We start from the raw sequence: 139532 nt of genomic DNA, 5'->3' as shown, positions 1-139532 counted from the left end.
TCGACCAGAGATGCACATTTTGAGTACTTTTTCAATATTTTCAAATATAACTACTGAAAGGATTATTTTTGTACTTTTTGCTTTAATTCAAGCAAATGTAACGATATTCATTCAAAAAACTGTTTAAATTCAATTTTCAATAAGAAATCGTTGTCACGGATTTTGTATCTTGAAGAAAAAAAACATGCGATTTTTTCGGTACACTTTTGAATGCATTTTTTGTGGACAAATTTTTGACCGTATTCAGCTTAATTACCTACAAAATACTCAATAAAAGTGATTTCATCTCGATTGATCAATAAATAAAAATGTACCTTGATTTTTAATACCATTTTCAAAATCGACGTTTCTCGACCAGAGAAGCACATTTTGAGAATTTTTTCACTATTTTCAAATATAACCACTGAAACCATTATTTTTGTATTTTTTGCTGTAATTCAAGCAAATGTAACGATATTCATTCAAAAAACTGTTCAAATTCAATTTTCAGTAAGAAATCGTTGCCACGGATTTTGTATCTTGAAGAAAAAGAACACGCGATTTTTTCGGTACACTTTTGAATGCATTTTTTGTGAACAAATTTTTGACCGTATTCAGCTTAATTAAATTATCAAGCAAATGTAACGATATTCTTTAAAAAAACTGTTTAAATTCAATTTTCAATAAGAAATCGTTGTCACGGATTTTGTATCTTGAAGAAAAAAAACATGCGATTTTTTCGGTACACTTTTGAATGCATTTTTTCTGGACAAATTTTTGAACGAATTCAGCTTAATTACCTACAAAATACTCATTAAAAGTGATTACATCTCGATTGATCAATAAATAAAAATGTACCTCGATTTTTAATAACATTTTCGAAAACGACGTTTCTCGACCAGAGAAGCACATTTTGAGTATTTTTTCAATATTTTCAAATATAACCACTGAAACCATTATTTTTGTACTTTTTGCTTTAATTCAAGCAAATATAACGATATTCATTCAAAAAACTGTTTAAATTCAATTTTCAATAAGAAATCGATGTCACGGATTTTGTATCTTGAAGAAAAAAAACATGCGGTTTTTTCGGTACACTTTTGAATGCATTTTTTTCATCTGGACAAATTTTTGACCGAATTCGGCTTAATTACCTACAAAATACTCATTAAAAGTGATTTCATCTCCATTGATCAATAAATAAAAATGTACCTCGATTTTTAATAACATTTTCGAAAACGACGTTTCTCGACCAGAGATGCACATTTTGAGTACTTTTTCAATATTTTCAAATATAACTACTGAAAGGATTATTTTTGTACTTTTTGCTTTAATTCAAGCAAATGTAACGATATTCATTCAAAAAACTGTTTAAATTCAATTTTCAATAAGAAATCGTTGTCACGGATTTTGTATCTTGAAGAAAAAAAACATGCGATTTTTTCGGTACACTTTTGAATGCATTTTTTTCTGGACATATTTTTGAACGAATTCGGCTTAATTACCTATAAAATACTCATTAAAAGTGATTTCATCTCGATTGATCAATAAATAAAAATGTACCTGATTTTTAATACCATTTTCAAAATCGACGTTTCTCGACCAGAGAAGCACATTTTGAGAATTTTTTCACTATTTTCAAATATAACCACTGAAACCATTATTTTTGTATTTTTTGCTGTAATTCAAGCAAATGTAACGATATTCATTCAATAAACTGTTCAAATTCAATTTTCAATAAGAAATCGTTGTCACGGATTTTGTATCTTGAAGAAAAAAAACATGCGATTTTTTCGGTACACTTTGAATGCAATTTTTTCTGGACAAATTTTTCACCGAATTCAGCTTAATTACCTACAAATTACTCATTAAAAGTGATTTCATCTCGATTGATCAATAAATAAAAATGTACCTCGATTTTTAATAACATTTTCGAAAACGACGTTTCTCGACCAGAGAAGCACATTTTGAGTATTTTTTCAATATTTTCAAATATAACCACTGAAACCATTATTTTTGTATTTTTTGCTTTAATTCAAGCAAATGTAACGATATTCATTCAAAAAACTGTTTAAATTCAATTTTCAATAAGAAATCGATGTCACGGATTTTGTATCTTGAAGAAAAAAAACATGCGGTTTTTTCGGTACACTTTTGAATGCATTTTTTTCATCTGGACAAATTTTTGACCGAATTCGGCTTAATATTATACCTACAAAATACTCAATAAAAGTGATTTCATCTCCATTGATCAATAAATAAAAATGTACCTCGATTTTTAATAACATTTTCGAAAACGACGTTTCTCGACCAGAGATGCACATTTTGAGTACTTTTTCAATATTTTCAAATATAACTACTGAAAGGATTATTTTTGTACTTTTTGCTTTAATTCAAGCAAATGTAACGATATTCATTCAAAAAACTGTTTAAATTCAATTTTCAATAAGAAATCGTTGTCACGGATTTTGTATCTTGAAGAAAAAAAACATGCGATTTTTTCGGTACACTTTTGAATGCATTTTTTGTGGACAAATTTTTGACCGTATTCAGCTTAATTACCTACAAAATACTCAATAAAAGTGATTTCATCTCGATTGATCAATAAATAAAAATGTACCTTGATTTTTAATACCATTTTCAAAATCGACGTTTCTCGACCAGAGAAGCACATTTTGAGAATTTTTTCACTATTTTCAAATATAACCACTGAAACCATTATTTTTGTATTTTTTGCTGTAATTCAAGCAAATGTAACGATATTCATTCAAAAAACTGTTCAAATTCAATTTTCAGTAAGAAATCGTTGCCACGGATTTTGTATCTTGAAGAAAAAGAACACGCGATTTTTTCGGTACACTTTTGAATGCATTTTTTGTGAACAAATTTTTGACCGTATTCAGCTTAATTAAATTATCAAGCAAATGTAACGATATTCTTTAAAAAAACTGTTTAAATTCAATTTTCAATAAGAAATCGTTGTCACGGATTTTGTATCTTGAAGAAAAAAAACATGCGATTTTTTCGGTACACTTTTGAATGCATTTTTTCTGGACAAATTTTTGAACGAATTCAGCTTAATTACCTACAAAATACTCATTAAAAGTGATTACATCTCGATTGATCAATAAATAAAAATGTACCTCGATTTTTAATAACATTTTCGAAAACGACGTTTCTCGACCAGAGAAGCACATTTTGAGTATTTTTTCAATATTTTCAAATATAACCACTGAAACCATTATTTTTGTACTTTTTGCTTTAATTCAAGCAAATATAACGATATTCATTCAAAAAACTGTTTAAATTCAATTTTCAATAAGAAATCGATGTCACGGATTTTGTATCTTGAAGAAAAAAAACATGCGATTTTTTCGGTACACTTTTGAATGCATTTTTTTCATCTGGACAAATTTTTGACCGAATTCGGCTTAATTACCTACAAAATACTCATTAAAAGTGATTTCATCTCCATTGATCAATAAATAAAAATGTACCTCGATTTTTAATAACATTTTCGAAAACGACGTTTCTCGACCAGAGATGCACATTTTGAGTACTTTTTCAATATTTTCAAATATAACTACTGAAAGGATTATTTTTGTACTTTTTGCTTTAATTCAAGCAAATGTAACGATATTCATTCAAAAAACTGTTTAAATTCAATTTTCAATAAGAAATCGTTGTCACGGATTTTGTATCTTGAAGAAAAAAAACATGCGATTTTTTCGGTACACTTTTGAATGCATTTTTTTCTGGACATATTTTTGAACGAATTCGGCTTAATTACCTATAAAATACTCATTAAAAGTGATTTCATCTCGATTGATCAATAAATAAAAATGTACCTGATTTTTAATACCATTTTCAAAATCGACGTTTCTCGACCAGAGAAGCACATTTTGAGAATTTTTTCACTATTTTCAAATATAACCACTGAAACCATTATTTTTGTATTTTTTGCTGTAATTCAAGCAAATGTAACGATATTCATTCAAAAAACTGTTCAAATTCAATTTTCAATAAGAAATCGTTGTCACGGATTTTGTATCTTGAAGAAAAAAAACATGCGATTTTTTCGGTACACTTTGAATGCAATTTTTTCTGGACAAATTTTTCACCGAATTCAGCTTAATTACCTACAAATTACTCATTAAAAGTGATTTCATCTCGATTGATCAATAAATAAAAATGTACCTCGATTTTTAATAACATTTTCGAAAACGACGTTTCTCGACCAGAGAAGCACATTTTGGGTATTTTTTCAATATTTTCAAATATAACCACTGAAACCATTATTTTTGTACTTTTTGCTTTAATTCAAGCAAATGTAACGATATTCATTCAAAAAACTGTTTAAATTCAATTTTCAATAAGAAATCGATGTCACGGATTTTGTATCTTGAAGAAAAAAAACATGCGATTTTTTCGGTACACTTTTGAATGCATTTTTTTCATCTGGACAAATTTTTGACCGAATTCGGCTTAATATTATACCTACAAAATACTCAATAAAAGTGATTTCATCTCGATTGATCAATAAATAAAAATGTACCTTGATTTTTAATACCATTTTCAATACGACGTTTCTCGACCAGAGAAGCACATTTTGAGAATTTTTCACTATTTTCAAATATAACCACTGAAACCATTATTTTTGTATTTTTTGCTGTAATTCAAGCAAATGTAACGATATTCATTCAAAAAACTGTTCAAAATGAATTTTCAGTAAGAAATCGTTGTCACGGATTTTGTATCTTGAAGAAAAAAAACATGCGATTTTTTCGGTACACTTTTGAATGCATTTTTTTCTGGACAAATTTTTGACCGAATTCAGCTTAATTACCTACAAAATACTCAATAAAAGTGATTTCATCTCCATTGATCAATAAATAAAAATGTACCTCGATTTTTAATAACATTTTCGAAAACGACGTTTCTCGACCAGAGATGCACATTTTGAGTACTTTTTCAATATTTTCAAATATAACTACTGAAAGGATTATTTTTGTACTTTTTGCTTTAATTCAAGCAAATGTAACGATATTCATTCAAAAAACTGTTTAAATTCAATTTTCAATAAGAAATCGTTGTCACGGATTTTGTATCTTGAAGAAAAAAAACATGCGATTTTTTCGGTACACTTTTGAATGCATTTTTTGTGGACAAATTTTTGACCGTATTCAGCTTAATTACCTACAAAATACTCAATAAAAGTGATTTCATCTCGATTGATCAATAAATAAAAATGTACCTTGATTTTTAATACCATTTTCAAAATCGACGTTTCTCGACCAGAGAAGCACATTTTGAGAATTTTTTCACTATTTTCAAATATAACCACTGAAACCATTATTTTTGTATTTTTTGCTGTAATTCAAGCAAATGTAACGATATTCATTCAAAAAACTGTTCAAATTCAATTTTCAGTAAGAAATCGTTGTCACGGATTTTGTATCTTGAAGAAAAAGAACACGCGATTTTTTCGGTACACTTTTGAATGCATTTTTTGTGAACAAATTTTTGACCGTATTCAGCTTAATTAAATTATCAAGCAAATGTAACGATATTCTTTAAAAAAACTGTTTAAATTCAATTTTCCATAAGAAATCGTTGTCACGGATTTTGTATCTTGAAGAAAAAAAACATGCGATTTTTTCAGTACACTTTTGAATGCATTTTTTCTGGACAAATTTTTGAACGAATTCAGCTTAATTACCTACAAAATACTCATTAAAAGTGATTACATCTCGATTGATCAATAAATAAAAATGTACCTCGATTTTTAATAACATTTTCGAAAACGACGTTTCTCGACCAGAGAAGCACATTTTGAGTATTTTTTCAATATTTTCAAATATAACCACTGAAACCATTATTTTTGTACTTTTTGCTTTAATTCAAGCAAATATAACGATATTCATTCAAAAAACTGTTTAAATTCAATTTTCAATAAGAAATCGATGTCACGGATTTTGTATCTTGAAGAAAAAAAACATGCGATTTTTTCGGTACACTTTTGAATGCATTTTTTTCATCTGGACAAATTTTTGACCGAATTCGGCTTAATTACCTACAAAATACTCATTAAAAGTGATTTCATCTCCATTGATCAATAAATAAAAATGTACCTCGATTTTTAATAACATTTTCGAAAACGACGTTTCTCGACCAGAGATGCACATTTTGAGTACTTTTTCAATATTTTCAAATATAACTACTGAAAGGATTATTTTTGTACTTTTTGCTTTAATTCAAGCAAATGTAACGATATTCATTCAAAAAACTGTTTAAATTCAATTTTCAATAAGAAATCGTTGTCACGGATTTTGTATCTTGAAGAAAAAAAACATGCGATTTTTTCGGTACACTTTTGAATGCATTTTTTTCTGGACATATTTTTGAACGAATTCGGCTTAATTACCTATAAAATACTCATTAAAAGTGATTTCATCTCGATTGATCAATAAATAAAAATGTACCTGATTTTTAATACCATTTTCAAAATCGACGTTTCTCGACCAGAGAAGCACATTTTGAGAATTTTTTCACTATTTTCAAATATAACCACTGAAACCATTATTTTTGTATTTTTTGCTGTAATTCAAGCAAATGTAACGATATTCATTCAAAAAACTGTTCAAATTCAATTTTCAATAAGAAATCGTTGTCACGGATTTTGTATCTTGAAGAAAAAAAACATGCGATTTTTTCGGTACACTTTGAATGCAATTTTTTCTGGACAAATTTTTCACCGAATTCAGCTTAATTACCTACAAATTACTCATTAAAAGTGATTTCATCTCGATTGATCAATAAATAAAAATGTACCTCGATTTTTAATAACATTTTCGAAAACGACGTTTCTCGACCAGAGAAGCACATTTTGGGTATTTTTTCAATATTTTCAAATATAACCACTGAAACCATTATTTTTGTACTTTTTGCTTTAATTCAAGCAAATGTAACGATATTCATTCAAAAAACTGTTTAAATTCAATTTTCAATAAGAAATCGATGTCACGGATTTTGTATCTTGAAGAAAAAAAACATGCGATTTTTTCGGTACACTTTTGAATGCATTTTTTTCATCTGGACAAATTTTTGACCGAATTCGGCTTAATATTATACCTACAAAATACTCAATAAAAGTGATTTCATCTCGATTGATCAATAAATAAAAATGTACCTTGATTTTTAATACCATTTTCAATACGACGTTTCTCGACCAGAGAAGCACATTTTGAGAATTTTTCACTATTTTCAAATATAACCACTGAAACCATTATTTTTGTATTTTTTGCTGTAATTCAAGCAAATGTAACGATATTCATTCAAAAAACTGTTCAAAATGAATTTTCAGTAAGAAATCGTTGTCACGGATTTTGTATCTTGAAGAAAAAAAACATGCGATTTTTTCGGTACACTTTTGAATGCATTTTTTTCTGGACAAATTTTTGACCGAATTCAGCTTAATTACCTACAAAATACTCAATAAAAGTGATTTCATCTCCATTGATCAATAAATAAAAATGTACCTCGATTTTTAATAACATTTTCGAAAACGACGTTTCTCGACCAGAGATGCACATTTTGAGTACTTTTTCAATATTTTCAAATATAACTACTGAAAGGATTATTTTTGTACTTTTTGCTTTAATTCAAGCAAATGTAACGATATTCATTCAAAAAACTGTTTAAATTCAATTTTCAATAAGAAATCGTTGTCACGGATTTTGTATCTTGAAGAAAAAAAACATGCGATTTTTTCGGTACACTTTTGAATGCATTTTTTGTGGACAAATTTTTGACCGTATTCAGCTTAATTACCTACAAAATACTCAATAAAAGTGATTTCATCTCGATTGATCAATAAATAAAAATGTACCTTGATTTTTAATACCATTTTCAAAATCGACGTTTCTCGACCAGAGAAGCACATTTTGAGAATTTTTTCACTATTTTCAAATATAACCACTGAAACCATTATTTTTGTATTTTTTGCTGTAATTCAAGCAAATGTAACGATATTCATTCAAAAAACTGTTCAAATTCAATTTTCAGTAAGAAATCGTTGTCACGGATTTTGTATCTTGAAGAAAAAGAACACGCGATTTTTTCGGTACACTTTTGAATGCATTTTTTGTGAACAAATTTTTGACCGTATTCAGCTTAATTAAATTATCAAGCAAATGTAACGATATTCTTTAAAAAAACTGTTTAAATTCAATTTTCCATAAGAAATCGTTGTCACGGATTTTGTATCTTGAAGAAAAAAAACATGCGATTTTTTCAGTACACTTTTGAATGCATTTTTTCTGGACAAATTTTTGAACGAATTCAGCTTAATTACCTACAAAATACTCATTAAAAGTGATTACATCTCGATTGATCAATAAATAAAAATGTACCTCGATTTTTAATAACATTTTCGAAAACGACGTTTCTCGACCAGAGAAGCACATTTTGAGTATTTTTTCAATATTTTCAAATATAACCACTGAAACCATTATTTTTGTACTTTTTGCTTTAATTCAAGCAAATGTAACGATATTCATTCAAAAAACTGTTTAAATTCAATTTTCAATAAGAAATCGATGTCACGGATTTTATATCTTGAAGAAAAAAAACATGCGATTTTTTCGGTACACTTTTGAATGCATTTTTTTCATCTGGACAAATTTTTGACCGAATTCGGCTTAATATTATACCTACAAAATACTCAATAAAAGTGATTTCATCTCGATTGATCAATAAATAAAAATGTACCTTGATTTTTAATACCATTTTCAATACGACGTTTCTCGACCAGAGAAGCACATTTTGAGAATTTTTTCACTATTTTCAAATATAACCACTGAAACCATTATTTTTGTATTTTTTGCTGTAATTCAAGCAAATGTAACGATATTCATTCAAAAAACTGTTCAAAATGAATTTTCAGTAAGAAATCGTTGTCACGGATTTTGTATCTTGAAGAAAAAAAAATGCGATTTTTCGGTACACTTTTGAATGCATTTTTTTCTGGACAAATTTTTGACCGAATTCAGCTTAATTACCTACAAAATACTCAATAAAAGTGATTTCATCTCCATTGATCAATAAATAAAAATGTACCTCGATTTTTAATAACATTTTCGAAAACGACGTTTCTCGACCAGAGATGCACATTTTGAGTACTTTTTCAATATTTTCAAATATAACTACTGAAAGGATTATTTTTGTACTTTTTGCTTTAATTCAAGCAAATGTAACGATATTCATTAAAAAACTGTTTAAATTCAATTTTCAATAAGAAATCGTTGTCACGGATTTTGTATCTTGAAGAAAAAAAACATGCGATTTTTTCGGTACACTTTTGAATGCATTTTTTCTGGACAAATTTTTGAACGAATTCAGCTTAATTACCTACAAAATACTCATTAAAAGTGATTACATCTCGATTGATCAATAAATAAAAATGTACCTCGATTTTTAATAACATTTTCGAAAACGACGTTTCTCGACCAGAGAAGCACATTTTGAGTATTTTTTCACTATTTTCAAATATAACCACTGAAACCATTATTTTTGTATTTTTTGCTGTAATTCAAGCAAATGTAACGATATTTATTCAAAAAACTGTTCAAATTCAATTTTCAGTAAGAAATCATTGTCACGGATTTTGTATCTTGAAGAAAAAAAACATGCAACATGCGATTTTTTCGGTACACTTTTGAATGCATTTTTTCAGGACAAATTTTTGACCGTACTCAGCTTAATTACCTACAAAATGCTCAATAAAAGTGATTTCATCTCGATTGATCAATAAATAAAAATGTACCTCGATTTTTAATACCATTTTCAAAATCGACGTTTCTCGACCAGAAAAGCACATTTTGAGAATTTTTTCACTATTTTCAAATATAACCACTGAAACCATTATTTTTGCATTTTTTGCTGTAATTCAAAAAATATTTACAGCAAAAAATACAAAAATAATGGTTTCAGTGGTTATATTTGAAAATTTGTCCAGAAAAAAATGCATTCAAAAGTGTACCGAAAAAATCGCATTTTTTTTCTTCAAGATACAAAATCCGTGACAACGATTTCTTATTGAAAATTGAATTTAAACAGTTTTTTGAATGAATATCGTTACATTTGCTTGAAATAAAGCAAAAAATACAAAAATAATCGTTTCAGTGGTTATATTTGAAAATAGTGAAAAAATTCTCAAAATGTGCTTTTCTGGTCGAGAAACGTCGATTTTGAAAAAGGTATTAAAAATCGAGGTACATTTTTATTTATTGATCAATCGAGATGAAATCACTTTTAATGAGTAATTCATAGGTCATTAAGCTTAAGTCGGTCAAAAATTTGTCCAGAAAAAAATGCATTCAAAAGTGTACCGAAAAAAACGCGTGTTTTTTTTCTTCAAGATAAAAATCCGTGACAACGATTTCTTATTGAAAATTGAATTTAAACAGGTTTTTGAATGAATATCGTTACATTTGCTTGAATTAAAGCAAAAAATACAAAAATAATGGTTTCAGTGGTTATATTTGAAAATAGTGAAAAAATTCTCAAAATGCGCTTTTCTGGTCGAGAAACGTCGTTTTCGAAAAAGGTATTAAAAATCGAGGTACATTTTTATTTATTGATCAATCGAGATGAAATCACTTTTAATGAGTATTTTATAGGTAATTAAGCCGAATTCGGTCAAAAATTTGTCCAGAAGAAAATGCATTCAAAAGTGTACCGAAAAAATCGCATGTTTTTTTTCTTCAAGATACAAAATCCGTAACAACGATTTCTTATTGAAAATTGAATTTAAACAGTTTTTTGAATGAATATCGTTACATTTGCTTGAATTAAAGCAAAAAGTACAAAAATAATGGTTTCAGTGGTTATATTTGAAAATACTGAAAAAATACTCAAAATGTGCTTCTCTGGTCGAGAAACGTCGTTTTCGAAAATGTTATTAAAAATCGAGGTACATTTTTATTTATTGATCAATCGAGATGTAATCACTTTTAATGAGTATTTTGTAGGTAATTAAGCTGAATTCGGTCAAAAATTTGTCTAGAAAAAAATGCATTCCAAAGTGTACCGAAAAAATCGCATGTTTTTTCCTCAAGATACAAAATCCGTGACAACGATTTCTTATTGAAAATTGAATTTAAACAGTTTTTGAATGAATATCGTTACATTTGCTTGAATTAAAGCAAAAAATACAAAAATAATGGTTTCAGTGGTTATATTTGAAAATAGTGAAAAAATTCTCAAAATGTGCTTTTCTGCTCGAGAAACGTCGTTTTCGAAAATGTTATTAAAAATCGAGGTACATTTTTATTTATTGATCAATCGAGATGTAATTACTTTTAATGAGTATTTTGTAGGTAATTAAGCTGAATTCGGTCAAAAATTTGTCCAGAAAAAATGCATTAAAAAGTGTACCGAAAAAATCGCATGTTTTTTTCTTCAAGATACAAAATCCGTGACAACGATTTCTTATTGAAAATTGAATTTAAACAGGTTTTTGAATGAATATCGTTACATTTGCTTGAATTAAAGCAAAAAATACAAAAATAATGGTTTCAGTGGTTATATTTGAAAATAGTGAAAAAATTCTCAAAATGTGCTTTTCTGCTCGAGAAACGTCGTTTTCGAAAAAGGTATTAAAAATCGAGGTACATTTTTATTTATTGATCAATCGAGATGAAATCACTTTTAATGAGTATTTTATAGGTAATTAAGCCGAATTCGGTCAAAAATTTGTCCAGAAGAAAATGCATTCAAAAGTGTACCGAAAAAATCGCATGTTTTTTTCTTCAAGATACAAAATCCGTAACAACGATTTCTTATTGAAAATTGAGTTTAAACAGTTTTTTGAATGAATATCGTTACATTTGCTTGGATTAAAGCAAAAAGTACAAAAATAATGGTTTCAGTGGTTATATTTGAAAATATTGAAAAAATACTCAAAATGTGCTTCTCTGGTCGAGAAACGTCGTTTTCGAAAATGTTATTAAAAATCGAGGTACATTTTTATTTATTGATCATTCGAGATGTAATCTCTTTTAATGAGTATTTTGTAGGTAATTAAGCTGAATTCGGTCAAACATTTGTCCAGAAAAAAATGTATTCAAAAGTGAACCGAAAAAATCGTATGTTTTTTCTTCAAGATACAAAATCCGTGACAACGATTTCTTATTGAAAATTGAATTTAAACAGGTTTTTGAATGAATATCGTTACATTTGCTTGAATTAAAGCAAAAAATACAAAAATAATGGTTTCAGTGGTTATATTTGAAAATAGTGAAAAAATTCTCAAAATGTGCTTTTCTGCTCGAGAAACGTCGTTTTCGAAAAAGGTATTAAAAATCGAGGTACATTTTTATTTATTGATCAATCGAGATGAAATCACTTTTAATGAGTATTTTATAGGTAATTAAGCCGAATTCGGTCAAAAATTTGTCCAGAAGAAAATGCATTCAAAAGTGTACCGAAAAAATCGCATGTTTTTTTCTTCAAGATACAAAATCCGTAACAACGATTTCTTATTGAAAATTGAGTTTAAACAGTTTTTTGAATGAATATCGTTACATTTGCTTGGATTAAAGCAAAAAGTACAAAAATAATGGTTTCAGTGGTTATATTTGAAAATATTGAAAAAATACTCAAAATGTGCTTCTCTGGTCGAGAAACGTCGTTTTCGAAAATGTTATTAAAAATCGAGGTACATTTTTATTTATTGATCATTCGAGATGTAATCTCTTTTAATGAGTATTTTGTAGGTAATTAAGCTGAATTCGGTCAAACATTTGTCCAGAAAAAAATGCATTCAAAAGTGTACCGAAAAAAACGCGTGTTTTTTTTCTTCAAGATAAAAATCCGTGACAACGATTTCTTATTGAAAATTGAATTTAAACAGGTTTTTGAATGAATATCGTTACATTTGCTTGAATTAAAGCAAAAAATACAAAAATAATGGTTTCAGTGGTTATATTTGAAAATAGTGAAAAAATTCTCAAAATGCGCTTTTCTGGTCGAGAAACGTCGTTTTCGAAAAAGGTATTAAAAATCGAGGTACATTTTTATTTATTGATCAATCGAGATGAAATCACTTTTAATGAGTATTTTATAGGTAATTAAGCCGAATTCGGTCAAAAATTTGTCCAGAAGAAAATGCATTCAAAAGTGTACCGAAAAAATCGCATGTTTTTTTTCTTCAAGATACAAAATCCGTAACAACGATTTCTTATTGAAAATTGAATTTAAACAGTTTTTTGAATGAATATCGTTACATTTGCTTGAATTAAAGCAAAAAGTACAAAAATAATGGTTTCAGTGGTTATATTTGAAAATACTGAAAAAATACTCAAAATGTGCTTCTCTGGTCGAGAAACGTCGTTTTCGAAAATGTTATTAAAAATCGAGGTACATTTTTATTTATTGATCAATCGAGATGTAATCACTTTTAATGAGTATTTTGTAGGTAATTAAGCTGAATTCGGTCAAAAATTTGTCTAGAAAAAAATGCATTCCAAAGTGTACCGAAAAAATCGCATGTTTTTTCCTCAAGATACAAAATCCGTGACAACGATTTCTTATTGAAAATTGAATTTAAACAGTTTTTGAATGAATATCGTTACATTTGCTTGAATTAAAGCAAAAAATACAAAAATAATGGTTTCAGTGGTTATATTTGAAAATAGTGAAAAAATTCTCAAAATGTGCTTTTCTGCTCGAGAAACGTCGTTTTCGAAAATGTTATTAAAAATCGAGGTACATTTTTATTTATTGATCAATCGAGATGTAATTACTTTTAATGAGTATTTTGTAGGTAATTAAGCTGAATTCGGTCAAAAATTTGTCCAGAAAAAATGCATTAAAAAGTGTACCGAAAAAATCACATGTTTTTTTCTTCAAGATACAAAATCCGTGACAACGATTTCTTATTGAAAATTGAATTTAAACAGGTTTTTGAATGAATATCGTTACATTTGCTTGAATTAAAGCAAAAAATACAAAAATAATGGTTTCAGTGGTTATATTTGAAAATAGTGAAAAAATTCTCAAAATGTGCTTTTCTGCTCGAGAAACGTCGTTTTCGAAAAAGGTATTAAAAATCGAGGTACATTTTTATTTATTGATCAATCGAGATGAAATCACTTTTAATGAGTATTTTATAGGTAATTAAGCCGAATTCGGTCAAAAATTTGTCCAGAAGAAAATGCATTCAAAAGTGTACCGAAAAAATCGCATGTTTTTTTCTTCAAGATACAAAATCCGTAACAACGATTTCTTATTGAAAATTGAGTTTAAACAGTTTTTTGAATGAATATCGTTACATTTGCTTGGATTAAAGCAAAAAGTACAAAAATAATGGTTTCAGTGGTTATATTTGAAAATATTGAAAAAATACTCAAAATGTGCTTCTCTGGTCGAGAAACGTCGTTTTCGAAAATGTTATTAAAAATCGAGGTACATTTTTATTTATTGATCATTCGAGATGTAATCTCTTTTAATGAGTATTTTGTAGGTAATTAAGCTGAATTCGGTCAAACATTTGTCCAGAAAAAAATGTATTCAAAAGTGAACCGAAAAAATCGTATGTTTTTTCTTCAAGATACAAAATCCGTGACAACGATTTCTTATTGAAAATTGAATTTAAACAGGTTTTTGAATGAATATCGTTACATTTGCTTGAATTAAAGCAAAAAATACAAAAATAATGGTTTCAGTGGTTATATTTGAAAATAGTGAAAAAATTCTCAAAATGCGCTTTTCTGGTCGAGAAACGTCGTTTTCGAAAAAGGTATTAAAAATCGAGGTACATTTTTATTTATTGATCAATCGAGATGAAATCACTTTTAATGAGTATTTTATAGGTAATTAAGCCGAATTCGGTCAAAAAATTTTCCAGAAGAAAATGCATTCAAAAGTGTACCGAAAAAATCGCATGTTTTTTTTCTTCAAGATACAAAATCCGTAACAACGATTTCTTATTGAAAATTGAATTTAAACAGTTTTTTGAATGAATATCGTTACATTTGCTTGAATTAAAGCAAAAAGTACAAAAATAATGGTTTCAGTGGTTATATTTGAAAATAGTGAAAAAATTCTCAAAATGTGCTTTTCTGCTCGAGAAACGTCGTTTTCGAAAAAGGTATTAAAAATCGAGGTACATTTTTATTTATTGATCAATCGAGATGAAATCACTTTTAATGAGTATTTTATAGGTAATTAAGCCGAATTCGGTCAAAAATTTGTCCAGAAGAAAATGCATTCAAAAGTGTACCGAAAAAATCGCATGTTTTTTTCTTCAAGATACAAAATCCGTAACAACGATTTCTTATTGAAAATTGAGTTTAAACAGTTTTTTGAATGAATATCGTTACATTTGCTTGGATTAAAGCAAAAAGTACAAAAATAATGGTTTCAGTGGTTATATTTGAAAATATTGAAAAAATACTCAAAATGTGCTTCTCTGGTCGAGAAACGTCGTTTTCGAAAATGTTATTAAAAATCGAGGTACATTTTTATTTATTGATCAATCGAGATGTAATCACTTTTAATGAGTATTTTGTAGGTAATTAAGCTGAATTCGGTCAAACATTTGTCCAGAAAAAAATGTATTCAAAAGTGAACCGAAAAAATCGCATGTTTTTTCTTCAAGATACAAAATCCGTGACAACGATTTCTTATTGAAAATTGAATTTAAACAGGTTTTTGAATGAATATCGTTACATTTGCTTGAATTAAAGCAAAAAATACCAAAATAATGGTTTCAGTGGTTATATTTGAAAATAGTGAAAAAATACTCAAAATGCGCTTTTCTGGTCGAGAAACGTCGTTTTCGAAAAAGGTATTAAAAATCGAGGTACATTTTTATTTATTGATCAATCGAGATGAAATCACTTTTAATGAGTATTTTATAGGTAATTAAGCCGAATTCGGTCAAAAATTTGTCCAGAAAAAAATGCATTCAAAAGTGTACCGAAAAAAATCGCATGTTTTTTTTCTTCAAGATACAAAATCCGTGACAACGATTTCTTATTGAAAATTGAATTTAAACAGTTTTTTGAATGAATATCGTTACATTTGCTTGAATTAAAGCAAAAAGTACAAAAATAATGGTTTCAGTGGTTATATTTGAAAATAGTGAAAAAATTCTCAAAATGTGCTTTTCTGCTCGAGAAACTTCGTTTACGAAAAAGGTATTAAAAATCGAGGTACATTTTTATTTATTGATCAATTGAGATGAAATCACTTTTAATGAGTATTTTATAGGTAATTAAGCCGAATTCGGTCAAAAATTTGTCCAGAAGAAAATGCATTCAAAAGTGTACCGAAAAAATCGCATGTTTTTTTTCTTCAAGATACAAAATCCGTAACAACGATTTCTTATTGAAAATTGAGTTTAAACAGTTTTTTGAATGAATATCGTTACATTTGCTTGGATTAAAGCAAAAAGTACAAAAATAATGGTTTCAGTGGTTATATTTGAAAATATTGAAAAAATACTCAAAATGTGCTTCTCTGGTCGAGAAACGTCGTTTTCGAAAATGTTATTAAAAATCGAGGTACATTTTTATTTATTGATCAATTGAGATGTAATCACTTTTGATGAGTATTTTGTAGGTAATTAAGCTGAATTCGGTCAAAAATTTGTCTAGAAAAAAATGCATTCAAAAGTGTACCGAAAAAATCGCATGTTTTTTTCTTCAAGATACAAAATCCGTGACAACGATTTCTTATTGAAAATTGAATTTGAACAGTTTTTTGAATGAATATCGTTACCTTTGCTTGAATTACAGCAAAAAGTACAAAAATAATGGTTTCAGTGGTTTTATTTGAAAATATTGAAAAAATACTCAAAATGTGCTTCTCTGGTCGAGAAACGTCGTTTTCGAAAATGTTATTAAAAATCGAGGTACATTTTTATTTATTGATCAATCAAGATGAAATCACTTTTAATGAGTATTTTATTGGTAATTAAGCCGAATTCGGTCAAACATTTGTCCAGAAGAAAATGCATTCAAAAGTGTACTGAAAAAATCGCATGTTTTTTTCTTCGAGATACAAAATCCGTGACAACGATTTCTTCTTGAAAATTGAACTTAAACAGTTTTATGAATGAATATCGTTACATTTGCTTGAATTAAAACAAAAAGTACAAAAATAATGGTTTCGGTGGTTATATTTGAATATATTGAAAAAATACTCAAAATGTGCTTCTCTGGTCGAGAAACGTCGTTTTCGAAAATGTTATTAAAAATCGAGGTACATTTTTATTTATTGATCAATCGAGATGAAATCACTTTTAATGAGTATTTTATAGGTAATTAAGCCGAACTCGGTCAAAAACTTGTCCAGAAAAAAATGCATTCAAAAGTGTACCGAAAAAATCCCATGTTTTTTTTTCTTCAAGATACAAAATCCGTGAAAACGATTTCTTCTTGAAAATTGAATTTATACAGTTTTTTGAATGAATATCGTTACATTTGCTTGAATTAAAGCAAAAAGTACAAAAATAATGGTTTCAGTGGTTATATTTGAAAATTTTGAAAAAATACTCAAAATGTGCTTCTCTGGTCGAGAAACGTCGTTTTCGAAAATGTTATTAAAAATCGAGGTACATTTTTATTTATTGATCAATCGAGATGTAATCATTTTTAATGAGTATTTTGTAGGTAATTAAGCTGAATACGGTCAAAAATTTTCCAGAAAAAAATTATTCAAAAGTGTACCGAAAAAATCGCATGTTTTTTTTTCTTCAAGATACAAAATCCGTGACAAGGATTTCTTCTTGAAAATTGAATTTAAACAGTTTTTTGAATGAATATCGTTACATTTGCTTGAATTACAGCAAAAAATACAAAAATAATGGTTTCAGTGGTTATATTTGAAAATAGTGAAAAAATTCTCAAAATGTGCTTTTCTGGTCGAGAAACGTCGATTTTGAAAAAGGTATTAAAAATCGAGGTACATTTTAATTTATTGATGAATCGAGATGAAATCACTTTTAATGAGTATTTTATAGGTAATTAAGCTTAAGTCGGTCAAAAATTTGTCCAGAAAAAAATGCATTCAAAAGTGCACCGAAAAAATCGCGTTTTTTTTCTTCAAGATACAAAATCCGTGACAACGATTTCTTATTGAAAATTGAATTTAAACAGTTTTTTGAATGAATATCGTAACATTTGCTTGAATTAAAGCAAAAAGTACAAAAATAATGGTTTCAGTGGTTATATTTGAAAATACTGAAAAAATACTCAAAATGTGCTTCTCTGGTCGAGAAACGTCGTTTTCGAAAATGTTATTAAAAATCGAGGTACATTTTTATTTATTGATCAATCGAGATGTAATCACTTTTATTGAGTATTTTGTAGGTAATTAAGCTGAATTCGGTCAAAAATTTGTCCAGAAAAAAATGCATTCAAAAGTGTACCGAAAAAATCGCATGTTTTTTTTTCATCAAGATACAAAATCCGTGACTACGATTTCTTACTGAAAATTCATTTTGAACAGTTTTTTGAATGAATATCGTTACATTTGCTTGAATTACAGCAAAAAATACAAAAATAATGGTTTCAGTGGTTATATTTGAAAATAGTGAAAAAATTCTCAAAATGTGCTTCTCTGGTCGAGAAACGTCGATTTTGAAAATGGTATTAAAAATCAAGGTACATTTTTATTTATTGATCAATCGAGATGAAATCACTTTTAATGAGTATTTTATAGGTAATTAAGCCGAATTCGGTCAAAAATTTGTCCAGAAAAAAATGCATTCAAAAGTGTACCGAAAAAATCTCATGTTTTTTTTCTTCAAGATACAAAATCCGTGACAACGATTTCTTACTGAAAATTCATTTTGAACAATTTTTTGAATGAATATCGTTACATTTGCTTGAATTAAAGCAAAAAGTACAAAAATAATGGTTTCAGTGGTTATATTTGAAAATATTGAAAAAATACTCAAAATGTGCTTCTCTGGTCGAGAAACGTCGTTTTCGAAAATGTTATTAAAAATCGAGGTACATTTTTATTTATTGATCAATCGAGATGAAATCACTTTTAATGAGTATTTTATAGGTAATTAAGCCGAATTCGGTCAAAAATTTGTCCAGAAAAAAATGCATTCAAAAGTGTACCGAAAAAATCTCATGTTTTTTTTCTTCAAGATACAAAATCCGTGACAACGATTTCTTATTGAAAATTGAGTTTAAACAGTTTTTTGAATGAATATCGTTACATTTGCTTGGATTAAAGCAAAAAGTACAAAAATAATGGTTTCAGTGGTTATATTTGAAAATATTGAAAAAATACTCAAAATGTGCTTCTCTGGTCGAGAAACGTCGTTTTCGAAAATGTTATTAAAAATCGAGGTACATTTTTATTTATTGATCAATCGAGATGTAATCACTTTTAATGAGTATTTTGTAGGTAATTAAGCTGAATTCGGTCAAACATTTGTCCAGAAAAAAATGTATTCAAAAGTGAACCGAAAAAATCGCATGTTTTTTCTTCAAGATACAAAATCCGTGACAACGATTTCTTATTGAAAATTGAATTTAAACAGGTTTTTGAATGAATATCGTTACATTTGCTTGAATTAAAGCAAAAAATACCAAAATAATGGTTTCAGTGGTTATATTTGAAAATAGTGAAAAAATACTCAAAATGCGCTTTTCTGGTCGAGAAACGTCGTTTTCGAAAAAGGTATTAAAAATCGAGGTACATTTTTATTTATTGATCAATCGAGATGAAATCACTTTTAATGAGTATTTTATAGGTAATTAAGCCGAATTCGGTCAAAAATTTGTCCAGAAAAAAATGCATTCAAAAGTGTACCGAAAAAAATCGCATGTTTTTTTTCTTCAAGATACAAAATCCGTGACAACGATTTCTTATTGAAAATTGAATTTAAACAGTTTTTTGAATGAATATCGTTACATTTGCTTGAATTAAAGCAAAAAGTACAAAAATAATGGTTTCAGTGGTTATATTTGAAAATAGTGAAAAAATTCTCAAAATGTGCTTTTCTGCTCGAGAAACTTCGTTTACGAAAAAGGTATTAAAAATCGAGGTACATTTTTATTTATTGATCAATTGAGATGAAATCACTTTTAATGAGTATTTTATAGGTAATTAAGCCGAATTCGGTCAAAAATTTGTCCAGAAGAAAATGCATTCAAAAGTGTACCGAAAAAATCGCATGTTTTTTTTCTTCAAGATACAAAATCCGTAACAACGATTTCTTATTGAAAATTGAGTTTAAACAGTTTTTTGAATGAATATCGTTACATTTGCTTGGATTAAAGCAAAAAGTACAAAAATAATGGTTTCAGTGGTTATATTTGAAAATATTGAAAAAATACTCAAAATGTGCTTCTCTGGTCGAGAAACGTCGTTTTCGAAAATGTTATTAAAAATCGAGGTACATTTTTATTTATTGATCAATTGAGATGTAATCACTTTTGATGAGTATTTTGTAGGTAATTAAGCTGAATTCGGTCAAAAATTTGTCTAGAAAAAAATGCATTCAAAAGTGTACCGAAAAAATCGCATGTTTTTTTCTTCAAGATACAAAATCCGTGACAACGATTTCTTATTGAAAATTGAATTTGAACAGTTTTTTGAATGAATATCGTTACCTTTGCTTGAATTACAGCAAAAAGTACAAAAATAATGGTTTCAGTGGTTTTATTTGAAAATATTGAAAAAATACTCAAAATGTGCTTCTCTGGTCGAGAAACGTCGTTTTCGAAAATGTTATTAAAAATCGAGGTACATTTTTATTTATTGATCAATCAAGATGAAATCACTTTTAATGAGTATTTTATTGGTAATTAAGCCGAATTCGGTCAAACATTTGTCCAGAAGAAAATGCATTCAAAAGTGTACTGAAAAAATCGCATGTTTTTTTCTTCGAGATACAAAATCCGTGACAACGATTTCTTCTTGAAAATTGAACTTAAACAGTTTTATGAATGAATATCGTTACATTTGCTTGAATTAAAACAAAAAGTACAAAAATAATGGTTTCGGTGGTTATATTTGAATATATTGAAAAAATACTCAAAATGTGCTTCTCTGGTCGAGAAACGTCGTTTTCGAAAATGTTATTAAAAATCGAGGTACATTTTTATTTATTGATCAATCGAGATGAAATCACTTTTAATGAGTATTTTATAGGTAATTAAGCCGAACTCGGTCAAAAATTTGTCCAGAAAAAAATGCATTCAAAAGTGTACCGAAAAAATCCCATGTTTTTTTTTCTTCAAGATACAAAATCCGTGAAAACGATTTCTTCTTGAAAATTGAATTTATACAGTTTTTTGAATGAATATCGTTACATTTGCTTGAATTAAAGCAAAAAGTACAAAAATAATGGTTTCAGTGGTTATATTTGAAAATTTTGAAAAAATACTCAAAATGTGCTTCTCTGGTCGAGAAACGTCGTTTTCGAAAATGTTATTAAAAATCGAGGTACATTTTTATTTATTGATCAATCGAGATGTAATCATTTTTAATGAGTATTTTGTAGGTAATTAAGCTGAATACGGTCAAAAATTTTCCAGAAAAAAATTATTCAAAAGTGTACCGAAAAAATCGCATGTTTTTTTTTCTTCAAGATACAAAATCCGTGACAAGGATTTCTTCTTGAAAATTGAATTTAAACAGTTTTTTGAATGAATATCGTTACATTTGCTTGAATTACAGCAAAAAATACAAAAATAATGGTTTCAGTGGTTATATTTGAAAATAGTGAAAAAATTCTCAAAATGTGCTTTTCTGGTCGAGAAACGTCGATTTTGAAAAAGGTATTAAAAATCGAGGTACATTTTAATTTATTGATGAATCGAGATGAAATCACTTTTAATGAGTATTTTATAGGTAATTAAGCTTAAGTCGGTCAAAAATTTGTCCAGAAAAAAATGCATTCAAAAGTGCACCGAAAAAATCGCGTTTTTTTTCTTCAAGATACAAAATCCGTGACAACGATTTCTTATTGAAAATTGAATTTAAACAGTTTTTTGAATGAATATCGTAACATTTGCTTGAATTAAAGCAAAAAGTACAAAAATAATGGTTTCAGTGGTTATATTTGAAAATACTGAAAAAATACTCAAAATGTGCTTCTCTGGTCGAGAAACGTCGTTTTCGAAAATGTTATTAAAAATCGAGGTACATTTTTATTTATTGATCAATCGAGATGTAATCACTTTTATTGAGTATTTTGTAGGTAATTAAGCTGAATTCGGTCAAAAATTTGTCCAGAAAAAAATGCATTCAAAAGTGTACCGAAAAAATCGCATGTTTTTTTTTCATCAAGATACAAAATCCGTGACTACGATTTCTTACTGAAAATTCATTTTGAACAGTTTTTTGAATGAATATCGTTACATTTGCTTGAATTACAGCAAAAAATACAAAAATAATGGTTTCAGTGGTTATATTTGAAAATAGTGAAAAAATTCTCAAAATGTGCTTCTCTGGTCGAGAAACGTCGATTTTGAAAATGGTATTAAAAATCAAGGTACATTTTTATTTATTGATCAATCGAGATGAAATCACTTTTAATGAGTATTTTATAGGTAATTAAGCCGAATTCGGTCAAAAATTTGTCCAGAAAAAAATGCATTCAAAAGTGTACCGAAAAAATCTCATGTTTTTTTTCTTCAAGATACAAAATCCGTGACAACGATTTCTTACTGAAAATTCATTTTGAACAATTTTTTGAATGAATATCGTTACATTTGCTTGAATTAAAGCAAAAAGTACAAAAATAATGGTTTCAGTGGTTATATTTGAAAATATTGAAAAAATACTCAAAATGTGCTTCTCTGGTCGAGAAACGTCGTTTTCGAAAATGTTATTAAAAATCGAGGTACATTTTTATTTATTGATCAATTGAGATGTAATCACTTTTGATGAGTATTTTGTAGGTAATTAAGCTGAATTCGGTCAAAAATTTGTCTAGAAAAAAATGCATTCAAAAGTGTACCGAAAAAATCGCATGTTTTTTTCTTCAAGATACAAAATCCGTGACAACGATTTCTTATTGAAAATTGAATTTGAACAGTTTTTTGAATGAATATCGTTACCTTTGCTTGAATTACAGCAAAAAGTACAAAAATAATGGTTTCAGTGGTTTTATTTGAAAATATTGAAAAAATACTCAAAATGTGCTTCTCTGGTCGAGAAACGTCGTTTTCGAAAATGTTATTAAAAATCGAGGTACATTTTTATTTATTGATCAATCAAGATGAAATCACTTTTAATGAGTATTTTATTGGTAATTAAGCCGAATTCGGTCAAACATTTGTCCAGAAGAAAATGCATTCAAAAGTGTACTGAAAAAATCGCATGTTTTTTTCTTCGAGATACAAAATCCGTGACAACGATTTCTTCTTGAAAATTGAACTTAAACAGTTTTATGAATGAATATCGTTACATTTGCTTGAATTAAAACAAAAAGTACAAAAATAATGGTTTCGGTGGTTATATTTGAATATATTGAAAAAATACTCAAAATGTGCTTCTCTGGTCGAGAAACGTCGTTTTCGAAAATGTTATTAAAAATCGAGGTACATTTTTATTTATTGATCAATCGAGATGAAATCACTTTTAATGAGTATTTTATAGGTAATTAAGCCGAACTCGGTCAAAAATTTGTCCAGAAAAAAATGCATTCAAAAGTGTACCGAAAAAATCCCATGTTTTTTTTTCTTCAAGATACAAAATCCGTGAAAACGATTTCTTCTTGAAAATTGAATTTATACAGTTTTTTGAATGAATATCGTTACATTTGCTTGAATTAAAGCAAAAAGTACAAAAATAATGGTTTCAGTGGTTATATTTGAAAATTTTGAAAAAATACTCAAAATGTGCTTCTCTGGTCGAGAAACGTCGTTTTCGAAAATGTTATTAAAAATCGAGGTACATTTTTATTTATTGATCAATCGAGATGTAATCATTTTTAATGAGTATTTTGTAGGTAATTAAGCTGAATAAGGTCAAAAATTTTCCAGAAAAAAATTATTCAAAAGTGTACCGAAAAAATCGCATGTTTTTTTTTCTTCAAGATACAAAATCCGTGACAAGGATTTCTTCTTGAAAATTGAATTTAAACAGTTTTTTGAATGAATATCGTTACATTTGCTTGAATTACAGCAAAAAATACAAAAATAATGGTTTCAGTGGTTATATTTGAAAATAGTGAAAAAATTCTCAAAATGTGCTTTTCTGGTCGAGAAACGTCGATTTTGAAAAAGGTATTAAAAATCGAGGTACATTTTAATTTATTGATGAATCGAGATGAAATCACTTTTAATGAGTATTTTATAGGTAATTAAGCTTAAGTCGGTCAAAAATTTGTCCAGAAAAAAATGCATTCAAAAGTGCACCGAAAAAATCGCGTTTTTTTTCTTCAAGATACAAAATCCGTGACAACGATTTCTTATTGAAAATTGAATTTAAACAGTTTTTTGAATGAATATCGTAACATTTGCTTGAATTAAAGCAAAAAGTACAAAAATAATGGTTTCAGTGGTTATATTTGAAAATACTGAAAAAATACTCAAAATGTGCTTCTCTGGTCGAGAAACGTCGTTTTCGAAAATGTTATTAAAAATCGAGGTACATTTTTATTTATTGATCAATCGAGATGTAATCACTTTTATTGAGTATTTTGTAGGTAATTAAGCTGAATTCGGTCAAAAATTTGTCCAGAAAAAAATGCATTCAAAAGTGTACCGAAAAAATCGCATGTTTTTTTTTCATCAAGATACAAAATCCGTGACTACGATTTCTTACTGAAAATTCATTTTGAACAGTTTTTTGAATGAATATCGTTACATTTGCTTGAATTACAGCAAAAAATACAAAAATAATGGTTTCAGTGGTTATATTTGAAAATAGTGAAAAAATTCTCAAAATGTGCTTCTCTGGTCGAGAAACGTCGATTTTGAAAATGGTATTAAAAATCAAGGTACATTTTTATTTATTGATCAATCGAGATGAAATCACTTTTAATGAGTATTTTATAGGTAATTAAGCCGAATTCGGTCAAAAATTTGTCCAGAAAAAAATGCATTCAAAAGTGTACCGAAAAAATCTCATGTTTTTTTTCTTCAAGATACAAAATCCGTGACAACGATTTCTTACTGAAAATTCATTTTGAACAATTTTTTGAATGAATATCGTTACATTTGCTTGAATTAAAGCAAAAAGTACAAAAATAATGGTTTCAGTGGTTATATTTGAAAATATTGAAAAAATACTCAAAATGTGCTTCTCTGGTCGAGAAACGTCGTTTTCGAAAATGTTATTAAAAATCGAGGTACATTTTTATTTATTGATCAATCGAGATGAAATCACTTTTAATGAGTATTTTATAGGTAATTAAGCCGAATTCGGTCAAAAATTTGTCCAGAAAAAAATGCATTCAAAAGTGTACCGAAAAAATCTCATGTTTTTTTTCTTCAAGATACAAAATCCGTGACAACGATTTCTTACTGAAAATTCATTTTGAACAGTTTTTTGAATGAATATCGTTACATTTGCTTGAATTAAAGCAAAAAGTACAAAAATAATGGTTTCAGTGGTTATATTTGAAAATATTGAAAAAATACTCAAAATGTGCTTCTCTGGTCGAGAAACGTCGTTTTCGAAAATGTTATTAAAAATCGAGGTACATTTTTATTTATTGATCAATCGAGATGAAATCACTTTTAATGAGTATTTTGTAGGTAATTAAGCTGAATTCGGTCAAAAATTTGTCCAGAAAAAAATGCATTCAAAAGTGTACCGAAAAAATCTCATGTTTTTTTTCTTCAAGATACAAAATCCGTGACAACGATTTCTTACTGAAAATTCATTTTGAACAGTTTTTTGAATGAATATCGTTACATTTGCTTGAATTAAAGAAAAAGTACAAAAATAATGGTTTCAGTGGTTATATTTGAAAATATTGAAAAAATACTCAAAATGTGCTTCTCTGGTCGAGAAACGTCGTTTTCGAAAATGTTATTAAAAATCGAGGTACATTTTTATTTATTGATCAATCGAGATGAAATCACTTTTAATGAGTATTTTGTAGGTAATTAAGCTGAATTCGGTCAAAAATTTGTCCAGAAAAAAATGCATTCAAAAGTGTACCGAAAAAATCGCATGTTTTTTTTCTTCAAGATACAAAATCCGTGACAACGATTTCTTATTGAAAATTGAATTTAAACTGTTTTTTGAATGAATATCGTTACATTTGCTTGAATTAAAGCAAAAAGTACAAAAATAATGGTTTCAGTGGTTATATTTGAAAATATTGAAAAAATACTCAAAATGTGCTTCTCTGGTCGACAAACGTCGTTTTCGAAAACGTTATTAAAAATCGAGGTACATTTTTATTTATTGATCAATCGAGATGTAATCACTTTTAATGAGTATTTTGTAGGTAATTAAGCTGAATTCGGTCAAAATTTGTCCAGAAAAAAATCAATTCAAAAGTGTACCGAAAAAATCGCATGTTTTTTTTCTTCAAGATTCAAAATCCGTGACAACGATTTTTTACTGAAAATTGAATTTGAACAGTTTTTTGAATGAATATCGTTATGTTTGCTTGAATTATAGCAAAAAATACAAAAATAATGGTTTCAGTGGTTATATTTGAAAATAGTGAAAAAATTCTCAAAATGTGCTTTTCTGGTCGAGAAACGTCGATTTTGAAAATGGTATTAAAAATCGAGGTACATTTTTATTTATTGATCAATCGAGATGAAATCACTTTTATTGAGTATTTAGTAGGTAATCAAGCTGAATACGGTCAAAAATTTGTCCAGAAAAAATGCATTCAAAAGTGTACCGAAAAAATCGCATGTTTTTTTTCTTCAAGATACAAAATCCGTGACAACGATTTCTTACTGAAAATTGAATTTGAACAGTTTTTTGAATGAATATCGTTATATTTGCTTGAATTATAGCAAAAAATACAAAAATAATGGTTTCAGTGGTTATATTTGAAAATAGTGAAAAAATTCTCAAAATGTGCTTTTCTGGTCGAGAAACGTCGATTTTGGAAATGGTATTAAAAATCGAGGTACATTTTTATTTATTGATCAATCGAGATGAAATCACTTTTATTGAGTATTTAGTAGATAATTAAGCTGAATACGGTCAAAAATTTGTCCAGAAAAAATGCATTCAAAAGTGTACCGAAAAAATCGCATGTTTTTTTTTCTTCAAGATACAAAATCCGTGACAACGATTTCTTCTTGAAAATTGAACTTAAACAGTTTTATGAATGAATATCGTTACATTTGCTTGAATTAAAGCAAAAAGTACAAAAATAAGGGTTTCGGTGGTTATATTTGAAAATATTGAAAAAATACTCAAAATGTGCTTCTCTGGTCGAGAAACGACGTTTTCGAAAATGTTATTAAAAATCGAGGTACATTTTTATTTATTGATCAATCGAGATGAAATCACTTTTAATGAGTATTTTGTAGGTAATTAAGCTGAATTCGGTCAAAAATTTGTCCAGAAAAAAATGCATTCAAAAGTGTACCGAAAAAATGGCATGTTTTTTTTTCTTCAAGATACAAAATCCGTGACAACGATTTCTAACTGAAAATTCATTTTGAACAGTTTTTTGAATGAATATCGTTACATTTGCTTGAATTACAGCAAAAAATACAAAAATAATGGTTTCAGTGGTTATATTTGAAAATAGTGAAAAAATTCTCAAAATGTGCTTTTCTGGTCGAGAAACGTCGTTTTCGAAAATGTTATTAAAAATCGAGGTACATTTTTATTTATTGATCAATCGAGATGTAATCACTTTTAATGAGTATTTTGTAGGTAATTAAGCTTAAGTCGGTCAAAAATTTGTCCAGAAAAAAATGCATTCAAAAGTGTACCGAAAAAATCGCATGTTTTTTTTCTTCAAGATACAAAATCCGTGACAACGATTTCTTATTGAAAATTGAATTTAAACAGTTTTTTGAATGAATATCGTTACATTTGCTTGAATTAAAGCAAAAAGTACAAAAATAATGGTTTCAGTGGTTATATTTGAAAATACTGAAAAAATACTCAAAATGTGCTTCTCTGGTCGAGAAACGTCGTTTTCGAAAATGTTATTAAAAATCGAGGTACATTTTTATTTATTGATCAATCGAGATGTAATCACTTTTATTGAGTATTTTGTAGGTAATTAAGCTGAATTCGGTCAAAAATTTGTCCAGAAAAAATGCATTCAAAAGTGTACCGAAAAAATCGCATGTTTTTTTTCTTCAAGATACAAAATCCGTGACAACGATTTCTTCTTGAAAATTGAATTTAAACAGTTTTTTGAATGAATATCGTTACATTTGCTTGAATTACAGCAAAAAATACAAAAATAATGGTTTCAGTGGTTATATTTGAAAATAGTGAAAAAATTCTCAAAATGTGCTTTTCTGGTCGAGAAACGTCGATTTTGAAAATGGTATTAAAAATCGAGGTACATTTTTATTTATTGATCAATCGAGATGAAATCACTTTTATTGAGTATTTAGTAGATAATTAAGCTGAATACGGTCAAAAATTTGTCCAGAAAAAAATGCATTCAAAAGTGTACCGAAAAATTCGCAAATTTTTTCTTCAAGATACAAAATCCGTGACAACGATTTCTTCTTGAAAATTGAATTTAAACAGTTTTTTGAATGAATATCGTTACATTTGCTTGAATTACAGCAAAAAATACAAAAATAATGGTTTCAGTGGTTATATTTGAAAATAGTGAAAAAATTCTCAAAATGTGCTTTTCTGGTCGAGAAACGTCGTTTTCGAAAATGTTATTAAAAATCGAGGTACATTTTTATTTATTGATCAATCGAGATGTAATCACTTTTAATGAGTATTTTGTAGGTAATTAAGCTTAAGTCGGTCAAAAATTTGTCCAGAAAAAAATGCATTCAAAAGTGTACCGAAAAAATCGCATGTTTTTTTTCTTCAAGATACAAAATCCGTGACAACGATTTCTTATTGAAAATTGAATTTAAACAGTTTTTTGAATGAATATCGTTACATTTGCTTGAATTAAAGCAAAAAGTACAAAAATAATGGTTTCAGTGGTTATATTTGAAAATACTGAAAAAATACTCAAAATGTGCTTCTCTGGTCGAGAAACGTCGTTTTCGAAAATGTTATTAAAAATCGAGGTACATTTTTATTTATTGATCAATCGAGATGTAATCACTTTTATTGAGTATTTTGTAGGTAATTAAGCTGAATTCGGTCAAAAATTTGTCCAGAAAAAATGCATTCAAAAGTGTACCGAAAAAATCGCATGTTTTTTTTCTTCAAGATACAAAATCCGTGACAACGATTTCTTCTTGAAAATTGAATTTAAACAGTTTTTTGAATGAATATCGTTACATTTGCTTGAATTACAGCAAAAAATACAAAAATAATGGTTTCAGTGGTTATATTTGAAAATAGTGAAAAAATTCTCAAAATGTGCTTTTCTGGTCGAGAAACGTCGATTTTGAAAATGGTATTAAAAATCGAGGTACATTTTTATTTATTGATCAATCGAGATGAAATCACTTTTATTGAGTATTTAGTAGATAATTAAGCTGAATACGGTCAAAAATTTGTCCAGAAAAAAATGCATTCAAAAGTGTACCGAAAAATTCGCAAATTTTTTCTTCAAGATACAAAATCCGTGACAACGATTTCTTCTTGAAAATTGAACTTAAACAGTTTTATGAATGAATATCGTTACATTTGCTTGAATTAAAGCAAAAAGTACAAAAATAATGGTTTCGGTGGTTATATTTGAATATATTGAAAAAATACTCAAAATGTGCTTCTCTGGTCGAGAAACGTCGTTTTCGAAAATGTTATTAAAAATCGAGGTACATTTTTATTTATTGATCAATCGAGATGAAATCACTTTTAATGAGTATTTTGTAGGTAATTAAGCCGAATCCGGTCAAAAATTTGTCCAGAAAAAAATGCATTCAAAAGTGTACCGAAAAAATCTCATGTTTTTTTTCTTCAAGATACAAAATCCGTGACAACGATTTCTTACTGAAAATTCATTTTGAACAGTTTTTTGAATGAATATCGTTACATTTGCTTGAATTAAAGCAAAAAGTACAAAAATAATGGTTTCAGTGGTTATATTTGAAAATAGTGAAAAAATTCTCAAAATGTGCTTTTCTGGTCGAGAAACGTCGATTTTGAAAATGGTATTAAAAATCGAGGTACATTTTTATTTATTGATCAATCGAGATGAAATCACTTTTATTGAGTATTTAGTAGGTAATCAAGCTGAATACGGTCAAAAATTTGTCCAGAAAAAATGCATTCAAAAGTGTACCGAAAAAATCGCATGTTTTTTTTCTTCAAGATACAAAATCCGTGACAACGATTTCTTCTTGAAAATTGAACTTAAACAGTTTTATGAATGAATATCGTTACATTTGCTTGAATTAAAGCAAAAAGTACAAAAATAAGGGTTTCGGTGGTTATATTTGAAAATATTGAAAAAATACTCAAAATGTGCTTCTCTGGTCGAGAAACGACGTTTTCGAAAATGTTATTAAAAATCGAGGTACATTTTTATTTATTGATCAATCGAGATGAAATCACTTTTAATGAGTATTTTGTAGGTAATTAAGCTGAATTCGGTCAAAAATTTGTCCAGAAAAAAATGCATTCAAAAGTGTACCGAAAAAATGGCATGTTTTTTTTTCTTCAAGATACAAAATCCGTGACAACGATTTCTAACTGAAAATTCATTTTGAACAGTTTTTTGAATGAATATCGTTACATTTGCTTGAATTACAGCAAAAAATACAAAAATAATGGTTTCAGTGGTTATATTTGAAAATAGTGAAAAAATTCTCAAAATGTGCTTTTCTGGTCGAGAAACGTCGTTTTCGAAAATGTTATTAAAAATCGAGGTACATTTTTATTTATTGATCAATCGAGATGTAATCACTTTTAATGAGTATTTTGTAGGTAATTAAGCTTAAGTCGGTCAAAAATTTGTACAGAAAAAAATGCATTCAAAAGTGTACCGAAAAAATCGCATGTTTTTTTTCTTCAAGATACAAAATCCGTGACAACGATTTCTTATTGAAAATTGAATTTAAACAGTTTTTTGAATGAATATCGTTACATTTGCTTGAATTAAAGCAAAAAGTACAAAAATAATGGTTTCAGTGGTTATATTTGAAAATACTGAAAAAATACTCAAAATGTGCTTCTCTGGTCGAGAAACGTCGTTTTCGAAAATGTTATTAAAAATCGAGGTACATTTTTATTTATTGATCAATCGAGATGTAATCACTTTTATTGAGTATTTTGTAGGTAATTAAGCTGAATTCGGTCAAAAATTTGTCCAGAAAAAATGCATTCAAAAGTGTACCGAAAAAATCGCATGTTTTTTTTCTTCAAGATACAAAATCCGTGACAACGATTTCTTCTTGAAAATTGAATTTAAACAGTTTTTTGAATGAATATCGTTACATTTGCTTGAATTACAGCAAAAAATACAAAAATAATGGTTTCAGTGGTTATATTTGAAAATAGTGAAAAAATTCTCAAAATGTGCTTTTCTGGTCGAGAAACGTCGATTTTGAAAATGGTATTAAAAATCGAGGTACATTTTTATTTATTGATCAATCGAGATGAAATCACTTTTATTGAGTATTTAGTAGATAATTAAGCTGAATACGGTCAAAAATTTGTCCAGAAAAAAATGCATTCAAAAGTGTACCGAAAAATTCGCAAATTTTTTCTTCAAGATACAAAATCCGTGACAACGATTTCTTCTTGAAAATTGAACTTAAACAGTTTTATGAATGAATATCGTTACATTTGCTTGAATTAAAGCAAAAAGTACAAAAATAATGGTTTCGGTGGTTATATTTGAATATATTGAAAAAATACTCAAAATGTGCTTCTCTGGTCGAGAAACGTCGTTTTCGAAAATGTTATTAAAAATCGAGGTACATTTTTATTTATTGATCAATCGAGATGAAATCACTTTTAATGAGTATTTTGTAGGTAATTAAGCTGAATTCGGTCAAAAATTTGTCAAGAAAAAAATGCATTCAAAAGTGTACCGAAAAAATCGCATTTTTTTTTTCATCAAGATACAAAATCCGTGACTACGATTTCTTACTGAAAATTCATTTTGAACAGTTTTTTGAATGAATATCGTTACATTTGCTTGAATTACAGCAAAAAATACAAAAATAATGGTTTCAGTGGTTATATTTGAAAATAGTGAAAAAATTCTCAATATGTGCTTCTCTGGTCGAGAAACGTCGATTTTGAAAATGGTATTAAAAATCAAGGTACATTTTTATTTATTGATCAATCGAGATGAAATCACTTTTAATGAGTATTTTATAGGTAATTAAGCCGAATTCGGTCAAAAATTTGTCCAGAAAAAAATGCATTCAAAAGTGTACCGAAAAAATCTCATGTTTTTTTTCTTCAAGATACAAAATCCGTGACAACGATTTCTTACTGAAAATTCATTTTGAACAGTTTTTTGAATGAATATCGTTACATTTGCTTGAATTAAAGCAAAAAGTACAAAAATAATGGTTTCAGTGGATATATTTGAAAATAGTGAAAAAATTCTCAAAATGTGCTTTTCTGGTCGAGAAACGTCGATTTTGAAAATGGTATTAAAAATCGAGGTACATTTTTATTTATTGATCAATCGAGATGAAATCACTTTTATTGAGTATTTAGTAGGTAATCAAGCTGAATACGGTCAAAAATTTGTCCAGAAAAAATGCATTCAAAAGTGTACCGAAAAAATCGCATGTTTTTTTTCTTCAAGATACAAAATCCGTGACAACGATTTCTTACTGAAAATTGAATTTGAACAGTTTTTTGAATGAATATCGTTATATTTGCTTGAATTATAGCAAAAAATACAAAAATAATGGTTTCAGTGGTTATATTTGAAAATAGTGAAAAAATTCTCAAAATGTGCTTTTCTGGTCGAGAAACGTCGATTTTGAAAATGGTATTAAAAATCGAGGTACATTTTTATTTATTGATCAATCGAGATGAAATCACTTTTATTGAGTATTTAGTAGATAATTAAGCTGAATACGGTCAAAAATTTGTCCAGAAAAAAATGCATTCAAAAGTGTACCGAAAAATTCGCAAATTTTTTCTTCAAGATACAAAATCCGTGACAACGATTTCTTCTTGAAAATTGAACTTAAACAGTTTTATGAATGAATATCGTTACATTTGCTTGAATTAAAGCAAAAAGTACAAAAATAATGGTTTCGGTGGTTATATTTGAATATATTGAAAAAATACTCAAAATGTGCTTCTCTGGTCGAGAAACGTCGTTTTCGAAAATGTTATTAAAAATCGAGGTACATTTTTATTTATTGATCAATCGAGATGAAATCACTTTTAATGAGTATTTTGTAGGTAATTAAGCTGAATTCGGTCAAAAATTTGTCAAGAAAAAAATGCATTCAAAAGTGTACCGAAAAAATCGCATTTTTTTTTCATCAAGATACAAAATCCGTGACTACGATTTCTTACTGAAAATTCATTTTGAACAGTTTTTTGAATGAATATCGTTACATTTGCTTGAATTACAGCAAAAAATACAAAAATAATGGTTTCAGTGGTTATATTTGAAAATAGTGAAAAAATTCTCAATATGTGCTTCTCTGGTCGAGAAACGTCGATTTTGAAAATGGTATTAAAAATCAAGGTACATTTTTATTTATTGATCAATCGAGATGAAATCACTTTTAATGAGTATTTTATAGGTAATTAAGCCGAATTCGGTCAAAAATTTGTCCAGAAAAAAATGCATTCAAAAGTGTACCGAAAAAATCTCATGTTTTTTTCTTCAAGATACAAAATCCGTGACAACGATTTCTTACTGAAAATTCATTTTGAACAGTTTTTTGAATGAATATCGTTACATTTGCTTGAATTAAAGCAAAAAGTACAAAAATAATGGTTTCAGTGGTTATATTTGAAAATATTGAAAAAATACTCAAAATGTGCTTTTCAGGTCGAGAAACGTCGATTTTGAAAATGGTATTAAAAATCGAGGTACGTTTTTATTTATTGATCAATCGAGATGTAATCACTTTTAATGAGTATTTTGTAGGTAATTAAGCTGAATTCGGTCAAAATTTGTCCAGAAAAAAATGCATTCAAAAGTGTACCGAAAAAATCGCATGTTTTTTTTCTTCAAGATACAAAATCCGTGACAACGATTTCTTACTGAAAATTGAATTTGAACAGTTTTTTGAATGAATATCGTTATATTTGCTTGAATTATAGCAAAAAATACAAAAATAATGGTTTCAGTGGTTATATTTGAAAATAGTGAAAAAATTCTCAAAATGTGCTTTTCTGGTCGAGAAACGTCGATTTTGAAAATGGTATTAAAAATCGAGGTACATTTTTATTTATTGATCAATCGAGATGAAATCACTTTTATTGAGTATTTAGTAGATAATTAAGCTGAATACGGTCAAAAATTTGTCCAGAAAAAAATGCATTCAAAAGTGTACCGAAAAATTCGCAAATTTTTTCTTCAAGATACAAAATCCGTGACAACGATTTCTTCTTGAAAATTGAACTTAAACAGTTTTATGAATGAATATCGTTACATTTGCTTGAATTAAAGCAAAAAGTACAAAAATAATGGTTTCGGTGGTTATATTTGAATATATTGAAAAAATACTCAAAATGTGCTTCTCTGGTCGAGAAACGTCGTTTTCGAAAATGTTATTAAAAATCGAGGTACATTTTTATTTATTGATCAATCGAGATGAAATCACTTTTAATGAGTATTTTGTAGGTAATTAAGCTGAATTCGGTCAAAAATTTGTCAAGAAAAAAATGCATTCAAAAGTGTACCGAAAAAATCGCATTTTTTTTTCATCAAGATACAAAATCCGTGACTACGATTTCTTACTGAAAATTCATTTTGAACAGTTTTTTGAATGAATATCGTTACATTTGCTTGAATTACAGCAAAAAATACAAAAATAATGGTTTCAGTGGTTATATTTGAAAATAGTGAAAAAATTCTCAATATGTGCTTCTCTGGTCGAGAAACGTCGATTTTGAAAATGGTATTAAAAATCAAGGTACATTTTTATTTATTGATCAATCGAGATGAAATCACTTTTAATGAGTATTTTATAGGTAATTAAGCCGAATTCGGTCAAAAATTTGTCCAGAAAAAAATGCATTCAAAAGTGTACCGAAAAAATCTCATGTTTTTTTCTTCAAGATACAAAATCCGTGACAACGATTTCTTACTGAAAATTCATTTTGAACAGTTTTTTGAATGAATATCGTTACATTTGCTTGAATTAAAGCAAAAAGTACAAAAATAATGGTTTCAGTGGTTATATTTGAAAATATTGAAAAAATACTCAAAATGTGCTTTTCAGGTCGAGAAACGTCGATTTTGAAAATGGTATTAAAAATCGAGGTACGTTTTTATTTATTGATCAATCGAGATGTAATCACTTTTAATGAGTATTTTGTAGGTAATTAAGCTGAATTCGGTCAAAATTTGTCCAGAAAAAAATGCATTCAAAAGTGTACCGAAAAATCGCATGTTTTTTTCTTCAAGATACAAAATCCGTGACAACGATTTTTTACTGAAAATTGAATTTGAACAGTTTTTTGAATGAATATCGTTATGTTTGCTTGAACTATAGCAAAAAATACAAAAATAATGGTTTCAGTGGTTATATTTGAAAATAGTGAAAAAATTCTCAAAATGTGCTTTTCTGGTCGAGAAACGTCGTTTTCGAAAATGTTATTAAAAATCGAGGTACATTTTTATTTATTGATCAATCGAGATGTAATCACTTTTAATGAGTATTTTGTAGGTAATTAAGCTGAATACGGTCAAAAATTTGTCCAGAAAAAATGCATTCAAAAGTGTACCGAAAAAATCTCATGTTTTTTTTCTTCAAGATACAAAATCCGTGACAACGATTTTTTACTGAAAATTGAATTTGAACAGTTTTTTGAATGAATATCGTTATGTTTGCTTGAACTATAGCAAAAAATACAAAAATAATGGTTTCAGTGGTTATATTTGAAAATAGTGAAAAAATTCTCAAAATGTGCTTTTCTGGTCGAGAAACGTCGTTTTCGAAAATGTTATTAAAAATCGAGGTACATTTTTATTTATTGATCAATCGAGATGTAATCACTTTTAATGAGTATTTTGTAGGTAATTAAGCTGAATACGGTCAAAAATTTGTCCAGAAAAAATGCATTCAAAAGTGTACCGAAAAAATCTCATGTTTTTTTTCTTCAAGATACAAAATCCGTGACAACGATTTCTTACTGAAAATTCATTTTGAACAGTTTTTTGAATGAATATCGTTACATTTGCTTGAATTAAAGCAAAAAGTACAAAAATAATGGTTTCAGTGGTTATATTTGAAAATATTGAAAAAATACTCAAAATGTGCTTTTCAGGTCGAGAAACGTCGATTTTGAAAATGGTATTAAAAATCGAGGTACGTTTTTATTTATTGATCAATCGAGATGTAATCACTTTTAATGAGTATTTTGTAGGTAATTAAGCTGAATTCGGTCAAAATTTGTCCAGAAAAAAATGCATTCAAAAGTGTACCGAAAAATCGCATGTTTTTTTTCTTCAAGATACAAAATCCGTGACAACGATTTTTTACTGAAAATTGAATTTGAACAGTTTTTTGAATGAATATCGTTATGTTTGCTTGAACTATAGCAAAAAATACAAAAATAATGGTTTCAGTGGTTATATTTGAAAATAGTGAAAAAATTCTCAAAATGTGCTTTTCTGGTCGAGAAACGTCGTTTTCGAAAATGTTATTAAAAATCGAGGTACATTTTTATTTATTGATCAATCGAGATGTAATCACTTTTAATGAGTATTTTGTAGGTAATTAAGCTGAATACGGTCAAAAATTTGTCCAGAAAAAATGCATTCAAAAGTGTACCGAAAAAATCTCATGTTTTTTTTCTTCAAGATACAAAATGCGTGACAACGATTTCTTACTGAAAATTCATTTTGAACAGTTTTTTGAATGAATATCGTTACATTTGCTTGAATTAAAGCAAAAAGTACAAAAATAATGGTTTCAGTGGTTATATTTGAAAATATTGAAAAAATACTCAAAATGTGCTTTTCAGGTCGAGAAACGTCGATTTTGAAAATGGTATTAAAAATCGAGGTACGTTTTTATTTATTGATCAATCGAGATGTAATCACTTTTAATGAGTATTTTGTAGGTAATTAAGCTGAATTCGGTCAAAATTTGTCCAGAAAAAAATGCATTCAAAAGTGTACCGAAAAATCGCATGTTTTTTTTCTTCAAGATACAAAATCCGTGACAACGATTTTTTACTGAAAATTGAATTTGAACAGTTTTTTGAATGAATATCGTTATGTTTGCTTGAACTATAGCAAAAAATACAAAAATAATGGTTTCAGTGGTTATATTTGAAAATAGTGAAAAAATTCTCAAAATGTGCTTTTCTGGTCGAGAAACGTCGTTTTCGAAAATGTTATTAAAAATCGAGGTACATTTTTATTTATTGATCAATCGAGATGTAATCACTTTTAATGAGTATTTTGTAGGTAATTAAGCTGAATACGGTCAAAAATTTGTCCAGAAAAAATGCATTCAAAAGTGTACCGAAAAAATCGCATGTTTTTTTTCTTCAAGATACAAAATCCGTGACAACGATTTTTTACTGAAAATTCAATTTGAACAGTTTTTTGAATGAATATCGTTACATTTGCTTGAATTACAGCAAAAAATACAAAAATAATGGTTTCAGTGGTTATATTTGAAAATAGTGAAAAAATTCTCAAAATGTGCTTTTCTGGTCGAGAAACGTCGATTTTGAAAAAGGTACTAAAAATCGAGGTACATTTTTATTTATTGATCAATCGAGATGAAATCACTTTTAATGAGTATTTTATAGGTAATTAAGCTTAAGTCGGTCAAAAATTTGTCCAGAAAAAAATGCATTCAAAATTGTACCGAAAAAATCGCATGTTTTTTTCTTAAAGATACAAAATCCGTGACAACGATTTCTTCTTGATAATTGAAATTAAACAGTTTTTTGAATGAATATCGTTACATTTGCTTGAATTAAAGCAAAAAGTACAAATATAATGGTTTCAGTGGTTAAATTTGAAAATATTGAAAAAATACTCAAATTGTGCTTCTCTGGTCGAGAAACGTCGTTTTCGAAAATGTTATTAAAAATCGAGGTACATTTTTATTTATTGATCAATCGAGATGAAATCACTTTTAATGAGTATTATGTAGGTAATTAAGCTGAATTCGGTCAAAAATTTGTCCAGAAAAAAATGCATTCAAAAGTGTACCGAAAAAATCGCATGTTTTTATTCTTCAAGATACAAAATCCGTGACAACGATTTCTTACTGAAAATTCATTTTGAACAGTTTTTTGAATGAATATCGTTACATTTGCTTGAATTACAGCAAAAAATACAAAAATAATGGTTTCAGTGGTTATATTTTCTGGACAAATTTTTGACCGAATTCGGCTTAATTACCTATAAGATACTCATTAAAAATGATTTCATCTCGATTGATCAATAAATAAAAATGTACCTTGATTTTTAATACCATTTTCAAAATCGACGTTTCTCGACCAGAGAAGCACATTTTGAGAATTTTTTCACTATTTTCAAATATAACCACTGAAACCATTATTTTTGTATTTTTTGCTGTAATTCAAGCAAATGTAACGATATTCATTCAAAAAATTGTTCAAAATGAATTTTCCGTAAGAAATCGTTGTCACGGATTTTGTATCTTGAATAAAAAAAACATGCGATTTTTTCGGTACACTTTTGAATGCATTTTTTTATGGACAAATTTTTGACCGAATTCAGCTTCTATTACCTACAAAATACTCATTAAAAGTGATTTCATCTCGATTGATCAATAAATAAAAATGTACCTCGATTTTTAATAACATTTTCGAAAACGACGTTTCTCGACCAGAGAAGCACATTGTGAGTATTTTTTCAATATTTTCAAATATAACCACTGAAACCATTATTTTTGTACTTTTTGCTTTAATTCAAGCAAATGTAACGACATTCATTCAAAAAACTGTTTAAATTCAATTTTCAATAAGAAATCGTTGTCACGGATTTTGTATCTTGAAGAAAAAAACATGCGATTTTTTCGGTACAGTTTTGAATGCATTTTTTTCAGTGTGATATGGCCGTTGCCAAGAGTGCTAGTTAATAATTCGAATTTAAATTAAGTGAGACAAATTAACCTTCATCTTTTTAAAACAATAACAAAAAGAAAATAAGTTTGCTTTTTTCATATCTATTGGAATTTAAAAGAGAAAAAAAAGTGAAAAAGCTAACGGCACGCAGTGTTCCTAAGTGGTCTCCCTCCCAAGTACTAACTGCGCCCGACACTGCTTAACTTCCGTGATCGGACGAGAAACGGTGTATTCAGCGTGATATGGCCGTTGCCGAGAGTGCTAGTTAATAATTTGAATTTATTTAACCTTCATCTTTATAAAACTATAACAAAAAGAAGATATGTTTGCTTTTTTCATATCTGGTGGAATTTTAAAGAGAAAAAAAAATGGAAAAAGCCAACGGCACGCTGTGTTACCAAGTACTGACTCCGCTCGACGCTGCTTAACTATGGTGATCGGACGAGGAACGGTGTTTTCAGTGTGATATGGCCGTTGGCAAGAGTGCTAGTTAATAATTCGAATTTAAATTAAGTGAAACAAATTAACCTTCATCTTTTTAAAACAATAACAAAAAGAAAATATGCTTGCTTTTTTCATATCTATTGGAATTTAAAAGACAAAAAAAAGTGAAAAAGCTAACGGCACGCAGTGTTCCTAAGTGGTCTCCCTCCCAAGTACTGACTGCGCCCGACGCTGCTTAACTTCGGTGATCGGACAAGAAACGGTGTTTTCAGCGCGATATGGCCGTTTCCGAGAGTGCTAGTTAATAATTTGAATTTTTTAACCTTCATCTTTATAAACAATAACAAAAAGAAGATATGTTTGCTTTTTTCATATCTGGTGGAATTTTAAAGAGGAAACAAAAAGGAAAAAGCCAACGGCACGCTGTGTTACCAAGTACTGACTGCGCTCGACGCTGCTTAACTATGGTGATCGGACGAGAAACGGTGTTTTCAGTGTGATATGGCCGTTGCCAAGAGTGCTAGTTAATAATTCGAATTTAAATTAAGTGAGACAAATTAACCTTCATCTTTTTAAAACAATAACAAAAAGAAAATAAGTTTGCTTTTTTCATATCTATTGGAATTTAAAAGAGAAAAAAAAAGTGAAAAAGCTAACGGCACGCAGTGTTCCTAAGTGGTCTTCCTCCCAAGTACTGACTGCGCCCGACGCTGCTTAACTTCGGTGATCGGACGAGAAACGGTGTATTCAGCGTGATATGGCCGTTGCCGAGAGTGCTATTTAATAATTTGAATTTATTTAACCTTCATCTTTATTAAACTATAACAAAAAGAAGATATGTTTGCTTTTTCATATCTGGTGGAATTTAAAAGAGGAAACAAAAAGGAAAAAGCCAACGGCACGCAGTGTTCCCAAGCACTGACTGCGTTCGACGCTGCTTAACTTCGGTGATCGGACGAGAACCGGGGTTTTCAGCGTGATATGGCCGTTGCCAAGAGTGCTAGTTAATAATTCGAATTTAAATTAAGTGAAACAAATTAACCTTCATCTTTTTAAAACTATAACAAAAAGAAAATATGTTTGCTTTTTTCATATCTATTGGAATTTAAAGACAAAAAAAAGTGAAAAAGCTAACGGCACGCAGTGTTCCTAAGTGGTCTCCCTCCCAAGTACTGACTGCGCCCGACGCTGCTTAACTTCGGTGATCGGAAAAGAAACGGTGTTTTCAGCGCGATATGGCCGTTGCCGAGAGTGCTAGTTAATAATTTGAATTTTTTAACCTTCATCTTTATAAAACAATAACAAAAAGAAGATATGTTTGCTTTTTTCATATCTGGTGGAATTTTAAAGAGGAAACAAAAAGGAAAAAGGCAACGGCACGCTGTGTTACCAAGTACTGACTGCGCTCGACGCTGCTTTACTATGGTGATCGGACGAGAAACGGTGTTTTCAGCGTGATATGGCCGTTGCCGAGAGTGCTAGTTAATAATTTCAATTTATTTAACCTTCATCCTTATAAAACAATAACAAAAAGAAGATATGTTTGCTTTTTTCATATCTGGTGGAATTTTAAAGAGGAAACAAAAAGGAAAAAGCCAACGGCACGCTGTGTTACCAAGTACTGACTGCGCTCGACGCTGCTTAACTATGGTGATCGGACGAGAAACGGTGTTTTCAGTGTGATATGGCCGTTGCCAAGAGTGCTAGTTAATAATTCGAATTTAAATTAAGTGAGACAAATTAACCTTCATCTTTTTAAAACAATAACAAAAAGAAAATAAGTTTGCTTTTTTCATATCTATTGGAATTTAAAAGAGAAAAAAAAAGTGAAAAAGCTATAGGCACGCAGTGTTCCTAAGTGGTCTCCCTCCCAAGTACTGACTGCGCCCGACGCTGCTTAACTTCGGTGATCGGACGAGAAACGGTGTATTCAGCGTGATATGGCCGTTGCCGAGAGTGCTTGTTAATAATTTGAATTTATTTAACCTTCATCTTTATAAAACTATAACAAAAAGAAGATATGTTTGCTTTTTTCATATCTGGTGGAATTTTAAAGAGGAAAAAAAAATGGAAAAAGCCAACGGCACGCTGTGTTACCAAGTACTGACTGCGCTCGACGCTGCTTAGCTATGGTGATCGGACGAGAAAAGGTGTTTTCAGTGTGATATGGCCGTTGCCAAGAGTGCTAGTTAATAATTCGAATTTAAATTAAATGAGACAAATTAACCTTCATCTTTTTAAAACAATAACAAAAAGAAAATAAGTTTGCTTTTTTCATATCTATAGGAATTTAAAAGAGAAAAAAAAGTGAAAAAGCTAACGGCACGCAGTGTTCCTAAGTGGTCTCCCTCCCAAGTACTAACTGCGCCCGACGCTGCTTAACTTCCGTGATCGGACGAGAAACGGTGTATTCAGCGTGATATGGCCGTTGCCGAGAGTGCTAGTTAATAATTTGAATTTATTTAACCTTCATCTTTATTAAACTATAACAAAAAGAAGATATGTTTGCTTTTTCATATCTGGTGGAATTTAAAAGAGGAAACAAAAAGGAAAAAGCCAACGGCACGCAGTGTTCCCAAGCACTGACTGCGCTCGACGTTGCTTAACTTCGGTGATCGGACGAGAACCGGGGTTTTCAGCGTGATATGGCCGTTGCCAAGAGTGCTAGTTAATAATTCGAATTTAAATTAAGTGAAACAAATTAACCTTCATCTTTTTAAAACTATAACAAAAAGAAAATATGTTTGCTTTTTTCATATCTATTGGAATTTAAAGACAAAAAAAAGTGAAAAAGCTAACGGCACGCAGTGTTCCTAAGTGGTCTCCCTCCCAAGTACTGACTGCGCCCGACGCTGCTTAACTTCGGTGATCGGAAAAGAAACGGTGTTTTCAGCGCGATATGGCCGTTGCCGAGAGTGCTAGTTAATAATTTGAATTTATTTAACCTTCATCCTTATAAAACAATAACAAAAAGAAGATATGTTTGCTTTTTTCATATCTGGTGGAATTTTAAAGAGGAAACAAAAAGGAAAAAGCCAACGGCACGCTGTGTTACCAAGTACTGACTGCGCTCGACGCTGCTTAACTATGGTGATCGGACGAGAAACGGTGTTTTCAGTGTGATATGGCCGTTGCCAAGAGTGCTAGTTAATAATTCGAATTTAAATTAAGTGAGACAAATTAACCTTCATCTTTTTAAAACAATAACAAAAAGAAAATAAGTTTGCTTTTTTCATATCTATTGGAATTTAAAAGAGAAAAAAAAAGTGAAAAAGCTAACGGCACGCAGTGTTCCTAAGTGGTCTCCCTCCCAAGTACTAACTGCGCCCGACGCTGCTTAACTTCGGTGATCGGACGAGAAACGGTGTATTCAGCGTGATATGGCCGTTGCCGAGAGTGCTAGTTAATAATTTGAATTTATTTAACCTTCATCTTTATAAAACTATAACAAAAAGAAGATATGTTTGCTTTTTTCATATCTGGTGGAATTTTAAAGAGGAAAAAAAATGGAAAAAGCCAACGGCACGCTGTGTTACCAAGTACTGACTGCGCTCGACGCTGCTTAACTATGGTGATCGGACGAGAAACGGTGTTTTCAGTGTGATATGGCCGTTGCCAAGAGTGCTAGTTAATAATTCGAATTTAAATTAAGTGAGACAAATTAACCTTCATCTTTTTAAAACAATAACAAAAAGAAAATAAGTTTGCTTTTTTCATATCTATTGGAATTTAAAAGGGAAAAAAAAGTGAAAAAGCTAACGGCACGCAGTGTTCCTAAGTGGTCTCCCTCCCAAGTACTGACTGCGCCCGACGCTGCTTAACTTCGGTGATCGGAAAAGAAACGGTGTTTTCAGCGCGATATGGCCGTTGCCGAGAGTGCTAGTTAATAATTTGAATTTTTTAACCTTCATCTTTATAAAACAATAACAAAAAGAAGATATGTTTGCTTTTTTCATATCTGGTGGAATTTTAAAGAGGAAACAAAAAGGAAAAAGCCAACGGCACGCTGTGTTACCAAGTACTGACTGCGCCCGACGCTGCTTAACTTCGGTGATCGGAAAAGAAACGGTGTTTTCAGCGCGATATGGCCGTTGCCGAGAGTGCTAGTTAATAATTTGAATTTATTTAACCTTCATCCTTATAAAACAATAACAAAAAGAAGATATGTTTGCTTTTTTCATATCTGGTGGAATTTTAAAGAGGAAACAAAAAGGAAAAAGCCAACGGCACGCTGTGTTACCAAGTACTGACTGCGCTCGACGCTGCTTAACTATGGTGATCGGACGAGAAACGGTGTTTTCAGTGTGATATGGCCGTTGCCAAGAGTGCTAGTTAATAATTCGAATTTAAATTAAGTGAGACAAATTAACCTTCATCTTTTTAAAACAATAACAAAAAGAAAATAAGTTTGCTTTTTTCATATCTATTGGAATTTAAAAGAGAAAAAAAAAGTGAAAAAGCTAACGGCACGCAGTGTTCCTAAGTGGTCTCCCTCCCAAGTACTGACTGCGCCCGACGCTGCTTAACTTCGGTGATCGGACGAGAAACGGTGTATTCAGCGTGATATGGCCGTTGCCGAGAGTGCTAGTTAATAATTTGAATTTATTTAACCTTCATCTTTATAAAACTATAACAAAAAGAAGATATGTTTGCTTTTTTCATATCTGGTGGAATTTTAAAGAGGAAAAAAATGGAAAAAGCCAACGGCACGCTGTGTTACCAAGTACTGACTGCGCTCGACGCTGCTTAACTATGGTGATCGGACGAGAAACGGTGTTTTCAGTGTGATATGGCCGTTGCCAAGAGTGCTAGTTAATAATTCGAATTTAAATTAAGTGAGACAAATTAACCTTCATCTTTTTAAAACAATAACAAAAAGAAAATAAGTTTGCTTTTTTCATATCTATTGGAATTTAAAAGAGAAAAAAAAGTGAAAAAGCTAACGGCACGCAGTGTTCCTAAGTGGTCTCCCTCCCAAGTACTAACTGCGCCCGACGCTGCTTAACTTCCGTGATCGGACGAGAAACGGTGTATTCAGCGTGAATGGCCGTTGCCGAGAGTGCTAGTTAATAATTTGAATTTATTTAACCTTCATCTTTATTAAACTATAACAAAAAGAAGATATGTTTGCTTTTTCATATCTGGTGGAATTTAAAAGAGGAAACAAAAAGGAAAAAGCCAACGGCACGCAGTGTTCCCAAGCACTGACTGCGCTCGACGCTGCTTAACTTCGGTGATCGGACCAGAACCGGGGTTTTCAGCGTGATATGGCCGTTGCCAAGAGTGCTAGTTAATAATTCGAATTTAAATTAAGTGAAACAAATTAACCTTCATCTTTTTAAAACTATAACAAAAAGAAAATATGTTTGCTTTTTTCATATCTATTGGAATTTAAAGACAAAAAAAAGTGAAAAAGCTAACGGCACGCAGTGTTCCTAAGTGGTCTCCCTCCCAAGTACTGACTGCGCCCGACGCTGCTTAACTTCGGTGATCGGAAAAGAAACGGTGTTTTCAGCGCGATATGGCCGTTGCCGAGAGTGCTAGTTAATAATTTGAATTTATTTAACCTTCATCCTTTTAAAACAATAACAAAAAGAAGATATGTTTGCTTTTTTCATATCTGGTGGAATTTTAAAGAGGAAACAAAAAGGAAAAAGCCAACGGCACGCTGTGTTACCAAGTACTGACTGCGCTCGACGCTGCTTAACTATGGTGATCGGACGAGAAACGGTGTTTTCAGTGTGATATGGCCGTTGCCAAGAGTGCTAGTTAATAATTCGAATTTAAATTAAGTGAGACAAATTAACCTTCATCTTTTTAAAACAATAACAAAAAGAAAATAAGTTTGCTTTTTTCATATCTATTGGAATTTAAAAGAGAAAAAAAAAGTGAAAAAGCTAACGGCACGCAGTGTTCCTAAGTGGTCTCCCTCCCAAGTACTGACTGCGCCCGACGCTGCTTAACTTCGGTGATCGGACGAGAAACGGTGTATTCAGCGTGATATGGCCGTTGCCGAGAGTGCTAGTTAATAATTTGAATTTATTTAACCTTCATCTTTATAAAACTATAACAAAAAGAAGATATGTTTGCTTTTTTCATATCTGGTGGAATTTTAAAGAGGAAAAAAAATGGAAAAAGCCAACGGCACGCTGTGTTACCAAGTACTGACTGCGCTCGACGCTGCTTAACTATGGTGATCGGACGAGAAACGGTGTTTTCAGTGTGATATGGCCGTTGCCAAGAGTGCTAGTTAATAATTCGAATTTAAATTAAGTGAGACAAATTAACCTTCATCTTTTTAAAACAATAACAAAAAGAAAATAAGTTTGCTTTTTTCATATCTATTGGAATTTAAAAGGGAAAAAAAAGTGAAAAAGCTAACGGCACGCAGTGTTCCTAAGTGGTCTCCCTCCCAAGTACTAACTGCGCCCGACGCTGCTTAACTTCCGTGATCGGACGAGAAACGGTGTATTCAGCGTGATATGGCCGTTGCCGAGAGTGCTAGTTAATAATTTGAATTTATTTAACCTTCATCTTTATTAAACTATAACAAAAAGAAGATATGTTTGCTTTTTCATATCTGGTGGAATTTAAAAGAGGAAACAAAAAGGAAAAAGCCAACGGCACGCAGTGTTCCCAAGCACTGACTGCGCTCGACGTTGCTTAACTTCGGTGATCGGACGAGAACCGGGGTTTTCAGCGTGATATGGCCGTTGCCAAGAGTGCTAGTTAATAATTCGAATTTAAATTAAGTGAAACAAATTAACCTTCATCTTTTTAAAACTATAACAAAAAGAAAATATGTTTGCTTTTTTCATATCTATTGGAATTTAAAGACAAAAAAAAGTGAAAAAGCTAACGGCACGCAGTGTTCCTAAGTGGTCTCCCTCCCAAGTACTGACTGCGCCCGACGCTGCTTAACTTCGGTGATCGGAAAAGAAACGGTGTTTTCAGCGCGATATGGCCGTTGCCGAGAGTGCTAGTTAATAATTTGAATTTTTTAACCTTCATCTTTATAAAACAATAACAAAAAGAAGATATGTTTGCTTTTTTCATATCTGGTGGAATTTTAAAGAGGAAACAAAAAGGAAAAAGCCAACGGCACGCTGTGTTACCAAGTACTGACTGCGCTCGACGCTGCTTAACTATGGTGATCGGACGAGAAACGGTGTTTTCAGTGTGATATGGCCGTTGCCAAGAGTGCTAGTTAATAATTCGAATTTAAATTAAGTGAGACAAATTAACCTTCATCTTTTTAAAACAATAACAAAAAGAAAATAAGTTTGCTTTTTTCATATCTATTGGAATTTAAAAGAGAAAAAAAAAGTGAAAAAGCTAACGGCACGCAGTGTTCCTAAGTGGTTTCCCTCCCAAGTACTGACTGCGCCCGACGCTGCTTAACTTCGGTGATCGGACGAGAAACGGTGTATTCAGCGTGATATGGCCGTTGCCGAGAGTGCTAGTTAATAATTTGAATTTATTTAACCTTCATCTTTATAAAACTATAACAAAAAGAAGATATGTTTGCTTTTTTCATATCTGGTGGAATTTTAAAGAGGAAACAAAAAGGAAAAAGCCAACGGCACGCTGTGTTACCAAGTACTGACTGCGCCCGACGCTGCTTAACTTCGGTGATCGGAAAAGAAACGGTGTTTTCAGCGCGATATGGCCGTTGCCGAGAGTGCTAGTTAATAATTTGAATTTATTTAACCTTCATCCTTATAAAACAATAACAAAAAGAAGATATGTTTGCTTTTTTCATATCTGGTGGAATTTTAAAGAGGAAACAAAAAGGAAAAAGCCAACGGCACGCTGTGTTACCAAGTACTGACTGCGCTCGACGCTGCTTAACTATGGTGATCGGACGAGAAACGGTGTTTTCAGTGTGATATGGCCGTTGCCAAGAGTGCTAGTTAATAATTCGAATTTAAATTAAGTGAGACAAATTAACCTTCATCTTTTTAAAACAATAACAAAAAGAAAATAAGTTTGCTTTTTTCATATCTATTGGAATTTAAAAGAGAAGAAAAAAGTGAAAAAGCTAACGGCACGCAGTGTTCCTAAGTGGTCTCCCTCCCAAGTACTGACTGCGCCCGACGCTGCTTAACTTCGGTGATCGGACGAGAAACGGTGTATTCAGCGTGATATGGCCGTTGCCGAGAGTGCTAGTTAATAATTTGAATTTATTTAACCTTCATCTTTATAAAACTATAACAAAAAGAAGATATGTTTGCTTTTTTCATATCTGGTGGAATTTTAAAGAGGAAAAAAATGGAAAAAGCCAACGGCACGCTGTGTTACCAAGTACTGACTGCGCTCGACGCTGCTTAACTATGGTGATCGGACGAGAAACGGTGTTTTCAGTGTGATATGGCCGTTGCCAAGAGTGCTAGTTAATAATTCGAATTTAAATTAAGTGAGACAAATTAACCTTCATCTTTTTAAAACAATAACAAAAAGAAAATAAGTTTGCTTTTTTCATATCTATTGGAATTTAAAAGGGAAAAAAAAGTGAAAAAGCTAACGGCACGCAGTGTTCCTAAGTGGTCTCCCTCCCAAGTACTAACTGCGCCCGACGCTGCTTAACTTCCGTGATCGGACGAGAAACGGTGTATTCAGCGTGATATGGCCGTTGCCGAGAGTGCTAGTTAATAATTTGAATTTATTTAACCTTCATCTTTATTAAACTATAACAAAAAGAAGATATGTTTGCTTTTTCATATCTGGTGGAATTTAAAAGAGGAAACAAAAAGGAAAAAGCCAACGGCACGCAGTGTTCCCAAGCACTGACTGCGCTCGACGTTGCTTAACTTCGGTGATCGGACGAGAACCGGGGTTTTCAGCGTGATATGGCCGTTGCCAAGAGTGCTAGTTAATAATTCGAATTTAAATTAAGTGAAACAAATTAACCTTCATCTTTTTAAAACTATAACAAAAAGAAAATATGTTTGCTTTTTTCATATCTATTGGAATTTAAAGACAAAAAAAAGTGAAAAAGCTAACGGCACGCAGTGTTCCTAAGTGGTCTCCCTCCCAAGTACTGACTGCGCCCGACGCTGCTTAACTTCGGTGATCGGAAAAGAAACGGTGTTTTCAGCGCGATATGGCCGTTGCCGAGAGTGCTAGTTAATAATTTGAATTTTTTAACCTTCATCTTTATAAAACAATAACAAAAAGAAGATATGTTTGCTTTTTTCATATCTGGTGGAATTTTAAAGAGGAAACAAAAAGGAAAAAGCCAACGGCACGCTGTGTTACCAAGTACTGACTGCGCCCGACGCTGCTTAACTTCGGTGATCGGAAAAGAAACGGTGTTTTCAGCGCGATATGGCCGTTGCCGAGAGTGCTAGTTAATAATTTGAATTTATTTAACCTTCATCCTTATAAAACAATAACAAAAAGAAGATATGTTTGCTTTTTTCATATCTGGTGGAATTTTAAAGAGGAAACAAAAAGGAAAAAGCCAACGGCACGCTGTGTTACCAAGTACTGACTGCGCTCGACGCTGCTTAACTATGGTGATCGGACGAGAAACGGTGTTTTCAGTGTGATATGGCCGTTGCCAAGAGTGCTAGTTAATAATTCGAATTTAAATTAAGTGAGACAAATTAACCTTCATCTTTTTAAAACAATAACAAAAAGAAAATAAGTTTGCTTTTTTCATATCTATTGGAATTTAAAAGAGAAAAAAAAAGTGAAAAAGCTAACGGCACGCAGTGTTCCTAAGTGGTTTCCCTCCCAAGTACTGACTGCGCCCGACGCTGCTTAACTTCGGTGATCGGACGAGAAACGGTGTATTCAGCGTGATATGGCCGTTGCCGAGAGTGCTAGTTAATAATTTGAATTTATTTAACCTTCATCTTTATAAAACTATAACAAAAAGAAGATATGTTTGCTTTTTTCATATCTGGTGGAATTTTAAAGAGGAAACAAAAAGGAAAAAGCCAACGGCACGCTGTGTTACCAAGTACTGACTGCGCCCGACGCTGCTTAACTTCGGTGATCGGAAAAGAAACGGTGTTTTCAGCGCGATATGGCCGTTGCCGAGAGTGCTAGTTAATAATTTGAATTTATTTAACCTTCATCCTTATAAAACAATAACAAAAAGAAGATATGTTTGCTTTTTTCATATCTGGTGGAATTTTAAAGAGGAAACAAAAAGGAAAAAGCCAACGGCACGCTGTGTTACCAAGTACTGACTGCGCTCGACGCTGCTTAACTATGGTGATCGGACGAGAAACGGTGTTTTCATTGTGATATGGCCGTTGCCAAGAGTGCTAGTTAATAATTCGAATTTAAATTAAGTGAGACAAATTAACCTTCATCTTTTTAAAACAATAACAAAAAGAAAATAAGTTTGCTTTTTTCATATCTATTGGAATTTAAAAGAGAAGAAAAAAGTGAAAAAGCTAACGGCACGCAGTGTTCCTAAGTGGTCTCCCTCCCAAGTACTGACTGCGCCCGACGCTGCTTAACTTCGGTGATCGGACGAGAAACGGTGTATTCAGCGTGATATGGCCGTTGCCGAGAGTGCTAGTTAATAATTTGAATTTATTTAACCTTCATCTTTATAAAACTATAACAAAAAGAAGATATGTTTGCTTTTTTCATATCTGGTGGAATTTTAAAGAGGAAAAAAATGGAAAAAGCCAACGGCACGCTGTGTTACCAAGTACTGACTGCGCTCGACGCTGCTTAACTATGGTGATCGGACGAGAAACGGTGTTTTCAGTGTGATATGGCCGTTGCCAAGAGTGCTAGTTAATAATTCGAATTTAAATTAAGTGAGACAAATTAACCTTCATCTTTTTAAAACAATAACAAAAAGAAAATAAGTTTGCTTTTTTCATATCTATTGGAATTTAAAAGAGAAAAAAAAGTGAAAAAGCTAACGGCACGCAGTGTTCCTAAGTGGTCTCCCTCCCAAGTACTAACTGCGCCCGACGCTGCTTAACTTCCGTGATCGGACGAGAAACGGTGTATTCAGCGTGATATGGCCGTTGCCGAGAGTGCTAGTTAATAATTTGAATTTATTTAACCTTCATCTTTATTAAACTATAACAAAAAGAAGATATGTTTGCTTTTTCATATCTGGTGGAATTTAAAAGAGGAAACAAAAAGGAAAAAGCCAACGGCACGCAGTGTTCCCAAGCACTGACTGCGCTCGACGCTGCTTAACTTCGGTGATCGGACCAGAACCGGGGTTTTCAGCGTGATATGGCCGTTGCCAAGAGTGCTAGTTAATAATTCGAATTTAAATTAAGTGAAACAAATTAACCTTCATCTTTTTAAAACTATAACAAATAGAAAATATGTTTGCTTTTTACCTCTCCGAGTGACGATGACGTCACGGAGAGGTAATGCACTGACCGTGTCTGTGTGTGTGTGTGTCTGTCTGTCTGTCTGTCTGTCTGTCAGACCCCACGTGACCGCGTTCGCAGTTTACAAATCGGAGCAAACGTGTTCGCCATTTCCGAACTGCTTTCACAGTCACGGAAATGGCTCCTCTACTTGAGTTCTCACACCACCATCTTCTGGTCTTTGTCCATTCCACACGGACACCAGTCTGTACTTACCGGCTTCTAATCACCATCATCTTTTGATCTTCGTCCATTCCACATGGACACCAGTCTGTACATACCGGCTTCTAATCACCACCATCTTCTGGTCTTCGTCCATTCCACTTGGACACCAGTCTGTCCATACTGGCTTCTAATCACCACCATCTTCTGGTCTTTGTCCATCCCACTTGGACACCAATCTGTACATTCTGGCTTCTAAACACCACCATCTACTGGTCTTCCGTCTATTCCACATAGACACCAATCTGTCTCATGGGCTTCTACTCCATTATCATCGTTTGGTTTTAGGATATACGCGGCGATCAGCTAGGGTTACGAGAAACGTCTAGCCTCCCTAAGGTGGGATCGACCACCGAAGGTTTTCGCAATTGCGCTTTTTCCTTACTATTATAATGGAAACGAATCGTATATATACCCCAAAATTTGAAGAAAGCGGGAAGAGGGGTACCCTTCACTGTAAACGTCAATATTAGCAAAGTTTGAGAAGATAATAGGTATAACTTTATTTTAAACGATTTAACTATTATTAATGTTAATTATTGAAGATTAAAATAATTAAAAATAATTATATTTATTTAAATATTAAAGATAATCTTGTTTCTCAACTCAAAATTATTACGGAAAGAGTTAAAAAGCAGTCTATGTTTTTGTCTGTGTGTGTCCGTCCATTGTTACACTAGTGCGTCGTGTTAGCAGTTAGCCTTGTGTTGATGTGTTAAGAAATCATACAGAACCTTAATATTCCCTTTTTCCATAATATAAAGTGAATATGTGGAAGTATTTTTCGTAATTATGATGCATTTAGTACTTTTGTAGCTTTAAAGCTCTGTTTCATTTTGATATTCCAAAGATTTTTTTAATATTGTTATTTGAAATGGCTGTTTATATATTACTTAAGCTATACTACATCTGTATATACAATAATCCTTGGTTGAGTGATTTCATGAAGAAAACTAAGACCTAGACTCCGGCGGGTATATTAAGTATCATCCGCAATAGGCTTAGTGAAACAAAGAGTAAATAATTGAGGCCTGAGGTGAAGTAAACTTTGGGCTTTGATTTTCGTGTCTGAAATGAAGAGACATCAACGGTTCAGAGTGAGCCGAAAGTTAAATACACTGTTAAATAATCAGGTTAAGATTTTAAAATAGAAGAAAAGATCATGGTGGCAATTAGAATAGTAAAAGGGCTAATGGTAAACGGGTAGTAGCTACAGACCTTTTATTCTCTTTATGGTGCGCATTGACTATCAGTGCGTCTAGCTACAATTTAGCTTTGGTGTTATTTAACGTTGGCAAACTAAGAATATTGTTGAGGTGAGACAAAGAAGATACACGCCCCAGGAATGGAAAGTGTAGCTTCCTCTAGTGTAAATTTTTGTCTCTCCCCTCCTAGTACGCTCCAAAGGCAGGCTCGGTTGACCGAGGTATTTCCGGCTACATTGAAATTGCATAGACCGGAAGTTCCTTGGTCAACCCAACCCCGAGACATAGCTTCCATTCCCGGAGCGTATATTTTCTTTGGGTGAGACGAGACGATAGTGTTTACACTGCAAACCAGTTGTGAATGTAGCTATCAGAATATACGGTAAACAGCTGAAGCGTAGACTTCATTTCCTGATCTTTTCCCCATTGACTGATTTCCATGTGTCCAAGATTTATCCTTATTGGATGTAAAATGTCGTCTGCTATACTGTATTATTCGCTATGCTTGGAATACTGCTTCAATATTTCGTAAATTTTTACTTCAAAAAAGAGAAATCATTCCATATCTAGGTAAATAAGTTTGTAGTAGTAGACCTCTTGACTCGGAGAGGTAATATTTTGGTTTTCCCAACTTGTTTCATATCTATTGGAATTTAAAAGAGGAAAATAAAGTCAAAAAGCCAACGGAACGAACTGTTCCTAAGTGGTCTCCCTCCCAAGTTCTGACTGCGCTCGACGCTGCTTAACTTCCGTGATCGGACGAGAACCGGTGTTTTCAGAGTGATATGGCCGTTGCCGAGAGTGCTAGTTAATAATTCGAATTTAAATTAAGTGAAACAAATTAACCTTCATCTTTTTAAAACAATAACAAAAAGATAATATGTTTGCTTTTTTCATATCTATTGGAATTTAAAAGAGGAAAAAAAAGTCAAAAACCAAAGGAACACAGTGTGCCTAAGTGGTCTCCCTCCCAAGTACTGACTGCACTCGACGCTGCTCAACTTCGGTGATCGGAAGAGAAACGGTGTATTCAGAGTGATATGGCCGTTGCCGAGAGTGCTAGTTAATTTGAATTTAATTAACCTTCATCTTTATAAAACAATAACAAAAAGAAGATATGTTTGCTTTTTTCATATCTGGTGGAATTTTAAAGAGGAAACAAAAAGGAAAAAGCCAACGGCACGCTGTGTTACCAAGTACTGACTGCGCTCGACGCTGCTTAACTATGGTGATCGGACGAGAAACGGTGTTTTCAGTGTGATATGGCCGTTGCCAAGAGTGCTAGTTAATAATTCGAATTTAAATTAAGTGAGACAAATTAACCTTCATCTTTTAAAAACAATAACAAAAAGAAAATAAGTTTGCTTTTTTCATATCTATTGGAATTTAAAAGATAAAAAAAAAGTGAAAAAGCTAAAGGCACGCAGTGTTCCTAAGTGGTCTCCCTCTCAAGTACTGACTGCGCTCGACGCTGCTTAACTTCGGTAATCGGACGAGAAACGGTGTATTCAGCGTAGAAATCGCTGAACGCGCTAACCATTGCGCCACGGAAGCCCAAAAATTAAATGTTTGTCAGGTATTGTGGAAAAACTCTGACTTTTTACGTTACATCTGAGACTTCACAACACCGCTCCCGGGTGGGCTTGAACCACCAACCTTTCGGTGAACAGATGAACGCGCTAACCATTGCGCCACGGAAGCCTAAAAATTAAATGTCGTCAGGTATTGTTGAAAAACTTCGTCTTTTGAAGTTACATTTGAGACCTCACAACACCGCTCCCAGGTGGGCTCGAACCACCAACCTTTCGATTAACAGCCGAACTCGTTATATAGTTTGGTGGTTCGAGCCCATCCGGGAGCGGTGTTGTGAGGTCTCAGATTTGACGTATAAAGTCAAAGTTTTTCCACAATACCTGACGACCATAAAATTTCAGAGCTTCCGTGGGTCAATCAATACCGCGTTCGGATTTTAACCGATAATTTGGTGGTTCGAGCCCATCCGGGAGCGTTATTGTGAGGTCACAGGTGTAACGTAAAAAGTCATAAGTTTTCCAACAATACCTGACGACCTTTTAATTTTTGGCCTTCCGTGGCGCAATGGTTAGCGCGTTCAGCTGTTATTCAAAAGGTTGGTGGTTCAAGCCCACCCGGGAGCGGTGTTGTGAGGTCTCAGATGTAACGTTAAAAGTCAGAGTTTTTCTACAATACCTGACGAACATTTAATTTTTGGGCTTCCGTGGCGCAATGGTTAGCGCGTTCAGCTGTTAATCGAAAGGTTGGTGGTTCGAGCCCACCTGGGAGCGGTGTTGTGAGGTCTCAAATGTAACTTCAAAAGACGAAGTTTTTCAACAATACCTGACGACATTTAATTTTTAGGCTTCCGTGGCGCAATGGTTAGCGCGTTCATCTTTTAACCGAAAGGTTGGTGGTTCAAGCCCACCCGGGAAAGGTGTTGTGAAGTCTCAGATGTAACGTAAAAAGTCAGAGTTTTTCCACAATACCTGACGAACATTTAATTTTTGGGCTTCCGTGGCGCAATGGTTAGCGCGTTCAGCGATTTCTACGCTGAATACACCGTTTCTCGTCCGATTACCGAAGTTAAGCAGCGTCGAGCGCAGTCAGTACTTGAGAGGGAGACCACTTAGGAACACTGCGTGCCTTTAGCTTTTTCACTTTTTTTTTATCTTTTAAATTCCAATAGATATGAAAAAAGCAAACTTATTTTCTTTTTGTTATTGTTTTAAAAAGATGAAGGTTAATTTGTCTCACTTAATTTAAATTCGAATTATTAACTAGCACTCTTGGCAACGGCCATATCACACTGAAAACACCGTTTCTCGTCCGATCACCATAGTTAAGCAGCGTCGAGCGCAGTCAGTACTTGGTAACACAGCGTGCCGTTGGCTTTTTCCTTTTTGTTTCCTCTTTAAAATTCCACCAGATATGATAAAAGCAAACATATCTTCTTTTTGTTATTGTTTATAAAGATGAAGGTTAAATAAATTCAAATTATTAACTAGCACTCTCGGCAACGGCCATATCACGCTGAATACACCGTTTCTCGTCCGATCACCGAAGTTAAGCAGCGTCGGGCGCAGTCAGTACTTGGGAGGGAGACCACTTAGGAACACTGCGTGCCGTTAGTTTTTTCACTTTTTTTTCTCTTTTAAATTCCAATAGATATGAAAAATCAAAACTTATTTTCTTTTTGTTATTGTTTTAAAAAGATGAAGGTTAATTTGTCTCACTTAATTTAAATTCGAATTATTAACTAGCACTCTTGGCAACGGCCATATCACACTGAAAACACCGTTTCTCGTCCGATCACCATAGTTAAGCAGCGTCGAGCGCAGTCAGTACTTGGTAACACAGCGTGCCGTTGGCTTTTTCCTTTTTGTTTCCTCTTTAAAATTCCACCAGATATGAAAAAAGCAAACATATCTTCTTTTTGTTATTGTTTATAAAGATGAAGGTTAAAAAATTCAAATTATTAACTAGCACTCTCGGCAACGGCCATATCGCGCTGAAAACACCGTTTCTTGTCCGATCACCGAAGTTAAGCAGCGTCGGGCGCAGTCAGTACTTGGGAGGGAGACCACTTAGGAACACTGCGTGCCGTTAGCTTTTTCACTTTTTTTTGTCTTTTAAATTCCAATAGATATGAAAAAAGCAAACATATTTTCTTTTTGTTATTGATTTAAAAAGATGAAGGTTAATTTGTCTCACTTAATTTAAATTCGAATTATTATCTAGCACTCTTGCCAACGGCCATATCACACTGAAAACACCGTTTCTCGTCCGATCAACATAGTTAAGCAGCGTCGAGCGGAGTCAGTACTTGGTAACACAGCGTGCCGTTGGCTTTTTCCATTTTTTTTCCTCTTTAAAATTCCACCAGATATGAAAAAAGCAAACATATCTTCATTTTGTTATAGTTTTATAAAGATGAAGGTTAAATAAATTCAAATTATTAACTAGCACTCTCGGCAACGGCCATATCACGCTGAATACACCGTTTCTCGTCCGATCACCGAAGTTAAGCAGCGTCGGGCGCATTCAGTACTTGGGAGGGAGACCACTTAGGAACACTGCGTGCCGTTAGCTTTTTCACTTTTTTTTCTCTTTTAAATTCCAATAAATATGAAAAAAGCAAACATATTTTCTTTTGGTTATTGTTTTAAAAAGATGAAGGTTAATTTGTCGCACTTAATTTAAATTCGAATTATTAACTAGCACTCTTGGCAACAGCCATATCACACTGAAAACACCGTTTCTCGTCCGATCACCATAGTTAAGCAGCGTCGAGCGCAGTCAGTACTTGGTAACACAGCGTGCCGTTGGCTTTTTCCTTTTTGTTTCCTCTTTAAAATTCCACCAGATATGAAAAAAGCAAACATATCTTCTTTTTGTTATTGTTTTATAAAGATGAAGGTTAAATAAATTCAAATTATTAAGTAGCACTCTCGGCAACGGCTATATCACGCTGAAAACACCGTTTCTCGTCCGATCACCATAGTTAAGCAGCGTCGAGCGCAGTCAGTACTTGGTAACACAGCGTGCCGTTGGCTTTTTCCTTTTTGTTTCCTCTTTAAAATTCCACCAGATATGAAAAAAGCAAACATATCTTCTTTTTGTTATTGTTTTATAAAGATGAAGGTTAAAAAATTCAAATTATTAACTAGCACTCTCGGCAACGGCCATACCACGCTGAATACACCGTTTCTTGTCCGATCACCGAAGTTAAGCAGCGTCGGGCGCAGTCAGTTCTTGGGAGGGAGACCACTTAGGAACACTGCGTGCCGTTAGCTTTTTCACTTTTTTTTGTCTTTTAAATTCCAATAGATATGAAAAAAGCAAACATATTTTCTTTTTGTTATTGTTTTAAAAAGATGATGGTTAATTTGTCTCACTTAATTTAAATTCGAATTATTAACTAGCACTCTTGGCAACAGCCATATCACACTGAAAACACCGTTTCTCGTCCGATCACCATAGTTAAGCAGCGTCGAGCGCAGTCAGTACTTGGTAACACAGCGTGCCGTTGGCTTTTTCCTTTTTGTTTCCTCTTTAAAATTCCACCAGATATGAAAAAAGAAAACATATCTTCTTTTTGTTATTGTTTTATAAAGATGAAGGTTAAATAAATTCAAATTATTAAGTAGCACTCTCGGCAACAGCCATACCACGCTGAATACACCGTTTCTTGTCCGATCACCGAAGTTAAGCAGCGTCGGGCGCAGTCAGTTCTTGGGAGGGAGACCACTTAGGAACACTGCGTGCCGCTAGCTTTTTCACTTTTTTTTCTCTTTTAAATTCCAATAGATATGAAAAAAGCAAACTTATTTTCTTTTTGTTATTGTTTTAAAAAGATGAAGGTTAATTTGTCTCACTTAATTTAAATTCGAATTATTAACTAGCACTCTTGGCAACGGCCATATCACACTGAAAACACCGTTTCTCGTCCGATCACCATATTTAAGCAGCGTCGAGCGCAGTCAGTACTTGGTAACACAGCGTGCCGTTGGCTTTTTCCATTTTTTTTCCTCTTTAAAATTCCACCAGATATGAAAAAAGCAAACATATCTTCTTTTTGTTAGAGTTTTATAAAGATGAAGGTTAAATAAATTCAAATTATTAACTAGCACTCTCGGCAACGGCCATATCACGCTGAATACACCGTTTCTCGTCCGATCACCGAAGTTAAGCAGCGTAGGGCGCAGTCAGTACTTGGGAGGGAGACCACTTAGGAACACTGCGTGCCGTTAGCTTTTTCACTTTTTTTTTCTCTTTTAAATTCCAATAGATATGAAAAAAGCAAACTTATTTTCTTTTTGTTATTGTTTTAAAAAGATGAAGGTTAATTTGTCTCACTTAATTTAAATTCGAATTATTAACTAGCACTCTTGGCAACGGCCATATCACACTGAAAACACCGTTTCTCGTCCGATCACCATAGTTAAGCAGCGTCGAGCGCAGTCAGTACTTGGTAACACAGCGTGCCGTTGGCTTTTTCCATTTTTTTTCCTCTTTAAAATTCCACCAGATATGAAAAAAGCAAACATATCTTCTTTTTGTTATAGTTTTATAAAGATGAAGGTTAAATAAATTCAAATTATTAACTAGCACTCTCGGCAACGGCCATATCACGCTGAAAACACCGTTTCTCGTCCGATCACCATAGTTAAGCAGCGTCGAGCGCAGTCAGTACTTGGTAACACAGCGTGCCGTTGGCTTTTTCCTTTTTGTTTCCTCTTTAAAATTCCACCAGATATGAAAAAAGCAAACATATCTTCTTTTTGTTATTGTTTTATAAAGATGAAGGTTAAAAAATTCAAATTATTAACTAGCACTCTCGGCAACGGCCATATCGCGCTGAAAACACTGTTTCATTCCCGATCACCGAAGTTAAGCAGCGTCGGGCGCAGTCAGTACTTGGGAGGGAGACCACTTAGGAACACTGCGTGCCGTTAGCTTTTTCACTTTTTTTTGTCTTTTAAATTCCAATAGATATGAAAAAAGCAAACATATTTTCTTTTTGTTATAGTTTTAAAAAGATGAAGGTTAATTTGTTTCACTGAATTTAAATTCGAATTATTAACTAGCACTCTTGGCAACGGCCATATCACGCTGAAAACCCCGGTTCTCGTCCGATCACCGAAGTTAAGCAGCGTCGAGCGCAGTCAGTGCTTGGGAACACTGCGTGCCGTTGGCTTTTTCCTTTTTGTTTCCTCTTTTAAATTCCACCAGATATGAAAAAGCAAACATATCTTCTTTTTGTTATAGTTTTATAAAGATGAAGGTTAAATAAATTCAAATTATTAACTAGCACTCTCGGCAACGGCCAAATCACGCTGAAAACACCGTTTCTCGTCCGATCAGCATAGTTAAGCAGCGTCGAGCGCAGTCAGTACTTGGTAACACAGCGTGCCGTTGGCTTTTTCCATTTTTTTTTCTCTTTAAAATTCCACCAGATATGAAAAAATTAAACATATCTTCTTTTTGTTATAGTTTTATAAAGATGAAGGTTAAATAAATTCAAATTATTAACTAGCACTCTCGGCAACGGCCATATCACGCTGAATACACCGTTTCTCGTCTGATCACCGAAGTTAAGCAGCGTCGGGCGCAGTCAGTACTTGGGAGGGAGACCACTTAGGAACACTGCGTGCCGTTAGCTTTTTCACTTTTTTTTTCTCTTTTAAATTCCAATAGATATGAAAAAAGCAAACTTATTTTCTTTTTGTTATTGTTTTAAAAAGATGAAGGTTAATTTGTCTCACTTAATTTAAATTCGAATTATTAACTAGCAGTCTTGGCAACGGCCATATCACACTGAAAACACCGTTTCTCGTCCGATCACCATAGTTAAGCAGCGTCGAGCGCAGTCAGTACTTGGTAACACAGCGTGCCGTTGGCTTTTTCCTTTTTGTTTCCTCTTTAAAATTCCACCAGATATGAAAAAAGCAAACATATCTTCTTTTTGTTATTGTTTATAAAGATGAAGGTTAAAAAATTCAAATTATTAACTAGCACTCTCGGCAACGGCCATATCGCGCTGAAAACACCGTTTCTTGTCCGATCACCGAAGTTAAGCAGCGTCGGGCGCAGTCAGTACTTGGGAGGGAGACCACTTAGGAACACTGCGTGCCGTTAGCTTTTTCACTTTTTTTTGTCTTTTAAATTCCAATAGATATGAAAAAAGCAAACATATTTTCTTTTTGTTATTGATTTAAAAAGATGAAGGTTAATTTGTCTCACTTAATTTAAATTCGAATTATTAACTAGCACTCTTGCCAACGGCCATATCACACTGAAAACACCGTTTCTCGTCCGATCACCATAGTTAAGCAGCGTCGAGCGGAGTCAGTACTTGGTAACACAGCGTGCCGTTGGCTTTTTCCATTTTTTTTCCTCTTTAAAATTCCACCAGATATGAAAAAATTAAACATATCTTCTTTTTGTTATAGTTTTATAAAGATGAAGGTTAAATAAATTCAAATTATTAACTAGCACTCTCGGCAACGGCCATATCACGCTGAATACACCGTTTCTCGTCTGATCACCGAAGTTAAGCAGCGTCGGGCGCAGTCAGTACTTGGGAGGGAGACCACTTAGGAACACTGCGTGCCGTTAGCTTTTTCACTTTTTTTTTCTCTTTTAAATTCCACCAGATATGAAAAAGCAAACATATCTTCTTTTTGTTATAGTTTTAAAAAGATGAAGGTTAATTTGTCTCACTTAATTTAAATTCGAATTATTAACTAGCACTCTTGGCAACGGCCATATCACACTGAAAACACCGTTTCTCGTCCGATCACCATAGTTAAGCAGCGTCGAGCGCAGTCAGTACTTGGTAACACAGCGTGCCGTTGGCTTTTTCCTTTTTGTTTCCTCTTTAAAATTCCACCAGATATGAAAAAAGCAAACATATCTTCTTTTTGTTATTGTTTATAAAGATGAAGGTTAAAAAATTCAAATTATTAACTAGCACTCTCGGCAACGGCCATATCACGCTGAATACACCGTTTCTCGTCCGATCACCGAAGTTAAGCAGCGTAGGGCGCAGTCAGTACTTGGGAGGGAGACCACTTAGGAACACTGCGTGCCGTTAGCTTTTTCACTTTTTTTTTCTCTTTTAAATTCCAATAGATATGAAAAAAGCAAACTTATTTTCTTTTTGTTATTGTTTTAAAAAGATGAAGGTTAATTTGTCTCACTTAATTTAAATTCGAATTATTAACTAGCACTCTTGGCAACGGCCATATCACACTGAAAACACCGTTTCTCGTCCGATCACCATAGTTAAGCAGCGTCGAGCGCAGTCAGTACTTGGTAACACAGCGTGCCGTTGGCTTTTTCCATTTTTTTTCCTCTTTAAAATTCCACCAGATATGAAAAAAGCAAACATATCTTCTTTTTGTTATAGTTTTATAAAGATGAAGGTTAAATAAATTCAAATTATTAACTAGCACTCTCGGCAACGGCCATATCACGCTGAAAACACCGTTTCTCGTCCGATCACCATAGTTAAGCAGCGTCGAGCGCAGTCAGTACTTGGTAACACAGCGTGCCGTTGGCTTTTTCCTTTTTGTTTCCTCTTTAAAATTCCACCAGATATGAAAAAAGCAAACATATCTTCTTTTTGTTATTGTTTTATAAAGATGAAGGTTAAAAAATTCAAATTATTAACTAGCACTCTCGGCAACGGCCATATCGCGCTGAAAACACTGTTTCATTCCCGATCACCGAAGTTAAGCAGCGTCGGGCGCAGTCAGTACTTGGGAGGGAGACCACTTAGGAACACTGCGTGCCGTTAGCTTTTTCACTTTTTTTTGTCTTTTAAATTCCAATAGATATGAAAAAAGCAAACATATTTTCTTTTTGTTATAGTTTTAAAAAGATGAAGGTTAATTTGTTTCACTGAATTTAAATTCGAATTATTAACTAGCACTCTTGGCAACGGCCATATCACGCTGAAAACCCCGGTTCTCGTCCGATCACCGAAGTTAAGCAGCGTCGAGCGCAGTCAGTGCTTGGGAACACTGCGTGCCGTTGGCTTTTTCCTTTTTGTTTCCTCTTTTAAATTCCACCAGATATGAAAAAGCAAACATATCTTCTTTTTGTTATAGTTTTATAAAGATGAAGGTTAAATAAATTCAAATTATTAACTAGCACTCTCGGCAACGGCCAAATCACGCTGAAAACACCGTTTCTCGTCCGATCAGCATAGTTAAGCAGCGTCGAGCGCAGTCAGTACTTGGTAACACAGCGTGCCGTTGGCTTTTTCCATTTTTTTTTCTCTTTAAAATTCCACCAGATATGAAAAAATTAAACATATCTTCTTTTTGTTATAGTTTTATAAAGATGAAGGTTAAATAAATTCAAATTATTAACTAGCACTCTCGGCAACGGCCATATCACGCTGAATACACCGTTTCTCGTCTGATCACCGAAGTTAAGCAGCGTCGGGCGCAGTCAGTACTTGGGAGGGAGACCACTTAGGAACACTGCGTGCCGTTAGCTTTTTCACTTTTTTTTTCTCTTTTAAATTCCAATAGATATGAAAAAAGCAAACTTATTTTCTTTTTGTTATTGTTTTAAAAAGATGAAGGTTAATTTGTCTCACTTAATTTAAATTCGAATTATTAACTAGCAGTCTTGGCAACGGCCATATCACACTGAAAACACCGTTTCTCGTCCGATCACCATAGTTAAGCAGCGTCGAGCGCAGTCAGTACTTGGTAACACAGCGTGCCGTTGGCTTTTTCCTTTTTGTTTCCTCTTTAAAATTCCACCAGATATGAAAAAAGCAAACATATCTTCTTTTTGTTATTGTTTATAAAGATGAAGGTTAAAAAATTCAAATTATTAACTAGCACTCTCGGCAACGGCCATATCGCGCTGAAAACACCGTTTCTTGTCCGATCACCGAAGTTAAGCAGCGTCGGGCGCAGTCAGTACTTGGGAGGGAGACCACTTAGGAACACTGCGTGCCGTTAGCTTTTTCACTTTTTTTTGTCTTTTAAATTCCAATAGATATGAAAAAAGCAAACATATTTTCTTTTTGTTATTGATTTAAAAAGATGAAGGTTAATTTGTCTCACTTAATTTAAATTCGAATTATTAACTAGCACTCTTGCCAACGGCCATATCACACTGAAAACACCGTTTCTCGTCCGATCACCATAGTTAAGCAGCGTCGAGCGGAGTCAGTACTTGGTAACACAGCGTGCCGTTGGCTTTTTCCATTTTTTTTCCTCTTTAAAATTCCACCAGATATGAAAAAATTAAACATATCTTCTTTTTGTTATAGTTTTATAAAGATGAAGGTTAAATAAATTCAAATTATTAACTAGCACTCTCGGCAACGGCCATATCACGCTGAATACACCGTTTCTCGTCTGATCACCGAAGTTAAGCAGCGTCGGGCGCAGTCAGTACTTGGGAGGGAGACCACTTAGGAACACTGCGTGCCGTTAGCTTTTTCACTTTTTTTTTCTCTTTTAAATTCCACCAGATATGAAAAAGCAAACATATCTTCTTTTTGTTATAGTTTTAAAAAGATGAAGGTTAATTTGTCTCACTTAATTTAAATTCGAATTATTAACTAGCACTCTTGGCAACGGCCATATCACACTGAAAACACCGTTTCTCGTCCGATCACCATAGTTAAGCAGCGTCGAGCGCAGTCAGTACTTGGTAACACAGCGTGCCGTTGGCTTTTTCCTTTTTGTTTCCTCTTTAAAATTCCACCAGATATGAAAAAAGCAAACATATCTTCTTTTTGTTATTGTTTATAAAGATGAAGGTTAAAAAATTCAAATTATTAACTAGCACTCTCGGCAACGGCCATATCGCGCTGAAAACACCGTTTCTTGTCCGATCACCGAAGTTAAGCAGCGTCGGGCGCAGTCAGTACTTGGGAGGGAGACCACTTAGGAACACTGCGTGCCGTTAGCTTTTTCACTTTTTTTTGTCTTTTAAATTCCAATAGATATGAAAAAAGCAAACATATTTTCTTTTTGTTATTGATTTAAAAAGATGAAGGTTAATTTGTCTCACTTAATTTAAATTCGAATTATTAACTAGCACTCTTGCCAACGGCCATATCACACTGAAAACACCGTTTCTCGTCCGATCACCATAGTTAAGCAGCGTCGAGCGGAGTCAGTACTTGGTAACACAGCGTGCCGTTGGCTTTTTCCATTTTTTTTCCTCTTTAAAATTCCACCAGATATGAAAAAAGCAAACATATCTTCTTTTTGTTATAGTTTTATAAAGATGAAGGTTAAATAAATTCAAATTATTAACTAGCACTCTCGGCAACGGCCATATCACGCTGAATACACCGTTTCTCGTCCGATCACCGAAGTTAAGCAGCGTCGGGCGCATTCAGTACTTGGGAGGGAGACCACTTAGGAACACTGCGTGCCGTTAGCTTTTTCACTTTTTTTTCTCTTTTAAATTCCAATAGATATGAAAAAAGCAAACATATTTTCTTTTGGTTATTGTTTTAAAAAGATGAAGGTTAATTTGTCTCACTTAATTTAAATTCGAATTATTAACTAGCACTCTTGGCAACAGCCATATCACACTGAAAACACCGTTTCTCGTCCGATCACCATAGTTAAGCAGCGTCGAGCGCAGTCAGTACTTGGTAACACAGCGTGCCGTTGGCTTTTTCCTTTTTGTTTCCTCTTTAAAATTCCACCAGATATGAAAAAAGCAAACATATCTTCTTTTTGTTATTGTTTTATAAAGATGAAGGTTAAATAAATTCAAATTATTAAGTAGCACTCTCGGCAACGGCTATATCACGCTGAAAACACCGTTTCTCGTCCGATCACCATAGTTAAGCAGCGTCGAGCGCAGTCAGTACTTGGTAACACAGCGTGCCGTTGGCTTTTTCCTTTTTGTTTCCTCTTTAAAATTCCACCAGATATGAAAAAAGCAAACATATCTTCTTTTTGTTATTGTTTTATAAAGATGAAGGTTAAAAAATTCAAATTATTAACTAGCACTCTCGGCAACGGCCATACCACGCTGAATACACCGTTTCTTGTCCGATCACCGAAGTTAAGCAGCGTCGGGCGCAGTCAGTTCTTGGGAGGGAGACCACTTAGGAACACTGCGTGCCGTTAGCTTTTTCACTTTTTTTTGTCTTTTAAATTCCAATAGATATGAAAAAAGCAAACATATTTTCTTTTTGTTATTGTTTTAAAAAGATGATGGTTAATTTGTCTCACTTAATTTAAATTCGAATTATTAACTAGCACTCTTGGCAACAGCCATATCACACTGAAAACACCGTTTCTCGTCCGATCACCATAGTTAAGCAGCGTCGAGCGCAGTCAGTACTTGGTAACACAGCGTGCCGTTGGCTTTTTCCTTTTTGTTTCCTCTTTAAAATTCCACCAGATATGAAAAAAGCAAACATATCTTCTTTTTGTTATTGTTTTATAAAGATGAAGGTTAAAAAATTCAAATTATTAACTAGCACTCGCGGCAACGGCCATACCACGCTGAATACACCGTTTCTTGTCCGATCACCGAAGTTAAGCAGCGTCGGGCGCAGTCAGTTCTTGGGAGGGAGACCACTTAGGAACACTGCGTGCCGTTAGCTTTTTCACTTTTTTTTTCTTTTAAATTCCAATAGATATGAAAAAAGCAAACTTATTTTCTTTTTGTTATTGTTTTAAAAAGATGAAGGTTAATTTGTCTCACTTAATTTAAATTCGAATTATTAACTAGCACTCTTGGCAACGGCCATATCACACTGAAAACACCGTTTCTCGTCCGATCACCATAGTTAAGCAGCGTCGAGCGCAGTCAGTACTTGGTAACACAGCGTGCCGTTGGCTTTTTCCATTTTTTTTCCTCTTTAAAATTCCACCAGATATGAAAAAAGCAAACATATCTTCTTTTTGTTATAGTTTTATAAAGATGAAGGTTAAATAAATTCGAATTATTAACTAGCACTCTTGGCAACGGCCATATCACACTGAAAACACCGTTTCTCGTCCGATCACCATAGTTAAGCAGCGTCGAGCGCAGTCAGTACTTGGTAACACAGCGTGCCGTTGGCTTTTTCCTTTTTGTTTCCTCTTTAAAATTCCACCAGATATGAAATAAGCAAACATATCTTCTTTTTGTTATTGTTTTATAAGGATGAAGGTTAAATAAATTCAAATTATTAACTAGCACTCTTGGCAACGGCCATATCACACTGAAAACACCGTTTCTCGTCCGATCACCATAGTTAAGCAGCGTCGAGCGCAGTCAGTACTTGGTAACACAGCGTGCCGTTGGCTTTTTCCTTTTTGTTTCCTCTTTAAAATTCCACCAGATATGAAAAAAGCAAACATATCTTCTTTTTGTTATTGTTTATAAAGATGAAGGTTAAAAAATTCAAATTATTAACTAGCACTCTCGGCAACGGCCATATCGCGCTGAAAACACCGTTTCTTGTCCGATCACCGAAGTTAAGCAGCGTCGGGCGCAGTCAGTACTTGGGAGGGAGACCACTTAGGAACACTGCGTGCCGTTAGCTTTTTCACTTTTTTTTGTCTTTTAAATTCCAATAGATATGAAAAAAGCAAACATATTTTCTTTTTGTTATTGATTTAAAAAGATGAAGGTTAATTTGTCTCACTTAATTTAAATTCGAATTATTAACTAGCACTCTTGCCAACGGCCATATCACACTGAAAACACCGTTTCTCGTCCGATCACCATAGTTAAGCAGCGTCGAGCGGAGTCAGTACTTGGTAACACAGCGTGCCGTTGGCTTTTTCCATTTTTTTTCCTCTTTAAAATTCCACCAGATATGAAAAAAGCAAACATATCTTCTTTTTGTTATAGTTTTATAAAGATGAAGGTTAAATAAATTCAAATTATTAACTAGCACTCTCGGCAACGGCCATATCACGCTGAATACACCGTTTCTCGTCCGATCACCGAAGTTAAGCAGCGTCGGGCGCATTCAGTACTTGGGAGGGAGACCACTTAGGAACACTGCGTGCCGTTAGCTTTTTCACTTTTTTTTCTCTTTTAAATTCCAATAGATATGAAAAAAGCAAACATATTTTCTTTTGGTTATTGTTTTAAAAAGATGAAGGTTAATTTGTCTCACTTAATTTAAATTCGAATTATTAACTAGCACTCTTGGCAACAGCCATATCACACTGAAAACACCGTTTCTCGTCCGATCACCATAGTTAAGCAGCGTCGAGCGCAGTCAGTACTTGGTAACACAGCGTGCCGTTGGCTTTTTCCTTTTTGTTTCCTCTTTAAAATTCCACCAGATATGAAAAAAGCAAACATATCTTCTTTTTGTTATTGTTTTATAAAGATGAAGGTTAAATAAATTCAAATTATTAAGTAGCACTCTCGGCAACGGCTATATCACGCTGAAAACACCGTTTCTCGTCCGATCACCATAGTTAAGCAGCGTCGAGCGCAGTCAGTACTTGGTAACACAGCGTGCCGTTGGCTTTTTCCTTTTTGTTTCCTCTTTAAAATTCCACCAGATATGAAAAAAGCAAACATATCTTCTTTTTGTTATTGTTTTATAAAGATGAAGGTTAAAAAATTCAAATTATTAACTAGCACTCTCGGCAACGGCCATACCACGCTGAATACACCGTTTCTTGTCCGATCACCGAAGTTAAGCAGCGTCGGGCGCAGTCAGTTCTTGGGAGGGAGACCACTTAGGAACACTGCGTGCCGTTAGCTTTTTCACTTTTTTTTGTCTTTTAAATTCCAATAGATATGAAAAAAGCAAACATATTTTCTTTTTGTTATTGTTTTAAAAAGATGATGGTTAATTTGTCTCACTTAATTTAAATTCGAATTATTAACTAGCACTCTTGGCAACAGCCATATCACACTGAAAACACCGTTTCTCGTCCGATCACCATAGTTAAGCAGCGTCGAGCGCAGTCAGTACTTGGTAACACAGCGTGCCGTTGGCTTTTTCCTTTTTGTTTCCTCTTTAAAATTCCACCAGATATGAAAAAAGCAAACATATCTTCTTTTTGTTATTGTTTTATAAAGATGAAGGTTAAAAAATTCAAATTATTAACTAGCACTCGCGGCAACGGCCATACCACGCTGAATACACCGTTTCTTGTCCGATCACCGAAGTTAAGCAGCGTCGGGCGCAGTCAGTTCTTGGGAGGGAGACCACTTAGGAACACTGCGTGCCGTTAGCTTTTTCACTTTTTTTTTCTTTTAAATTCCAATAGATATGAAAAAAGCAAACTTATTTTCTTTTTGTTATTGTTTTAAAAAGATGAAGGTTAATTTGTCTCACTTAATTTAAATTCGAATTATTAACTAGCACTCTTGGCAACGGCCATATCACACTGAAAACACCGTTTCTCGTCCGATCACCATAGTTAAGCAGCGTCGAGCGCAGTCAGTACTTGGTAACACAGCGTGCCGTTGGCTTTTTCCATTTTTTTTCCTCTTTAAAATTCCACCAGATATGAGAAAAGCAAACATATCTTCTTTTTGTTATAGTTTTATAAAGATGAAGGTTAAATAAATTCGAATTATTAACTAGCACTCTTGGCAACGGCCATATCACACTGAAAACACCGTTTCTCGTCCGATCACCATAGTTAAGCAGCGTCGAGCGCAGTCAGTACTTGGTAACACAGCGTGCCGTTGGCTTTTTCCTTTTTGTTTCCTCTTTAAAATTCCACCAGATATGAAATAAGCAAACATATCTTCTTTTTGTTATTGTTTTATAAGGATGAAGGTTAAATAAATTCAAATTATTAACTAGCACTCTCGGCAACGGCCATATCACGCTGAAAACACCGTTTCTCGTCCGATCACCATAGTTAAGCAGCGTCGAGCGCAGTCAGTACTTGGTAACACAGCGTGCCGTTGGCTTTTTCCTTTTTGTTTCCTCTTTAAAATTCCACCAGATATGAAAAAAGCAAACATATCTTCTTTTTGTTATTGTTTTATAAAGATGAAGGTTAAAAAATTCAAATTATTAACTAGCACTCTCGGCAACGGCCATATCGCGCTGAAAACACCGTTTCTTTTCCGATCACCGAAGTTAAGCAGCGTCGGGCGCAGTCAGTACTTGGGAGGGAGACCACTTAGGAACACTGCGTGCCGTTAGCTTTTTCACTTTTTTTTGTCTTTTAAATTCCAATAGATATGAAAAAAGCAAACATATTTTCTTTTTGTTATAGTTTTAAAAAGATGAAGGTTAATTTGTTTCACTTAATTTAAATTCGAATTATTAACTAGCACTCTTGGCAACGGCCATATCACGCTGAAAACCCCGGTTCTCGTCCGATCACCGAAGTTAAGCAGCGTCGAGCGCAGTCAGTGCTTGGGAACACTGCGTGCCGTTGGCTTTTTCCTTTTTGTTTCCTCTTTTAAATTCCACCAGATATGAAAAAGCAAACATATCTTCTTTTTGTTATAGTTTAATAAAGATGAAGGTTAAATAAATTCAAATTATTAACTAGCACTCTCGGCAACGGCCATATCACGCTGAATACACCGTTTCTCGTCCGATCACCGAAGTTAAGCAGCGTCGGGCGCAGTCAGTACTTGGGAGGGAGACCACTTAGGAACAAGGCGTGCCGTTAGCTTTTTCACTTTTTTTTCTCTTTTAAATTCCAATAGATATGAAAAAAGCAAACTTATTTTCTTTTTGTTATTGTTTTAAAAAGATGAAGGTTAATTTGTTTCACTTAATTTAAATTCGAATTATTAACTAGCACTCTTGGCAACGGCCATATCACGCTGAAAACCCCGGTTCTCGTCCGATCACCGAAGTTAAGCAGCGTCGAGCGCAGTCAGTGCTTGGGAACACTGCGTGCCGTTGGCTTTTTCCTTTTTGTTTCCTCTTTTAAATTCCACCAGATATGAAAAAGCAAACATATCTTCTTTTTGTTATAGTTTAATAAAGATGAAGGTTAAATAAATTCAAATTATTAACTAGCACTCTCGGCAACGGCCAAATCACGCTGAATACACCGTTTATCGTCCGATCACGGAAGTTAAGCAGCGTCGGGCGCAGTTAGTACTTGGGAGGGAGACCACTTAGGAACACTGCGTGCCGTTAGCTTTTTCACTTTTTTTTCTCTTTTAAATTCCAATAGATATGAAAAAAGCAAACTTATTTTCTTTTTTGTTATTGTTTTAAAAAGATGAAGGTTAATTTGTCTCACTTAATTTAAATTCGAATTATTAACTAGCACTCTTGGCAACGGCCATATCACACTGAAAACACCGTTTCTCGTCCGATCACCATAGTTAAGCAGCGTCGAGCGCAGTCAGTACTTGGTAACACAGCGTGCCGTTGGCTTTTTCCATTTTTTTTCCTCTTTAAAATTCCACCAGATATGAAAAAAGCAAACATATCTTCTTTTTGTTATAGTATTATAAAGATGAAGGTTAAATAAATTCAAATTATTAACTAGCACTCTCGGCAACGGCCATATCACGCTGAATACACCGTTTCTCGTCCGATCACCGAAGTTAAGCAGCGTCGGGCGCAGTCAGTACTTGGGAGGGAGACCACTTAGGAACAAGGCGTGCCGTTAGCTTTTTCACTTTTTTTTTCTCTTTTAAATTCCAATAGATATGAAAAAAGCAAACTTATTTTCTTTTTGTTATTGTTTTAAAAAGATGAAGGTTAATTTGTCTCACTTAATTTAAATTCGAATTATTAACTAGCACTCTTGGCAACGGCCATATCACACTGAAAACACCGTTTCTCGTCCGATCAGCATAGTTAAGCAGCGTCGAGCGCAGTCAGTACTTGGTAACACAGCGTGCCGTTGGCTTTTTCCTTTTTGTTTCCTCTTTAAAATTCCACCAGATATGAAAAAAGCAAACATATCTTCTTTTTGTTATTGTTTATAAAGATGAAGGTTAAAAAATTCAAATTATTAACTAGCACTCTCGGCAACGGCCATATCGCGCTGAAAACACCGTTTCTTTTCCGATCACCGAAGTTAAGCAGCGTCGGGCGCAGTCAGTACTTGGTAACACAGCGTGCCGTTGGCTTTTTCCTTTTTGTTTCCTCTTTAAAATTCCACCAGATATGAAAAAAGCAAACATATCTTCTTTTTGTTATTGTTTTATAAAGATGAAGGTTAATTAATTCAAATTGACTAGCACTCTCGGCAACGGCCATATCACTCTGAATACACCGTTTCTCGTCCGATCACCGAAGTTGAGCAGCGTCGAGTGCAGTCAGTACTTGGGAGGGAGACCACTTAGGAACACTGTGTTCCTTTGGTTTTTGACTTTTTTTCCTCTTTTAAATTCCAATAGATATGAAAAAAGCAAACATATTTTCTATTTGTTATTGTTTTAAAAAGATGATGGTTAATTTGTCTCACTTAATTTAAATTCGAATTATTAACTAGCACTCTCGGCAACGGCCATATCACTCTGAAAACACCGGTTCTCGTCCGATCACCGAAGTTAAGCACGGTCGAGCGCAGTCAGTACTTGGGAACACTGCGTGCCGTTGGCTTTTTCCTTTTTGTTTCCTCTTTTAAATTCCACCAGATATGAAAAAACCAAACATATCTTCTTTTTGTTATTGTTTTATAAAGATGAAGGTTAATTAAATTCAAATTATTAACTAGCACTATCGGCAACGGCCATATCACGCTGAAAACACCGTTTCTCGTCCGATCACCGAAGTTGAGCAGCGTCGAGTGCAGTCAGTACTTGGGAGGGAGACCACTTAGGAACACTGCGTTCCGTTGGCTTTTTGACTTTATTTTCCTCTTTTAAATTCCAATAGATATGAAAAAAGCAAACATATTTTCTTTTTGTTATAGTTTTAAAAAGATGAAGGTTAATTTGTCTCACTTAATTTAAATTCGAATTATTAACTAGCACTCTTGGCAACAGCCATATCACACTGAAAACACCGTTTCTCGTCCGATCACTATAGTTAAGCAGCGTCGAGCGCAGTCAGTACTTGGTAACACAGCGTGCCGTTGGCTTTTTCCATTTTTTTTTCCTCTTTAAAATTCCACCAGATATGAAAAAAGCAAACATATCTTCTTTTTGTTATAGTTTTATAAAGATGAAGGTTAAATAAATTCAAATTATTAACTAGCACTCTCGGCAACGGCCATATCACGCTGAATACACCGTTTCTCGTCCGATCACCGAAGTTAAGCAGCGTCGGGCGCAGTCAGTACTTGGGAGGGAGACCACTTAGGAACACTGTGTTCCTTTGGTTTTTGACTTTTTTTCCTCTTTTAAATTCCAATAGATATGAAAAAAGCAAACATATTTTCTTTTTGTTATTGTTTTAAAAAGATGATGGTTAATTTGTCTCACTTAATTTAAATTCGAATTATTAACTAGCACTCTTGGCAACGGCCATATCACGCTGAAAACACCGGTTCTCGTCCGATCACCGAAGTTAAGCACGGTCGAGCGCAGTCAGTACTTGGGAACACTGCGTGCCGTTGGCTTTTTCCTTTTTGTTTCCTCTTTTAAATTCCACCAGATATGAAAAAAGCAAACATATTTTCTTTTTGTTATTGTTTTAAAAAGATGATGGTTAATTTGTCTCACTTAATTTAAATTCGAATTATTAACTAGCACTCTCGGCAACGGCCATATCACTCTGAAAACACCGGTTCTCGTCCGATCACCGAAGTTAAGCACGGTCGAGCGCAGTCAGTACTTGGGAACACTGCGTGCCGTTGGCTTTTTCCTTTTTGTTTCCTCTTTTAAATTCCACCAGATATGAAAAAACCAAACATATCTTCTTTTTGTTATTGTTTTATAAAGATGAAGGTTAATTAAATTCAAATTATTAACTAGCACTCTCGGCAACGGCCATATCACGCTGAAAACACCGGTTCTCGTCCGATCACAGAAGTTAAGCAGCGTCGAGCGCAGTTAGTACTTGGGAGGGAGACCACTTAGGAACACTGCGTGCCGTTGGCATTTTCACTTTTTTTTTCCTCTTTTAAATTCCAAGAGATATGAAAAAAGCAAACATATTTTCTTTTTGTTAATGTTTAAAAAGATGAAGGTTAATTTGTCTCACTTAATTTAAATTCGAATTATTAACTAGCACTCTTGGCAACGGCCATATCACACTGAAAACACCGTTTCTCGTCCGATCACTATAGTTAAACAGCGTCGAGCGCAATCAGTACTTGGTAACACAGCGTGCCGTTGGCTTTTTCCTTTTTGTTTCCTCTTTAAAATTCCACCAGATATGAAAAAAGCAAACATATCTTCTTTTTGTTATTGTTTATAAAGATGAAGGTTAAAAAATTCAAATTATTAACTAGCACTCTCGGCAACGGCCATATCGCGCTGAAAACACCGTTTCTTTTCCGATCACCGAAGTTAAGCAGCGTCGGGCGCAGTCAGTACTTGGTAACACAGCGTGCCGTTGGCTTTTTCCTTTTTGTTTCCTCTTTAAAATTCCACCAGATATGAAAAAAGCAAACATATCTTCTTTTTGTTATTGTTTTATAAAGATGAAGGTTAATTAATTCAAATTGACTAGCACTCTCGGCAACGGCCATATCACTCTGAATACACCGTTTCTCGTCCGATCACCGAAGTTGAGCAGCGTCGAGTGCAGTCAGTACTTGGGAGGGAGACCACTTAGGAACACTGTGTTCCTTTGGTTTTTGACTTTTTTTCCTCTTTTAAATTCCAATAGATATGAAAAAAGCAAACATATTTTCTATTTGTTATTGTTTTAAAAAGATGATGGTTAATTTGTCTCACTTAATTTAAATTCGAATTATTAACTAGCACTCTCGGCAACGGCCATATCACTCTGAAAACACCGGTTCTCGTCCGATCACCGAAGTTAAGCACGGTCGAGCGCAGTCAGTACTTGGGAACACTGCGTGCCGTTGGCTTTTTCCTTTTTGTTTCCTCTTTTAAATTCCACCAGATATGAAAAAACCAAACATATCTTCTTTTTGTTATTGTTTTATAAAGATGAAGGTTAATTAAATTCAAATTATTAACTAGCACTCTCGGCAACGGCCATATCACGCTGAAAACACCGTTTCTCGTCCGATCACCGAAGTTGAGCAGCGTCGATTGCAGTCAGTACTTGGGAGGGAGACCACTTAGGAACACTGTGTTCCTTTGGTTTTTGACTTTTTTTTCCTCTTTTAAATTCCAATCGATATGAAAAAAGCAAACATATTATCTTTTTGTTATTGTTTTAAAAAGATGAAGGTTAATTTGTTTCACTTAATTTAAATTCGAATTATTAACTAGCACTCTCGGCAACGGCCATATCACTCTGAAAACACCGGATCTCGTCCGATCACGGAAGTTAAGCAGCGTCGAGCGCAGTCAGAACTTGGGAGGGAGACCACTTAGGAACACTGCGTTCCGTTGGCTTTTTGACTTTATTTTCCTCTTTTAAATTCCAATAGATATGAAAAAAGCAAACATATTTTCTTTTTGTTATAGTTTTAAAAAGATGAAGGTTAATTTGTCTCACTTAATTTAAATTCGAATTATTAACTAGCACTCTTGGCAACAGCCATATCACACTGAAAACACCGTTTCTCGTCCGATCACTATAGTTAAGCAGCGTCGAGCGCAGTCAGTACTTGGTAACACAGCGTGCCGTTGGCTTTTTCCATTTTTTTCCTCTTTAAAATTCCACCAGATATGAAAAAAGCAAACATATCTTCTTTTTGTTATAGTTTTATAAAGATGAAGGTTAAATAAATTCAAATTATTAACTAGCACTCTCGGCAACGGCCATATCACGCTGAATACACCGTTTCTCGTCCGATCACCGAAGTTAAGCAGCGTCGGGCGCAGTCAGTACTTGGGAGGGAGACCACTTAGGAACACTGTGTTCCTTTGGTTTTTGACTTTTTTTCCTCTTTTAAATTCCAATAGATATGAAAAAAGCAAACATATTTTCTTTTTGTTATTGTTTTAAAAAGATGATGGTTAATTTGTCTCACTTAATTTAAATTCGAATTATTAACTAGCACTCTTGGCAACGGCCATATCACTCTGAAAACACCGGTTCTCGTCCGATCACCGAAGTTAAGCACGGTCGAGCGCAGTCAGTACTTGGGAACACTGCGTGCCGTTGGCTTTTTCCTTTTTGTTTCCTCTTTTAAATTCCACCAGATATGAAAAAAGCAAACATATTTTCTTTTTGTTATTGTTTTAAAAAGATGATGGTTAATTTGTCTCACTTAATTTAAATTCGAATTATTAACTAGCACTCTCGGCAACGGCCATATCACTCTGAAAACATCGGTTCTCGTCCGATCACCGAAGTTAAGCACGGTCGAGCGCAGTCAGTACTTGGGAACACTGCGTGCCGTTGGCTTTTTCCTTTTTGTTTCCTCTTTTAAATTCCACCAGATATGAAAAAACCAAACATATCTTCTTTTTGTTATTGTTTTATAAAGATGAAGGTTAATTAAATTCAAATTATTAACTAGCACTCTCGGCAACGGCCATATCACGCTGAAAACACCGGTTCTCGTCCGATCACAGAAGTTAAGCAGCGTCGAGCGCAGTTAGTACTTGGGAGGGAGACCACTTAGGAACACTGCGTGCCGTTGGCATTTTCACTTTTTTTTTCCTCTTTTAAATTCCAAGAGATATGAAAAAAGCAAACATATTTTCTTTTTGTTAATGTTTAAAAAGATGAAGGTTAATTTGTCTCACTTAATTTAAATTCGAATTATTAACTAGCACTCTTGGCAACGGCCATATCACACTGAAAACACCGTTTCTCGTCCGATCACTATAGTTAAACAGCGTCGAGCGCAGTCAGTACTTGGTAACACAGCGTGCCGTTGGCTTTTTCCTTTTTGTTTCCTCTTTAAAATTCCACCAGATATGAAAAAAGCAAACATATCTTCTTTTTGTTATTGTTTTATAAAGATGAAGGATAATTAAATTCAAATTAACTAGCACTCTCGGCAACGGCCATATCACTCTGAATACACCGTTTCTCGTCCGATCACCGAAGTTGAGCAGCGTCGAGTGCAGTCAGTACTTGGGAGGGAGACCACTTAGGAACACTGTGTTCCTTTGGTTTTTGACTTTTTTTTCCTCTTTTAAATTCCAATCGATATGAAAAAAGCAAACATATTATCTTTTTGTTATTGTTTTAAAAAGATGAAGGTTATTTTGTTTCACTTAATTTAAATTCGAATTATTAACTAGCACTCTCGGCAACGGCCATATCACTCTGAAAACACCGGATCTCGTCCGATCACGGAAGTTAAGCAGCGTCGAGCGCAGTCAGAACTTGGGAGGGAGACCACTTAGGAACACTGCGTTCCGTTGGTTTTTGACTTTTTTTTCCTCTTTTAAATTCCAATAGATATGAAAAAAGCAAACTTATTTTCTTTTTGTTATTGTTTTAAAAAGATGAAGGTTAATTTGTCTCACTTAATTTAAATTCGAATTATTAACTAGCACTCTTGGCAACGGCCATATCACACTGAAAACACCGTTTCTCGTCCGATCCCTATAGTTAAACAGCGTCGAGCGCAGTCAGTACTTGGTAACACAGCGTGCCGTTGGCTTTTTCCTTTTTGTTTCCTCTTTAAAATTCCACCAGATATGAAAAAAGCAAACATATCTTCTTTTTGTTATTGTTTTATAAAGATGAAGGATAATTAAATTCAAATTAACTAGCACTCTCGGCAACGGCCATATCACTCTGAATACACCGTTTCTCGTCCGATCACCGAAGTTGAGCAGCGTCGAGTGCAGTCAGTACTTGGGAGGGAGACCGCTTAGGAACACTGTGTTCCTTTGAGTTTTGACTTTTTTTCCTCTTTTAAATTCCAATAGATATGAAAAAAGCAAACATATTTTCTATTTGTTATTGTTTTAAAAAGATGATGGTTAATTTGTCTCACTTAATTTAAATTCGAATTATTAACTAGCACTCTCGGCAACGGCCATATCACTCTGAAAACACCGGTTCTCGTCCGATCACCGAAGTTAAGCACGGTCGAGCGCAGTCAGTACTTGGGAACACTGCGTGCCGTTGGCTTTTTCCTTTTTGTTTCCTCTTTTAAATTCCACCAGATATGAAAAAACCAAACATATCTTCTTTTTGTTATTGTTTTATAAAGATGAAGGTTAATTAAATTCAAATTATTAACTAGCACTCTCGGCAACGGCCATATCACGCTGAAAACACCGTTTCTCGTCCGATCACCGAAGTTGAGCAGCGTCGAGTGCAGTCAGTACTTGGGAGGGAGACCACTTAGGAACACTGTGTTCCTTTGGTTTTTGACTTTTTTTTCCTCTTTTAAATTCCAATCGATATGAAAAAAGCAAACATATTATCTTTTTGTTATTGTTTTAAAAATATGAAGGTTAATTTGTTTCACTTAATTTAAATTCGAATTATTAACTAGCACTCTCGGCAACGGCCATATCACTCTGAAAACACCGGATCTCGTCCGATCACGGAAGTTAAGCAGCGTCGAGCGCAGTCAGAACTTGGGAGGGAGACCACTTAGGAACACTGCGTTCCGTTGGCTTTTTGACTTTATTTTCCTCTTTTAAATTCCAATAGATATGAAAAAAGCAAACATATTTTCTTTTTGTTATAGTTTTAAAAAGATGAAGGTTAATTTGTCTCACTTAATTTAAATTCGAATTATTAACTAGCACTCTTGGCAACAGCCATATCACACTGAAAACACCGTTTCTCGTCCGATCACTATAGTTAAGCAGCGTCGAGCGCAGTCAGTACTTGGTAACACAGCGTGCCGTTGGCTTTTTCCATTTTTTTTCCTCTTTAAAATTCCACCAGATATGAAAAAAGCAAACATATCTTCTTTTTGTTATAGTTTTATAAAGATGAAGGTTAAATAAATTCAAATTATTAACTAGCACTCTCGGCAACGGCCATATCACGCTGAATACACCGTTTCTCGTCCGATCACCGAAGTTAAGCAGCGTCGGGCGCAGTCAGTACTTGGGAGGGAGACCACTTAGGAACACTGTGTTCCTTTGGTTTTTGACTTTTTTTCCTCTTTTAAATTCCAATAGATATGAAAAAAGCAAACATATTTTCTTTTTGTTATTGTTTTAAAAAGACGATGGTTAATTTGTCTCACTTAATTTAAATTCGAATTATTAACTAGCACTCTCGGCAACGGCCATATCACTCTGAAAACACCGGTTCTCGTCCGATCACCGAAGTTAAGCACGGTCGAGCGCAGTCAGTACTTGGGAACACTGCGTGCCGTTGGCTTTTTCCTTTTTGTTTCCTCTTTTAAATTCCACCAGATATGAAAAAAGCAAACATATTTTCTTTTTGTTATTGTTTTAAAAAGATGATGGTTAATTTGTCTCACTTAATTTAAATTCGAATTATTAACTAGCACTCTCGGCAACGGCCATATCACTCTGAAAACCCCGGTTCTCGTCCGATCACCGAAGTTAAGCACGGTCGAGCGCAGTCAGTACTTGGGAACACTGCGTGCCGTTGGCTTTTTCCTTTTTGTTTCCTCTTTTAAATTCCACCAGATATGAAAAAACCAAACATATCTTCTTTTTGTTATTGTTTTATAAAGATGAAGGTTAATTAAATTCAAATTATTAACTAGCACTCTCGGCAACGGCCATATCACGCTGAAAACACCGGTTCTCGTCCGATCACAGAAGTTAAGCAGCGTCGAGCGCAGTTAGTACTTGGGAGGGAGACCACTTAGGAACACTGCGTGCCGTTGGCATTTTCACTTTTTTTTCCTCTTTTAAATTCCAAGAGATATGAAAAAAGCAAACATATTTTCTTTTTGTTAATGTTTAAAAAGATGAAGGTTAATTTGTCTCACTTAATTTAAATTCGAATTATTAACTAGCACTCTCGGCAACGGCCATATCACTCTGAAAACACCGGTTCTCGTCCGATCACCGAAGTTAAGCAGCGTCGAGCGCAGTCAGTACTTGGGAGGTCTCTGATGTGACGTAAAAAGTCAAAGTTTTTCCACAATACCTGACGAACATTTAATTTTTGGGCTTCCGTGGCGCAATGGTTAGCGCGTTCAGTTGTTAACCGAAAGGTTGGTGGTTCGAGCCCACCCGGGAGAGGTGTTGTGGGGTCTCAGATGTAACGTTACAAGTCAGAGTTTTTCTACAATACCTGACGAACATTTAATTTTTGGGCTTCCGTGGCGCAATGGTTAGCGCGTTCAGCTGTTAACCGAAAGGTTGGTGGTTCCAGCCCACCCGGGAGAGGTGTTGTGGGGTCTAAGATGTAGCGTAAAAAGTCATAAGTTTTCCACAATACCTGACAACCATTTAATTTCAGAGCTTCTATGGCTCCATGGTTAGCGCGTTCGGCTGTTAATCGAAAGGTTGGTAGTTCGAGCCCACCTGGGAGCGGTGTTGTGAGGTCTCAAATGTAACTTCAAATGACGAAGTTTTTCAACAATCCCTGACGACATTTAATTTTTAGGCTTCCGTGGCGCAATGGTTAGCGCGTTCATCTGTTAACCGAAAGGTTGGTGGTTCAAGCCCACCCGGGAGCGGTGTTGTGAAGTCTCAGATGTAACGTAAAAAGTCAGAGTTTTTCCACAATACCTGACGAACATTTAATTTTTGGGCTTCCGTGGCGCAATGGTTAGCGCGTTCAGCGATTTCTACGCTGAATACACCGTTTCTCGTCCGATTACCGAAGTTAAGCAGCGTCGAGCGCAGTCAGTACTTGGAGGGAGACCACTTAGGAACACTGCGGGCCTTTAGCTTTTTCACTTTTTTTTTGTCTTTTAAATTCCAATAGATATGAAAAAAGCAAACTTATTTTCTTTTTGTTATTGTTTTAAAAAGATGAAGGTTAATTTGTCTCACTTAATTTAAATTCGAATTATTAACTAGCACTCTTGGCAACGGCCATATCACACTGAAAACACCGTTTCTCGTCCGATCACTATAGTTAAACAGCGTCGAGCGCAGTCAGTACTTGGTAACACAGCGTGCCGTTGGCTTTTTCCTTTTTGTTTCCTCTTTAAAATTCCACCAGATATGAAAAAAGCAAACATATCTTCTTTTTGTTATTGTTTTATAAAGATGAAGGATAATTAAATTCAAATTAACTAGCACTCTCGGCAACGGCCATATCACTCTGAGTACACCGTTTCTCGTCCGATCACCGAAGTTGAGCAGCGTCGAGTGCAGTCAGTACTTGGGAGGGAGACCACTTAGGAACACTGTGTTCCTTTGGTTTTTGACTTTTTTTTCCTCTTTTAAATTCCAATCGATATGAAAAAAGCAAACATATTATCTTTTTGTTATTGTTTTAAAAAGATGAAGGTTATTTTGTTTCACTTAATTTAAATTCGAATTATTAACTAGCACTCTCGGCAACGGCCATATCACTCTGAAAACACCGGATCTCGTCCGATCACGGAAGTTAAGCAGCGTCGAGCGCAGTCAGAACTTGGGAGGGAGACCACTTAGGAACACTGCGTTCCGTTGGTTTTTGACTTTTTTTTCCTCTTTTAAATTCCAATAGATATGAAAAAAGCAAACTTATTTTCTTTTTGTTATTGTTTTAAAAAGATGAAGGTTAATTTGTCTCACTTAATTTAAATTCGAATTATTAACTAGCACTCTTGGCAACGGCCATATCACACTGAAAACACCGTTTCTCGTCCGATCACTATAGTTAAACAGCGTCGAGCGCAGTCAGTACTTGGTAACACAGCGTGCCGTTGGCTTTTTCCTTTTTGTTTCCTCTTTAAAATTCCACCAGATATGAAAAAAGCAAACATATCTTCTTTTTGTTATTGTTTTATAAAGATGAAGGATAATTAAATTCAAATTAACTAGCACTCTCGGCAACGGCCATATCACTCTGAATACACCGTTTCTCGTCCGATCACCGAAGTTGAGCAGCGTCGAGTGCAGTCAGTACTTGGGAGGGAGACCACTTAGGAACACTGTGTTCCTTTGGTTTTTGACTTTATTTTCCTCTTTTAAATTCCAATAGATATGAAAAAAGCAAACATATTTTCTTTTTGTTATAGTTTTAAAAAGATGAAGGTTAATTTGTCTCACTTAATTTAAATTCGAATTATTAACTAGCACTCTTGGCAACAGCCATATCACACTGAAAACACCGTTTCTCGTCCGATCACCATAGTTAAGCAGCGTCGAGCGCAGTCAGTACTTGGTAACACAGCGTGCCGTTGGCTTTTTCCTTTTTGTTTCCTCTTTAAAATTCCACCAGATATGAAAAAAGCAAACACATCTTCTTTTTGTTATTGTTTTATAAAGATGAAGGATAATTAAATTCAAATTAACTAGCACTCTCGGCAACGGCCATATCACTCTGAATACACCGTTTCTCGTCCGATCACCGAAGTTGAGCAGCGTCGAGTGCAGTCAGTACTTGGGAGGGAGACCACTTAGGAACACTGTGTTCCTTTGGTTTTTGACTTTTTTTCCTCTTTTAAATTCCAATAGATATGAAAAAAGCAAACATATTTTCTTTTTGTTATTGTTTTAAAAAGATGATGGTTAATTTGTCTCACTTAATTTAAATTCGAATTATTAACTAGCACTCTCGGCAACGGCCATATCACTCTGAAAACACCGGTTCTCGTCCGATCACCGAAGTTAAGCACGGTCGAGCGCAGTCAGTACTTGGGAACACTGCGTGCCGTTGGCTTTTTCCTTTTTGTTTCCTCTTTTAAATTCCACCAGATATGAAAAAAGCAAACATATTTTCTTTTTGTTATTGTTTTAAAAAGATGATGGTTAATTTGTCTCACTTAATTTAAATTCGAATTATTAACTAGCACTCTCGGCAACGGCCATATCACTCTGAAAACACCGGTTCTCGTCCGATCACCGAAGTTAAGCAGCGTCGAGCGCAGTCAGTACTTGGGAGGTCTCTGATGTGACGTAAAAAGTCAAAGTTTTTCCACAATACCTGACGAACATTTAATTTTTGGGCTTCCGTGGCGCAATGGTTAGCGCGTTCAGTTGTTAACCGAAAGGTTGGTGGTTCGAGCCCACCCGGGAGAGGTGTTGTGGGGTCTCAGATGTAACGTTACAAGTCAGAGTTTTTCTACAATACCTGACGAACATTTAATTTTTGGACTTCCGTGGCGCAATGGTTAGCGCGTTCAGCTGTTAACCGAAAGGTTGGTGGTTCCAGCCCACCCGGGAGAGGTGTTGTGGGGTCTAAGATGTAGCGTAAAAAGTCATAAGTTTTCCACAATACCTGACAACCATTTAATTTCAGAGCTTCTGTGGCTCCATGGTTAGCGCGTTCGGCTGTTAATCGAAAGGTTGGTGGTTCGAGCCCACCTGGGAGCGGTGTTGTGAGGTCTCAAATGTAACTTCAAAAGACGAAGTTTTTCAACAATCCCTGACGACATTTAATTTTTAGGCTTCCGTGGCGCAATGGTTAGCGCGTTCATCTGTTAACCGAAAGGTTGGTGGTTCAAGCCCACCCGGGAGCGGTGTTGTGAAGTCTCAGATGTAACGTAAAAAGTCAGAGTTTTTCCACAATACCTGACGAACATTTAATTTTTGGGCTTCCGTGGCGCAATGGTTAGCGCGTTCAGCGATTTCTACGCTGAATACACCGTTTCTCGTCCGAATACCGAAGTTAAGCAGCGTCGAGCGCAGTCAGTACTTGGGAGGGAGACCACTTAGGAACACTGCGGGCCTTTAGCTTTTTCACTTTTTTTTTGTCTTTTAAATTCCAATAGATATGAAAAAAGCAAACTTATTTTCTTTTTGTTATTGTTTTAAAAAGATGAAGGTTAATTTGTCTCACTTAATTTAAATTCGAATTATTAACTAGCACTCTTGGCAACGGCCATATCACACTGAAAACACCGTTTCTCGTCCGATCACTATAGTTAAACAGCGTCGAGCGCAGTCAGTACTTGGTAACACAGCGTGCCGTTGGCTTTTTCCTTTTTGTTTCCTCTTTAAAATTCCACCAGATATGAAAAAAGCAAACATATCTTCTTTTTGTTATTGTTTTATAAAGATGAAGGATAATTAAATTCAAATTAACTAGCACTCTCGGCAACGGCCATATCACTCTGAATACACCGTTTCTCGTCCGATCACCGAAGTTGAGCAGCGTCGAGTGCAGTCAGTACTTGGGAGGGAGACCACTTAGGAACACTGTGTTCCTTTGGTTTTTGACTTTTTTTTCCTCTTTTAAATTCCAATCGATATGAAAAAAGCAAACATATTATCTTTTTGTTATTGTTTTAAAAAGATGAAGGTTATTTTGTTTCACTTAATTTAAATTCGAATTATTAACTAGCACTCTCGGCAACGGCCATATCACTCTGAAAACACCGGATCTCGTCCGATCACGGAAGTTAAGCAGCGTCGAGCGCAGTCAGAACTTGGGAGGGAGACCACTTAGGAACACTGCGTTCCGTTGGTTTTTGACTTTTTTTTCCTCTTTTAAATTCCAATAGATATGAAAAAAGCAAACTTATTTTCTTTTTGTTATTGTTTTAAAAAGATGAAGGTTAATTTGTCTCACTTAATTTAAATTCGAATTATTAACTAGCACTCTTGGCAACGGCCATATCACACTGAAAACACCGTTTCTCGTCCGATCCCTATAGTTAAACAGCGTCGAGCGCAGTCAGTACTTGGTAACACAGCGTGCCGTTGGCTTTTTCCTTTTTGTTTCCTCTTTAAAATTCCACCAGATATGAAAAAAGCAAACATATCTTCTTTTTGTTATTGTTTTATAAAGATGAAGGATAATTAAATTCAAATTAACTAGCACTCTCGGCAACGGCCATATCACTCTGAATACACCGTTTCTCGTCCGATCACCGAAGTTGAGCAGCGTCGAGTGCAGTCAGTACTTGGGAGGGAGACCACTTAGGAACACTGTGTTCCTTTGGTTTTTGACTTTATTTTCCTCTTTTAAATTCCAATAGATATGAAAAAAGCAAACATATTTTCTTTTTGTTATAGTTTTAAAAAGATGAAGGTTAATTTGTCTCACTTAATTTAAATTCGAATTATTAACTAGCACTCTTGGCAACAGCCATATCACACTGAAAACACCGTTTCTCGTCCGATCACCATAGTTAAGCAGCGTCGAGCGCAGTCAGTACTTGGTAACACAGCGTGCCGTTGGCTTTTTCCTTTTTGTTTCCTCTTTAAAATTCCACCAGATATGAAAAAAGCAAACATATCTTCTTTTTGTTATTGTTTTATAAAGATGAAGGATAATTAAATTCAAATTAACTAGCACTCTCGGCAACGGCCATATCACTCTGAATACACCGTTTCTCGTCCGATCACCGAAGTTGAGCAGCGTCGAGTGCAGTCAGTACTTGGGAGGGGGACCACTTAGGAACACTGTGTTCCTTTGGTTTTTGACTTTTTTTCCTCTTTTAAATTCCAATAGATATGAAAAAAGCAAACATATTTTCTTTTTGTTATTGTTTTAAAAAGATGATGGTTAATTTGTCTCACTTAATTTAAATTCGAATTATTAACTAGCACTCTCGGCAACGGCCATATCACTCTGAAAACACCGGTTCTCGTCCGATCACCGAAGTTAAGCACGGTCGAGCGCAGTCAGTACTTGGGAACACTGCGTGCCGTTGGCTTTTTCCTTTTTGTTTCCTCTTTTAAATTCCACCAGATATGAAAAAAGCAAACATATTTTCTTTTTGTTATTGTTTTAAAAAGATGATGGTTAATTTGTCTCACTTAATTTAAATTCGAATTATTAACTAGCACTCTCGGCAACGGCCATATCACTCTGAAAACACCGGTTCTCGTCCGATCACCGAAGTTAAGCAGCGTCGAGCGCAGTCAGTACTTGGGAGGTCTCTGATGTGACGTAAAAAGTCAAAGTTTTTCCACAATACCTGACGAACATTTAATTTTTGGGCTTCCGTGGCGCAATGGTTAGCGCGTTCAGTTGTTAACCGAAAGGTTGGTGGTTCGAGCCCACCCGGGAGAGGTGTTGTGGGGTCTCAGATGTAACGTTACAAGTCAGAGTTTTTCTACAATACCTGACGAACATTTAATTTTTGGACTTCCGTGGCGCAATGGTTAGCGCGTTCAGCTGTTAACCGAAAGGTTGGTGGTTCCAGCCCACCCGGGAGAGGTGTTGTGGGGTCTAAGATGTAGCGTAAAAAGTCATAAGTTTTCCACAATACCTGACAACCATTTAATTTCAGAGCTTCTGTGGCTCCATGGTTAGCGCGTTCGGCTGTTAATCGAAAGGTTGGTGGTTCGAGCCCACCTGGGAGCGGTGTTGTGAGGTCTCAAATGTAACTTCAAAAGACGAAGTTTTTCAACAATCCCTGACGACATTTAATTTTTAGGATTCCGTGGCGCAATGGTTAGCGCGTTCATCTGTTAACCGAAAGGTTGGTGGTTCAAGCCCGCCCGGGAGCGGTGTTGTGAAGTCTCAGATGTAACGTAAAAAGTCAGAGTTTTTCCACAATACCTGACGAACATTTAATTTTTGGGCTTCCGTGGCGCAATGGTTAGCGCGTTCAGCGATTTCTACGCTGAATACACCGTTTCTCGTCCGATTACCGAAGTTAAGCAGCGTCGAGCGCAGTCAGTACTTGGGAGGGAGACCACTTAGGAACACTGCGGGCCTTTAGCTTTTTCACTTTTTTTTGTCTTTTAAATTCCAATAGATATGAAAAAAGCAAACTTATTTTCTTTTTGTTATTGTTTTAAAAAGATGAAGGTTAATTTGTCTCACTTAATTTAAATTCGAATTATTAACTAGCACTCTTGGCAACGGCCATATCACACTGAAAACACCGTTTCTCGTCCGATCACTATAGTTAAACAGCGTCGAGCGCAGTCAGTACTTGGTAACACAGCGTGCCGTTGGCTTTTTCCTTTTTGTTTCCTCTTTAAAATTCCACCAGATATGAAAAAAGCAAACATATCTTCTTTTTGTTATTGTTTTATAAAGATGAAGGATAATTAAATTCAAATTAACTAGCACTCTCGGCAACGGCCATATCACTCTGAATACACCGTTTCTCGTCCGATCACCGAAGTTGAGCAGCGTCGAGTGCAGTCAGTACTTGGGAGGGAGACCACTTAGGAACACTGTGTTCCTTTGGTTTTTGACTTTTTTTTCCTCTTTTAAATTCCAATCGATATGAAAAAAGCAAACATATTTTCTTTTTGTTATAGTTTTAAAAAGATGAAGGTTAATTTGTTTCACTTAATTTAAATTCGAATTATTAACTAGCACTCTCGGCAACGGCCATATCACTCTGAAAACACCGGATCTCGTCCGATCACGGAAGTTAAGCAGCGTCGAGCGCAGTCAGAACTTGGGAGGGAGACCACTTAGGAACACTGCGTTCCGTTGGCTTTTTGACTTTATTTTCCTCTTTTAAATTCCAATAGATATGAAAAAAGCAAACATATTTTCTTTTTGTTATAGTTTTAAAAAGATGAAGGTTAATTTGTCTCACTTAATTTAAATTCGAATTATTAACTAGCACTCTTGGCAACAGCCATATCACACTGAAAACACCGTTTCTCGTCCGATCACCATAGTTAAGCAGCGTCGAGCGCAGTCAGTACTTGGTAACACAGCGTGCCGTTGGCTTTTTCCATTTTTTTTCCTCTTTAAAATTCCACCAGATATGAAAAAAGCAAACATATCTTCTTTTTGTTATAGTTTTATAAAGATGAAGGTTAAATAAATTCAAATTATTAACTAGCACTCTCGGCAACGGCCATATCACGCTGAATACACCGTTTCTCGTCCGATCACCGAAGTTAAGCAGCGTCGGGCGCAGTAAGAACTTGGGAGGGAGACCACTTAGGAACACTGCGTGCCGTTAGCTTTTTCACTTTTTTTTTCTCTTTTAAATTCCAATAGATATGAAAAAAGCAAACATATTTACTTTTTGTTATTGTTTTAAAAAGATGAAGGTTAATTTGTCTCACTTAATTTAAATTCGAATTATTAACTAGCACTCTTGGCAACAGCCATATCACACTGAAAACACCGTTTCTCGTCCGATCACCATAGTTAAGCAGCGTCGAGCGCAGTCAGTACTTGGTAACACAGCGTGCCGTTGGCTTTTTCCTTTTTGTTTCCTCTTTAAAATTCCACCAGATATGAAAAAAGCAAACATATCTTCTTTTTGTTATTGTTTTATAAAGATGAAGGTTAATTAAATTCAAATTAACTAGCACTCTCGGCAACGGCCATATCACTCTGAATACACCGTTTCTCGTCCGATCACCGAAGTTGAGCAGCGTCGAGTGCAGTCAGTACTTGGGAGGGAGACCACTTAGGAACACTGTGTTCCTTTGGTTTTTGACTTTTTTTCCTCTTTTAAATTCCAATAGATATGAAAAAAGCAAACATATTTTCTTTTTGTTATTGTTTTAAAAAGATGATAGTTAATTTGTCTTACTTAATTTAAATTCGAATTATTATCTATTACTCTCGGCAACGGCCATATCACTCTGAAAACACCGGTTCTCGTCCGATCACCGAAGTTAAGCAGCGTCGAGCGCAGTCAGTTCTTGGGAGGTCTCTGATGTGACGTAAAAAGTCAAAGTTTTTCCACAATACCTGACGACCATATCATTTTTGAGCTTCCGTGGCGCAAAGGTTAGCGCGTTCAGCTGTTATTCAAAAGGTTGGTGGTTCGAGTACACCTGGGAGCGGTGTTGTGAGGTCTCAGATGTAACGTAAAAAGTCATAACTTTTCCACAATACCTGACAACCATTTAATTTCTGAGCTTCCGTGGCTCAATGGTTAGAGCGTTCGGCTGTTAACCAATAGGTTGGTGGTTCGAGCCCACCCAGGAGCGGTGTTTTAGGATCACAAATGTAGCGTAAAAAGCCAAAGTTTTTCAACAATACCTGACGACCATTTAATTTTTGGGCTTCCGTGGCGCAATGGTTAGCGCGTTCGGCTGTTAACCGAAAGGTTGGTGGTACGAGCCCACCTGGGAGCGGTGTTGTGAGGTCTCAGATGTAACGTAAAAAGTCATAATTTTCCCACAATACCGGACAATTATTTAATTTTTGAGCTTCCGTGGCTCAATGGTTGGCGCGTTCGGCTGTTGACCAATAGGTTGGTGGTTCGAGCCCACCCGGGAGAGGTGTTGTGGGGTCTCAGATGTAACGTAAAAAGTCAGAGTTTTTCCACAATACCTGACGAACATTTAATTTTTGGGCTTTCGTGGCGCAATGGTTAGCGCGATCAGCTGTTTACCGAAAGGTTGGTGGTTCGAGCCCACCCGGGAGAGATGTTGTGGGGTCTCAGATGTAGCGTGAAAGTCATAACTTTTCCACAATACCTGAAAAACATTTAATTTCTGAGTTTCCGTGGCTCAATGGTAGGCGCGTTCGTCTGTTAACCAATAGGTTGGTGGTTCGAGCCCCCCCGGGAGAGGTGTTGTGGGGTCTCAGATGTAGCGTGAAAAGTCATAACTTTTCCACAATACCTGAAAAACATTTAATTTCTGAGTTTCCGTGGCTCAATGGTTTGCGCGTTCGGCTGTAAACCAATAGGTTGGTGGTTCGAGCCCACCCGGGAGCGGTGTTTTGGGATCTCAAATGTAACTTAAAAAGCCAAAGTCTTTCCACAATACCTGACGACCATTTAATTTTTGAGCTTCCGTGGCGCAATGGTTAGCGCGTTCGGCTGTTAACCGAAAGGTTGGTGGTACGAACACATCCGGGAGCGGTGTTGTGAGGTCTCTGATGTGACGTAAAAAGTCAAAGTTTTTCCACAATACCTGACGACCATATCATTTTTGGGCTTCCGTGTGGCAATGGTTAGCGCGCTCAGCTGTTATTCAAAAGGTTGGTGGTTCGAGCCCACCTGGGAGCGGTGTCGTGAGGTATCAGATGTAACGTAAAAAGTCAGAGTTTTTCCACAATACCTGACGAACATTTAATTTTTGGGCTTCCGTGGCGCAATGGTTAGCGCGTTCAGCTGTTAACCGAAAGGTTGGTGGTTCGAGCCCACCCGGGATAGGTGTTGTGGGGTCTCAGATCTACCGTGAAAAGTCATAACTTTTCCACAATACCTGAAAAACATTTGATTTCTGAGTTTCCGTGGCTCAATGGTTAGCGCGTTCGGCTGTTAACCAATAGGTTGGTGGTTCGAGCCCACCCGGGAGCGGTGTTGTGAGGGCTCTGATGTGACGTAAAAAGTCAAAGTTTTTCCACAATACCTGACGACCATATCACTTTTGGGCTTCCGTGGCGCAATGGTTAGCGCGCTCAGCTGTTATTCAAAAGGTTGGTGATTCGAGCCCACCTGGGAGCGGTGTTGTGAGGTCTCAGATGTAACGTAAAAAGTCATAACTTTTCCACAATACCTGACAACCATTTAATTTCTGAGCTTCCGTGGCTCAATGGTTAGAGCGTTCGGCTCATAACCAATAGGTTGGTGGTTCGAGCCCATCCGGGAGCGGTGTTGTGAGGTCTCTGATGTAGCGTAAAAAGTCAAAACTTTTCCACAATACGTGTCAACCATTTAATTTCTGAGCTTCCGTGGCAAAATGGTTAGCGCGTTCGGCTGTTAACCAATAGGTTGGTGGTTCGAGCCCACCCGGGAGCGGTGTTTTAGGATCACAAATGTAACGTAAAAAGCCAAAATTTTTCAACAATACCTGACGACCATTTAATTTTTGGGCTTCCGTGGCGCAATGGTTAGCGGGTTCGGCTGTTAACCGAAAGGTTGGTGGTACGAGCCCACCTGGGAGCGGTGTTGTGAGGTCTCAGATGTAACGTAAAAAGTCATAATTTTTCCACAATACCGGAAAATTATTTAATTTTTGAGCTTCCGTGGCTCAATGGTTGGCGCGTTCGGCTATTGACCAATAGGTTGGTGGTTCGAGCCCACCCGGGAGAGGTGTTGTGGGGTCTCAGATGTAACGTAAAAAGTCAGAGTTTTTCCACAATACCTGACGAACATTTAATTTTTGGGCTTTCGTGGCGCAATGGTTAGCGCGATCAGCTGTTTACCGAAAGGTTGGTGGTTCGAGCCCACCCGGGAGAGATGTTGTGGAGTCTCAGATGTAGCGTGAAAAGTCATAACTTTTCCACAATACCTGAAAACTATTTAATTTCTGAGTTTCCGTGGCTCAATGGTTAGCGCGTTCGGCTGTTATCCAATAGGTTTGTGGTTCGAGCCCACCCGGGAGCGGTGTTTTGGGATCTCAAATGTAACGTAAAAAGCCAAAGTCTTTCCACAATACCTGACGACCATTTAATTTTTGGGCTTCCGTGGCGCAATGGTTAGCGCGTTCGGCTGTTAACCGAAAGGTTGGTGGTACGAACACATCCGGGAGCGGTGTTGTGAGGTCTCTGATGTGACGTAAAGAGTCAAAGTTTTTCCACAATACCTGACGACCATATCATTTTTGGGCTTCCGTGTGGCAATGGTTAGCGCGCTCAGCTGTTATTCAAAAGGTTGGTGGTTCGAGCCCACCTGGGAGCGGTGTCGTGAGGTATCAGATGTAACGTAAAAAGTCAGAGTTTTTCCACAATACCTGACGAACATTTAATTTTTGGGCTTCCGTGGCGCAATGGTTAGCGCGTTCAGCTGTTAACCGAAAGGTTGGTGGTTCGAGCCCACCCGGGATAGGTGTTGTGGGGTCTCAGATCTACCGTGAAAAGTCATAACTTTTCCATAATACCTGAAAAACATTTGATTTCTGAGTTTCCGTGGCTCAATGGTTAGCGCGTTCGGCTGTTAACCAATAGGTTGGTGGTTCGAGCCCACCCGGGAGCGGTGTTGTGAGGGCTCTGATGTGACGTAAAAAGTCAAAGTTTTTCCACAATACCTGACGACCATATCACTTTTGGGCTTCCGTGGCGCAATGGTTAGCGCGCTCAGCTGTTATTCAAAAGGTTGGTGATTCGAGCCCACCTGGGAGCGGTGTTGTGAGGTCTCAGATGTAACGTAAAAAGTCATAACTTTTCCACAATACCTGACAACCATTTAATTTCTGAGCTTCCGTGGCTCAATGGTTAGAGCGTTCGGCTCATAACCAATAGGTTGGTGGTTCGAGCCCATCCGGGAGCGGTGTTGTGAGGTCTCTGATGTAGCGTAAAAAGTCAAAACTTTTCCACAATACGTGACAACCATTTAATTTCTGAGCTTCCGTGGCAAAATGGTTAGCGCGTTCGGCTGTTAACCAATAGGTTGGTGGTTCGAGCCCACCCGGGAGCGGTGTTTTAGGATCACAAATGTAACGTAAAAAGCCAAAATTTTTCAACAATACCTGACGACCATTTAATTTTTGGGCTTCCGTGGCGCAATGGTTAGCGGGTTCGGCTGTTAACCGAAAGGTTGGTGGTACGAGCCCACCTGGGAGCGGTGTTGTGAGGTCTCAGATGTAACGTAAAAAGTCATAATTTTTCCACAATACCGGACAATTATTTAATTTTTGAGCTTCCGTGGCTCAATGGTTGGCGCGTTCGGCTGTTGACCAATAGGTTGGTGGTTCGAGCCCACCCGGGAGAGGTGTTGTGGGGTCTCAGATGTAACGTAAAAAGTCAGAGTTTTTCCACAATACCTGACGAACATTTAATTTTTGGGCTTTCGTGGCGCAATGGTTAGCGCGATCAGCTGTTTACCGAAAGGTTGGTGGTTCGAGCCCACCCGGGAGAGATGTTGTGGGGTCTCAGATGTAGCGTGAAAAGTCATAACTTTTCCACAATACCTGAAAACTATTTAATTTCTGAGTTTCCGTGGCTCAATGGTTAGCGCGTTCGGCTGTTATCCAATAGGTTTGTGGTTCGAGCCCACCCGGGAGCGGTGTTTTGGGATCTCAAATGTAACGTAAAAAGCCAAAGTTTTTCAACAATACCTGACGACCATTTAATTTTTGGGCTTCCGTTGCGCAATGGTTAGCGCGTGGGCTCGAACCACCAACCTATTGGTTAACAGCCGAACGCGCTAACCATTGAGCCACGGGAACTCAGAAATTAAATGTTTTTCAGGTATTGTGGAAAAGTTATGACTTTTCACGCTACATCTGAGACCCCACAACATCTCTCCCGGGTGGGCTCGAACCACCAACCTTTCGGTTAACAGCTGAACGCGCCAACCATTGAGCCACGGAAGCTCAAAAATTAAATGGTTGTCAGGTATTGTGGAAAAGTTAGGACTTTTCACGCTACATCTGAGACCCCACAACACCTCTCCCGGGTGGGCTCGAACCACCTACCTATTGGTTAACAGACGAACGTGCTAACCATTGAGCCACGGAAGCTCAGAAATTAAATAGTTGTTAGGTATTGTGGAAAAGTTATGACTTTTCACGCTACATCTGAGACCCCACAACACCTCTCCCGGGTGGGCTCGAACCACCAACCTATTGGTTAACAGACGAACACGCTAACCATTGCGCCACGGAAGCTCAGAAATTAAATGGTTGTCAGGTATTGTGGAAAAGTTACGACTTTTCACGGTAGATCTGAGACCCCACAACACCTATCCCGGGTGGGCTCGAACCACGAACCTTTTGGTTAACAGCTGAACGCGCTAACCATTGCGCCACGGAAGCCCAAAAATTAAATGTTCGTCAGGTATTGTGGAAAAACTCTGACTTTTTACGTTACAACTGATACCTCACAACACCGCTCCCAGGTGGGCTCGAACCACCAACCTTTTGGTTAACATCCGAACGCGCTAACCATTGAGCCACGGGAACTCAGTAATTAAATGTTTTTCAGGTATTGTGGAAAAGTTATGACTTTTCACGCTACATCTGAGACCCAACAACACCTCTCCCGGGTGGGCTCGAACCACCAACCTATTGGCCAACAGCCGAACGCGCCAACCATTGAGCCACGGAAGCTCAGAAATTAAATAGTTGTCAGGTATTGTGGAAAAGTTATGACTTTTCACGCCACATCTGAGACCCCACAACATCTCTCCCGCGTGGGCTCGAACCACCAACCTTTCGGTTAACAGCTGAATGCGCTAACCATTGCGCCACGGAAGCTCAGAAATTAAATGGTTGTCAGGTATTGTGGAAAAGTTATGACTTTTCACGGTAGATCTGAGACCCCACAACACCTATCCCGGGTGGGCTCGAACCACGAACCTTTTGGTTAACAGCTGAACGCGCTAACCATTGCGCCACGGAAGCCCAAAAGTTAAATGTTCGTCAGGTATTGTGGAAAAACTCTGACTTTTTACGTTACAACTGATACCTCACAACACCGCTCCCAGGTGGGCTCGAACCACCAACCTTTTGAATAACAGCTGAGCGCGCTAACCATTGCCACACGGAAGCCCAAAAATGATATGGTCGTCAGGTATTGTGGAAAAACTTTGACTTTTTACGTCACATCAGAGACCTCACAACACCGCTCCCGGGTGGGTTCGAACCACCAACCTATTGGTTAACAGCCGAACGCGCTAACCATTGAGCCACGGGAACTCAGAAATTAAATGTTTTTCAGGTATTGTGGAAAACTTATGACTTTTCACGCTACATCTGAGACCCCACAACATCTCTCCCGGGTGGGCTCGAACCACCAACCTTTCGGTTAACAGCTGAACGCGCCAACCATTGAGCCACGGAAGCTCAGAAATTAAATAGTTGTTAGGTATTGTGGAAAAGTTATGACTTTTCAAAATACATCTGAGACCCCACAACACCTCTCCCGGGTGGGCTCGAACCACCTACCTATTGGTTAACAGACGAACGCGCTAACCATTGAGCCACGGAAGCCCAAAATTAAATGGTCGTCAGGTATTGTGGAAAAACTTTGGCTTTTTACGTTACATTTGAGGTCCCAAAACACCGCTCCCGGGTGGGCTCGAACCACCAACCTGTTGGTTAACAGCCGAACGCGCTAACATTGAGCCACGGAACCTCAGAAATTAAATGGTTGTCACGTATTGTGGAAAAGTTTTGACTTTTTACGCTACATCTGAGACCCCACAACACCTCTCCCGGGTGGGCTCGAACCACCTACCTATTGGTTAACAGACGAACGCGCTAACCATTGAGCCACGGAAGCCCAAAATTAAATGGTCGTCAGGTATTGTGGAAAAACTTTGGCTTTTTACGTTACATTTGAGGTCCCAAAACACCGCTCCCGGGTGGGCTCGAACCACCAACCTGTTGGTTTACAGCCGAACGCGCTTACCATTGAGCCACGGAAACTCAGAAATGATATGTTTTTCAGGTATTGTGGAAAAGTTATGACTTTTCAAAATACATCTGAGACCCCACAACACCTCTCCCGGGTGGGCTCGAACCACCAACCTATTGGTTAACAGCCGAACGCGCTAACCATTGAGCCACGGGAACTCAGAAATTCCATGTTTTTCAGGTATTGTGGAAAAGTTATGACTTTTCACGCTACATCTGAGACCCCACAACATCTCTCCCGGGTGGGCTCGAACCACCAAGCTTTCGGTTAACAGCCGAACGCGCTAACCATTGAGCCACGGAAACTCAGAAATGATATGTTTTTCAGGTATTGTGGAAAAGTTATGACATTTCAAAATACATCTGAGACCCCACAACACCTCTCCCGGGTGGGCTCTAACCACCAACCTATTGGTTAACAGCCGAACGCGCTAACCATTGAGCCACGGGAACTCAGAAATTCAATGTTTTTCAGGTATTGTGGAAAAGTTATGACTTTCACGCTACATCTGAGACCCCACAACATCTCTCCCGGGTGGGCTCGAACCACCAAGCTTTCGGTTAACAGCTGAACGCGCCAACAATTGAGCCACGGAAGCTCAGAAATTAAATAGTTGTTAGGTATTGTGGAAAAGTTATGACTTTTCACGCTACATCTGAGACCCCACAACACCTCTCCCGGGTGGGCTCGAACCACCTACCTATTGGTTAACAGACGAACGCGCTAACCATTGAGCCACGGAAACTCAGAAATGAAATGGTTGTCAGGTATTGTGGAAAAGTTATGACTTTTCACGGTAGATCTGATACCTCACAACACCGCTCCCAGGTGGGCTCGAACCACCAACCTTTTGAATAACAGCTGAGCGCGCTAACCATTGCCACACGGAAGCCCAAATATTAAATGTTCGTCAGGTATTGTGGAAAAACTCTGACTTTTTACGTCACATCAGAGACCTCACAACACCGCTCCCGGGTGGGTTCGAACCACCAACCTATTGGTTAACAGCCGAACGCGCTAACCATTAAGCCACGGAAGCCCAAAAATTAAATGGTCGTCAGGTATTGTGGAAAAACTTTGGCTTTTTACTTTACATTTGAGGTCCCAAAACACCCCTCCCGGGTGGGCTCGAACCACCAACCTGTTGGTTTACAGCCGAACGCGCTAACCATTGAGCCACGGAAACTCAGAAATGATATGTTTTTCAGGTATTGTGGAAAAGTTATGACTTTTCAAAATACATCTGAGACCCCACAACACCTCTCCCGGGTGGGCTCGAACCACCAACCTATTGGCCAACAGCCGAACGCGCCAACCATTGATCCACGGAAGCTCAGAAATTAAATAGTTGTCAGGTATTGTGGAAAAGTTATGACTTTTCACGCCACATCTGAGACCCCACAACATCTCTCCCGGGTGGGCTCGAACCACCTACCTATTGGTTAACAGACGAACGCGCTAACCATTGAGCCACGGAAGCCCAAAATTAAATGGTCGTCAGGTATTGTGGAAAAACTTTGGCTTTTTACGTTACATTTGAGGTCCCAAAACACCGCTCCCGGGTGGGCTCGAACCACCAACCTGTTGGTTTACAGCCGAACGCGCTTACCATTGAGCCACGGAAACTCAGAAATGATATGTTTTTCAGGTATTGTGGAAAAGTTATGAATTTTCAAAATACATCTGAGACCCCACAACACCTCTCCCGGGTGGGCTCGAACCACCAACCTATTGGTTAACAGCCGAACGCGCTAACCATTGAGCCACGGGAACTCAGAAATTCAATGTTTTTCAGGTATTGTGGAAAAGTTATGACTTTTCACGCTACATCTGAGACCCCACAACATCTCTCCCGGGTGGGATCGAACCACCCACCTTTCGGTTAACAGCTGAATGCGCTAACCATTGCGCCACGGAAGCTCAGAAATTAAATGGTTGTCAGGTATTGTGGAAAAGTTATGACTTTTCACGGTAGATCTGATACCTCACAACACCGCTCCCAGGTGGGCTCGAACCACCAACCTTTTGAATAACAGCTGAGCGCGCTAACCATTGCCACACGGAAGCCCAAAAATTAAATGTTCGTCAGGTATTGTGGAAAAACTCTGACTTTTTACGTCACATCAGAGACCTCACAACACCGCTCCCGGGTGGGTTCGAACCACCAACCTATTGGTTAACAGCCGAACGCGCTAACCATTGAGCCACGTAAGCCCAAAATTAAATGGTCGTCAGGTATTGTGGAAAAACTCTGACTTTTTACGTTACAACTGATACCTCACAACACCGCTCCCAGGTGGGCTCGAACCACCAACCTTTTGGTTAACATCCGAACGCGCTAACCATTGAGCCACGGGAACTCAGTAATTAAATGTTTTTCAGGTATTGTGGAAAAGTTATGACTTTTCACGCTACATCTGAGACCCAACAACACCTCTCCCGGGTGGGCTCGAACCACCAACCTATTGGCCAACAGCCGAACGCGCCAACCATTGAGCCACGGAAGCTCAGAAATTAAATAGTTGTCAGGTATTGTGGAAAAGTTATGACTTTTCACGCCACATCTGAGACCCCACAACATCTCTCCCGCGTGGGCTCGAACCACCAACCTTTCGGTTAACAGCTGAATGCGCTAACCATTGCGCCACGGAAGCTCAGAAATTAAATGGTTGTCAGGTATTGTGGAAAAGTTATGACTTTTCACGGTAGATCTGAGACCCCACAACACCTATCCCGGGTGGGCTCGAACCACGAACCTTTTGGTTAACAGCTGAACGCGCTAACCATTGCGCCACGGAAGCCCAAAAGTTAAATGTTCGTCAGGTATTGTGGAAAAACTCTGACTTTTTACGTTACAACTGATACCTCACAACACCGCTCCCAGGTGGGCTCGAACCACCAACCTTTTGAATAACAGCTGAGCGCGCTAACCATTGCCACACGGAAGCCCAAAAATGATATGGTCGTCAGGTATTGTGGAAAAACTTTGACTTTTTACGTCACATCAGAGACCTCACAACACCGCTCCCGGGTGGGTTCGAACCACCAACCTATTGGTTAACAGCCGAACGCGCTAACCATTGAGCCACGGGAACTCAGAAATTAAATGTTTTTCAGGTATTGTGGAAAACTTATGACTTTTCACGCTACATCTGAGACCCCACAACATCTCTCCCGGGTGGGCTCGAACCACCAACCTTTCGGTTAACAGCTGAACGCGCCAACCATTGAGCCACGGAAGCTCAGAAATTAAATAGTTGTTAGGTATTGTGGAAAAGTTATGACTTTTCAAAATACATCTGAGACCCCACAACACCTCTCCCGGGTGGGCTCGAACCACCTACCTATTGGTTAACAGACGAACGCGCTAACCATTGAGCCACGGAAGCCCAAAATTAAATGGTCGTCAGGTATTGTGGAAAAACTTTGGCTTTTTACGTTACATTTGAGGTCCCAAAACACCGCTCCCGGGTGGGCTCGAACCACCAACCTGTTGGTTAACAGCCGAACGCGCTAACATTGAGCCACGGAACCTCAGAAATTAAATGGTTGTCACGTATTGTGGAAAAGTTTTGACTTTTTACGCTACATCTGAGACCCCACAACACCTCTCCCGGGTGGGCTCGAACCACCTACCTATTGGTTAACAGACGAACGCGCTAACCATTGAGCCACGGAAGCCCAAAATTAAATGGTCGTCAGGTATTGTGGAAAAACTTTGGCTTTTTACGTTACATTTGAGGTCCCAAAACACCGCTCCCGGGTGGGCTCGAACCACCAACCTGTTGGTTTACAGCCGAACGCGCTTACCATTGAGCCACGGAAACTCAGAAATGATATGTTTTTCAGGTATTGTGGAAAAGTTATGACTTTTCAAAATACATCTGAGACCCCACAACACCTCTCCCGGGTGGGCTCGAACCACCAACCTATTGGTTAACAGCCGAACGCGCTAACCATTGAGCCACGGGAACTCAGAAATTCCATGTTTTTCAGGTATTGTGGAAAAGTTATGACTTTTCACGCTACATCTGAGACCCCACAACATCTCTCCCGGGTGGGCTCGAACCACCAAGCTTTCGGTTAACAGCCGAACGCGCTAACCATTGAGCCACGGAAACTCAGAAATGATATGTTTTTCAGGTATTGTGGAAAAGTTATGACATTTCAAAATACATCTGAGACCCCACAACACCTCTCCCGGGTGGGCTCTAACCACCAACCTATTGGTTAACAGCCGAACGCGCTAACCATTGAGCCACGGGAACTCAGAAATTCAATGTTTTTCAGGTATTGTGGAAAAGTTATGACTTTCACGCTACATCTGAGACCCCACAACATCTCTCCCGGGTGGGCTCGAACCACCAAGCTTTCGGTTAACAGCTGAACGCGCCAACAATTGAGCCACGGAAGCTCAGAAATTAAATAGTTGTTAGGTATTGTGGAAAAGTTATGACTTTTCACGCTACATCTGAGACCCCACAACACCTCTCCCGGGTGGGCTCGAACCACCTACCTATTGGTTAACAGACGAACGCGCTAACCATTGAGCCACGGAAACTCAGAAATGAAATGGTTGTCAGGTATTGTGGAAAAGTTATGACTTTTCACGGTAGATCTGATACCTCACAACACCGCTCCCAGGTGGGCTCGAACCACCAACCTTTTGAATAACAGCTGAGCGCGCTAACCATTGCCACACGGAAGCCCAAATATTAAATGTTCGTCAGGTATTGTGGAAAAACTCTGACTTTTTACGTCACATCAGAGACCTCACAACACCGCTCCCGGGTGGGTTCGAACCACCAACCTATTGGTTAACAGCCGAACGCGCTAACCATTAAGCCACGGAAGCCCAAAAATTAAATGGTCGTCAGGTATTGTGGAAAAACTTTGGCTTTTTACTTTACATTTGAGGTCCCAAAACACCCCTCCCGGGTGGGCTCGAACCACCAACCTGTTGGTTTACAGCCGAACGCGCTAACCATTGAGCCACGGAAACTCAGAAATGATATGTTTTTCAGGTATTGTGGAAAAGTTATGACTTTTCAAAATACATCTGAGACCCCACAACACCTCTCCCGGGTGGGCTCGAACCACCAACCTATTGGCCAACAGCCGAACGCGCCAACCATTGATCCACGGAAGCTCAGAAATTAAATAGTTGTCAGGTATTGTGGAAAAGTTATGACTTTTCACGCCACATCTGAGACCCCACAACATCTCTCCCGGGTGGGCTCGAACCACCTACCTATTGGTTAACAGACGAACGCGCTAACCATTGAGCCACGGAAGCCCAAAATTAAATGGTCGTCAGGTATTGTGGAAAAACTTTGGCTTTTTACGTTACATTTGAGGTCCCAAAACACCGCTCCCGGGTGGGCTCGAACCACCAACCTGTTGGTTTACAGCCGAACGCGCTTACCATTGAGCCACGGAAACTCAGAAATGATATGTTTTTCAGGTATTGTGGAAAAGTTATGAATTTTCAAAATACATCTGAGACCCCACAACACCTCTCCCGGGTGGGCTCGAACCACCAACCTATTGGTTAACAGCCGAACGCGCTAACCATTGAGCCACGGGAACTCAGAAATTCAATGTTTTTCAGGTATTGTGGAAAAGTTATGACTTTTCACGCTACATCTGAGACCCCACAACATCTCTCCCGGGTGGGCTCGAACCACCCACCTTTCGGTTAACAGCTGAATGCGCTAACCATTGCGCCACGGAAGCTCAGAAATTAAATGGTTGTCAGGTATTGTGGAAAAGTTATGACTTTTCACGGTAGATCTGATACCTCACAACACCGCTCCCAGGTGGGCTCGAACCACCAACCTTTTGAATAACAGCTGAGCGCGCTAACCATTGCCACACGGAAGCCCAAAAATTAAATGTTCGTCAGGTATTGTGGAAAAACTCTGACTTTTTACGTCACATCAGAGACCTCACAACACCGCTCCCGGGTGGGTTCGAACCACCAACCTATTGGTTAACAGCCGAACGCGCTAACCATTGAGCCACGTAAGCCCAAAATTAAATGGTCGTCAGGTATTGTGGAAAAACTTTGGCTTTTTACGTTACATTTGAGGTCCCAAAACACCCCTCCCGGGTGGGCTCGAACCACCAACCCTTTTGGTTTACAGCCAAACGCGCTAACCATTGAGCCAAGGAAACTCAGAAATGATATGTTTTTCAGGTATTGTTGAAAAGTTATGACTTTTCACGCCACATCTGAGACCCCACAACATCTCTCCCGGGTGGGCTCGAACCACCAACCTTTCGGTTAACAGCTGAACGCGCTAACCATTGCGCTACGGAAGCTCAGAAATTAAATGGTTGTCAGGTATTGTGGAAAAGTTATGACTTTTCACGGTCGATCTGAGACCCCACAACAAGTATCCCGGGTGGGCTCGATCCACCAACCTTTCGGTTAACAGCTGAACGCGCTAACCATTGAGCCACGGAAGCCCAAAAATTAAATGTTCGTCAGGTATTGTGGAAAAACTCTGACTTTTTACGTTACATCTGATACCTCACAACACCGCTCCCAGGTGGGCTCGAACCACCAACCTTTTGAATAACAGCTGAGCGCGCTAACCATTGCCACACGGAAGCCCAAAAATTAAATGTTCGTCAGGTATTGTGGAAAAACTCTGACTTTTTACGTCACATCAGAGACCTCACAACACCGCTCCCGGGTATGCTCGAACCACCAACCTATTGGTTAACAGCCGAAGGCGCTAACCATTGAGCCACGGAAACTCAGAAATTAAAGGTTTTTCAGGTATTGTGGAAAAGTTATGACTTTTCACGCTACATCTGAGACCCCACAACACCTCTCCCGGGTGGGCTCGAACAACGAACCTATTGGTTAACAGTCGAACGCGCTAACCATTGAGCCACGGAAGCCCAAAAATTAAATGGTCGTCAGGTATTGTGGAAAAACTTTGGCTTTTTACGTTACATTTGAGGTCCCAAAACACCGCTCCCGGGTGGGCTCGAACCACCGACCTGTTGGTTTACAGCCGAACGCGCTAACCATTGAGCCACGGAAACTCAGAAATGATATGTTTTTCAGGTATTGTGGAAAAGTTATGACTTTTCAAGCTACATCTGAGACCCCACAACACCTCTCCCGGGTGGGCTCGAACCACCAACCTATTGGCCAACAGCCGAACGCGCCAACCATTGAGCCACGGAAGCTCAGAAATTAAAGAGTTGTCAGGTATTGTGGAAAAGTTATGACTTTTCACGCCACATCTGAGACCCCACAACATCTCTCCCGGGTGGGCCCGAACCACCAACCTTTCGGTTAACAGCTGAACGCGCTAACCATTGCACCACGGAAGCTCAGAAATTAAATGGTTGTCAGGTATTGTGGAAAAGTTATGACTTTTCACGGTCGATCTGAGACCCCACAACACCTATCCCGGGTGGGCTCGATCCACCAACCTTTCGGTTAACAGCTGAACGCGCTAACCATTGAGCCACGGAAGCCCTAAAATTGAATGTTCGTCAGGTATTGTGGAAAAACTCTGACTTTTTACGTTACATCTGATGCCTCACAACACCACTCCCAGGTGGGCTCGAACCACCAACCTTTTGAATAACAGCTGAGCGCGCTAACCATTGCCACACGGAAGCCCAAAAATAAAATGTTCGTCAGGTATTGTGGAAAAACTCTGACTTTTTACGTCACATCAGAGACCTCACAACACCGCTCCCGGGTATGCTCGAACCACCAATCTATTGGTTAACAGCCGAACGCGCTAAGCATTGAGCCACGGAAACTCAGAAATTAAATGGTTGTCACGTATTGTGGAAAAGTTTTGACTTTTCACGCTACATCTGAGACCCCACAACACCTCTCCCGGGTGGGCTCGAACCACCAACCTATTGGTTAACAGACGAACGCGCTAACCATTGAGCCACGGAAACTCAGAAATTAAATGTTTTTCAGGTATTGTGGAAAAGTTATGACTTTTCACGCTACATCTGAGACCCCACAACATCTCTCCCGGGTGGGCTCGAACCACCAACCTTTCGGTTAACAGCTGAATGCGCTAACCATTGCGCCACGGAAGCTCAGCAATTAAATGTTCGTCAGGTATTGTGGAAAAACTCTGACTTTTTACGTCACATCAGAGACCTCACAACACCGCTCCCGGGTATGCTTGAACCACCAATCTGTTGGTTAACAGCTGAACGCGCTAACCATTGCACCACGGAAGCTCAGAAATTAAATGGTTGTCAGGTATTGTGGAAAAGTTATGACTTTTCACGGTCGATCTGAGACCCCACAACACCTATCCCGGGTGGGCTCGATCCACCAACCTTTCGGTTAACAGCTGAACGCGCTAACCATTGAGCCACGGAAGCCCTAAAATTGAATGTTCGTCAGGTATTGTGGAAAAACTCTGACTTTTTACGTTACATCTGATGCCTCACAACACCACTCCCAGGTGGGCTCGAACCACCAACCTTTTGAATAACAGCTGAGCGCGCTAACCATTGCGCCACGGAAGCCCACAAATTAAATGTTCGTCAGGTATTGTGGAAAAACTCTGACTTTTTACGTTACAACTGATACCTCACAACACCGCTCCCAGGTGGGCTCGAACCACCAACCTATTGAATAACAGCTGAGCGCGCTAACCATTGCCACACGGAAGCCCAAAAATGATATGGTCGTCAGGTATTGTGAAAAACTTTGACTTTTTACGTCACATTAGAGACCTCACAACACCGCTCCCGGGTGGGTTCGAACCACCAACCTATTGGTTAACAGCCGAACGCGCTAACCATTGAGCCACGGGAACTCAGAAATTAAATGTTTTTCAGGTATTGTGGAAAAGTTATGACTTTTCACGCTACATCTGAGACCCCACAACATCTCTCCCGGGTGGTCTCGAACCACCAAGCTTTCGGTTAACAGCTGAACGCGCCAACCATTGAGCCACGGAAGCTCAGAAATTAAATAGTTGTTAGGTATAGTGGAAAAGTTATGACTTTTCACGCTACATCTGAGACCCCACAACACCTCTCCCGGGTGGGCTCGAACCATCTACCTATTGGTTAACAGACGAACGCGCTAACCATTGAGCCACGGAAACTCAGAAATTAAATGTTTTTCAGGTATTGTGGAAAAGTTATGACTTTTCACGCTACATCTGAGACCCCACAACATCTCTCCCGGGTGGGCTCGAACCACCAACCTTTCGGTTAACAGCTGAATGCGCTAACCATTGCGCCACGGAAGCTCAGAAATTAAATGTTCGTCAGGTATTGTGGAAAAACTCTGACTTTTTACGTCACATCAGAGACCTCACAACACCGCTCCCGGGTATGCTTGAACCACCAATCTGTTGGTTAACAGCCGAACGCGCTAACCATTGAGCCACGGAAACTCAGAAATTAAAGGTTTTTCAGGTATTGTGGAAAAGTTATGACTTTTCACACTACAACTGAGACCCCACAACACCTCTCCCGGGTGGGCTCGAACAACGAACCTATTGGTTAACAGCCGAACGCGCTAACCATTGAGCAGCGGAAGCCCAAAAATTAAATGGTCGTCAGGTATTGTGGAAAAACTTTGGCTTTTTACGTTACATTTGAGGTCCCAAAACAACGCTCCCGGGTGGGCTCGAACCACCGACCTGTTGGTTTACAGCCGAACGCGATAACCATTGAGCCACGGAAACTCAGAAATTAAAGGTTTTTCAGGTATTGTGGATAAGTTATGACTTTTCAAGCTACATCTGAGACCCCACAACACCTCTCCCGGGTGGGCTCGAACCACCAACCTATTGGCCAACAGCCGAACGCGCCAACCATTGAGCCACGGAAGCTCAGAAATTAAAGAGTTGTCAGGTATTGTGGAAAAGTTATGACTTTTCACGCCACATCTGAGACCCCACAACATCTCTCCCGGGTGGGCCCGAACCACCAACCTTTCGGTTAACAGCTGAACGCGCTAACCATTGCACCACGGAAGCTCAGAAATTAAATGGTTGTCAGGTATTGTGGAAAAGTTATGACTTTTCACGGTCGATCTGAGACCCCACAACACCTATCCCGGGTGGGCTCGATCCACCAACCTTTCGGTTAACAGCTGAACGCGCTAACCATTGAGCCACGGAAGCCCTAAAATTGAATGTTCGTCAGGTATTGTGGAAAAACTCTGACTTTTTACGTTACATCTGATGCCTCACAACACCACTCCCAGGTGGGCTCGAACCACCAACCTTTTGAATAACAGCTGAGCGCGCTAACCATTGCCACACGGAAGCCCAAAAATAAAATGTTCGTCAGGTATTGTGGAAAAACTCTGACTTTTTACGTCACATCAGAGACCTCACAACACCGCTCCCGGGTATGCTCGAACCACCAATCTATTGGTTAACAGCCGAACGCGCTAAGCATTGAGCCACGGAAACTCAGAAATTAAATGGTTGTCACGTATTGTGGAAAAGTTTTGACTTTTTACGCTACATCTGAGACCCCACAACACCTCTCCCGGGTGGGCTCGAACCACCAACCTATTGGTCAACAGCCGAACGCGCCAACCATTGAGCCACGGAAGCTCAGAAATTAAATAGTTGTTAGGTATTGTGGAAAAGTTAAGACTTTTCACGCTACATCTGAGACCCCACAACACCTCTCCCGGGTGGACTCGAACCACCAACCTATTGGTTAACAGACGAACGCGCTAACCATTGCGCCACGGAAGCCCACAAATTAAATGTTCGTCAGGTATTGTGGAAAAACTCTGACTTTTTACGTTACAACTGATACCTCACAACACCGCTCCCAGGTGGGATCGAACCACCAACCTTTTGAATAACAGCTGAGCGCGCTAACCATTGCCACACGGAAGCCCAAAAATGATATGGTCGTCAGGTATTGTGAAAAACTTTGACTTTTTACGTCACATCAGAGACCTCACAACACCGCTCCCGGGTGGGTTCGAACCACCAACCTATTGGTTAACAGCCGAACGCGCTAACCATTGAGCCACGGGAACTCAGAAATTAAATGTTTTTCAGGTATTGTGGAAAAGTTATGACTTTTCACGCTACATCTGAGACCCCACAACATCTCTCCCGGGTGGGCTCGAACCACCAAGCTTTCGGTTAACAGCTGAACGCGCCAACCATTGAGCCACGGAAGCTCAGAAATTAAATAGTTGTTAGGTATTGTGGAAAAGTTTTGACTTTTCACGCTACATCTGAGACCCCACAACACCTCTCCCGGGTGGGCTCGAACCACCTACCTATTGGTTAACAGACGAACGCGCTAACTATTGAGCCACGGAAACTCAGAAATTAAATGTTTTTCAGGTATTGTGGAAAAGTTATGACTTTTCACGCTACATCTGAGACCCCACAACATCTCTCCCGGGTGGGCTCGAACCACCAACCTTTCGGTTAACAGCTGAATGCGCTAACCATTGCGCCACGGAAGCTCAGAAATTAAATGGTTGTCAGGTATTGTGGAAAAGTTATGACTTTTCACGGTAGATCTGAGACCCCGCAAAAAGTCAAAGTTTTTCCACAATACCTGACGGCCATTTAATTTTTGGGCTTCCCGTGGCGCAATGGTTAGCGCGTTCGGCTGTTAACCGAAAGGTTGGTGGTTCGAGCCCATCCGGGAGCGGTGTTGTGAGGTCTCAGATGTGACGTAAAAAGTCAAAGTTTTTCCACAATACCTGACAACCATTGAATTTCAGAGCTTCCGTGGCTCAATGGTTTGCGCGTTCGGCTGTTAACTGAAAGGTTGGTGGTTCCACCCCACCCGGGAAAGGTGTTGTGGGGTCTCAGATGTGGCGTAAAAAGTCATAAGTTTTCCACAATACCTGACAACAGTTTAAATTTTAAGCTTCCGTGGCGCAATGCTTAGTGCGTTCGGCTGTTAACCAAAAGGGTGGTGGTTCGAGCCCATCTGGGAGCGGTGTTGTGAGGTGTCAGCTGTAACCCAGAATATAAAAGTTTTTCCACAATACCTGAAGACCATTTAATTTTTGGGTTTCCTTTGCGCAATGTTTATCGCGTTCATATGTTAACCGAACGGTTGGTCGTTCGAGCCCACCCGGGAGCGGTGTTGTGAGATCTCAAATGTAACGTAAAAAGTCAAAGTTTTTCCACAATACCTGACGAACGTTTAATTTTTGGGCTTCCGTTGCGCAATGGTTATCGCGTGCATCTGTTAACCGAAAGGTTGGTGGTTCCAGCCCACCCGGGAGAGGTGTTGTGGGGTCTCAGATGTAGCGTACAATGTCATAAGTTTTCCACAATACATGACAACATTTTAAATTCTAATTTTCCGTGATGCAATGCTTAGTGTGTTCGGCTGTTAACCGAAAGGTTGGTGGTTCGAGCCCATCCGGGAGCGGTGTTGTGAGGTCTCAGATGTGACGTAAAAAGTCAAAGTTTTTCCACAATACCTGACAACCATTTAATTTCTGAGCTTTCGTGGCTCAATGATTAGCGCGGTCGGCTGTTAACCGAAAGGTTGGTCGTTCGAGCCCACCCGGGAGCGGTGTTGTGAGATCTCAAATGTGACGTAAAAAGTCAAAGTTTTTCCACAATTCCTGACAACATTTTAAATTCTAAGCTTCCGTGGCGCAATGCTTAGTGCGTTCGGCTGTTAACCGAAAGGTTGGTGGTTCGAGCCCATCCGGGAGCGGTGTTGTGAGGTCTCAGATGTGACGTAAAAAGTCAAAGTTTTTCCACAATACCTGACAACCACTGAATTTCTGAGCTTCCGTGGCTCAATGGTTAGCGCGTTCGGCTGTTAACTGAAAGGTTGGTGGTTCGAACCCATCCGGGAGCGGTGTTGTGAGGTCTCAGATGTGACGTAAAAAGTCAAAGTTTTTCCACAATACCTGACGACGATATAATTTTTGGGCTTCCGTTGCGCAATGGTTATCGCGTTCATCTGTTAACCGAAAGGTTAGTGGTTCGGGCCCACCCGGGAGCGGTGTTGTGAGATCTCAAAAGTAACGTAAAAAGCCAAAGTTTTTCCACAATACCTGACAACATTTTAAATTCTAAGCTTCCATGGCGCAATGGTTAGCGCATTCGGCTGTTAACCGAAAGGTTGGTGGTTCGAGCCCATCCCGGAGCGGTTTTGTGGAGTATCAGATGTGACGTAAAAAGTCAAAGTTTTTCCACAATACCTTTTGGATGTGGAACATATTGGACTATAACATACTCAAAGGACATCCCCGTATCTCTAGTAGAACCTGAGTTATGGCATGTTTTTGAACATTTCGCTTAATTACTCGGCCCATGCTTGTCGTAGCACTAAGTTTATAGTATGGTTGGATGGGCGGACAAATTGGATTATAACACACTCAAAGGACATCCCTGTATCTCTTGTAGAACCAGAGGGTAAACGAGTGCGACAGGGTGGGTTAGCTAAACGAGTGCGACAGGGTGGGTTAGCTAAACGAGTGCGACAGGGTTGGTTAGCTAAACGAGTGTGACAGGGTTGGTTAGCTAAACGAGTGCCACAGGGTGGGTTAGCTAAACAAGTGCCACAGGGTGGGTTAGCTAAACGAGTGCGACAGGGTGGGTTAGCTAAACGAGTGCGACAGGGTGGGTAAGCTAAACGAGTGCGACAGGGTGGGTTAGCTAAACGAGTGCGACAGGGTGGGTTAGCTAATCGAGTGCGACAGGGTGGGTTAGCTAAACGAGTGCGACAGGGTGGGTTAGCTAAACGAGTGCGACAGGGTGGGTTAGCTAAACGAGTGCGACAGGGTGGGTTAGCTAAACGAGTGCGACAGGGTGGGTTAGCTAAACGAGTGCGACAGGGTGTGTTAGCTAAACGAGTGCGACAGAGTGGGTTAGCTAAACGAGTGCGGCAGGGTGGGTTAGCTAAACGAGTGCGACAGAGTGGGTTAGCTAAACGAGTGCGACAGGGTGGGTTAGCTAAACGAGTGCGACAGGGTGTGTTAGCTAAACGATTGCGACAGAGTGGGTTAGCTAAACGAGTGCGATAGGGTGGGTTAGCTAAACGAGTGCGACAGGGTGGGTTAGCTAAACGAGTGCGACAGGGTGGGTTAGCTAAACGAGTGCGACAGGGTGGGTTAGCTAAACGAGTGCGACAGGGTGGGTTAGCTAAACGAGTGCGACCTGGTGGGTTTAGGCAAACGAGAGAGCCATGTTTGTCGTAGCCGTAAGCTTTTATTATGGGTGGATGGGGGACAAATTGGACTATAACATACTCAAATGACATCCCCGTATCTCTAGTAAAACCAGAGTTACGAGCCTCCAAAATAAAGTGTAATGTTAATCCTATGGAGTGTATGTTCACGAACATTTTGCTTAATTACTCGGCCCTGATTTCCCTGAATTTTCCCTGAGGTTTTTGTCAACTATTTATTTCCCTGATTTTTCCAGATTTTCCCGGTTTTCCAGGTTTGTATGAGCCCTGATTCGAAATAAATTTATATTTTTGTTGTGGCTCGTTTTGTGAAGGAAAAATAGGGCAGATTTCAGAAGAATGCTTCCACTAGTGTAGAAGTTGCAGGTGAGTTCTCCTTGTTTGTCATTCAATGGTACTAATTACGTTGTTAGTTTATAATATTGAATATCGGTAATGGTATGGAAATGGTTCTCTGCTATATTTGATTTCGGTAATGGTTGGAAATGAGATAACGTTTCTTAATCGGGAATGGGAATGGTTGGTATTTGGAAACCACGGATCGGTAACGTATGGGGAGGTTGATGAAATCTATGGGTGGAATTGGTAAACAAAAATTTGAACAAGAGTGGTATGGAAATGGTAACGTTTGAAATTGAAATGCAGCTCTCTAAACCTTAGAGTATATCGTAGTGGTATCTATGCTCCTTGGTTTTCCGTTCCAAAACTTCCGTTGGCTGGGATCTCCGTCGAAAATTAAAAATGGCGATATGGTGGACGTAGAAACACGTTGCAATTCTTATATTAAAGATACTGGGAATAAATTTTTCCAAATCGTTCTAATTCAACCACGGAATTCTCACTCACACATATCACAACAAAACATCATTGACGATCGTTTAAATGTTTTGTAGAAAACTAGAAACCCCGACTAAAAGCCAACTTCTTAGCCAAGGCTTAATTTACACCGTTCCGACAGAAGCAGACGTGAGCCATTTTCGCTCCCAAAATCACAAGATAAAAATAGTTCTAAACCGGATGTGTGTAAGTTAATGCGCGTGGGCGCTAAAAAATGGGGTAACTATTTCTTTGGGAGTTAAGCGGTGTATGAATCCGCTGAGCTTTACGGCGAAACTTTGTTGTTACGGGCTTTTTAACCAGTTTCGTACTTCGGGTTATTGTGAACTCCTGGTGGGACAAAGTTCAACTCCGGTACTAGCAAACGCAAAAACTAAACGCTAGTTCAGCATAACCAAAAACTAAACAGAAATTCGTTTACTGATCATAAACAAAACTCCTAAAACATAGCACCAGCGATAGCGATTAAATGAAATCCAAAACTTATTTACTTGAAAAGTATTAATGTTCATCAAAATAATATCAAAAATAAACATAAGCAAATTATCATCTTAAAAACAGATCAAGAGCAGCGCTATCCAGTTAACTGTAACCTAAACAAAAGTCCACACGAATAATCAATCATTATATGGACTAACAAGATTATGATACTTTACGAAATCATTTTTTAAAAAAATAGACTCTAGTCTTTAAACATATTAACCACAATACATAAAAAGAATAGAACAAAACACAAAATTTACAGAGCGCTCTAAATTAGCTTCGAAGTGAATTCACATTAATCCATTTACTTTTTAATAACCCTACGCGTAACTAGATCTCTAGGTCGTAGTACTCTACTATCACTAAGATCATCACGATCATCCTGATCGTCATTATCGAATGGTTTAATTTCATTGTTTCCTATTAAACCTATACTGGTAGGGTGACTATCATTTTTCCGTTTAGTCGGTACCGAAATTTTGTCACCATTACCCGAATGCGTACTGTCAGCCTCGTAACCCTGCGCAAGGGCTGATACTGCCAGCCTTTGTCTTTCGACGTACGGTTTTAGCTCTGAAACATGATATGTTCCAGGCAATTCTTTGCCATTTGGGTGAGCCAACCTGTACGTTAGTTTTGATAACTTTTTCGAAATTTTAAAGGGACCTTCGTACCTATCCGCTAATTTCTTACTAAGGTCATCCGCAGCGCTGGATAAAAAATGTGTTTTACGTAACACTAAATTTCCATCCTGGAACTCGAAATCACGATGACTTCGGTCATAGTACGCTTTTTGCTTTTGTTGAGCAATTTTAATGCGGTCTTTAGCCTTTTCAACAGCTTCCTCCACTACCGAAGCTACTCTGAGACCATAAAAACTCTCAGTCTCAGGCACTAAATATTCTTCCGGATTTTTATCTTTCAGAACGCTACTGGCCGTTCTCAGTTCGCGACCAAACATCAAGAACGCAGGGGTGTAACCTGTCGTCTCTTGACGAGCGGTCCTAATAGCCATGGCGAACTGGGAAATGCCTTTGTCCTAATCTTTGTGATTATCCTCTACATAGGATACTACCATAGTTCCTATGATTCTATTAAACCTTTCTGTTAGGTTACCCTGAGATGAATATAAGGACGTATAGCGTTGTTTGACCTGCAACGTCTCGAAAACCTTTTTGAAAATACGAGAAACAAACTGTCGGCCATTGTCGCTTACTACGCAGGTGGGCAATCCAAATCGCGTAAAAATGTCACCGATAAGATGACGCACAATAGGCTTAGTAGTAGCGGTCCTTAACGGGAATATCTCCACCCATTTGGTTAAGGTGTCTGACACCACTTATCATTTTCTAAATATTGAAAAATCGCGCTCATTTCTTTGTCGTTACGCTGTGCTTGTATAATGTCGTCGCGGTCAAACTTGACTAATACCGGGCTAGAATGAGGGGTGCTAGATGTTATTGTACTAAGAATACCTATATCACAGTCGGAGTTACGCGTTAATTGTTCATCCCTATTTAGGATCCTTGATTGTTCAACTACCGCTGAAGTTTCGGTATGCTCGTCTTGTTCCGGTATCCGCGAGAGGGCGTCAGCTACAACATTATCTTTGCCGGGTATATAGTTTACGGTGAAATCAAAAGCTTGTAGCCTTGCGTTCCACCTGGCAAATTTGCCGGTGGGGTCTCGCGCGCGGTAAAGCCAGCGTATTGCACTGTGATCGGTAAAAACTTCAAATTTTGACCCTTCTATGTATGGGCGGAACTTCTCTACTGCCCAGACGACAGCTAAACATTCCCGCTCAGTCGTGGAATATTTTCTTTCCGTGTCGCTAAGTGAGCGGCTAGCGAATTGGACGACGTGTCGCTTTCCCTTTATTTTCTGCGACAGCACTGCTTCCAATCCAAGGTAGGAAGCGTCCGTGTGTAGTATCAAGGGCTGTGTATAGTCCGTTGAACTTAACACTGAGGCCGACGACAATTCTTTCTTCAAGGTATAAAGGTACGTCCGCACTAGGCGTAAATTTTCGCTCGCCACGCTACGTACGCTACGCTCGCCACGCAAGCATCGTTACGTAAAAAGTCAGTGTTTTTCAACAATACCTGACGAACATTTAATTTTTGGGCTTCCGTGGCGCAATGGTTAGCGCGTTCAGCTGTTAACCGAAAGGTTGGTGGTTCGAGCCCACCCGGGAGAGGTGTTGTGGGGTCTCAGATGTAGCGTGAAAAGTCATAACTTTTCTACAATAACTGACAACCATTTAATTTCTGAGCTTCCGTGGCTCAAAGGTTAGCGCGTTCGGCTGTTAACCGAAAGGTTGGTGGTACGAGCCCATCCGGGAGCGGTGTTGAGAGGTGTCAGATGTAACCCAAAATATAAATGTTATTCCACAATACCTGAAGACCACTTAATTTTTGGGCTTCCGTTGCGCAATGTTTTGCGCGTTCGGCTGTTAACAGAAAGGTTGGTGGTTCGAGCACACCTGGGAGCGGTGCTGTGAGGTCTCAGATGTTACGTAAAAAGTCAGTGTTTTTCCACAATACCTGACGAACATTTAATTTTTGGGCTTCCGTGGCGCAATGGTTAGCGCGTTCGGCTGTTAACCGATAGGTTGGTAGTACGAGCCCATCCGGGAGCGGTGTTGTGAGTTGTCAGATGTAACCCAAAATATAAATGTTATTCCACAATACCTGAATACCACTTAATTTTTGGGCTTCCGTTGCGCAATGGTTTGCGCGTTCGGCTGTTAACAGAAAGGTTGGTGGTTCGAGCACACCCGGGAGCGGTGCTGTGAGGTCTCAGATGTTACGTATAAAGTCAGTGTTTTTCCACAATACCTGACGAACATTTAATTTTTGCGCTTCCGTGGCGCAATGGTTAGCGCGTTCAGCTGTTAACCGAAAGGTTGGTGGTTCGAGCCCACCCGGGAGAGGTGTTGTGGGGTCTCAGATGTAGCGTGAAAAGTCAAAACTTTTCCACAATACGTGACAACCATTTAATTTCTGAGCTTCCGTGGCGGAATGGTTGGCGCGTTCGGCTGTTGACCAATAGGTTGGTGGTTCGAGCCCATTCGGGAGAGGTGTTGTGGGGTCTCAGATGTAGCGTAAAAAGTGAAAACTTTTCCACAATACGTGACAACCATTTAATTTCTGAGCTTCCGTGGCGCAATGGTTAGCGCGTTCAGCTGTTAACCGAAAGGTTGGTGGTTCGAGCCCACCCGGGAGAGGTGTTGTGGGGTCTCAGATGTTACGTAAAAAGTCAGTGTTTTTCCACAATACCTGACGAACATTTAATTTTTGGGCTTCCTTTGCGCAATGGTTTGCGCGTTCGGCTGTTAACCAATAGGTTTGTGGTTCGAGCCCACCCAGGATAGGTGTTGTGGGGTCTCAGATCTACCGTGAAAAGTCATAAGTTTTCCACAATACCTGACAACCATTTAATTTCTGAGCTTCCGTGGCGCAATGGTTAGCGCGTTCAGCTGTTAACCGAAAGGTTGTTGGTTCGAGCCCACCCGGAAGAGATGTTGTGGGGTCTCAGATGTAGCGTGAAAAGTCATAACTTTTCCACAATACCTGAAAAACATTTAATTTCTGAGTTTACGTGGCTCAATGGGTAGGGCGTTCGTCTGTTAACGTATAGGTTGGTGGTTCGAGCCCACCCGGGAGAGATGTTGTGGGGTCTCAGATCTAGCGTGAAAATCATAGCTTTTCCACAATACCTGACAACTATTTAATTTCTGAGCTTCCGTGGCCCAATGGTAGGCGCGTTCGGCTGTTAACCAATAGGTTGGTGCTTAGAGCCCACCCGGGAGAGGTGTTGTGGGGTCTCAGATGTAGCGTGAAAAGTTATAACTTTTCCACAATACCTGAAAAACATATCATTTCCGAGTTTCCGTGGCTCAATGGTTAGCGCGTTCGGCTGTAAACCAACAGGTTGGTGGTTCGAGCCCACCCGGGAGCGGTGTTTTGGGATCTCAAATGTAACGTAAAAAGCCAAAGTTTTTCCACAATACCTGTCGACCATTTAATTTTTGGGCTTCCGTGGCGCAATGGTTAGCGCGTTCGGCTGTTAACCGAAAGGTTGGTGGTACGAGCCCATCCGGGAGCGGTGTTGTGAGGTCTCTGATGTAACGTAAAAAGTCAGAGTTTTTCCACAATACCTGACGAACATTTAATTTTTGGGCTTCCGTGGCGCAATGGTTAGCGCGTTCAGCTGTTAACCGAAAGGTTGTTGGTTAGAGCCCACCCGGGATAGGTGTTGTAGGGTCTCAGATGTACCGTGAAAAGTCATAACTTTTCCACAATAATTGACAACCATTTAATTTCTGAGCTTCTGTGGCTCAATGGTTAGCGCGTTCGGCTCTTAACCAACAGGTTGGTGGTTCGAGCCCACCCGGGAGAGGTGTTGTGGGGTCTCAGATGTAGCGTGAAAAGTCATAACATTTCCACAATACCTGACAACCATGTAATTTCTGAGCTTCCGTGGCTCAATGGTTAGCGCGTTCGGCTGTTAACCAATAGGTTGGTGGTTCGAGCCCACCCGGGAGAGGTGTTGTGGGGTCTCAGATGTAGCGTAAAAAGTCAAAACTTTTCCACAATACGTGACAATCATTTAATTTCTGAGTTTCCGTGGCTCAATGGTTAGCGCGTTCGGCTGTTAACCAATAGGTTGGTGGTTCGAACCCACCCGGAAGCGGTGTTGTGAGGTCTCTGATGTGACGTAAAAAGTCAAAGTTTTTCCAAAATACCTGACGACCATATAATTTTTGGGCTTCCGTGGCGCAATCGTTTGCGCGTTCAGCTGTTAACCGAAAGGTTCGTGGTTCGAGCCCACCCGGGATAGGTGTTGTGGGGTCTCAGATCTACCGTGAAAAGTCATAACTTTTCCACAATACCTGACAACCATTTAATTTCTGAGCTTACGTGGCGCAATGGTTAGCGCGTTCAGTTGTTAACCGAAAGGTTGGTGGTTCGAGCCCACCCGGGAGAGGTGTTGTGGGGTCTCAGATGTAGCGTGAAAAGTCAAAACTTTTCCACAATACGTGACAACCATTTAATTTCTGAGCTTCCGTGGCGGAATGGTTGGCGCGTTCGGCTGTTGACCAATAGGTTGGTGGTTCGAGCCCATTCGGGAGAGGTGTTGTGGGGTCTCAGATGTAGCGTAAAAAGTGAAAACTTTTCCACAATACGTGACAACCATTTAATTTCTGAGCTTCCGTGGCGCAATGGTTAGCGCGTTCAGCTGTTAACCGAAAGGTTGGTGGTTCGAGCCCACCCGGGAGAGGTGTTGTGGGGTCTCAGATGTTACGTAAAAAGTCAGTGTTTTTCCACAATACCTGACGAACATTTAATTTTTGGGCTTCCTTTGCGCAATGGTTTGCGCGTTCGGCTGTTAACCAATAGGTTTGTGGTTCGAGCCCACCCAGGATAGGTGTTGTGGGGTCTCAGATCTACCGTGAAAAGTCATAAGTTTTCCACAATACCTGACAACCATTTAATTTCTGAGCTTCCGTGGCGCAATGGTTAGCGCGTTCAGCTGTTAACCGAAAGGTTGTTGGTTCGAGCCCACCCGGAAGAGATGTTGTGGGGTCTCAGATGTAGCGTGAAAAGTCATAACTTTTCCACAATACCTGAAAAACATTTAATTTCTGAGTTTACGTGGCTCAATGGGTAGGGCGTTCGTCTGTTAACGTATAGGTTGGTGGTTCGAGCCCACCCGGGAGAGATGTTGTGGGGTCTCAGATCTAGCGTGAAAATCATAGCTTTTCCACAATACCTGACAACTATTTAATTTCTGAGCTTCCGTGGCCCAATGGTAGGCGCGTTCGGCTGTTAACCAATAGGTTGGTGCTTCGAGCCCACCCGGGAGAGGTGTTGTGGGGTCTCAGATGTAGCGTGAAAAGTTATAACTTTTCCACAATACCTGAAAAACATATCATTTCCGAGTTTCCGTGGCTCAATGGTTAGCGCGTTCGGCTGTAAACCAACAGGTTGGTGGTTCGAGCCCACCCGGGAGCGGTGTTTTGGGATCTCAAATGTAACGTAAAAAGCCAAAGTTTTTCCACAATACCTGTCGACCATTTAATTTTTGAGCTTCCGTGGCGCAATGGTTAGCGCGTTCGGCTGTTAACCGAAAGGTTGGTGGTACGAGCCCATCCGGGAGCGGTGTTGTGAGGTCTCTGATGTAACGTAAAAAGTCAGAGTTTTTCCACAATACCTGACGAACATTTAATTTTTGGGCTTCCGTGGCGCAATGGTTAGCGCGTTCAGCTGTTAACCGAAAGGTTGTTGGTTAGAGCCCACCCGGGATAGGTGTTGTAGGGTCTCAGATGTACCGTGAAAAGTCATAACTTTTCCACAATAATTGACAACCATTTAATTTCTGAGCTTCTGTGGCTCAATGGTTAGCGCGTTCGGCTCTTAACCAACAGGTTGGTGGTTCGAGCCCACCCGGGAGAGGTGTTGTGGGGTCTCAGATGTAGCGTGAAAAGTCATAACATTTCCACAATACCTGACAACCATGTAATTTCTGAGCTTCCGTGGCTCAATGGTTAGCGCGTTCGGCTGTTAACCAATAGGTTGGTGGTTCGAGCCCACCCGGGAGAGGTGTTGTGGGGTCTCAGATGTAGCGTAAAAAGTCAAAACTTTTCCACAATACGTGACAATCATTTAATTTCTGAGTTTCCGTGGCTCAATGGTTAGCGCGTTCGGCTGTTAACCAATAGGTTGGTGGTTCGAACCCACCCGGAAGCGGTGTTGTGAGGTCTCTGATGTGACGTAAAAAGTCAAAGTTTTTCCAAAATACCTGACGACCATATAATTTTTGGGCTTCCGTGGCGCAATCGTTTGCGCGTTCAGCTGTTAACCGAAAGGTTCGTGGTTCGAGCCCACCCGGGATAGGTGTTGTGGGGTCTCAGATCTACCGTGAAAAGTCATAACTTTTCCACAATACCTGACAACCATTTAATTTCTGAGCTTACGTGGCGCAATGGTTAGCGCGTTCAGCTGTTAACCGAAAGGTTGGTGGTTCGAGCCCACCCGGGAGAGATGTTGTGGGGTCTCAGATGTAGCGTGAAAAGTCATAACATTTCCACAATACCTGACAACCATTTAATTTCTGAGCTTCCGTGGCTCAATGGTTAACGCGTTCGGCTGTTAACCAATAGGTTGGTGGTTCGAGCTCACCCGGGAGAGGTGTTGTGGGGTCTCAGATGTAGCGTAAAAAGTCAAAACTTTTCCACGATACGTGACAACCATTTAATTTCTGAGTTTCCGTGGCTCAATGGTTTGCGCGTTCGGCTGTTAACCAATAGGTTTGTGGTTCGAGCACACCTGGGAGCGGTAATGTGAGGTCTCAGATGTAACGTAAAAAGTCAGAGTTTTTCCACAATACCTGACGAACATTTAATTTTTGGGCTTCCGCGGCGCAATGGTTAGCGCGTTCAGCTGTTAACCGAAAGGTTGGTGGTTCGACCCCACCCGGGATAGGTGTTGTGGGGTCTCAGATCTACCGTGAAAAGTCATAAGTTTTCCGCAATACCTGACAACCATTTAATTTCTGAGCTTCCGTGGCGCAATGGTTAGCGCGTTCAGCTGTTAACCGAAAGGTTGTTGGTTCGAGCCCACCCGGAAGAGATGTTGTGGGGTCTCAGATGTAGCGTGAAAAGTCATAACTTTTCCACAATACCTGAAAAACATTTAATTTCTGAGTTTACGTGGCTCAATGGGTAGGGCGTTCGTCTGTTAACGTATAGGTTGGTGGTTCGAGCCCACCCGGGAGAGATGTTGTGGGGTCTCAGATCTAGCGTGAAAATCATAGCTTTTCCACAATACCTGACAACTATTTAATTTCTGAGCTTCCGTGGCCCAATGGTAGGCGCGTTCGGCTGTTAACCAATAGGTTGGTGCTTCGAGCCCACCCGGGAGAGGTGTTGTGGGGTCTCAGATGTAGCGTGAAAAGTTATAACTTTTCCACAATACCTGAAAAACATATCATTTCCGAGTTTCCGTGGCTCAATGGTTAGCGCGTTCGGCTGTAAACCAACAGGTTGGTGGTTCGAGCCCACCCGGGAGCGGTGTTTTGGGATCTCAAATGTAACGTAAAAAGCCAAAGTTTTTCCACAATACCTGTCGACCATTTAATTTTTGGGCTTCCGTGGCGCAATGGTTAGCGCTTTCGGCTGTTAACCGAAAGGTTGGTGGTACGAGCCCATCCGGGAGCGGTGTTGTGAGGTCTCTGATGTAACGTAAAAAGTCAGAGTTTTTCCACAATACCTGACGAACATTTAATTTTTGGGCTTCCGTGGCGCAATGGTTAGCGCGTTCAGCTGTTAACCGAAAGGTTGTTGGTTAGAGCCCACCCGGGATAGGTGTTGTAGGGTCTCAGATGTACCGTGAAAAGTCATAACTTTTCCACAATAATTGACAACCATTTAATTTCTGAGCTTCTGTGGCTCAATGGTTAGCGCGTTCGGCTCTTAACCAACAGGTTGGTGGTTCGAGCCCACCCGGGAGAGGTGTTGTGGGGTCTCAGATGTAGCGTGAAAAGTCATAACATTTCCACAATACCTGACAACCATGTAATTTCTGAGCTTCCGTGGCTCAATGGTTAGCGCGTTCGGCTGTTAACCAATAGGTTGGTGGTTCGAGCCCACCCGGGAGAGGTGTTGTGGGGTCTCAGATGTAGCGTAAAAAGTCAAAACTTTTCCACAATACGTGACAATCATTTAATTTCTGAGTTTCCGTGGCTCAATGGTTAGCGCGTTCGGCTGTTAACCAATAGGTTGGTGGTTCGAACCCACCCGGAAGCGGTGTTGTGAGGTCTCTGATGTGACGTAAAAAGTCAAAGTTTTTCCAAAATACCTGACGACCATATAATTTTTGGGCTTCCGTGGCGCAATCGTTTGCGCGTTCAGCTGTTAACCGAAAGGTTCGTGGTTCGAGCCCACCCGGGATAGGTGTTGTGGGGTCTCAGATCTACCGTGAAAAGTCATAACTTTTCCACAATACCTGACAACCATTTAATTTCTGAGCTTACGTGGCGCAATGGTTAGCGCGTTCAGCTGTTAACCGAAAGGTTGGTGGTTCGAGCCCACCCGGGAGAGATGTTGTGGGGTCTCAGATGTAGCGTGAAAAGTCATAACATTTCCACAATACCTGACAACCATTTAATTTCTGAGCTTCCGTGGCTCAATGGTTAACGCGTTCGGCTGTTAACCAATAGGTTGGTGGTTCGAGCTCACCCGGGAGAGGTGTTGTGGGGTCTCAGATGTAGCGTAAAAAGTCAAAACTTTTCCACGATACGTGACAACCATTTAATTTCTGAGTTTCCGTGGCTCAATGGTTTGCGCGTTCGGCTGTTAACCAATAGGTTTGTGGTTCGAGCACACCTGGGAGCGGTAATGTGAGGTCTCAGATGTAACGTAAAAAGTCAGAGTTTTTCCACAATACCTGACGAACATTTAATTTTTGGGCTTCCGCGGCGCAATGGTTAGCGCGTTCAGCTGTTAACCGAAAGGTTGGTGGTTCGACCCCACCCGGGATAGGTGTTGTGGGGTCTCAGATCTACCGTGAAAAGTCATAAGTTTTCCGCAATACCTGACAACCATTTAATTTCTGAGCTTCCGTGGCGCAATGGTTAGCGCGTTCAGCTGTTAACCGAAAGGTTGTTGGTTCGAGCCCACCCGGAAGAGATGTTGTGGGGTCTCAGATGTAGCGTGAAAAGTCATAACTTTTCCACAATACCTGAAAAACATTTAATTTCTGAGTTTACGTGGCTCAATGGGTAGGGCGTTCGTCTGTTAACGTATAGGTTGGTGGTTCGAGCCCACCCGGGAGAGATGTTGTGGGGTCTCAGATCTAGCGTGAAAATCATAGCTTTTCCACAATACCTGACAACTATTTAATTTCTGAGCTTCCGTGGCCCAATGGTAGGCGCGTTCGGCTGTTAACCAATAGGTTGGTGCTTCGAGCCCACCCGGGAGAGGTGTTGTGGGGTCTCAGATGTAGCGTGAAAAGTTATAACTTTTCCACAATACCTGAAAAACATATCATTTCCGAGTTTCCGTGGCTCAATGGTTAGCGCGATCGGCTGTAAACCAACAGGTTGGTGGTTCGAGCTCACCCGGGAGCGGTGTTTTGGGATCTCAAATGTAACGTAAAAAGCCAAAGTTTTTCCACAATACCTGTCGACCATTTAATTTTTGGGCTTCCGTGGCGCAATGGTTAGCGCGTTCGGCTGTTAACCGAAAGGTTGGTGGTACGAGCCCATCCGGGAGCGGTGTTGTGAGGTCTCTGATGTAACGTAAAAAGTCAGAGTTTTTCCACAATACCTGACGAACATTTAATTTTTGGGCTTCCGTGGCGCAATGGTTAGCGCGTTCAGCTGTTAACCGAAAGGTTGTTGGTTAGAGCCCACCCGGGATAGGTGTTGTAGGGTCTCAGATGTACCGTGAAAAGTCATAACTTTTCCACAATAATTGACAACCATTTAATTTCTGAGCTTCTGTGGCTCAATGGTTAGCGCGTTCGGCTCTTAACCAACAGGTTGGTGGTTCGAGCCCACCCGGGAGAGGTGTTGTGGGGTCTCAGATGTAGCGTGAAAAGTCATAACATTTCCACAATACCTGACAACCATGTAATTTCTGAGCTTCCGTGGCTCAATGGTTAGCGCGTTCGGCTGTTAACCAATAGGTTGGTGGTTCGAGCCCACCCGGGAGAGGTGTTGTGGGGTCTCAGATGTAGCGTAAAAAGTCAAAACTTTTCCACAATACGTGACAATCATTTAATTTCTGAGTTTCCGTGGCTCAATGGTTAGCGCGTTCGGCTGTTAACCAATAGGTTGGTGGTTCGAACCCACCCGGAAGCGGTGTTGTGAGGTCTCTGATGTGACGTAAAAAGTCAAAGTTTTTCCAAAATACCTGACGACCATATAATTTTTGGGCTTCCGTGGCGCAATCGTTTGCGCGTTCAGCTGTTAACCGAAAGGTTCGTGGTTCGAGCCCACCCGGGATAGGTGTTGTGGGGTCTCAGATCTACCGTGAAAAGTCATAACTTTTCCACAATACCTGACAACCATTTAATTTCTGAGCTTACGTGGCGCAATGGTTAGCGCGTTCAGCTGTTAACCGAAAGGTTGGTGGTTCGAGCCCACCCGGGAGAGATGTTGTGGGGTCTCAGATGTAGCGTGAAAAGTCATAACATTTCCACAATACCTGACAACCATTTAATTTCTGAGCTTCCGTGGCTCAATGGTTAACGCGTTCGGCTGTTAACCAATAGGTTGGTGGTTCGAGCTCACCCGGGAGAGGTGTTGTGGGGTCTCAGATGTAGCGTAAAAAGTCAAAACTTTTCCACGATACGTGACAACCATTTAATTTCTGAGTTTCCGTGGCTCAATGGTTTGCGCGTTCGGCTGTTAACCAATAGGTTTGTGGTTCGAGCACACCTGGGAGCGGTAATGTGAGGTCTCAGATGTAACGTAAAAAGTCAGAGTTTTTCCACAATACCTGACGAACATTTAATTTTTGGGCTTCCGCGGCGCAATGGTTAGCTCGTTCAGCTATTAACCGAAAGGTTGGTGGTTCGACCCCACCCGGGATAGGTGTTGTGGGGTCTCAGATCTACCGTGAAAAGTCATAAGTTTTCCGCAATACCTGACAACCATTTAATTTCTGAGCTTCCGTGGCGCAATGGTTAGCGCGTTCAGCTGTTAACCGAAAGGTTGTTGGTTCGAGCCCACCCGGAAGAGATGTTGTGGGGTCTCAGATGTAGCGTGAAAAGTCATAACTTTTCCACAATACCTGAAAAACATTTAATTTCTGAGTTTACGTGGCTCAATGGGTAGGGCGTTCGTCTGTTAACGTATAGGTTGGTGGTTCGAGCCCACCCGGGAGAGATGTTGTGGGGTCTCAGATCTAGCGTGAAAATCATAGCTTTTCCACAATACCTGACAACTATTTAATTTCTGAGCTTCCGTGGCCCAATGGTAGGCGCGTTCGGCTGTTAACCAATAGGTTGGTGCTTCGAGCCCACCCGGGAGAGGTGTTGTGGGGTCTCAGATGTAGCGTGAAAAGTTATAACTTTTCCACAATACCTGAAAAACATATCATTTCCGAGTTTCCGTGGCTCAATGGTTAGCGCGTTCGGCTGTAAACCAACAGGTTGGTGGTTCGAGCCCACCCGGGAGCGGTGTTTTGGGATCTCAAATGTAACGTAAAAAGCCAAAGTTTTTCACAATACCTGTCGACCATTTAATTTTTGGGCTTCCGTGGCGCAATGGTTAGCGCGTTCGGCTGTTAACCGAAAGGTTGGTGGTACGAGCCCATCCGGGAGCGGTGTTGTGAGGTCTCTGATGTAACGTAAAAAGTCAGAGTTTTTCCACAATACCTGACGAACATTTAATTTTTGGGCTTCCGTGGCGCAATGGTTAGCGCGTTCAGCTGTTAACCGAAAGGTTGTTGGTTAGAGCCCACCCGGGATAGGTGTTGTAGGGTCTCAGATGTACCGTGAAAAGTCATAACTTTTCCACAATAATTGACAACCATTTAATTTCTGAGCTTCTGTGGCTCAATGGTTAGCGCGTTCGGCTCTTAACCAACAGGTTGGTGGTTCGAGCCCACCCGGGAGAGGTGTTGTGGGGTCTCAGATGTAGCGTGAAAAGTCATAACATTTCCACAATACCTGACAACCATGTAATTTCTGAGCTTCCGTGGCTCAATGGTTAGCGCGTTCGGCTGTTAACCAATAGGTTGGTGGTTCGAGCCCACCCGGGAGAGGTGTTGTGGGGTCTCAGATGTAGCGTAAAAAGTCAAAACTTTTCCACAATACGTGACAATCATTTAATTTCTGAGTTTCCGTGGCTCAATGGTTAGCGCGTTCGGCTGTTAACCAATAGGTTGGTGGTTCGAACCCACCCGGAAGCGGTGTTGTGAGGTCTCTGATGTGACGTAAAAAGTCAAAGTTTTTCCAAAATACCTGACGACCATATAATTTTTGGGCTTCCGTGGCGCAATCGTTTGCGCGTTCAGCTGTTAACCGAAAGGTTCGTGGTTCGAGCCCACCCGGGATAGGTGTTGTGGGGTCTCAGATCTACCGTGAAAAGTCATAACTTTTCCACAATACCTGACAACCATTTAATTTCTGAGCTTACGTGGCGCAATGGTTAGCGCGTTCAGCTGTTAACCGAAAGGTTGGTGGTTCGAGCCCACCCGGGAGAGATGTTGTGGGGTCTCAGATGTAGCGTGAAAAGTCATAACATTTCCACAATACCTGACAACCATTTAATTTCTGAGCTTCCGTGGCTCAATGGTTAACGCGTTCGGCTGTTAACCAATAGGTTGGTGGTTCGAGCTCACCCGGGAGAGGTGTTGTGGGGTCTCAGATGTAGCGTAAAAAGTTAAAACTTTTCCACGATACGTGACAACCATTTAATTTCTGAGTTTCCGTGGCTCAATGGTTTGCGCGTTCGGCTGTTAACCAATAGGTTTGTGGTTCGAGCACACCTGGGAGCGGTAATTTGAGGTCTCAGATGTAACGTAAAAAGTCAGAGTTTTTCCACAATACCTGACGAACATTTAATTTTTGGGCTTCCGCGGCGCAATGGTTAGCGCGTTCAGCTGTTAACCGAAAGGTTGGTGGTTCGAGCCCACCCGGGATAGGTGTTGTGGGGTCTCAGATCTACCGTGAAAAGTCATAAGTTTTCCGCAATACCTGACAACCATTTAATTTCTGAGCTTCCGTGGCGCAATGGTTAGCGCGTTCAGCTGTTAACCGAAAGGTTGGTGGTTCGAGCCCACCCGGGAGAGATGTTGTGGGGTCTCAGATCTAGCGTGAAAATCATAGCTTTTCCACAATACCTGACAACTATTTAATTTCTGAGCTTCCGTGGCCCAATGGTAGGCGCGTTCGGCTGTTAACCAATAGGTTGGTGCTTCGAGCCCACCCGGGAGAGGTGTTGTGGGGTCTCAGATGTAGCGTGAAAAGTTATAACTTTTCCACAATACCTGAAAAACATATCATTTCCGAGTTTCCGTGGCTCAATGGTTAGCGCGTTCGGCTGTAAACCAACAGGTTGGTGGTTCGAGCCCACCCGGGAGCGGTGTTTTGGGATCTCAAATGTAACGTAAAAAGCCAAAGTTTTTCCACAATACCTGTCGACCATTTAATTTTTGGGCTTCCGTGGCGCAATGGTTAGCGCGTTCGGCTGTTAACCGAAAGGTTGGTGGTACGAGCCCATCCGGGAGCGGTGTTGTGAGGTCTCTGATGTAACGTAAAAAGTCAGAGTTTTTCCACAATACCTGACGAACATTTAATTTTTGGGCTTCCGTGGCGCAATGGTTAGCGCGTTCAGCTGTTAACCGAAAGGTTGTTGGTTAGAGCCCACCCGGGATAGGTGTTGTAGGGTCTCAGATGTACCGTGAAAAGTCATAACTTTTCCACAATAATTGACAACCATTTAATTTCTGAGCTTCTGTGGCTCAATAGTTAGCGCGTTCGGCTCTTAACCAACAGGTTGGTGGTTCGAGCCCACCCGGGAGAGGTGTTGTGGGGTCTCAGATGTAGCGTGAAAAGTCATAACATTTCCACAATACCTGACAACCATGTAATTTCTGAGCTTCCGTGGCTCAATGGTTAGCGCGTTCGGCTGTTAACCAATAGGTTGGTGGTTCGAGCCCACCCGGGAGAGGTGTTGTGGGGTCTCAGATGTAGCGTAAAAAGTCAAAACTTTTCCACAATACGTGACAATCATTTAATTTCTGAGTTTCCGTGGCTCAATGGTTAGCGCGTTCGGCTGTTAACCAATAGGTTGGTGGTTCGAACCCACCCGGAAGCGGTGTTGTGAGGTCTCTGATGTGACGTAAAAAGTCAAAGTTTTTCCAAAATACCTGACGACCATATAATTTTTGGGCTTCCGTGGCGCAATCGTTTGCGCGTTCAGCTGTTAACCGAAAGGTTCGTGGTTCGAGCCCACCCGGGATAGGTGTTGTGGGGTCTCAGATCTACCGTGAAAAGTCATAACTTTTCCACAATACCTGACAACCATTTAATTTCTGAGCTTACGTGGCGCAATGGTTAGCGCGTTCAGCTGTTAACCGAAAGGTTGGTGGTTCGAGCCCACCCGGGAGAGATGTTGTGGGGTCTCAGATGTAGCGTGAAAAGTCATAACATTTCCACAATACCTGACAACCATTTAATTTCTGAGCTTCCGTGGCTCAATGGTTAACGCGTTCGGCTGTTAACCAATAGGTTGGTGGTTCGAGCTCACCCGGGAGAGGTGTTGTGGGGTCTCAGATGTAGCGTAAAAAGTCAAAACTTTTCCACGATACGTGACAACCATTTAATTTCTGAGTTTCCGTGGCTCAATGGTTTGCGCGTTCGGCTGTTAACCAATAGGTTTGTGGTTCGAGCACACCTGGGAGCGGTAATGTGAGGTCTCAGATGTAACGTAAAAAGTCAGAGTTTTTCCACAATACCTGACGAACATTTAATTTTTGGGCTTCCGCGGCGCAATGGTTAGCGCGTTCAGCTGTTAACCGAAAGGTTGGTGGTTCGAGCCCACCCGGGATAGGTGTTGTGGGGTCTCAGATCTACCGTGAAAAGTCATAAGTTTTCCGCAATACCTGACAACCATTTAATTTCTGAGCTTCCGTGGCGCAATGGTTAGCGCGTTCAGCTGTTAACCGAAAGGTTGTTGGTTCGAGCCCACCCGGAAGAGATGTTGTGGGGTCTCAGATGTAGCGTGAAAAGTCATAACTTTTCCACAATACCTGAAAAACATTTAATTTCTGAGTTTACGTGGCTCAATGGGTAGGGCGTTCGTCTGTTAACGTATAGGTTGGTGGTTCGAGCCCCCCCGGAGAGATGTTGTGGGGTCTCAGATGTAGCGTGAAAATCATAGCTTTTCCACAATACCTGACAACTATTTAACTTCTGAGCTTCCGTGGCCCAATGGTAGGCGCGTTCGGCTGTTAACCAATAGGTTGGTGCTTCGAGCCCACCCGTGAGAGGTGTTGTGGGGTCTCAGATGTAGCGTGAAAAGTTATAACTTTTCCACAATACCTGAAAAACATATCATTTCCGAGTTTCCGTGGCTCAATGGTTAGCGCGTTCGGCTGTAAACCAACAGGTTGGTGGTTCGAGCCCACCCGGGAGCGGTGTTTTGGGATCTCAAATGTAACGTAAAAAGCCAAAGTTTTTCCACAATACCTGTCGACCATTTAATTTTTGGGCTTCCGTGGCGCAATGGTTAGCGCGTTCGGCTGTTAACCGAAAGGTTGGTGGTACGAGCCCATCCGGGAGCGGTGTTGTGAGGTCTCTGATGTAACGTAAAAAGTCAGAGTTTTTCCACAATACCTGACGAACATTTAATTTTTGGGCTTCCGTGGCGCAATGGTTAGCGCGTTCAGCTGTTAACCGAAAGGTTGGTGGTTCGAGCCCACCCGGGAGAGGTGTTGTGGGGTCTCAGATGTTACGTAAAAAGTCAGTGTTTTTCCACAATACCTGACGAACATTTAATTTTTGGGCTTCCTTTGCGCAATGGTTTGCGCGTTCGGCTGTTAACCAATAGGTTTGTGGTTCGAGCCCACCCAGGATAGGTGTTGTGGGGTCTCAGATCTACCGTGAAAAGTCATAAGTTTTCCACAATACCTGACAACTATTTAATTTCTGAGCTTCCGTGGCGCAATGGTTAGCGCGTTCAGCTGTTAACCGAAAGGTTGTTGGTTCGAGCCCACCCGGAAGAGATGTTGTGGGGTCTCAGATGTAGCGTGAAAAGTCATAACTTTTCCACAATACCTGAAAAACATTTAATTTCTGAGTTTACGTGGCTCAATGGGTAGGGCGTTCGTCTGTTAACGTATAGGTTGGTGGTTCGAGCCCACCCGGGAGAGATGTTGTGGGGTCTCAGATCTAGCGTGAAAATCATAGCTTTTCCACAATACCTGACAACTATTTAATTTCTGAGCTTCCGTGGCCCAATGGTAGGCGCGTTCGGCTGTTAACCAATAGGTTGGTGCTTCGAGCCCACCCGGGAGAGGTGTTGTGGGGTCTCAGATGTAGCGTGAAAAGTTATAACTTTTCCACAATACCTGAAAAACATATCATTTCCGAGTTTCCGTGGCTCAATGGTTAGCGCGTTCGGCTGTAAACCAACAGGTTGGTGGTTCGAGCCCACCCGGGAGCGGTGTTTTGGGATCTCAAATGTAACGTAAAAAGCCAAAGTTTTTCCACAATACCTGTCGACCATTTAATTTTTGGGCTTCCGTGGCGCAATGGTTAGCGCGTTCGGCTGTTAACCGAAAGGTTGGTGGTACGAGCCCATCCGGGAGCGGTGTTGTGAGGTCTCTGATGTAACGTAAAAAGTCAGAGTTTTTCCACAATACCTGACGAACATTTAATTTTTGGGCTTCCGTGGCGCAATCGTTTGCGCGTTCAGCTGTTAACCGAAAGGTTCGTGGTTCGAGCCCACCCGGGATAGGTGTTGTGGGGTCTCAGATCTACCGTGAAAAGTCATAACTTTTCCACAATACCTGACAACCATTTAATTTCTGAGCTTACGTGGCGCAATGGTTAGCGCGTTCAGCTGTTAACCGAAAGGTTGGTGGTTCGAGCCCACCCGGGAGAGATGTTGTGGGGTCTCAGATGTAGCGTGAAAAGTCATAACATTTCCACAATACCTGACAACCATTTAATTTCTGAGCTTCCGTGGCTCAATGGTTAACGCGTTCGGCTGTTAACCAATAGGTTGGTGGTTCGAGCTCACCCGGGAGAGGTGTTGTGGGGTCTCAGATGTAGCGTAAAAAGTCAAAACTTTTCCACGATACGTGACAACCATTTAATTTCTGAGTTTCCGTGGCTCAATGGTTTGCGCGTTCGGCTGTTAACCAATAGGTTTGTGGTTCGAGCACACCTGGGAGCGGTAATGTGAGGTCTCAGATGTAACGTAAAAAGTCAGAGTTTTTCCACAATACCTGACGAACATTTAATTTTTGGGCTTCCGCGGCGCAATGGTTAGCGCGTTCAGCTGTTAACCGAAAGGTTGGTGGTTCGAGCCCACCCGGGATAGGTGTTGTGGGGTCTCAGATCTACCGTGAAAAGTCATAAGTTTTCCGCAATACCTGACAACCATTTAATTTCTGAGCTTCCGTGGCGCAATGGTTAGCGCGTTCAGCTGTTAACCGAAAGGTTGTTGGTTCGAGCCCACCCGGAAGAGATGTTGTGGGGTCTCAGATGTAGCGTGAAAAGTCATAACTTTTCCACAATACCTGAAAAACATTTAATTTCTGAGTTTACGTGGCTCAATGGGTAGGGCGTTCGTCTGTTAACGTATAGGTTGGTGGTTCGAGCCCACCCGGGAGAGATGTTGTGGGGTCTCAGATGTAGCGTGAAAATCATAGCTTTTCCACAATACCTGACAACTATTTAACTTCTGAGCTTCCGTGGCCCTATGGTAGGCGCGTTCGGCTGTTAACCAATAGGTTGGTGCTTCGAGCCCACCCGGGAGAGGTGTTGTGGGGTCTCAGATGTAGCGTGAAAAGTTATAACTTTTCCACAATACCTGAAAAACATATCATTTCCGAGTTTCCGTGGCTCAATGGTTAGCGCGTTCGGCTGTAAACCAACAGGTTGGTGGTTCGAGCCCACCCGGGAGCGGTGTTTTGGGATCTCAAATGTAACGTAAAAAGCCAAAGTTTTTCCACAATACCTGTCGACCATTTAATTTTTGGGCTTCCGTGGCGCAATGGTTAGCGCGTTCGGCTGTTAACCGAAAGGTTGGTGGTACGAGCCCATCCGGGAGCGGTGTTGTGAGGTCTCTGATGTAACGTAAAAAGTCAGAGTTTTTCCACAATACCTGACGAACATTTAATTTTTGGGCTTCCGTGGCGCAATGGTTAGCGCGTTCAGCTGTTAACCGAAAGGTTGGTGGTTCGAGCCCACCCGGGAGAGGTGTTGTGGGGTCTCAGATGTTACGTAAAAAGTCAGTGTTTTTCCACAATACCTGACGAACATTTAATTTTTGGGCTTCCTTTGCGCAATGGTTTGCGCGTTCGGCTGTTAACCAATAGGTTTGTGGTTCGAGCCCACCCAGGATAGGTGTTGTGGGGTCTCAGATCTACCGTGAAAAGTCATAAGTTTTCCACAATACCTGACAACTATTTAATTTCTGAGCTTCCGTGGCGCAATGGTTAGCGCGTTCAGCTGTTAACCGAAAGGTTGTTGGTTCGAGCCCACCCGGAAGAGATGTTGTGGGGTCTCAGATGTAGCGTGAAAAGTCATAACTTTTCCACAATACCTGAAAAACATTTATTTTCTGAGTTTACGTGGCTCAATGGGTAGGGCGTTCGTCTGTTAACGTATAGGTTGGTGGTTCGAGCCCACCCGGGAGAGATGTTGTGGGGTCTCAGATCTAGCGTGAAAATCATAGCTTTTCCACAATACCTGACAACTATTTAATTTCTGAGCTTCCGTGGCCCAATGGTAGGCGCGTTCGGCTGTTAACCAATAGGTTGGTGCTTCGAGCCCACCCGGGAGAGGTGTTGTGGGGTCTCAGATGTAGCGTGAAAAGTTATAACTTTTCCACAATACCTGAAAAACATATCATTTCCGAGTTTCCGTGGCTCAATGGTTAGCGCGTTCGGCTGTAAACCAACAGGTTGGTGGTTCGAGCCCACCCGGGAGCGGTGTTTTGGGATCTCAAATGTAACGTAAAAAGCCAAAGTTTTTCCACAATACCTGTCGACCATTTAATTTTTGGGCTTCCGTGGCGCAATGGTTAGCGCGTTCGGCTGTTAACCGAAAGGTTGGTGGTACGAGCCCATCCGGGAGCGGTGTTGTGAGGTCTCTGATGTAACGTAAAAAGTCAGAGTTTTTCCACAATACCTGACGAACATTTAATTTTTGGGCTTCCGTGGCGCAATCGTTTGCGCGTTCAGCTGTTAACCGAAAGGTTCGTGGTTCGAGCCCACCCGGGATAGGTGTTGTGGGGTCTCAGATCTACCGTGAAAAGTCATAACTTTTCCACAATACCTGACAACCATTTAATTTCTGAGCTTACGTGGCGCAATGGTTAGCGCGTTCAGCTGTTAACCGAAAGGTTGGTGGTTCGAGCCCACCCGGGAGAGATGTTGTGGGGTCTCAGATGTAGCGTGAAAAGTCATAACATTTCCACAATACCTGACAACCATTTAATTTCTGAGCTTCCGTGGCTCAATGGTTAACGCGTTCGGCTGTTAACCAATAGGTTGGTGGTTCGAGCTCACCCGGGAGAGGTGTTGTGGGGTCTCAGATGTAGCGTAAAAAGTCAAAACTTTTCCACGATACGTGACAACCATTTAATTTCTGAGTTTCCGTGGCTCAATGGTTTGCGCGTTCGGCTGTTAACCAATAGGTTTGTGGTTCGAGCACACCTGGGAGCGGTAATGTGAGGTCTCAGATGTAACGTAAAAAGTCAGAGTTTTTCCACAATACCTGACGAACATTTAATTTTTGGGCTTCCGCGGCGCAATGGTTAGCGCGTTCAGCTGTTAACCGAAAGGTTGGTGGTTCGAGCCCACCCGGGATAGGTGTTGTGGGGTCTCAGATCTACCGTGAAAAGTCATAAGTTTTCCGCAATACCTGACAACCATTTAATTTCTGAGCTTCCGTGGCGCAATGGTTAGCGCGTTCAGCTGTTAACCGAAAGGTTGTTGGTTCGAGCCCACCCGGAAGAGATGTTGTGGGGTCTCAGATGTAGCGTGAAAAGTCATAACTTTTCCACAATACCTGAAAAACATTTAATTTCTGAGTTTACGTGGCTCAATGGGTAGGGCGTTCGTCTGTTAACGTATAGGTTGGTGGTTCGAGCCCACCCGGGAGAGATGTTGTGGGGTCTCAGATGTAGCGTGAAAATCATAGCTTTTCCACAATACCTGACAACTATTTAATTTCTGAGCTTCCGTGGCCCAATGGTAGGCGCGTTCGGCTGTTAACCAATAGGTTGGTGCTTCGAGCCCACCCGGGAGAGGTGTTGTGGGGTCTCAGATGTAGCGTGAAAAGTTATAACTTTTCCACAATACCTGAAAAACATATCATTTCCGAGTTTCCGTGCCTCAATGGTTAGCGCGTTCGGCTGTAAACCAACAGGTTGGTGGTTCGAGCCCACCCGGGAGCGGTGTTTTGGGATCTCAAATGTAACGTAAAAAGCCAAAGTTTTTCCACAATACCTGTCGACCATTTAATTTTTGGGCTTCCGTGGCGCAATGGTTAGCGCGTTCGGCTGTTAACCGAAAGGTTGGTGGTACGAGCCCATCCGGGAGCGGTGTTGAGAGGTCTCTGATGTAACGTAAAAAGTCAGAGTTTTTCCACAATACCTGACGAACATTTAATTTTTGGGCTTCCGTGGCGCAATGGTTAGCGCGTTCAGCTGTTAACCGAAAGGTTGTTGGTTAGAGCCCACCCGGGATAGGTGTTGTAGGGTCTCAGATGTACCGTGAAAAGTCATAACTTTTCCACAATAATTGACAACCATTTAATTTCTGAGCTTCTGTGGCTCAATGGTTAGCGCGTTCGGCTCTTAACCAACAGGTTGGTGGTTCGAGCCCACCCGGGAGAGGTGTTGTGGGGTCTCAGATGTAGCGTGAAAAGTCATAACATTTCCACAATACCTGACAACCATTTAATTTCTGACCTTCCATGGCTCAATGGTTAGCGCGTTCGGCTGTTAACCAATAGGTTGGTGGTTCGAGCCCACCCGGGAGAGGTGTTGTGGGGTCTCAGATGTAGCGTAAAAAGTCAAAACTTTTCCACAATACGTGACAATCATTTAATTTCTGAGTTTCCGTGGCTCAATGGTTAGCGCGTTCGGCTGTTAACCAATAGGTTGGTGGTTCGAACCCACCCGGAAGCGGTGTTGTGAGGTCTCTGATGTGACGTAAAAAGTCAAAGTTTTTCCAAAATACCTGACGACCATATAATTTTTGGGCTTCCGTGGCGCAATCGTTTGCGCGTTCAGCTGTTAACCGAAAGGTTCGTGGTTCGAGCCCACCCGGGATAGGTGTTGTGGGGTCTCAGATCTACCGTGAAAAGTCATAAGTTTTCCACAATACCTGACAACCATTTAATTTCTGAGCTTCCGTGGCTCAATGGTTAGCGCGTTCGGCTCTTAACCAACAGGTTGGTGGTTCGAGCCCACCCGGGAGAGGTGTTGTGGGGTCTCAGATGTAGCGTGAAAAGTCATAACATTTCCACAATACCTGACAACCATTTAATTTCTGAGCTTCCGTGGCTCAATGGTTAGCGCGTTCGGCTGTTAACCAATAGGTTGGTGGTTCGAGCCCACCCGGGAGAGGTGTTGTGGGGTCTCAGATGTAGCGTAAAAAGTAAAAACTTTTCCACGATACGTGACAACCATTTAATTTCTGAGTTTCCGTGGCTCAATGGTTAGCGCGTTCGGCTGTTAACCAATAGGTTGGTGGTTCGAACCCACCCGGGAGCGGTGTTGTGAGGTCTCTGATGTGAAGTAAAAGTCAAAGTTTTTCCACAATACCTGACGACCATATCATTTTTGTGCTTCCGTGTGGCAATGGTTAGCGCGCTCAGCTGTTATTCAAAAGGTTGGTGGTTCGAGCCCGCCCGGAAGAGGTATTGTGTGGTCTCAGATGTAGCGTAAAAAGTCAAAACTTTTCCACAATAATTGACAACCATTTAATTACTGAGCTTCTGTGGCTCAATGGTTAGCGCGTTCGGCTCTTAACCAACAGGTTGGTGGTTCGAGCCCACCCGGGAGAGGTGTTGTGGGGTCTCAGATGTAGCGTGAAAAGTCATAACATTTCCACAATACCTGACAACCATTTAATTTCTGACCTTCCGTGGCTCAATGGTTAGCGCGTTCGGCTGTTAACCAATAGGTTGGTGGTTCGAGCCCACCCGGGAGAGGTGTTGTGGGGTCTCAGATGTAGCGTAAAAAGTCAAAACTTTTCCACAATACGTGACAATCATTTAATTTCTGAGTTTCCGTGGCTCAATGGTTAGCGCGTTCGGCTGTTAACCAATAGGTTGGTGGTTCGAACCCACCCGGAAGCGGTGTTGTGAGGTCTCTGATGTGACGTAAAAAGTCAAAGTTTTTCCAAAATACCTGACGACCATATAATTTTTGGGCTTCCGTGGCGCAATCGTTTGCGCGTTCAGCTGTTAACCGAAAGGTTCGTGGTTCGAGCCCACCCGGGATAGGTGTTGTGGGGTCTCAGATCTACCGTGAAAAGTCATAACTTTTCCACAATACCTGACAACCATTTAATTTCTGAGCTTACGTGGCGCAATGGTTAGCGCGTTCAGCTGTTAACCGAAATGTTGGTGGTTCGAGCCCACCCGGGAGAGATGTTGTGGGGTCTCAGATGTAGCGTGAAAAGTCATAACATTTCCACAATACCTGACAACCATTTAATTTCTGAGCTTCCGTGGCTCAATTGTTAACGCGTTCGGCTGTTAACCAATAGGTTGGTGGTTCGAGCCCACCCGGGAGAGGTGTTGTGGGGTCTCAGATGTAGCGTAAAAAGTCAAAACTTTTCCACGATACGTGACAACCATTTAATTTCTGAGTTTCCGTGGCTCAATGGTTTGCGCGTTCGGCTGTTAACCAATAGGTTTGTGGTTCGAGCACACCTAGGAGCGGTAATGTGAGGTCTCAGATGTAACGTAAAAAGTCAGAGTTTTTCCACAATAGCTGACGAACATTTAATTTTTGGGCTTCCGCGGCGCAATGGTTAGCGCGTTCAGCTGTTAACCGAAAGGTTGGTGGTTCGAGCCCACCCGGGATAGGTGTTGTGGGGTCTCAGATCTACCGTGAAAAGTCATAAGTTTTCCACAATACCTGACAACCATTTAATTTCTGAGCTTCCGTGGCTCAATGGTTAGCGCGTTCGGCTCTTAACCAACAGGTTGGTGGTTCGAGCCCACCCGGGAGAGGTGTTGTGGGGTCTCAGATGTAGCGTGAAAAGTCATAACATTTCCACAATACCTGACAACCATTTAATTTCTGAGCTTCCGTGGCTCAATGGTTAGCGCGTTCGGCTGTTAACCAATAGGTTGGTGGTTCGAGCCCACCCGGGAGAGGTGTTGTGGGGTCTCAGATGTAGCGTAAAAAGTAAAAACTTTTCCACGATACGTGACAACCATTTAATTTCTCAGTTTCCGTGGCTCAATGGTTAGCGCGTTCGGCTGTTAACCAATAGGTTGGTGGTTCGAACCCACCGGGAGCGGTGTTGTGAGGTCTCTGGTGTGACGTAAAAAGTCAAAGTTTTTCCAAAATACCTGACGACCATATCATTTTTGGGCTTCCGTGTGGCAATGGTTAGCGCGCTCAGCTGTTATTCAAAAGGTTGGTGGTTCGAGCCCACCTGAGAGCGGTGTTGTGAGGTATCAGTTGTAACGTAAAAAGTCAGAGTTTTTCCACAATACCTGACGAACATTAATTTTTGGGCTTCCGTGGCGCAATGGTTAGCGCGTTCAGCTGTTAACCAAAAGGTTCGTGGTTCGAGCCCACCCGGGATAGGTGTTGTGGGGTCTCAGATCTACCGTGAAAAGTCATAACTTTTCCACAATACCTGACAACCATTTAATTTCTGAGCTTCCGTGGCGCAATGGTTAGCGCGTTCGTCTGTTAACCAATAGGTTGGTGGTTCGAGCCCACCCGGGAGAGGTGTTGTGGGGTCTCAGATGTAGCGTGAAAAGTCATAACTTTTCCACAATACCTAACAACTATTTAATTTCTGAGCTTCCGTGGCTCAATGGTTGGCGCGTTCGGCTGTTGACCAATAGGTTGGTGGTTCGAGCCCACCCGGGAGAGGTGTTGTGGGGTCTCAGATCTACCGTGAAATGTCATTACTTTTCCACAATACCTGACAACCATTTAATTTCTGAGCTTCCGTGGCGCAATGGTTAGCGCGTTCGTCTGTTAACCAATAGGTTGGTGGTTCGAGCCCACCCGGGAGAGGTGTTGTGGGGTCTCAGATGTAGCGTGAAAAGTCATAACTTTTCCACAATACCTAACAACTATTTAAATTCTGAGCTTCCGTGGCTCAATGGTTGGCGCGTTCGGCTGTTGACCAATAGGTTGGTGGTTCGAGCCCACCCGGGAGAGGTGTTGTGGGGTCTCAGATGTAGCGTAAAAAGTCAAAACGTTTCCACAATACGTGACAACCGTTTAATTTCTGAGCTTCCGTGGCGCAATGGTTAGCGCGTTCAGCTGTTAACCGAAAGGTTGGTGTTTCGAGCCCACCCGGGAGAGATGTTGTGGGGTCTCAGATGTAGCGTGAAAAGTCATAACTTTTCCACAATACCTGAAAAACATTTAATTTCTGAGTTTCCGTGGCTCAATGGTTAGCGCGTTCGGCTGTTAACCAATAGATTGGTGGTTCGAGCATACCCGGGAGCGGTGTTGTGAGGTCTCTGATGTGACGTAAAAAGTCAGAGTTTTTCACAAATACCTGACGAACATTTAATTTTTGGGCTTCCGTGTGGCAATGGTTAGCGCGCTCAGCTGTTATTCAAAGGTTGGTGGTTCGAGCCCACCTGGGAGCGGTGTTGTGAGGTATCAGATGTAACGTAAAAAGTCAGAGTTTTTCCACAATACCTGACGAACATTTAAATTTTGGGCTTCCGTGGCTCAATGGTTAGCGCGTTCAGCTGTTAATCGAAAGGTTGGTGGATCGAGCCCACCCGGGATAGGTGTTGTGGGGTCTCAGATCGACCGTGAAAAGTCATAACTTTTCCACAATACCTGACAACCATTTAATTTCTGAGCTTCCGTGGCGCAATGGTTAGCGCGTTTAGCTGTTAACCGAAATGTTGGTGGTTCGAACCCACCCGGGAGAGATGTTGTGGGGTCTCAGATGTAGCGTGAAAAGTCATAACTTTTCCACAATACCTGAAAAACATTTAATTTCTGAGTTTCCGTGGCTCAATGGTTAGCGCGTTCGGCTGTTAACCAATAGGTTGGTGGTTCGAACCCACCCGGGAGCGGTGTTGTGAGGTCTCTGGTGTGACGTAAAAAGTCAAAGTTTTTCCAAAATACCTGACGATCATATCATTTTTGGGCTTCCGTGTGGCAATGGTTAGCGCGCTCAGCTGTTATTCAAAAGGTTGGTGGTTCGAGCCAACCTGAGAGCGGTGTTGTGAGGTATCAGTTGTAACGTAAAAAGTCAGAGTTTTTCCACAATACCTGACGAACATTAATTTTTGGGCTTCCGTGGCGCAATGGTTAGCGCGTTCAGCTGTTAACCAAAAGGTTCGTGGTTCGAGCCCACCCGGGATAGGTGTTGTGGGGTCTCAGATCTACCGTGAAAAGTCATAACTTTTCCACAATACCTGACAACCATTTAATTTCTGAGCTTCCGTGGCGCAATGGTTAGCGCGTTCGTCTGTTAACCAATAGGTTGGTGGTTCGAGCCCACCCGGGAGAGGTGTTGTGGGGTCTCAGATGTAGCGTGAAAAGTCATAACTTTTCCACAATACCTAACAACTATTTAAATTCTGAGCTTCCGTGGCTCAATGGTTGGCGCGTTCGGCTGTTGACCAATAGGTTGGTGGTTCGAGCCCACCCGGGAGAGGTGTTGTGGGGTCTCAGATCTACCGTGAAAAGTCATAACTTTTCCACAATACCTGACAACCATTTAATTTCTGAGCTTCCGTGGCGCAATGGTTAGCGCGTTCGTCTGTTAACCAATAGGTTGGTGGTTCGAGCCCACCCGGGAGAGGTGTTGTGGGGTCTCAGATGTAGCGTGAAAAGTCATAACTTTTCCACAATACCTAACAACTATTTAAATTCTGAGCTTCCGTGGCTCAATGGTTGGCGCGTTCGGCTGTTGACCAATAGGTTGGTGGTTCGAGCCCACCCGGGAGAGGTGTTGTGGGGTCTCAGATGTAGCGTAAAAAGTCAAAACGTTTCCACAATACGTGACAACCGTTTAATTTCTGAGCTTCCGTGGCGCAATGGTTAGCGCGTTCAGCTGTTAACCGAAAGGTTGGTGTTTCGAGCCCACCCGGGAGAGATGTTGTGGGGTCTCAGATGTAGCGTGAAAAGTCATAACTTTTCCACAATACCTGAAAAACATTTAATTTCTGAGTTTCCGTGGCTCAATGGTTAGCGCGTTCGGCTGTTAACCAATAGATTGGTGGTTCGAGCATACCCGGGAGCGGTGTTGTGAGGTCTCTGATGTGACGTAAAAAGTCAGAGTTTTTCCACAATACCTGACGAACATTTAATTTTTGGGCTTCCGTGTGGCAATGGTTAGCGCGCTCAGCTGTTATTCAAAGGTTGGTGGTTCGAGCCCACCTGGGAGCGGTGTTGTGAGGTATCAGATGTAACGTAAAAAGTCAGAGTTTTTCCACAATACCTGACGAACATTTAAATTTTGGGCTTCCGTGGCTCGATGGTTAGCGCGTTCAGCTGTTAACCGAAAGGTTGGTGGATCGAGCCCACCCGGGATAGGTGTTGTGGGGTCTCAGATCGACCGTGAAAAGTCATAACTTTTCCACAATACCTGACAACCATTTAATTTCTGAGCTTCCGTGGCGCAATGGTTAGCGCGTTTAGCTGTTAACCGAAAGGTTGGTGGTTCGAACCCACCCGGGAGAGATGTTGTGGGGTCTCAGATGTAGCGTGAAAAGTCATAACTTTTCCACAATACCTGAAAAACATTTAATTTCTGAGTTTCCGTGGCTCAATGGTTAGCGCGTTCGGCTGTTAACCAATAGATTGGTGGTTTGAGCATACCCGGGAGCGGTGTTGTGATGTCTCTGATGTGACGTAAAAAGTCAGAGTTTTTCCACAATACCTGACGAACATTTAATTTTTGGGCTTCCGTGTGGCAATGGTTAGCGCGCTCAGCTGTTATTCAAAAGGTTGGTGGTTCGAGCCCACCTGGGAGCGGTGTTGTGAGGTATCAGATGTAACGTAAAAAGTCAGAGTTTTTCCACAATACCTGACGAACATTTAATTTTTGGGCTTCCGTGGCTCAATGGTTAGCGCGTTCAGCTGTTAACCGAAAGGTTGGTGGATCGAGCCCACCCGGGATAGGTGTTGTGGGGTCTCAGATCGACCGTGAAAAGTCATAACTTTTCCACAATACCTGACAACCATTTAATTTCTGAGCTTCCGTGGCGCAATGGTTAGCGCGTTTAGCTGTTAACCGAAAGGTTGGTGGTTCGAGCCCACCCGGGAGAGATGTTGTGGGGTCTCAGATGTAGCGTGAAAAGTCATAACTTTTCCACAATACCTGAAAAACATTTAATTTCTGAGTTTCCGTGGCTCAATGGTTAGCGCGTTCGGCTGTTAACCAATAGATTGGTGGTTCGAGCATACCCGGGAGCGGTGTTGTGAGGTCTCTGATGTGACGTAAAAAGTCAGAGTTTTTCCACAATACCTGACGAACATTTAATTTTTGGGCTTCCGTGTGGCAATGGTTAGCGCGCTCAGCTGTTATTCAAAAGGTTGGTGGTTCGAGCCCACCTGGGAACGGTGTTGTGAGGTATCAGATGTAACGTAAAAAGTCAGAGTTTTTCCAAAATACCTGACGAACATTTAATTTTTGGGCTTCCGTGGCTCAATGGTTAGCGCGTTCAGCTGTTAACCGAAAGGTTGGTGGATCGAGCCCACCCGGGATAGGTGTTGTGGGGTCTCAGATCGACCGTGAAAAGTCACAATTTTTCCACAATACCTGACAACCATCTAATTTCTGAGCTTCCGTGGCGCAATGGTTAGCGCGTTTAGCTGTTAACCGAAAGGTTGGTGGTTCGAGCCCACCCGGGAGAGATGTTGTGGGGTCTCAGATGTGGCGTGAAAAGCCATAACTTTTCCACAATACCTGACAACTATTTAATTTCTGAGCTTCCGTGGCTCAATGGTTGGCGCGTTCGGCTGTTGGCCAATAGGTTGGTGGTTCGAGCCCACCCGGGAGAGGTGTTGTGGGGTCTCAGATGTATTTTGAAAAGTCATAACTTTTCCACAATACCTGAAAAACAAATCATTTCTGAGTTTCCGTGGCTCAATGGTTAGCGCGATCGGCTGTTAACCAACAGGTTGGTGGTTCGAGCCCACCCGGGAGCGGTGTTTTGGGACCTCAAATGTAACGTTAAAAGCCAAAGTTTTTCCACAATACCTGACGACCATTTAATTTTTGGGCTTCCGTGGCTCAAAGGTTAGCGCGTTCGGCTGTTAGCCAATAGGTTCGTTGTTCGAGCCCACCCGGGAGAGGTGTTGTGGGGTCTCAGATGTAGCGTAAAAAGTCAAAACTTTTCCACAATACGTGACAACCATTTAATTTCTGAGGTTCCGTGGCTCAATGGTTAGCGCGTTCGGCTGTTAACCAATAGGTTGGTGGTTCGAACCCACCCGGGAGCGGTGTTGTGAGTTCTCTGATGTGACGTAAAAAGTCAGAGTTTTTCCACAATACCTGACGAACATTTAATTTTTGGGCTTCCGTGTGGCAATGGTTAGACCGCTCAGCTGTTATTCAAAGGTTGGTGGTTCGAGCCCACCTGGGAGCGGTGTTGTGAGGTATCAGATGTAACGTAAAAAGTCAGAGTTTTTCCACAATACCTGACGAACATTTAAATTTTGGGCTTCCGTGGCTCAATGGTTAGCGCGTTCAGCTGTTAACCGAAAGGTTGGTGGATCGAGCCCACCCGGGATAGGTGTTGTGGGGTCTCAGATCGACCGTGAAAAGTCATAACTTTTCCACAATACCTGACAACCATTTAATTTCTGAGCTTCCGTGGCGCAATGGTTAGCGCGTTTAGCTGTTAACCGAAAGGTTGGTGGTTCGAGCCCACCCGGGAGAGATGTTGTGGGGTCTCAGATGTAGCGTGAAAAGTCATAACTTTTCCACAATACCTGAAAAACATTTAATTTCTGAGTTTCCGTGGC

At 38.6% G+C, this 139532-nt stretch overlaps 5 non-coding genes and 78 pseudogenes across 5 annotated transcripts; 59 read left to right on the top strand and 24 right to left on the bottom strand.

Annotated features, from left to right (window-relative positions):
- Positions 1-39399: 39399 nt before the first annotated feature.
- Positions 39400-39518, bottom strand: LOC149631289 (5S ribosomal RNA; annotated as a pseudogene).
- Positions 39519-39879: 361 nt separating this feature from the next.
- LOC149631288 (5S ribosomal RNA) lies at positions 39880-39998 on the bottom strand (annotated as a pseudogene).
- A 360-nt stretch (positions 39999-40358) lies between these two features.
- Positions 40359-40477, bottom strand: LOC149631287 (5S ribosomal RNA; annotated as a pseudogene).
- A 121-nt stretch (positions 40478-40598) lies between these two features.
- On the bottom strand, positions 40599-40701 carry LOC149631286 (5S ribosomal RNA; annotated as a pseudogene).
- Positions 40702-40836: 135 nt separating this feature from the next.
- LOC149631285 (5S ribosomal RNA) lies at positions 40837-40955 on the bottom strand (annotated as a pseudogene).
- A 585-nt stretch (positions 40956-41540) lies between these two features.
- On the bottom strand, positions 41541-41660 carry LOC149631284 (5S ribosomal RNA; annotated as a pseudogene).
- Positions 41661-42022: 362 nt separating this feature from the next.
- On the bottom strand, positions 42023-42141 carry LOC149631283 (5S ribosomal RNA; annotated as a pseudogene).
- A 359-nt stretch (positions 42142-42500) lies between these two features.
- On the bottom strand, positions 42501-42619 carry LOC149631282 (5S ribosomal RNA; annotated as a pseudogene).
- Positions 42620-42981: 362 nt separating this feature from the next.
- On the bottom strand, positions 42982-43100 carry LOC149631281 (5S ribosomal RNA; annotated as a pseudogene).
- A 361-nt stretch (positions 43101-43461) lies between these two features.
- On the bottom strand, positions 43462-43580 carry LOC149631280 (5S ribosomal RNA; annotated as a pseudogene).
- A 586-nt stretch (positions 43581-44166) lies between these two features.
- Positions 44167-44285, bottom strand: LOC149631279 (5S ribosomal RNA; annotated as a pseudogene).
- A 360-nt stretch (positions 44286-44645) lies between these two features.
- On the bottom strand, positions 44646-44763 carry LOC149631278 (5S ribosomal RNA; annotated as a pseudogene).
- Positions 44764-45122: 359 nt separating this feature from the next.
- LOC149631277 (5S ribosomal RNA) lies at positions 45123-45241 on the bottom strand (annotated as a pseudogene).
- A 362-nt stretch (positions 45242-45603) lies between these two features.
- LOC149631276 (5S ribosomal RNA) lies at positions 45604-45722 on the bottom strand (annotated as a pseudogene).
- A 361-nt stretch (positions 45723-46083) lies between these two features.
- LOC149631275 (5S ribosomal RNA) lies at positions 46084-46202 on the bottom strand (annotated as a pseudogene).
- Positions 46203-46561: 359 nt separating this feature from the next.
- Positions 46562-46680, bottom strand: LOC149631274 (5S ribosomal RNA; annotated as a pseudogene).
- Positions 46681-47041: 361 nt separating this feature from the next.
- LOC149631273 (5S ribosomal RNA) lies at positions 47042-47160 on the bottom strand (annotated as a pseudogene).
- Positions 47161-47747: 587 nt separating this feature from the next.
- Positions 47748-47866, bottom strand: LOC149631272 (5S ribosomal RNA; annotated as a pseudogene).
- Positions 47867-48226: 360 nt separating this feature from the next.
- Positions 48227-48345, bottom strand: LOC149631271 (5S ribosomal RNA; annotated as a pseudogene).
- A 359-nt stretch (positions 48346-48704) lies between these two features.
- Positions 48705-48823, bottom strand: LOC149631270 (5S ribosomal RNA; annotated as a pseudogene).
- Positions 48824-49409: 586 nt separating this feature from the next.
- Positions 49410-49528, bottom strand: LOC149631269 (5S ribosomal RNA; annotated as a pseudogene).
- A 587-nt stretch (positions 49529-50115) lies between these two features.
- LOC149631268 (5S ribosomal RNA) lies at positions 50116-50234 on the bottom strand (annotated as a pseudogene).
- Positions 50235-50594: 360 nt separating this feature from the next.
- On the bottom strand, positions 50595-50713 carry LOC149631267 (5S ribosomal RNA; annotated as a pseudogene).
- A 2460-nt stretch (positions 50714-53173) lies between these two features.
- Positions 53174-53292, bottom strand: LOC149631266 (5S ribosomal RNA; annotated as a pseudogene).
- A 2230-nt stretch (positions 53293-55522) lies between these two features.
- Positions 55523-55641, top strand: LOC149631265 (5S ribosomal RNA; annotated as a pseudogene).
- A 359-nt stretch (positions 55642-56000) lies between these two features.
- On the top strand, positions 56001-56119 carry LOC149631264 (5S ribosomal RNA; annotated as a pseudogene).
- Positions 56120-56480: 361 nt separating this feature from the next.
- Positions 56481-56599, top strand: LOC149631263 (5S ribosomal RNA; annotated as a pseudogene).
- Positions 56600-57184: 585 nt separating this feature from the next.
- On the top strand, positions 57185-57303 carry LOC149631262 (5S ribosomal RNA; annotated as a pseudogene).
- Positions 57304-57664: 361 nt separating this feature from the next.
- On the top strand, positions 57665-57783 carry LOC149631261 (5S ribosomal RNA; annotated as a pseudogene).
- A 361-nt stretch (positions 57784-58144) lies between these two features.
- LOC149631260 (5S ribosomal RNA) lies at positions 58145-58263 on the top strand (annotated as a pseudogene).
- A 586-nt stretch (positions 58264-58849) lies between these two features.
- On the top strand, positions 58850-58968 carry LOC149631259 (5S ribosomal RNA; annotated as a pseudogene).
- A 136-nt stretch (positions 58969-59104) lies between these two features.
- LOC149631258 (5S ribosomal RNA) lies at positions 59105-59207 on the top strand (annotated as a pseudogene).
- Positions 59208-59553: 346 nt separating this feature from the next.
- LOC149631257 (5S ribosomal RNA) lies at positions 59554-59672 on the top strand (annotated as a pseudogene).
- A 360-nt stretch (positions 59673-60032) lies between these two features.
- On the top strand, positions 60033-60151 carry LOC149631256 (5S ribosomal RNA; annotated as a pseudogene).
- A 361-nt stretch (positions 60152-60512) lies between these two features.
- On the top strand, positions 60513-60631 carry LOC149631255 (5S ribosomal RNA; annotated as a pseudogene).
- A 359-nt stretch (positions 60632-60990) lies between these two features.
- On the top strand, positions 60991-61109 carry LOC149631254 (5S ribosomal RNA; annotated as a pseudogene).
- A 586-nt stretch (positions 61110-61695) lies between these two features.
- Positions 61696-61814, top strand: LOC149631253 (5S ribosomal RNA; annotated as a pseudogene).
- Positions 61815-61950: 136 nt separating this feature from the next.
- LOC149631252 (5S ribosomal RNA) lies at positions 61951-62053 on the top strand (annotated as a pseudogene).
- A 346-nt stretch (positions 62054-62399) lies between these two features.
- On the top strand, positions 62400-62518 carry LOC149631251 (5S ribosomal RNA; annotated as a pseudogene).
- Positions 62519-62878: 360 nt separating this feature from the next.
- Positions 62879-62997, top strand: LOC149631250 (5S ribosomal RNA; annotated as a pseudogene).
- A 361-nt stretch (positions 62998-63358) lies between these two features.
- Positions 63359-63477, top strand: LOC149631249 (5S ribosomal RNA; annotated as a pseudogene).
- A 359-nt stretch (positions 63478-63836) lies between these two features.
- On the top strand, positions 63837-63955 carry LOC149631248 (5S ribosomal RNA; annotated as a pseudogene).
- A 361-nt stretch (positions 63956-64316) lies between these two features.
- On the top strand, positions 64317-64435 carry LOC149631247 (5S ribosomal RNA; annotated as a pseudogene).
- A 585-nt stretch (positions 64436-65020) lies between these two features.
- LOC149631246 (5S ribosomal RNA) lies at positions 65021-65139 on the top strand (annotated as a pseudogene).
- Positions 65140-65499: 360 nt separating this feature from the next.
- LOC149631245 (5S ribosomal RNA) lies at positions 65500-65618 on the top strand (annotated as a pseudogene).
- Positions 65619-66426: 808 nt separating this feature from the next.
- On the top strand, positions 66427-66545 carry LOC149631244 (5S ribosomal RNA; annotated as a pseudogene).
- Positions 66546-66906: 361 nt separating this feature from the next.
- On the top strand, positions 66907-67025 carry LOC149631243 (5S ribosomal RNA; annotated as a pseudogene).
- Positions 67026-67610: 585 nt separating this feature from the next.
- Positions 67611-67729, top strand: LOC149631242 (5S ribosomal RNA; annotated as a pseudogene).
- Positions 67730-68089: 360 nt separating this feature from the next.
- On the top strand, positions 68090-68208 carry LOC149631241 (5S ribosomal RNA; annotated as a pseudogene).
- An 809-nt stretch (positions 68209-69017) lies between these two features.
- On the top strand, positions 69018-69136 carry LOC149631240 (5S ribosomal RNA; annotated as a pseudogene).
- Positions 69137-69272: 136 nt separating this feature from the next.
- On the top strand, positions 69273-69375 carry LOC149631239 (5S ribosomal RNA; annotated as a pseudogene).
- Positions 69376-69496: 121 nt separating this feature from the next.
- Positions 69497-69615, top strand: LOC149631238 (5S ribosomal RNA; annotated as a pseudogene).
- Positions 69616-69751: 136 nt separating this feature from the next.
- LOC149631237 (5S ribosomal RNA) lies at positions 69752-69854 on the top strand (annotated as a pseudogene).
- Positions 69855-69975: 121 nt separating this feature from the next.
- Positions 69976-70094, top strand: LOC149631236 (5S ribosomal RNA; annotated as a pseudogene).
- A 362-nt stretch (positions 70095-70456) lies between these two features.
- LOC149631235 (5S ribosomal RNA) lies at positions 70457-70575 on the top strand (annotated as a pseudogene).
- Positions 70576-71410: 835 nt separating this feature from the next.
- On the top strand, positions 71411-71513 carry LOC149631234 (5S ribosomal RNA; annotated as a pseudogene).
- Positions 71514-71635: 122 nt separating this feature from the next.
- LOC149631233 (5S ribosomal RNA) lies at positions 71636-71754 on the top strand (annotated as a pseudogene).
- Positions 71755-72117: 363 nt separating this feature from the next.
- LOC149631232 (5S ribosomal RNA) lies at positions 72118-72236 on the top strand (annotated as a pseudogene).
- A 135-nt stretch (positions 72237-72371) lies between these two features.
- On the top strand, positions 72372-72474 carry LOC149631231 (5S ribosomal RNA; annotated as a pseudogene).
- Positions 72475-72611: 137 nt separating this feature from the next.
- LOC149631230 (5S ribosomal RNA) lies at positions 72612-72714 on the top strand (annotated as a pseudogene).
- Positions 72715-72836: 122 nt separating this feature from the next.
- Positions 72837-72955, top strand: LOC149631229 (5S ribosomal RNA). The gene has a single exon (XR_016374119.1). It is a non-coding gene; the product is annotated as a 5S ribosomal RNA (ribosomal RNA).
- Positions 72956-73790: 835 nt separating this feature from the next.
- Positions 73791-73893, top strand: LOC149631228 (5S ribosomal RNA; annotated as a pseudogene).
- Positions 73894-74270: 377 nt separating this feature from the next.
- On the top strand, positions 74271-74389 carry LOC149631227 (5S ribosomal RNA; annotated as a pseudogene).
- A 361-nt stretch (positions 74390-74750) lies between these two features.
- On the top strand, positions 74751-74869 carry LOC149631226 (5S ribosomal RNA; annotated as a pseudogene).
- Positions 74870-75004: 135 nt separating this feature from the next.
- Positions 75005-75107, top strand: LOC149631225 (5S ribosomal RNA; annotated as a pseudogene).
- Positions 75108-75244: 137 nt separating this feature from the next.
- LOC149631224 (5S ribosomal RNA) lies at positions 75245-75347 on the top strand (annotated as a pseudogene).
- Positions 75348-75469: 122 nt separating this feature from the next.
- On the top strand, positions 75470-75588 carry LOC149631223 (5S ribosomal RNA). Its single transcript, XR_016374117.1, has one exon. It is a non-coding gene; the product is annotated as a 5S ribosomal RNA (ribosomal RNA).
- Positions 75589-76202: 614 nt separating this feature from the next.
- LOC149631222 (5S ribosomal RNA) lies at positions 76203-76321 on the top strand (annotated as a pseudogene).
- Positions 76322-76933: 612 nt separating this feature from the next.
- Positions 76934-77036, top strand: LOC149631221 (5S ribosomal RNA; annotated as a pseudogene).
- Positions 77037-77158: 122 nt separating this feature from the next.
- Positions 77159-77277, top strand: LOC149631220 (5S ribosomal RNA; annotated as a pseudogene).
- Positions 77278-77413: 136 nt separating this feature from the next.
- Positions 77414-77532, top strand: LOC149631219 (5S ribosomal RNA; annotated as a pseudogene).
- Positions 77533-77894: 362 nt separating this feature from the next.
- LOC149631218 (5S ribosomal RNA) lies at positions 77895-78013 on the top strand (annotated as a pseudogene).
- A 135-nt stretch (positions 78014-78148) lies between these two features.
- On the top strand, positions 78149-78251 carry LOC149631217 (5S ribosomal RNA; annotated as a pseudogene).
- Positions 78252-78388: 137 nt separating this feature from the next.
- Positions 78389-78491, top strand: LOC149631216 (5S ribosomal RNA; annotated as a pseudogene).
- Positions 78492-78613: 122 nt separating this feature from the next.
- On the top strand, positions 78614-78732 carry LOC149631215 (5S ribosomal RNA). The gene has a single exon (XR_016374110.1). It is a non-coding gene; the product is annotated as a 5S ribosomal RNA (ribosomal RNA).
- A 1628-nt stretch (positions 78733-80360) lies between these two features.
- LOC149631214 (5S ribosomal RNA) lies at positions 80361-80479 on the top strand (annotated as a pseudogene).
- Positions 80480-81568: 1089 nt separating this feature from the next.
- On the top strand, positions 81569-81671 carry LOC149631213 (5S ribosomal RNA; annotated as a pseudogene).
- Positions 81672-83301: 1630 nt separating this feature from the next.
- Positions 83302-83420, top strand: LOC149631212 (5S ribosomal RNA; annotated as a pseudogene).
- Positions 83421-84509: 1089 nt separating this feature from the next.
- LOC149631211 (5S ribosomal RNA) lies at positions 84510-84612 on the top strand (annotated as a pseudogene).
- A 1629-nt stretch (positions 84613-86241) lies between these two features.
- LOC149631210 (5S ribosomal RNA) lies at positions 86242-86360 on the top strand (annotated as a pseudogene).
- A 362-nt stretch (positions 86361-86722) lies between these two features.
- On the top strand, positions 86723-86841 carry LOC149631209 (5S ribosomal RNA; annotated as a pseudogene).
- A 2525-nt stretch (positions 86842-89366) lies between these two features.
- Positions 89367-89439, top strand: TRNAM-CAU (transfer RNA methionine (anticodon CAU)). The gene has a single exon. It is a non-coding gene; the product is annotated as a tRNA-Met (tRNA).
- Positions 89440-90983: 1544 nt separating this feature from the next.
- On the top strand, positions 90984-91056 carry TRNAM-CAU (transfer RNA methionine (anticodon CAU)). The gene has a single exon. It is a non-coding gene; the product is annotated as a tRNA-Met (tRNA).
- The last annotated feature ends 48476 nt before the right edge of the window (positions 91057-139532 follow it).

The sequence above is a fragment of the Phalangium opilio genome, unplaced genomic scaffold, assembly GCF_054372755.1.
Source record: "Phalangium opilio isolate 3A_F unplaced genomic scaffold, DU_Popi_V2 ptg000101l_1, whole genome shotgun sequence".
Classification (NCBI taxonomy): domain Eukaryota; kingdom Metazoa; phylum Arthropoda; class Arachnida; order Opiliones; family Phalangiidae; genus Phalangium; species Phalangium opilio.
This window is presented reverse-complemented; position numbering and strand designations above follow the sequence as displayed.